At 42.1% G+C, this 117,347-nt stretch overlaps 2 protein-coding genes across 6 annotated transcripts; both read left to right on the top strand.

Moving 5' to 3' along the window:
• Nucleotides 1-1,096: 1,096 nt before the first annotated feature.
• Nucleotides 1,097-28,083, top strand: LOC137611236 (protein PALS1-like). The gene is made up of 17 exons (XM_068339324.1): nucleotides 1,097-1,289; nucleotides 12,782-13,081; nucleotides 14,428-14,605; nucleotides 15,099-15,199; nucleotides 17,251-17,358; nucleotides 18,432-18,509; nucleotides 18,591-18,731; nucleotides 19,349-19,510; nucleotides 19,782-19,859; nucleotides 19,951-20,134; nucleotides 20,295-20,366; nucleotides 20,636-20,707; nucleotides 21,267-21,431; nucleotides 21,606-21,695; nucleotides 24,645-24,757; nucleotides 24,849-24,959; nucleotides 25,088-28,083. The coding sequence occupies exons 2-17, from the start codon at nucleotides 12,908-12,910 to the stop codon at nucleotides 25,262-25,264; spliced, it is 2,004 nt and encodes a 667-aa protein (XP_068195425.1). The 5' UTR covers nucleotides 1,097-1,289; nucleotides 12,782-12,907; the 3' UTR covers nucleotides 25,265-28,083.
• Nucleotides 28,084-30,048: 1,965 nt separating this feature from the next.
• On the top strand, nucleotides 30,049-111,900 carry ccdc88c (coiled-coil domain containing 88C). Of its 5 annotated transcripts, XM_068338029.1 has the most exons (32): nucleotides 30,049-30,987; nucleotides 32,678-32,790; nucleotides 35,347-35,455; nucleotides 67,392-67,461; nucleotides 68,150-68,208; nucleotides 69,052-69,135; nucleotides 69,603-69,746; nucleotides 69,974-70,203; nucleotides 70,755-70,836; nucleotides 71,514-71,672; nucleotides 81,178-81,324; nucleotides 81,563-81,713; nucleotides 81,817-81,998; nucleotides 82,124-82,261; nucleotides 82,339-82,623; nucleotides 82,724-83,521; nucleotides 83,831-83,958; nucleotides 84,047-84,188; nucleotides 84,586-84,735; nucleotides 84,952-85,113; nucleotides 85,215-85,492; nucleotides 90,505-90,648; nucleotides 90,770-90,956; nucleotides 91,301-91,446; nucleotides 91,706-91,795; nucleotides 91,938-92,242; nucleotides 97,758-97,841; nucleotides 101,375-101,485; nucleotides 101,561-101,695; nucleotides 105,544-105,782; nucleotides 107,391-108,205; nucleotides 111,803-111,900. In XM_068338029.1, exons 1-31 carry the CDS (start codon nucleotides 30,928-30,930, stop codon nucleotides 108,156-108,158), a joined length of 5,880 nt encoding a protein of 1,959 aa, XP_068194130.1. In that variant the 5' UTR covers nucleotides 30,049-30,927; the 3' UTR covers nucleotides 108,159-108,205; nucleotides 111,803-111,900. The 5 variants fall into 5 exon arrangements, 3 of the variants coding, with proteins under 3 accessions (XP_068194130.1, XP_068194131.1, XP_068194129.1); XM_068338030.1 differs by having other exon boundaries at nucleotides 101,627-101,695; nucleotides 107,391-111,900; XM_068338028.1 differs by having other exon boundaries at nucleotides 107,391-111,900.
• Nucleotides 111,901-117,347: the final 5,447 nt, after the last annotated feature.

Genomic DNA, 117,347 nt, shown 5'->3' with positions numbered 1-117,347 from the left:
ACACAGCGTCAGACCCCATTTAGGCCCCTGCCCAAAGAGAACTAATCGAATCCAGATAGATTCATTTGAGTAAGAAGAAGCAGGTTATTGTTAAACTGCCTTTGTATTGAGTGATTCGTAACACTGGACTGAACTCAGTGTCACACTGCACACACTATAAACTATGACCAGCACTTGTAATGAAGCAATGACACAGCATTCTACTACTACTGTATAAATATAATGAAGAGGATGTTTCTTTTCTGTAATGATATTATTGAAACTCAAGATGAATTAATAAAAATAATCCTGACTATTCTGTACACGTGTTTGTCCAAGTTTCTTATGTTTTTTCATATTGTTCTGTGACAAAAAAAAGCTAAATCTATTTACAGTATTTTATCATACAAAGAATTATTTTCAAAATTTGTCATGTAGGCCATCGATCCTAGATACCCAGGTACAGTAGATATACAAATGTGTGCTGGAAAGGAACTACTTTGTTCCATATTTTTTTAGCATTCTTTTATTATATGTTATTCAAAAAAGTATGATGGAGAACTGGTTTGATTAATTATATAATTATGATGCCAAAACATTAATTTCCCAGTTTGGGATAATTAAAGAATATCAGTATGTCTGTATCAAACACCTTGCTGGTAACATGGAAGTGTTGGTGTATGACATACTTATAAGACAGTTAAAACAGTAAGGTAATGTGAAAAATTCTCATTCATCCCGCTCATGAGTCATTGATCCAGGACTTCTATTTAAGGTTTGAGAAGATTTGACCTTTAACCTGTTATTGAAGAGGCTTCCTGTAGACATTTAAACTATTCTGAAGATATTAATGCGTTGCTATTTTGACCTATTTCTTTTCAGAAATAGGTCAATTTAAATTTCCTTTGTGTCGGTTTAGGTATCTCAGTAGTTCATCCAGGGATCTTACTGATAATAATTTCGCTATAGTTATAGTATCACACACTACATTTATCAGATGTACCAACGTGTTTGACTGGTTTAGGCAGGATTCTTTTTATACCGCCAGCCAATCAGCGTTTTTGTTTCATCCGGCGCTGGTATGTTGGTTCCGCCCCTAGCCTGGAGATGGAAATGTCAGTTTGAGAAGAGGAAACGACGGGAGAGGAGTTTTGCTGTGTGTCGTCAAGCGAGCAGCCAGTCTGCTCAGTGAAACAGTGCATTACAGCCGTGTGGGCCGAACCCCGTCCGCTTAGATTAAAACTAACAAGTAACGACGGGTTTCACTTGGACGGAGCAGCTTCAGTAGGACGTGGACGGTTTCGAACAGAGTGAGTAGTCCTGTGCTGGTGTGGTATGAAGTGGCTTTGTTATCAACAGGTGCCGCAGGAAGGAGGGACGCTAGCTAGTTAGCTGCTAGCACTAGCTCGATGACATTATGTTAAATTAAACAAAATTAAGAAGATTCTGAAAGGGCTGGCTACACTAAACTGATACAAAAGTGGACACCAGCCGAAAACTTTTTAAGATAATAATGAAGCCAGGTAGTTTATATGTCAAATAGGTAAAGGTTACTTTGAAGGGGGAACTGGTTAACCAAAACCTTAATTCATTAATCTGTGCTTTCTAACAGGAGCACCTAACGCTGGCTATCAGGCAAGTCGTCCTGTGGTCTACAGAAAGAAAGCCAACTTTACATAGTTGGATGAAACAGCTTGCAAACCTTATGTGATTGTAATCGTTTCTTTGCGTGTCCACTTATTTTAGGTGTTTTTATCCAGAATCATAATAATATATTATTAACATGGTATCTTCGAGTTATACTACTATAACCTACTATAACAAATAGTGCTAGTTTGTAATGTAAATTAGGTCTCCCTGTTGTATGTAATCAAAAGCAACACGACCAAACACTGACCTCTGCTTAAGCTTTGGACTGTAGTCTATCAGTCGAAACTTTGAAGGGTCTGATATATTAATTATAAATCTCAGGAGTAACTAGGAAACTAGTTCCTCCTTGTGTTTAACACCTTGTTATTGAAAAACAAATCAAAAATCTTTCTCAACAAGAGAAACAGGATCTTGTCTTTTATGGGGATTCCCTGAGAGCTGTCCTAAAGTAAGCTGACACTAACATTTATACAAGTCAAAGCGGTACTGGTTCCATTAGTACGTGTGACTGATTCCTGTATGATTTCTTTATTGTCAGAGGAGCCTATGTTGTGTAGGTTTCCTCTGAGGCTATCAAGGTGGCGTCTGCCATAGTTGGAGCTGTGTAGCTACCAAGCTCCTATGGCTGGTAGATTGACACACTGTCATGGCTGAGCATCACATTCAACCAATTTGTGTCATGTGTGAGATGGCTTACTAATAATGTGCCTTTTTTTTTTTACTAAATAATCATATTGTTTGCTGGTACTCCATGCCTTAAATGAAGAGTGATTGTTGAAATAACATAATGTAAGCAGGTTTAAAAACACCCCTAGTGAGTGTGACATGATGTTATCCAACACAGCTTAATATGCCGTTTAGTGTCATGAATGAAGGAGGACATATAAAACTGTAATATAACAACAACTGAGAAGATTAATCTAGCACATAACCAGATGTATTCATATATGTTTTGTGTTTAATTACCCATAGACTAGTTATGTTAAGAAACAGTCAACACTGCATTCATTCCAGCATTGGCTGATTACTTTTTTTTTTTTTGAAAACATAGAATATGGATTTCCACATAGTAAAAATAAGAAAGTAACCATTTCTTCTTTATTTTTTTGTCTACTGTTAAAGACCTTTCTGTGAAGCCGGCATATATGAAAGACAGGCATTAATTTCTTCATAGCTTTCTTTGTTTGAAATTTTGGAGAAATTTTTTAATGAGAAAGAGAGAGAGCGCAATGCATTTTCAGACAGCACAACAAACGTTTGTTGTGTTGTATTTGATTATTTTCTCATTTTCATTTCCAAATGAAGCACTATTTGTGTGTCACATTTTCCAAGTTATCACAGATATTACAAAAAGAGTTTATTGTAGGGCAGACAAGTGCTTTCCACTTTGTGGGAGTATCCTTAAGCAGACAATGGACACAACCTTAAAAAACATTTTACAGTATACTGTATAGGGCAGAATATGACAGGACAGCTAAATTGATCTAAACTTTATCAGATTCATGCTCAAGCCTATTGTTGTTTTGTTTCACACAGCAAAAAAATGTCACATCATCATGACTTCAGTATTTACATAGTGAAAATTAAATGGAAGTGATTCAAATATAATCCCACTTTTGCATTACCTTTTAAAACGATATATACAACTTTCCACAATGTTGTCGAACCTTGATAGTGTATGTACACACCAGGCGCAGAAACTGACCTTTAGATCAGCTGTACTGTCAGGTAAAAACAAACTTTTATAGACACACCATCCAACATGTAGGGAGCAGGTGAAGCAGAGGTTAGCCAGGCACAGTAGGCCACAGGCTAGTGATATACACAAGCCCTCTGTTCTCTGGAATGCTCTCTAACCCACTCTCTTACTTTCATGCTGTGGTCCTGAGACTTGAGTGGGTCCCAACTTGAACTGCTGCCAACCAAATCAGGGTTAGATTTTCATGGCAGCTGGTACAATTACCTGGTCAGTGTTGTCTCCCTCAGATACCTGAATGCTTCCTCACTTGCAGTGGCTTGTCACTGGTGTGCGCCTTGAGAATTCACTACGGACTTTCAGGCTGGGAAAATTATGCCACTTAAAAATTGTTAAAAGAATTATTAGTAACCGTTAGTAGACAGCCATAATTTATCTGAAGAAGAAAAGCTAGGCACTGAGAATGATATTACCCTGAAGAGTTATTCTCCATGCAAAGCAGTTCTGGTTTTAGCATATGATCCAGCCAATAGCTGTACCAGAATGAGGCCTTCTGTTCAGCTTGTGCTCTGGAACAAAACTCTGTGTGCGTCATGAGGACTTTCTAGCCTGGCTGCATCACTCATTCTCTCTGACTGGATGCTCACCAGTGGTGTCCCTGAAGCTATAATTCTGTGGCTGTTTTGTTCTTCATTTACACAACAACAGTTTTGGGGCCTGAAAATATAAACCTTTGAAAACAAGTTCCAGAGTGTGATCTTTTCACACACCATGAGAACCGGTACTGTAAATTGTCAAAATACAACTCTGTTGAAAACAGTGACGCCATAGCTCTGTTTTGCAAATCTTGATTATGGGTCCAACTGTGTTCATGCTCAGAGTTATTTTATTAGTTGGATCTCTGTAGTAGTGACAGTATTTACCAAAAACGTACAAGTGCTACAATATTATTGTAGTCACTGATTGATAATCGATTAATCATTTTATCTATTTCACACATACAGTAGGTCGTGGTTAATTTTTTTCACCAAGGTGTTTTAGCACATACAGTGCATCTGGAGAGAATTCGTGCTTCACGTTTTTGGCATTTTATTCCAAATGGAAGAAATTATTTTTCTCAAAATTCCTCATGCAGCCTCCCATATTGATGTGAAAGCCCAAAGGTAGATGTGCCAAGTTTGTGGCATCACATTAAAAAAAACCTGAGGCTGTAATTGTGTTGAGTGTTGAGCAAAGGCTGCGAATACTGATGTACTGTAGGTGTGATGCCTTGGTTTTTATTTTTAGAAAATTTGTAGAAAATTTCCAAAAAACTTTTCCTCGTTGTCATTGTGGAGTATTGTGCATAGAATTTTGGGGAAAGAAATACATTTATTCCATTTTGGAATGAGGTTTTAATGTAAAATGTTAAAAAAGTGAATTGCTGTTCATGCCTTCTGGACTTCCTGCAAATAAAAAGCTGTTGAAATCTAGGATCTCCTTTGAATTTTATGAACGTGTCTTCTTGTGTCTGTTTTCCCCCTCTTCTGTCTTTGTCTGGTACAGGGTGGTACAACCCATTTAAGTGTGCGTGTGTGTGCGTGTGCGTGCACGCGCGCGTGTGTGTGTGTGTGTGTGTGTGTGTGTGTGTGTGAGAAGTGTACTGTTAAACACAAGATAAGAGGCAGCTCTGCTTCATGCACACAGACTGACTGGATGAGTCTGTGTCTCACACTGTGTGTTTGGTTTTCAGGAGTTGTGTGAACGCTGAGCTCCGGCTGTACTGGGTTATGTGTAAAGGTTAAAGTTGACGACTTCTGAAATCACTGGGAAGTTGTTACAGATGTCCTGAGAACCAGTGAATTTTGTATTACTGCTAGTTGCTGGTATTGTTTATTGTCTGGAAGTAACCCTGAAATTTAGTTAACATTAAATCACCAATCACTTTTCATCATTCTAAGTCTGTATTTTTTTTATTGAGTATGTATTGATAATCAGTATTGGTGTCTGTATAAATATGGATAAATCCTGATGATATCCATCCCTATTGGGAAGTTGTATTGGGATTTTATGTATGATATTGCCGATGTTTATATGCCCCTTTTAACCCCTGTTCACACTGCAAGAATACTCCAAAGAAAGAAGGCCCACCATAGGTCATTACACACATGAACAATAGCCTCAATGTTGGTATATGTTTTTCTTTTCTGTAATTGCTTGTTGGGCTGTTTTGGTTTAAAGAACCACAAGCATCAATAATATTTAGCCATTTATATTTTTCTGGAACATCAATAATGTGTGTGTCTGAACATCGTTGCGCTCAACACTTCCTTTAAAGATTGCATTCCTCACTGACTGACTTTACAGAGTCAGTTCTAATTAGTTCTGTTCCATTTAGCTTTATTTTATTTTGTTATTTTTAATGATGTGCACAAACTTTATTTTCATTTGTTCATTGTCATAAATGACTATAAAATCGTAATCCAATCTGAGTCTTTTTGGGGTCCTTTGCACCGCTAAAACCAATCCACCACACTTTCCCACAGCTTTCTTTCCCAGAGAATGTTTTCCGCTATGGCTCTTCCTTAGATTTTTGCCTCAGCAAGACACACAGACATACACACATTCATATACATACACCAAGGGGTAAACTATCCCCACATATCCCCACATACACATTTACATGCATCGCTGGTTATTCCTGCCGGTCATAGGGATCAAAAGTCTTAGACTACAAAAAAGTATTGATAATATCTTTCATTTACCTTCTGATCGGTCTGTCACCACTCCTACCCCCTCTCAGCATTCACCATTTGTTGTTCAATTAGAATTTTAACACACAATCTACTATAAAACACTATTCTCATTTTCTTTCGATCGATTGTCCTCGCCTTGTCGTACACCAATTTGCGGGTTTAGCTTGTAAAAAAAGAATCCTGTTTTGTTTAGTGCTGTCAAGCGATTAAAAAAAAATAATTACAGGATTTTTTATTAATCTAATTAATCGCATTTTAATCTTATACCTGCTAAAGGCCCCCAAAATAAAGAATTTGAAATCTAGGACATTACAAAATTGTAGTGCATGACTAATCAATAGAATGCACCAAGAAGAGAAGATTTGAAATCCACATTTTTATTGGTTAAGTGTGCTTTATAAATGAAATTGAAAGGAAAAAAGGCCAAGCACATCAGCAAACCAATTAGGCCAGGTGCATTTCCCTAAAATGCAATACGAATACAGTTAAATAAAATAAGTAAAATTCAGAAATATAATAAGGCTGAGTCTCAAAGAGGCACATAAGCACACTCTCAATCAAAATTTATACTAAAGCTGACTCAATACAGCAATTCAAAATGAATAGTATAACATGCCTCGAAATAAGGCAACTAAATAGCAAGATGCCAAGAGGCTTTTCCTTTAAAAGGGTAAGCTAACGTTCAACTCTGTCCTTGACATGTTTTGCATTTAAATGATACGTTAGGCTGGAGCTGCTTCGGTGATATGAAAATTCTCTTTTAGAAAAGGCACAAATAATAATAATAATAATGGATTACATTTATATAGTGCTTTTCTGGACACTCAAAGACGCTTTACATCGGATCCATTAGTCATTCACTCCTGTTATGACCCTACGGGTCATGTACTGTTATGTATGTGTTGTGCTGCAGTGTTCTCTCTCTCCTTGGTTTGTGTGTGTGTGTTCTTTATGTGAATGAGGGAATTAGGAGCAGGTTGTGTCCGCTCATTGGCTGGCTCGCCTGATTGCTGCCACGCGATTGGTCAGGGGGCGGGTCCCCTGACCTATTTGAACAGCCCGCCGACTGCACTCTGCCTCCTCTCCAGCCTTCCCACCGCCAGGAAACGCCAGCTTGCTGAAACGGTTGTATTAGTGTCGAAGTAGCGATCAGATAGTTTGTGCCCTGTGGCACCAGTCTTGTGAAGATAAAGCATATCCTTATTAAATACTTGTAAATAATTGGTAGACAATTTGAGCAGTTGGTATAATGGAGAAGCCCTTTAACCCTTTTTTCCTGTTTTAAGTTAGGGAGATAGGTTGTTAAATTGTTATTTATTTCCCTTTTCTTTTGTTAGGAAGGTAGGGTTGATTTAGAATATTTGTTTGTTATGTTGGCACCTGTTCTCCCTCTGAAGCAAATAAAAACTACTCCTTTTTGAACTTGACGTACTGATGTCGCTGGCCTTTCTTGTGGTGAGAAGACGGGGGGAGCACAAACGCATGTTATGTCAAAGGTTCCCCTAGACCGGAGTAACATTCCTCATTCATACTTTGTGATGGTAAGCTACGTGTGTAGCCACAGCTGCCCTGGGGCAGACTGAGGGAGGCGTCTACAGCGTAGATTGGCAGCGCAGAATCACTGCGTTTTTGTTGATAGTCCCGTCTTTGTTCTGTTAATAAATAAACTTGCCGCCCAAAGGTGGGCAGCCCTAGTTTTTTTTTTTTGGGCGAGAGGCGGTCATGACCCAAGTGCATATTTAATGATCGGGAGCGTTCGGGTCACTTTGGCTATTTCTGTTGGCATGCGGATATACAGTAGCAGCGTGCTATAATTTTTTTAATGTTATCGCTCGGGGATTTTTGTGAGTCCAAAAAAGTTGTAAGTTTTAGACTTCTTTTCCTAAAAATGAGAACGCCATTGTGGCTACACAAGCTAAAAACCTTGTAGTCATATGGAATTTACTTCGCCTATGGTGAAGTGGCGAATGGCTAGCGCAAGCCCAGGATCTGTCTGTTATTCCAGCTTATATAAAAACTTCATTCCTACAAGTTAACCTGAATTGCGTGCTAATTGGTCATAGTTCTACACATTTCCAATGGTTATCATCACAATTTTCAGTCAGGTTGTTGATTTTTTTTTCATTAATCCACCAGGACGATTTTGAGTCACTTGCATTTCATGCTGAGGCTCTGAATGAGTGCTTGTTTTTTACCCACATAGCTGAATCAGCAGGTTAATTTTGTCATTGGAGGAGCTTCTTAAATCCTCCTGCCCTCATCTCTGCTGGGTAATGAGGCCTTCGTCACTGTCTTCATCACTGTCTCTGCTGACTTGACGGAAAATAACACTCCTTCAGCTTTCATTCACCTGCTTTCTATTGAGAAGCCTTTTGGAGTGACATACTATATTATTTTAATAGAGTAACATAAAATAATATATTTCTGTATTTTTGATGTTTTTCTTAGTCACTGAAAATCTTTTTGGTTTTAAAACGGGAGTTTAAAACATGTTAATACACAAAGACTTTGTGGTTGTGTGGCAATGTTGGAAATATAGAAAGTCTTACATATTGGTTCCATTTCAAATAAAACACCAATGTTGTAACTTGTAATAGTAAATCATTCAACAAAGCTTGTTAATTACAAAATGCATATGAGTAGAATAAAAACACAAAATACTGGATTGCTTCCAGAGCATCAGGACCAGCCTTCCCCTGGGGCCGTCAAGAAAAAGCCTACATGCAGTGATACTCTGCACACTGGAGGCTCCTGTTCTGCAAGATGCTGATTACCCTTGATCAAATGTGACGCGACCACACTGCCAGCCTCAGAATACATGATATAAATCAGCAGGAGCAGTAAAAAATGAACATGACCTAAAATAATGACGGTGTTACTCTCCGTGAAATTATCTGTCCTCCTGCCAGCTAACATGAGGTGTGTTAAAAACTACATAGTTCAAAGTGCTGCTTGTTGTTGTGTTGTGTACATAATGCTGCACTGTTGTTTCCAAATCTTAATATTAGAGCAAATACACCATCATGCCTGCACCATGTAGGCATGATGGTGGAGTGTGTTTTGATCGCTGACACACACTCCCTTCCCCCATTTGTGGAATTTTGTTCCCAGGACTGCCTGGCATTCCTCACTGCTGCGTGTGTGTGTGTGTGTGTGTGTGTGTGTGTGTGTGTGTGTGTGTGTGTGTGTGTGTGTGTGTGTGTGTGTGTGTGTGTGTGTGTGTGTGTGTGTGTGTGTGTGTGTGTGTGTGTGTGTGTGTGTGTGTGTGTGTGTGTGTGTGTGTGGGTTCCTTTCTGCTGCTAAGAGATAGCATATCGAACAAGCTGTTGTGGCAGTGAAAGGCATCCATCGATCAGCCACTGCTGTGTTACTATGTGTATTTTTGTATGAGTGTGACACTGTGTGTGTGTGTGTGTGTGTGTGTGTGTGTGTGTGTGTGTGTGTGTGTGTGTGTGTGTGTGTGTGTGTGTGTGTGTATGTAACATACAGTACATTATAGCGACACCAGACTTAACCATTATATGTAGTTGTGACCGTTATTTTTTGTGTTCCGCTGTAAATCGTAGAGCAGCCAACCAGAGCGACCAGTGAAAGATAAGGAGGTAAATACAAGCAAGGAACCACAACAACAACAGGAAATATGGGCATCTTACTTTGAAGAGCTGCTAAACCGACCTACAGCACCAAACCCACCAGAGATAGAAGCAGCAGAGACAAACCTTCCCATCAACTGTGGAATCCCATCTAAGATGGAAATCAAGAAGGCCATTGTTCAACTAAAAAATGGAAAGGCGACAGGACCGGACAACATCCCAGCAGAGGCACTGAGGGCAGACATACAGTAGATGCTTCTGTAGAGATATTACACCCACTGTTCAGGGAGATCTGGGAGAATGGGGAAATTCCAAAAGACTGGAAAGAAGGGTACCTGGTCAAGCTCCCCAAAAAAGGAGACCTCAGTCAGTGCCATAACTACAGGGGAATCATGCTGCTATCAGCGCCGGGGAAGATCTTCAACAGGATTCTCCTGGAGCGAATAAAGAGTGCTGTTGACCCACTGCTAAGAGACCATCAAGCAACTTCCGGCAGAATAGATCCTGTGTGGATCAAATTACAACTCTCCTTATTATAGTTGAGCAAGCAGTTGAATGGAACTCTCCAATCTACATAAACTTCATAGATTACGAGAAGGCGTTTGATAGTGTTGATAGAAACACTGGAGTCAGACAGGGCTGCCTACTGTCTCCTTTCCTCTTCCTCTTATCGATTGATTGGATAATGAAGGTCACAACAACACATAAGAGAAACGGGATCCAGTGGAAAATTAAATCATAGCTCGATGACCTAGACTTTGCAGATGACATTGCTCTGCTCTCACATACCCAAAAGCAGATGCAAGAGAAGACAAGAGTGTTGGCAGACACCTCATCAAAAATTGGCCTCACCATCCATAAAGGAAAAACAAAAATCCTGAAGGTTAACACAACACACGGAGACCCAGTGACACTGGAGGGAACAGCACTTGAGGAAGTGAAAGCTTTTACATACCTAGGCAGTGTTATCGGTAGTCAGGGAGGCACAGAGGCAGATGTCAAGGCAAGAATAGGTAAGGCAAGAGCCGCTTTCACCCAACTGAAGACTTTATGGAGTTCGAAACAAATCAGCCAACGGACAAAGCTCAGACTATTCAACTCAAACGTCAAGTCAGTACTATTGTACGGATCAGAGTCATGGAGGACAACACAGGCAACAACAATGAAGGTGCAAACATTCATCAACAGCTGCTTGAGGAGGATCCAGGGGATCCGTTGGCCAGATACCATCAGCAACAAGGACCTTTGGGAGAGAGCCAGCCTACCGCCAGTGGAAGAGGAAATCAAGAGGAGAAGGTGGGGATGGATTGGACACTCAATCCGGAAGCCCAATACCAGCATCACACAACAAGCCCTTAGATGGAACCCACAAGGCACGAGAAAGAGAGGGAGGTCAAAGAACACCTGGCGTGGGGACCTTGAGACTGACATCAAGCAGCGTGGACTGACGTGGAAGCAGCTAGAACGGAAGGCCCAGGATAGAGGACTCTGGCAGACTGTGGTCAACGGCCATAAAGGAGCGATAGGCATAATGCATAATGCATGTAAATCGTAATTATTTGGGTTTGACCCCTACAATTCTAAACTTTTTTTGTAACTGCGTGATTAAACAGCCTTTTTTTGGAAAGTAATAGTAAAATTAAAACTGTAATTATTCAGCTTGAGAACAAATGAGGAGGAGAAAAGAACAAGATTATTAATAACATATCGAATGCAGGATTTATCATCACACATTTAACAGAGAGGAAACTCAGATGTCACTGCAGGGATAAGGACCATTATTTTGACTGCATGTTTTATGATTAATAGGTTTAAATTCTGGGAACATCAAAAGAATTCTGTGCTGAGATAATGCACATAATCCATTTTTTTTCCACCACTCAGAGGTTCACAGTGGTATCTTGCGTCTGACATGGAAACAATCCAAAGGAGAAATGGTAACTGTGACTTTGAGTTTGACTAGAAAACTAACCTATGTTAATCGTGTTAGTGTTAAACAAAATAACCAGCAGTCGAAGATAAGCAGGGAATGATTCTCCATTGATATGTTTTTTAATTAAAACAGTAAGAAGCAGATATTCATGAAGCATTACCAGTCAGGATTTATACTGTAAGGGTGATAAAGATGCAACCCAATTCAGCACAATCTTTACTACTACTCACCAAAGGAATGGAGGACACATCGTTTACCGATGTGTTTAACGGTTTTCCTGTGGTGGTCCGGGACGATTTTTCATCTTCCAATGACTGTTGTTGTAAGTTAGCCAGCAGATAAAGGCCTGGTTGTTAAAGGATAATGATTTATCATGACTTTAAAATGTTTAGCTTTTGTCAGATGAAAGTCCAATCTGTGTGTTCATCCTAGTTTCTGTAAATTAACAATTGAAATAAGAAGTGTTGTGCTGATGTTGAGTACAGTATTTGTGTTACTCACTGAGCTCTTATCACTGGTTTGAAATGGGACGTCCTAACCTTGAGAAGGTGACTGTTGAGTTTTGCAGCAAAGAAAAATGTGATGACTGCTGTGTGATTTTCAGGACTTTGTCAAATAAACCGCACCAGCAAGAAAGATAGCACGAAAGATAGCAAGAAGAAGAAGAAGAAGCAAGAAAGATAGCACACCATTTCTCTAAACTCAAGATAAATTATGTATTGAATAGGTGATAATAAACAGAACTTTAGATGGAGGACAGGCTGCTGAGTTGTCTTTCTGGGTCACTTGAGTCATCACATTAGTCATGTTTCAATTGTTGTTTTCAGTTGTTCTTTTTAATAATTTCTTTTGGTGACTAAACAAACTGTTGTAACATTACAAGTGTTTTCCCTTCAGTAAAGTAACTAGTGACTTGATACAGTACTTAACCAGTGAAGTGTTAACCAGCTCATAGAGCAGTGAGCTGTATAACTAAGTGTGATGTGTTGAAGCTTTTTTTAGGTTGTGTTGTGGTTCACTGACCCCTCAATGTTGGACCGATCTCACCTCACTGCTGGTCACAGATGACTAACTGAAGCCCCCACCCAGCAGACCTGCTGCTGCTATTTGACGTAACGCTGCTGAAAGCATTCGGGTTAGGGACGTGCTGTTTCGTGTTTCTACACTAGACCTCATTTTCCTGCTCTTCTCACAGGTGACGGTATCATGGCTGCCGCTTTACTGAACTGCCCTCACCGACTCACCTGATACACCGAAACACAACTAAACATCCCTAGAACTTACTCGAGCGCACCCACGTTTGATTTGGTGTGTGTGAGGGATGACAACCTCCCACCTGAACGGCCATGTTGCTGGTGAGGGAGGAGGAGGAGATGAAGAGCTGAGGGGAGGACAGCAGCACCGGGAAATGGCTGTCGACTGTCCGGGAGATCTTGGGAGTCGGACGCTCCCGATCCGACGTTCCACACAGCTGGAGAGGATACGACAGCATCAGGTGTGTACAGACACATATTTCTCATTGAAGCTGCATTTATATCGGACTTGAACTTTTTTCTGTTTGTTTGTAAAAAACATCTATGAAGATCTACAGAAATATATGAGCACAGTGAAGGAAGTAATATTCAATGTTTGCAAAGTCGTATAGGTTGAGATCATCTTCTCTGTACAACAGTGTTTTTCCTTCTCAACGTCAGGCTGTCGTCTGAGCACAGGGAGGAATTCTGTTTTTTCCAGAGCCCGAATCCATTTTCTTGTTGAGAACAAGCAGCATTTATGAACTGACGCACCGCAGCCAACGCTGCACATCTGCTGCTAGCCTTTTCCTCTGCATCACGTTCACCATTAGGTTTCTGATGCTAAAACATGCTCAGTCACACACCCACATGTTTCAATCCCACTCACCTGTCTTTCCTTTGTTTTTTGCAGCCACTCTGTCATTTGAAAGAAAATTCTCTGTGGAATAGATTCAAAGTGGTTATCAGAGACTAGTTGTAGCTTGAAGGTATGCATTTGAAATACTTACATACTTCAGTGCTGCTGTGGGTGATAAAATATGTCCCACTTTCACCATCATTGTTTGTCGTTGAGCAATAGGGGCTCAGAAGCCATTGTTCCTTGCATAACTTGAGAATGTGGCTGAGAGAGAATTTATGTTTCCATCGAAGGGGTGTGGATTTATCACTGCACTCCCATGGTTTGGTGACTCATATCTGTAAGAACCAGATTAAAGAAGGGATCTTCTGTCCTTTGCATTGTTCAAGCTCCAGAAGCACTGCATGCAACATTTCACATGAGGCTGTATAACAGTAAAGTCTTTGTTAGACATCGTATCTGCCTTCTAAAAGCCCATTTGAACTTGCTAAATGAAATCTTACCTGTAAGTGGATATCACCTTCTGTAAACAAGTTAAAAAAAATGGAGCCCCACCTCCACAGATTACCGACAAAGAATGGTTCTAACTATAAATTTTTGGTGTTCTCAAATGGAGCAATCACAAATCTTGGAAGTTGACCATCTAATGTTGCTCAGGGTGAAGGGCATCAGCTAGTAAGAGCCCTAATGCCCCAGCCGGCCTCAGGCATGACAGTATACAAGAATTATCAAGTCAAGCTGAATCAGACGTTGCCCTGGAAAACAGGGTCAGCATCAGTTGCCAGGGAACTGGGGAAGTCTGAGGAGAGATGGCTACGGGAAGATGACCTAGTTAGAAAATAAGGATCTGTTGGAATACTACTGTAGGAGAGGATGTATGGCCTCACCCTGAAACACCTTTAAATCCTTCACATCACGTGATTCACGACATCCACGATGCATCCGATTGTCTGTGTGTTTGTGTGTTAGGAGGATCTGCGTCGTCGTCGAGAGGAGGAGGGTCGGCAGCTAGACCTGAACGCCTCACTCAGGCTGAGGAAGCTCTCCCAGCACCCCCACATCGGCATCGACAACCCCACCTTCCTTCAAGACTCAAACACACCGCTGCAGCCAGTATTCGGCAGCCAGCACGCACACACTCTGCTGGGTAAAACACACACACACACACACACACACACACACACACACACACACACACACACACACACACACACACACACACACACACACACACACACACACACACACACACACACACACACACACTCACTCAGATGAGAGTAGAACCGCACATCATATTAAAACTTTAAAAATCTAACAAATGGATGAAAGAATATCAAGTGAGATGGAGAGAGCGCTGAGAATGAAAGGAATGTGAGGAAGACTTGAGCGCCATCAGGGAGGTAATTCCTCAGGGAGGGAGGGGACACGAGAGGCTCTTGAGAGTGACTTAATTAAAATGTGGTTGGGTGGTTGTGTTGACACACACTCACTATCACACAAATATGAACACACACTGACAGACTGATGAGAAATGAGATGCAGTTGTTCACACATTATTTTGATGCCTGTTGTGTTCTTCCCCCACTATGAGCCACTTTATCCTTCTTCTCTTGTGTGTTGGTTCATGTTTATCGTAGAGCTGGAGGAGTTGCTGCTGTCACTGAAGCAAGTCCGGGGCTGTCTGCCTGACCAGCAGAGTCAGAGCGACATCGAACTGGTTCTTGCACTTTTAAACAAGGTAATATAAATAGAATTTAATAACAAAAGCGCAGAGTTAATATGTGAGTCTGGTATTTTTCGAAATATTCTGCCCTTGTAAATCCCTTTTGAGGTAAAAGGGATTTACCAAGATGTAGTGGTACAGTCAGCGCTGTCTGAGCTGGAGTTTCTATGACAAAGAGGCTTCTCAAAGATTTGGAGTAAACTCTCCAGAATGAGGAAGGACGTCTGGAGAGTCTTCAGACAGGATTCAAATATTGAAGCAACTGACGAAGACTCTTTTGTGAAGGCATTAAACATTCTTAAAGACATTTTTATGCCCAAAAGCCAGTAAGTAAGTTATTGTTTGTACCAGAACATATTGTTTGTCTTTCTCAGAAAGTATCCAACATCCCATATCCAGATGAACAGAAACACAATTCGAGGTTTATTTTCACTTTTATTTCCTGCCTCCAGAGCACATCTGATAAATGTTGAGGTTGCAGGTTGAAAAATTATATTCAAACTCAATGTGTCAAGAGTCAAGACTATTTCCTCAGGTGTCAGATTTTGTACAGAAATGCTTCTATAGTATATACTACTATCTATATGTAAGACAAGTAAGGTAAACCTAGTCAAATATGTTCAGCTGCAGTTTTGTGTATCTCATGATATTACTTTTTACCCAATGACTTCTGAGTGAACTATTTTCTTTCTTAATTTATCAGACTGAATTCCAACTGCTGTCTCTTCATTTAAAAGTATTAAACATCCATCCATCCATTTTCTGCCACTGCATCCGCCGTAGCGGGTCACGGGGAGCTGGAGCCTATCCCAGCTGGCATAGGGCGTGAGGCGGGGGACACTCCAGGCACTACGCCAGTGCACCACGGAGCCACACACACATACACACACACACACACACACACACACACACACACACACACACACACACACACACACTCTCCTAGGGGCAAGGTGGGAACGGCCAATCAACACACACACACACACACACACACACACACACACACACACACACACACACACTAACACACACACTACCCACTGCGCCACCGTGCAGTGGGTAGCGCACAGTATTAAGCATATTTTAGAAATGTTTGAGAGCTATGAGTCGCCTGATGAATTATTTTTTTGTATATCAATATAGCAAGTAAATACTCGGTCTCCCCAAATTACAATCACGATAAGTTCTGAGACTTTATGAATTAGTTTATTACATTTTCGTCTCTAATTGCAAGAAAGAACTCTCTGAGATGAGACAGATGAGTGATGAAGATGCGTTTATGGAGCGATGTGACTGTTGAGATATTGGTCAATAGACAGTTGTGTGTCTTACAGCAAAATCAAATCTGTAGCAATACGACTGTGTTATTTACATTAAGCTGCTGTCATAGTTAGACTATGATTCAAACTCAGTTATTTCTGAATGTTGGCTTTATTCAGTAGCAAGTCATTATTTTGTGTTGTTTTTTTCCCCACAAAGCTATGAATTGTTAAAAAATGTTTTCTCAGAAAAACTGAATGGACACTGGTGATTTAAACAAAAAGCAAACAAATGCTTGATTAAGGCCCCGTCCACACAATGGAAGGATTTTTTTGAAAACGCAACATTTTTAAAAACGCATCGAAAATGATTCGCGTCCACACGAGAACGGTTTCAAAAAAATCTCCGTCCACACATAAACGTAGCAGTGTGTTTCGAAGACGGCTATAAGCATGCCTAACCATGTGGTGGCAGTATTGAGTCAAATTTTATCCAATAGGAATCCTCCGTGTTTTATTGTCACAACACACATAAATATGACATCACAGAGGTTTTCATCGCAGGCAAGACGTCAGCATTTTTAAAAAGTTGCGGATACCCCGTCCACACGACATCGCAGACCCAGCGTTTTTTTAAAAATCCACCTAGGCCAGCGTTTTTAAAAAGTTGCGTTTTCGTTCTTGATATCTGCGTTGTTGTGTGGACGGAAGGCGTAAACACAACAAAAAAGTTGCGTTTTCAAAAAGTTCCGGCATCGTGTGGACGGGGCCTAAGATGTTTTAGCTGGTGTCTCTTTCCCCTTTCAGTCTGACTTCCAGTCAGCGCTGAAGATCCATAATGCCGTGGCCACCACCATGCACCGCCCCTCCCCTCCATACCCACACACACAGCAAGCCCAGCAGCTCTCCATGGAGGTAATGCCTGATGCTATATGTGTGTCTCATGTCAGCTGAGTGGTCATCGTGTTCATATGCGTATGAACACACACACACACACACACACACACACACATATATACACGCATACACACACACACACACACACACACACACACACACACACACACACACACACACACACACACACACACACACACACACACACACACACACACACACTGTGACAGCCCAGGTCATCCAGTATCTACTAATGAGGTTGAAGACAGAGCAGCTCTGTTCTGTATCAGTTAAAGCTGGTTTCAGTTTTAATTGATACAGATTATACAGCATTAACACACACAGACACCCCCACACACACACACACACACACACGCACGCGCATTCATGTTAGCCAAACAACAAGTTGTTTAATGCTTAGCACCAATGCTTTTAACTCAGGCATTAATTCATCAATTCTTTTGGCAGAAAATGTCTTAAAGCAAACTGGAGAATATTATTCACTAAACTTTGGTGATTTCTTTGGGGACTACTGGGTTTAACTTCAGGAAGCCTGCACTACCATTGCGGCAATTATATTCCTGCCACAGTGTTGAGTTGGCTAGCTCTGAGTTATTCATGGCTCAATTCAGTGGAATGTCATTAAAGAGCAACAAATTATTTGTTCTGTGTCAGCATCCCTGCCCCTGCCCTGCATTCTGCTTTAAACAAGACTCATGTGGCTCATACTGTTCTCTGAGAAAGAAATGATGAAAGTAAAAAGAGCAACTCTGTACAGGGTAACTGTAGTTCAAGCCGAGCTTCCTCAGAGAAGCTGAAGGTGAAGCTTTGTTAAGCCCGGGACAGATTGAGACACTTCAGTTACTCTCACCTTTTTTAAAATTGATTACTTCCCTGCCTTTCTTGGTGATATAAAGGGGGAAAGTCTTTTCTCCCTCGTAGCAAAACAAACATTATTACTCCAATGTAACATCTCATAGTTTTTGACATTTCAAAACTCTGAAAGTGAAACATCAGATGAAATCTTTACAGTATCTTTACAGTATCTGTATTTATATTGTTGATGATTTATAATGTTGCCATGGTTTCAGGTCAGGCATCTCATCCAACAAAGTCAGAACAAAGAGGGACTGGAACTCCACAGCCTGCTGTCAGACACACACATTCAGGTAGAGCAAACGACACATGCAAATACAAAGCAAACAAACAGTCTCCCATAATGACTGTTGCTGCATGTGTTTGTTTCGCAGTCTTTGCTTCTGGCTCATGACAGCATAGCAGAGAGGGAAATGGAGCTCGAACCGCTGCCCAGCGAAGGAGAAATATTGACCCAGTGGGGAGGGGAGACTGTCAAAATAGTTCGCATAGAAAAGGCCCAAGACATACCACTGGTAAGACCCACACTCCTCACTCCTCCTTTCAAAGATGGCCATTGACAGTCACTACCTTCCTGCAGCGGAAGTGATCAGTGAGATATGATCAGGAACCTTCTGTATTGCATCGAGTTTCCTCCACAGGTATTAACCTGTAGGCTATTGAGAGTGAGCGGTGAAGGCGTGGTCTGTTCTGGAATCGGCTCCAGGCCCCTGTGACCCTGCACTCAGGAAGTGGTTGTGGATAAGAGTCCGATGCATAAACAATCCCTCCATGTGTCCATTCATATTCCAACCTCATACTGTCAATGTACCACTCATAAGAGCATTATGTGCACTGCGCAATATAGCAAAAGATAACACTAATTTTGTTATCAGTTATACAGACACACTCTTCAAACTTACCTCACTAGTGAGAGGGTAAAATATTTAATGGAATTAAATGACAGAAGACATAAATTTGTGATGTGAAACAGTCTTTTACTAATATATTGTATTGTGACTTTAATTACTACTGAATATGTTCAAAAAATAAATCCCAGTCCCAGTTAATCTATAATTTAGGATGAGTGCTGTTAATGAGTCTCTGTTTACTTCAGCACGCTTTACGTGTCCTGTGGTTTCCTTCTGTGTAGGGAGCGACAGTCCGCAATGAAATGGACAGCGTTGTGATCAGCCGTATTGTTCGAGGTGGAGCAGCTGAACGGAGTGGACTCTTATCTGAGGGAGATGAAATACTGGAAATAAATGGCATAGAGATCAGAGGGAAAGATGTCAATCAAGTCTTTGACATTCTTGTAAGTATGTTCATGTCTTTGATTAACATAGAAATACAGTATAAAGATGGCATCCCCATCAGTAACACTGTACCACTATGTCATTGAGTTAAAGTTTTCTAGAATATATTTATTTTATTATTTGCAGTGTTTACTGATGCTGTCATTACTATGAGTGCAAAGATGGAACTAAATGATTCTTGGCATTCTACTAATCACATTCAGTCAATATGATGGAAGCAATTAGAAGAATAAGAAGCATCTTTCTCTATGTTTTCTGAATGTGTGTCAGGCGGACATGCACGGCCTCCTGAACTTTGTGCTTATTCCCAGCACTCAGAATAAACCCCCTCCAATCAAAGAGAATGTGGTGAGTTAAAACCACACATTGATGATGTCTTGATTTACAAGTTTTTGTAATTGTAGAGTCAATCACATGACTCCGTCCATCTGTCCTCCAGATTCATGTGAAGGCTCATTTCGACTACGACCCATCAGATGACCCGTACGTGCCGTGCAGAGAGTTGGGCTTGTCTTTCCAGAAAGGAGACATTCTCCACATTATTAGCCAGTCAGACCCCAACTGGTGGCAGGCCTACAGAGACGGAGACGAGGATAATCAGCCGCTAGCTGGACTCGTACCGGGTACCACTCTTTGTCTGACACTTCTTTTCTGGAGTATTTTCTGTTCACTCTATAGGAAAATACACCAGATGTTTGGCTGTGACACGCCATAGTATAAACTCCCACTCTGTTTTGCGAGTTGCGACTATGTGTTCTCTGATTTTGTGTATTTTATCCACAGGAAAGAGTTTCCAGCAGCAGAGAGAAGCCATGAAACAGACCGTAGAAGAAGACAAGGAGCCTGAGAAGTCTGGTCAGTTCTTCTGTAGCACTACACCTCAATGTGAATTAGTAATTTGGGGATATATTTGAAGTAACACTGTATATTTGTATTTTGATTTACTTCATGGTGTTAAATGTGTAGGTGGACTACAGGACACGTTTATCAAAAAGAGGGACTTTTCTGATGTCCTGTTTTCCAGTTGGCTGACTTACCCTCCGGTCTCTACTGCACACACCTACAAAGACAAGATCAGAGTTGTGATTGTCTAACAGTATTTGATGTTATCTGCTTGTTGACAGGAAAGCTGTGGTGCGCAAAGAAGAACAAGAGGAAGAGGAAGAAGCTGCTGTACAATGGTCACAGGAATGATGGTACCACCTGTCCTTTATGCTTTGAGCTCTACAAAGAGATTAATCTTGAACTATCAACTCCAAAGAAAGGCAGATATCTGTACAGTCAGCAGCTCACAGCCAAGCAATCTATGTAGATTTATAGATATCTATTTATCAATAGCCTTATACAGTAGTTGTTTATCAGGTGAATTGTCTGGAATTAGTATGAAGGACATGAGAGATAGACGATGATCAGGAGACATTTGGTCTGCTTCAAATAAAGAAAGATGAAAGTCGTACATTTGATGAAAGCTTGATTAGAATAAAACCACCGATTGAATATGATATATCTACTAATGTACCAACCATAATGTAGCTCATTCAAGAACCTGATTGCTGGAAAATATTGCTGTTCCTCCAAACAGATGACATAAGCTATTTATGATATCTTCCGTTTGTCACATTTATCAGTATCTCCTCTAATCATATCGCTAATAGTTCTGTTTCCAAACCTGCTGCTTTGCTTTTGTCATTTTTACTCGTCTTACTGCTTTTCCTTTGAAATTTCTAGATTTTCTCTTTGGTTCCTTCTTTCCAGATGTTGATGAGGAGATCCTCACATATGAGGAAATGGCTCTTTACCACCAGCCGGCAAATCGAAAGAGACCAATAGCTCTAATCGGACCAACCAACTGTGGGCAGCCAGAGCTCAGACAGAGACTACTCAACAACCAACCAGAGCGGTTTGGTGGACCTGTACCTCGTAAGACAGACAAACAGACAGACAGACAGACAGACAGACAGACAGACAGACACAGACAGACACACACACACAGACACACACACACACAGACAGAGACACACACACACACACACACACACACACACACCGAGACTATGATGTAGCACATTTATCTCTGTGTGTGTTCTGGTGTAGACACCACAAGGAGTCGTCGGGATGGTGAGCTTGGCGGTCGGGATTACCACTTTGTGTCTCGTCAGACCTTTGAAGCAGAACTGGCAGCAGGTAGGATTTAATCTTACTTAGTATGTAAGTAGATACATTGTTAGGTCAGTTGGTTGGTCGCCTTCTGATGCTAATCTTCCTATTAGCATCTACCGTAGGAACAGTGACATTTGGGAAAAGAGTTGGGCAGAACTGTGTTCATGCTTGTGTGGAAGATCCAAGAAGCCCCATCATGCACCATAGTATCCGGCCAGCCTTCAACGTGGTTCTAGGTGTCTCCACTCTCACCTTTCATCCTCTGCAGATTTTCATTAAGACCTTATTTCATGTTTGTTGTATAGTTATACACATGTTCATCCCTCATTGTTGGGCCGAGTTACTCGTATTTCAACTGATGTGGAGGAATGCAGGTATGCAGGGTGAGATTAACCGCCATCCTGTGGTTGTCAGTGACTCTAAACAAAACAGTCTATGCCTCCACCCTGTTGTACAACGGTCAGAATGTTTCATCAGTATGAACTATATACAAACAGGATTCTTAACTATCCATATAAATTGAAGAGCCCAGCTGTATTTCACATTGTGTTTTGGTGTTAAAGCCCGATGATCACTCCGGCGTGATCAGAGCGCATGGTGTTTTTAAACCATTCTTAACTAATGCAGTCTGTCATGTGGATTGCTGTGGTCATGTTTCCGTGACAGAATAGATGTTTTTATTTGGAGCCGATTGACCCCGCAAAACCGGAGATATGATCGTTTACATTTGATCAAAGAAAAGCGCTTCAAACGGCTGTAGTCGCCATCGTACTATGGTGATGCATGTATTCACGTGATGTAAACATGTTTCGCGATTCGTACATGCTTGTCACGTGATGCAAACACGTACCGTGATTGGTGCATCTTGTCATGTGACGCAAAAGTCTGAATGACACAAACAATTATGTGCACGATTTACGCATGTTTCGTGTGCATAGTCTTACTTTGAAAAACTCCTTAGAAGAGTGGCACAAGTGACACAAACTACATATAGTTATGTTAGAAGCCTATGGCAACATTTTTTGAGTTCAAAATCAATTTCAATGAGCATTTTTTGGGTTTTTATGTAAAATAAAATACAATTTGTTCCATTTTCGAATTTGACTATTGTCTATTTGTCTATGTCTATTTGGGCCCAAAAAACCCCTTTGAAGAGTAGCGCAAATGACACAAACTATAAAATTATGTTAAAACCCTATGGCAACCTTTTTAGAGTTCAAAATAAATTCGATCAGCATGTTTGTGGTTTTTATGTGCAATAACATAACATTTTTCCATTTCCGAATTTAACTGTGTGTGTCTATTTTGCCCCAATATGTCAATATAGTAAGTTATAGGGAAATAAAAACTGTCTCTTCATATAGCTGAAGTTATGCTGAAGATGAACATACCAAGCATGGGTATGTTAAATCATTTTTAATGTGGTAATAGAGACAAATATCAAAAGTACCAAAAAACGGCCAAAATAGGTCAGGGGTCTAAGGGTTAAAACCAAAGCAACAAGAGCAAGGTGCCCTATGAACGTTTCTGCTGGCTCAATGAAACAAATTGGAACTTGCTTCTGTTGGAAGTGCTGGTCTGATCCAAAAACATGCTACTTTACGTCAGTCCGTTCAAACAAGATGGTGCAGTAGAACCTCAAGATACAAGTTTAATTTGTTCCGTAACTGAGCTTGTAAATCATCACAGCATTTCCCCATTTAAAATAACTAAAATCATTTTAATTCCTGCCTTGTAAAAAAGCCCCAAACCCCAAATTATGAAAAAAGGACAAAGCATATTTTGTCCAACCAATAGACATGCAAAATTATTTGCAAATTTGTAAATGACAAAGCAGTAACTTCTTGTACTGACAATTTTAGGCCTCTTGTATACAAAAATACTTTGTACCATCTTGAAATCTGAATGATCACAGTGATAGCAGAGCAAACGGTTATCAATGAAGTTGTCAATCCAGCATTAAATGAAAGTCTACAAACTCTGCTGTGATACTCTTTTTTTTTTTGCCTGAATGTGCAATGTTTTGAGTACGAATCACTGATTGGATGTTGAGAATGATGATGTGTCTGAAGTAGGGGTGGGCCATGTCATAAAAAAAAACAGCACAGCTAGCAGGAGCAGCGCATTTGGGTTAGCCAGGTTGAGCTGAGCAGAGATGATCCAGTTCACACTGCTGCTTCTGTTATTTCCTCATCACGGTTTTTAGTCTGAACGGGTCTGGAGATATATCGCAGCATCGTAAGCCTGAAACAAGTGTGTGGAAATGCAGTAAAAGTGGAAAATTCAAGTGTTGTTTTGTGTGACTGACTGGAGCGAGCCAAAAACGTTCCAACACTTGTCATGATTTTTACCCTTGTAACGTGTAGTAGAGGTAAGATCGGGCTTAAAAAAATCCAGCCCGATCCGAACTGAGCCCGCGGTATTAAAGCCAATCCCAGCTGGAGTCCGAGGGTATTAAAATCCGACCTGACCCGAACGTAATTATTGACATTTTGAGCCCGACCCGGCCCGAATTTCAGGCTTGGATTCAGGTTTAAGATCTTACCTCTACTTTCAGTGCGTTTATGATCGGAAAGGTAAAGTGACAGGAGAAAATACAGCTGATGCACGGAGGGAACGGAGCAGGTATTGTAGATGGATGTTTCTCATACAGCGCCTTCAATGTTTTACCTAAATTATTTATTTTATAAGGGGATTCCTTAGTTTAATACCCATAGATCGTTTGAGGTACATAATATATAAATATATATTTAAAAAGTTCGGGCCGGGTTGGGCTTGGATCTTAAGCCCGAGCCCAAGTCCAAAAAAAATCCAATCTGACCCGAGCCCGAGGGTTTAAAGCCTGACCCGACCCGAAAGTAATTGTTGACTTTTTGAGCTTGACCCGACCCGAATTTTCGGTTCAGGTCGGCCTCGAACTCGGGCTTGGGCGTAAGATCTCACCTCTAACGTGTAGGCATCTTGTCTCACCAGGAAAGCTAATTGAGTCTGGTGAGTTTGAGAAGAACCTGTACGGGACGAGCACAGACTCTGTGAGACAAGTCATCAACACTGGAAAAATCTGTGTGCTGTGTCTGCACACACAGGTCAGCACACACACCAGCAGCAGGTCAGCATATCCCATAGACTGCAGGTTCACAGCTGAGTCCATCCCTGTGTACTTGTGTGTGTTTACAGGCTCTGAAGGTGCTAAGAAGTTCCGACTTGAAGCCTTACATCATTTTTATAGCTCCGCCCTCTCAGGAAAGACTCCGAGCTCTGTTGGCAAAAGACAACAAGAGCCCCAAGGTTCCTGTTAAACTGTCTGCTGTCTGTTTCCACTTGGTGCACAATAAATGTCACCGCTGTTCATTTCCCCAGTACGTCTTTGTATTTACAACAGTGATTTATTTATGCGTGTGTGTGTGCTGTTTCAGCCTGAGGAACTGCGTGACATCATCGAGAAGGCCAGGGAGATGGAGCAGAGCTGCGGTCACCTGTTTGATGGGGTCATTGTGAACACAGACCAGGACAAAGCCTACAACGAGCTGCTGCGACTCATCAACAAACTGGACACGGAGCCCCAGTGGGTGCCCTGCTCGTGGCTGCGCTGAAGACACACACACACACACACACACAAGTCAGCACACACACACACACACACAAGTCAGCACACACACACACACACACACACACACACACATACACACACACACACACACACACCAGTCACAGAGCAGAACATAGGACACATTTGTGCACAAGTAACATAGCAGCAGACCAGGGCTAAAACCAAGCTGGGATTTTAAGAGGCACAATATTGTGAGATGGAAACATCGTAATATTTCAATTAAGTCGTAAGTTTATATAAAATTTTTATGAAGTTAAAACAGATGTGAGAAGTCATGATATGAGAAATTTTTCAATTACTATTACTGGAATACAGTGTAATTTTACAAAGACTTGTCAAGTCGTAAGTAAATGAAGTTGTGATTTTACTTGAAAAATTCTAATCGATTTGGTATGAAGTTGTGATTTCACTTAAATATATCATTATATTACAGGACAAAGATGAGAGCAGCGTTGTATTTAATAATAGACATTCATTAATGAAGTGAAGTGCTCAGTCCATGTCCCCAGTTAAGACCATTGGATGTGACTGACTGTGTGAACTCAGCTACACAACACTGTTATGAAATGTGAATTCATTTTACTGCTGAGGTTACCCCTCTCCTATAAGATGTTTTATGATAAAACTCTGATTTTTTAAATAATCTCATAACATTATCGTACCTCATTTATGCATCTGTTGTCACAATATATAAAGGCTAATATCTTCAAAATATTATCTCACAACATGACTTCAACATCAAAAATGTACATTTACAACCTTATTAGGAAGTGCTTCACTCTTTTTTTTCATGAACTTACAACTCTTTTATTGAAATATTTGGATCTTTCCTGTCATTCAAACTTTATTCATTTAGTGGTGTGTCCACACAGGACGCACAGTGAATGTTCACATTGTGTTATTTGCCTGTGTGTGATCACAGCATCATATTTTTACTTGTACTGTTCACCATCGGATTTCTTTGGCCCATGCATTTAGAAAACTTGGCTGTGTGTTATCTATTAGCCAGCATGCAGCGACCGGGGCAGGCGGTGCAAGCGGGCAAGGATAAAACTAGTTCATCCTGTGACTGTACTCGATGTTCACCAGAGATTCTGGTGTCATCTGAAAGGTATTATTGCAAAGTTTACTCCCCCTGTAGTGGGCATGAACACCCACCATCAGCCGCTGTAGCAGACAGGCTCATGCGTGGAAGTGAGGACATGAAGTGTATCCTCCGATCTGTCGTCATGAGGTTCAGTATCTCCAGGTAAGGGTGGCATCAGACGGGAGTGGATTCCCCAAACTTCCTCCATTGGAGCTGGCTGAATTTTATCAGCTGAATACTTCGAACGAGAGCAAGGTCGCATTAATTTTCTTAATTTACTTAGTTGTCTGTTTCAAATCATAATATTGTGTTGTTGAAGTCTTCAGCTGTTTCTCTCATCCTCTGTTAAATAGGATGTAGATACTCAGCACGCCAGCAGCGTCTCTTAGAAGTGTCGACCCGGTGGCACTGGTAATGGTAAATACTAACAGCACAGATTTTATCCCTCGGCTGTCTTGAAAGTGAGGGAATCCTCAAACCAACCTTGATCTCTTTGTTACCTCTGATCCGATCTATCTCTGATCACCACAATTCTTAGTGAGACCAAATTATGATCCTTTAATTTTAGTTAGTTTTACTTTAGGAGTCATTCTGTCTCAGATGGGGGCCCCGCATTCTTGATGCGGCCTTAGAATTTATCCTGTGATCATTTCAACCACTGTGATTAAAAACATTTGAATTACTGCAGTAAATTATTTGACTACTAGTCGAATTTTCGCAGTGCCAAGAATCAATGTTCTCATTTAGTTTTGTATTAAAAGCTTCTCGATTTTTGGCTCTAGCTTGGGGCACTGAACCTGTTGCGGAGTGAAAACAGACAACTGCAAACTGCAAACTTCTCTTAATGCTATGAAGAACCCTCACTGTCAAATTTTGTACCTTGTATCTTCACCATAACTGTGCATTAGATGCTGACTTCCCTCGCTATGGGCAGTCTAGTGATTGCTGCCTTCTGAACACTGACTAGCTGTAGAATGAAATATACTGCAATAAACACTAAAGTTAAGGACACAGCACTTGATATTTCCTGGCTGACATACGACAGACTTCCTCATCAGTTGATTCTTTCTGTCCCTGTCTGATCATATGTGAGTAGAAGTAAACCTCTAAGCCAGAAGGTTATGAAGACCTTAAAATTGTAGTTTTGAGCATATTTCTTGATCAGCACTCTGCTGGATTTATTATATATTTTGTGCGAATGGTTGTGTGTGTGTGTGTGTGTGCGTACCCATCTTTGAGGACAACAAAGTATTATGGCTCGAAGTAGATCTGAAACCATATCACTGTTACCACTGGCTAGAGCATTTATATATTTCTAATATTAAATATAGATTTATTAAGTCCAGAAGGCACCAACAGGATTGCAGGTTTTGCCTCCTCCCATTGATCCAGGAGGATGGGGGCGTGAGGGGGTGGGGCAAAGTGAAATGAACTGTATTGAATGTAAAGCTTGTTGATACCACTTCTTGTTTATCAGACTCACTTGTTCCTGAGAAAATCTGGATTTTGTATGAATATTCACGATGAATAGATGATTGAGAGAAGGTGATGGTTCAGAGATACTTTTTTTTATCTGAACTGATTTGAAAGCAGACAAGATCCTTAAAGAATAAAGATCTTGTCTGTAGATCTTGTCTGTAGATGCAAACACCTAATGTGTGGGAAAGATTTTTGTCCAAACTTTTCGGTGATTATATTAAAATGATGATACAGAATTGACCCTGATTTTTCTTTATACATCCTATTGGTTTAATTTAAGTATTCATGACCAAATATACAAGTCAGTACCTCCATGTCTAACCCATTGGCCAAGATCTCCAACACAATTTCAAAAACCTGTGTACTAAAAACTGGAGGTGTTTGTCCAAATAAGAGTATATCTGTATTGCCCCAAAGTCTTTTGTGTCCGGTCTGGTTCAAGAAGGTCTCGCAACATTTTCTGCAATGAGGTTGAATTTATTTGGTAGTTTTACTTTAATCAGAGTTTGAATCTTGTGAATTATTTTAAACTGCAACTCCTTAACTATGTTGACTGAGAGCTAAATGATCTTAATCACTCTTCATCTGAGAATGTTTACCCAATATCAAACTCAAACAATATCAGGGCTTTATTAGATATGTTTTAGTATCAGCACAATATTTGTTTTGAGAATGGTTTATTTCCAGCATCAAATAACTAATAGTTTAGACATAAGAAGTGCTCACACATACATGAATCAAAGCCCAGTGAGCAGTCAGGAAGTAGACTGTAGACCAAGACACAACAAATGTAAATATATAAATACAATTCACAAACTAGAACCATGGCAGTCAGAGACTGCAACATCCCGCGACTTACCCTGACCTACTTTCAGAGTTGGTCAAAGAGTATTCTCAAAGTAGTACTGTACCTGACTAGTGCATAGACTAGTGCATATGGAGAAGGCCAGTTGAGTAAGACCCTATATCAAAGCACTAACTTTGATCTAGGGTCTTCTCCATTGTCTTTCTATCTTTAACTTGTTCCATAGTGTACAAAAGTTGAAATTTGACCTTGACCTAGTTTTCTCAAGGTCAAGGTCATCATCTCACTTTCATCCCCTTTGCCGCCCGAGTAATGTGATTTTTGTTTTATCTTTCGATCTGCAATGGTTGTGAAGATATTTGATGGACAAACGGACGAACACTTACAATACACCAGCGCTTTTAAGCGGGATGTAATAAATGAAGTATTTCTTCATATACATAGTAATAGCATAATTTGAAAGAATAAAAAAAATGTAAAACATACAGTACATTAAAATAATTTTACATTAAATATAAACAAAATAGTAACATAGGTCGAATATATTCAAAATTTTGCGTATGTAATGATTCAAATAAATAGAGTAACCCGACATTAAAGTCAGACCACAGTACAGTATACTGTAATATGGGGGTGTGTCACTTGGAAGTGTAGTAACCTGTAGTGGCCACAGGAGGCTCTGTTTATTGAGTTATTGATGTTTGCTAGTTGGATGAAAAGGGAGACGACCACTATGTTTGGTTCTGCATATGCGGCTGGAAAACCTGCTGCTTCCTGTCCGATAAGAGAACATCTAAAACACGCTGTAGATCTCAGAAGATAATTTTTTAGATGTGATCCAAGCTGCTGCATGTGCAACACCCTCACTTCAGTTTCCCATTGCATTCCTCGGACTGGGCCACAGAAACACGTTCACAAGATGTTTCTCTTCATTACTTCATTAAGATACGTCTTAAACGTAGATATTACTAAGAAAAATACAACATACTGTAATTTACACGTTCGCGCGCTTGTCGTGTCACACCGCCACCTTCTGATCTGGGCTGATCTTCGGTTCCTTTTCAACCTGTATGAACAGTAGCCAAAGATACTCAGGCAGCAAGAGGAATACCACCATCTATGTGTCCTGGTTTATAGAGGTAGATGAGCTTGACTTCAAGACGTCACACAAGTCCGTTCAGTAGTTCAGAGCAATCCTGTTGAAAGCGACCAATCAACAGACTCATAGGAAAATGTCCCCTCTTAGAGGATATTAATTTACAAAATAAGTTTTCATAATAAATAAGGCTGTATTATTGGTTAATCATATGGTATTAATATAGCAAAAATTAATTCTTAATAATTATCAACTGGACGCCATGGTGACGAAGTGGGAAGCGCTGTTGCCATACAGAAAGGCGGTTCTTAAATTATTAACAGTGAATTAAGACTATAGAATTAAGGACAAGGCAATAAAATAATATGGTAACATTTGAAAATAATGGTCCAAGGTAAGTGGTTAACTCGCTAAATTCAGTTTGTAGTCTAAAAGTCTGCTCTGGTGGTGTAACTATCTTGTTCCATCTAAAACTTCGGCTGGTGTAGTTAGTTTGACGCTGACGTCATAGTATGTGAGCCGGACCAAAACACTGCACTACAATTGGCTGATTTATCCCAAAGGGCGTAAGTGTGTTAGCTGATTGGCCAGAACTCCCGTCAGTCTGTCGATCCGTGCCCCGTCTCCCGGTCAGGTTGATGGAGAGAACAGCGGAGTAATAGATTTAGTGGGGATGGAGTAGCGAACAATCTACACATCTATTTAATTTTTATTTCAATTACCGCCCAGATGACGGTTTTCCACGTTGTCTGATTTTTTTCTTATTTTACGGCGGTCCTACCGATTTACGGTTCGAGTTGTGTATCCTTGGCAACGCGAACAACTGTCCTGCGAAGTTTGGATCAAGCGTTTTACCTTCAGCCTGAAAATACGGTTATTATTCACGCTGTTAACTCAGCGAACTGACGCTGTGCATCACTGACCGTTAGTGGGGTGTTTATTTTATTTGTTCGTCACCTTTAAACAGCTTTTGAGTTTTGGAGTGTTGGTGGAGACGGGACAGCGCGAGACAATAGTGGTGAGAGAGGGAGCTCGTGCGGGGAGATCGATGCCTCGCGGGGGCTTTGTTCTGCCCCGCGAGGACAGCCAGCGCGAGGCTGCTCTGGATATCGATTGCCTGAACGGCTGTTTGATGATTGATTGGTGATTGATAAGCGGTCCCGGAAGCCACGGAGCAACATGGACGTGACTCTGTCCGAGTTACTGGCCACTTTCATGGAGTCCCCGCTGGTGCTGTGGGTGAGTGACCCGAAGCCACACGCACCCCCGGGGCGTGAGGATTAGCCCCTCTGGACTCCGGTGTGTTTTATTTGGTTTATTAGGGTAAAAACGAGCGTCACAGTTCCTCTGTTTGCCTCTCATTCTAACAGAGGCCCGGTGTCACCGAGACTTTCCACATTTAGAGCTCAAAGTCAACACGAAACAGAAAAAGTTCAGTGGATCTTCTTCTCCGTGGGTTCCAGATGTCTTCTGATCAGACACTCAGTGAATGTGTCCTGTTGTAGGCAGAGCAGATGTATAAATACATACATACATACATACATACATACATACATACATACATACATACATACATACATAATCAATCACCATCTTTATCCAGGAAAACAGCATGAGGTGGATTTCACCGATCTGGAAAAGCTTTTAGTAATACGCCGAGAAAACTATTAGTTCTACAGTATTTCAAACCAAGTTCTTTGACAGCTATTCATCCACTGCTTGTTTTCATTTCATACGTGTTTCATGCCCTTCCAATTTTAACTATGGCAACAGAAGAAGTAGTACTACTACTACTACTACTACTACTACTACTACTACTACTACTACTACTACTACTACTACTAATAATAATAATAATAATAATAATAATAAAGTAATAATGAGTACTACTAATAATAATCCTGATGATAATGAAATAACAATTACAATACTACATTTACGTTATGCTGGTTTTCTTTGAAGTCATTTTACTATATAAAAATAATACATGTGAAAACCGTCCAGGATAAAAATATTTTTTTGTGACTTTGATAGAGAATCCTGAGTTCCTTGTGTAACCCACTCCATTTTGCTGCAGCCCAGTGTCAACCGCCAGCCCTGACATGACAGCAAATGTCTTTATAATCCTGCAGCACTTCCAGTTTCCCTGTGACTTCACTTCCTGACCACTACCACTCACCTTATACCATCACACACTCACTTCCTGTTTCCCACTTTTTGTCCACGATTGACCAATGGGCCTTTATGACCAGAAACTTGGTGGTCTAAATGAGCTGAACGGTGATGAGCCGAATTCAGGACTGGATTTGGGAATATGAAAGAGTGATGGTTTGCTTTAGCCGGGCCTCGGCTGCTCCATTAACTCCAAACAACTCCGTTTGGTGTCCAGCATATCAGACTGGCTGTGCTGGGCAGCTTCCAGCAGTAAATGATGTTCCTCGAGAAGAGAGATTTCCTGTCAGAAAAAACCCTCTGGATAATTGAAGGTTACACTTGTCTGTATTTGTGCTGTGTATGGCTTTCTAATGCGTAGCTCTTAAAGAAAAGTTCACATATAACATCTATGGACACAGTGTATCTGTGTCCATACATACAAATACACTGACCACATCAAGATCCCACATCAAGGACAACATCCACTGTCTTTGTCTTGTACAAAAACACAGTACTATGCTTCAAGTCTGTTTTTATCAAACAAGTAGCTCTCTGAAAGGATTATTGTAAGTTTCAACTTTCCTGTGAGTTACTGTCCCTCAGCTTGAGCAGGAAATGCTGTTCAAGGAAGGTCTAGCAGGGTTTTTGTCATACCTTTTGGAAGAAACCAAATTGTTTTAACCTGATGAAGAAACTGTGATTGCAGTTTTAGGAAGATCTGAAGGAAAGATTGTATTCCAGGTGTGATGTGGCTGAGCTCTCTCTCTCTTTCTAGGTGCGCATGTTGGGTCCTTTGGGTTCAACTGACAACATCGGCTCAGAGGAGCGGGTCAGCATGTTCATGGAGCTGGTGGATGGAGTCTTCCTGCACAAAGTTATGACACACATGTGAGTAACAGAAAGCAAAGAGAGAGTGACTTATTTTATGTGTGTGAGTCAGTAACATCAGTTTGTGTCTTGTGTGTTTGGCTTGGGTCTTTGAGCGGCAAGTGAGTAAATCCTGTGTTTCCGTTGTGTGTCTGTCAAGTGTGTTAGTGAGACCACATCCTGATTCTAGTTTCAGGTTGTAAACGTCACATCCAGATGTACCGGTTAAGTCTTGACCAAGAAATACAGTTCAGCGACTTAGTACTATCTGCTGTCAAATTCTGCTCTGAATATTCACAGGAGCCTTCAACAGCTTAACTTTATACAGATTTATACAGATTTTACTCATTTCATTTGATTCTATAATTGAATTTAGCTGTTAGCTGAATCTGGTGCAAAGTGTCCTATCTCCTCCTGCAGTCTAATATAAATGTATGTAAGACCTCACATAAATAAACTTAATAAAGTAAAACCAATAAAGAAGTGCTCAATGCACTTTTATAAAATTAATTATAAATGTGTTTTTATTGAGGACTACTTTCAGTGGTAAAGTTAGCTGTTTGCTGCTCCAGCAGCATTTTAAATAGCCTGGTTATGGATCAGCTCTGCAATGAGCTGGCGTTTTGTCTGGGGTGCACCCTGCCTCTCGCCTTTTCCAAGCTGTAATAAGCGCCAGCAGACCCCCGATAAGCTGCTGCAGATGAGACAACCGCAGTCGGCACATAAACTGTGTTTGTCAGCATCATGAAGTCATTGTTGTTTTGTTCTGTTCATGGAAATAATTGATTTAAAATGCTTAATTCTGCCCAGAGACATCAGACAACCATTCTAGTCTGAGCCATGAGAATGAGCCACAGCTGCTAATGTGGGATCTGAACCGTCTATCACCCAGAAGGGCCGCTGTCGCCCGTCAGACCACATGTCCCTATGTGGCTTTTGTGTTCAGAGACAATAGTAATCAGTCTGTGTAGATTGTCAGTTGCCCAGGTCATGGTTGTCCAAAACTGTTTAAATCAATCCACTGGACTTTAAGAAAGTTCTTGAAGATTTTCTTGAAGACGTCCTTGAAGACGTTTCAGAACTGAAGAAGTCTCTTGGATGAGAGACGAAACATTTTCAAGAACTTTCAAGTCCAGTGCATTGATTTAAATAGCTTTGGATAATCAGTCTGTTGTTTTCCAAACATTGAATGTAGGCTGGGGTAAGTGGGGGGGGGGTGATTAAGAGTGGGCAGGGGTTGTAGGAAAGTGGGTTAGAAGAAGGAGGTCAGGATGAGGGGATATCAGAGGAAACCCCTCTGAGGCAGTTGGTGCATCAGTCGGTCAAGAGAAGCAGTCAGCTTTTCAAACACAATACAGATTCTGATAATACACTCATTCTAAGAAATAAACTTTGATATGCAATTTCCTCCGGGATTAATAAAGTATCTATCTATCTATCTATCTATCTATCTATCTATCTATCTATCTATCTATCTATCTATCTATCTATCTATCTATCTATCTATCTATCTATCTATCTATCTATCTATCTATCTATCTATCTATCTATCTATCTATCTATCTATCTATCTATTAACTATGAATAGGAAAGGATAAACATCTTCAAGGATGCCTGCTACTGATAATTAGAGTTAAGGCGAGTTAAAAGTTGAAAGTGTTTAAAGCAGAGCAATTACTGAGAGCTGACAGGAGGCTCTAGAAGCCATCAGCTGGAATCAGCTGTGATAGAGGCTGATGACAGCAGAACGGTTCACAAATAACAACAAGGTAGTCACAGACTGCAACATCCTGCGACACCCCTGAATTAAAAATTTTACTCTGACCAACTTGCATTGGTCAAAGATCAAAGCTTGTGCTTTGACCTACTTACTCACACTGGCATTCTCCCTTGTTTTTCTATCTTATCCAGTTCCTGAATGTTCAAAAGTTGAAATTTGACCTTGACGTAGTTTTCTCAAGGTCAAGGTCATCATGTCATTTTCATCCCCTTTGCTGCCCGAGTAATGTGCTTTTTGTTTCATCTTTCTATCTGCAACAGTTGTGAAGATATTTAGTGGACAAATGAATGAACGGACGAAAACACAAACATTGACAATTACAATACATCACTGCTTTGATTCAGGATGTAAGAACACATATAGGTGTTCCTTTAAACAGGCACCCGCTCTGCAGCAAAGTCATCAATGGTTTCTTTCTAACTTCGTTCTTGTTTTTCTTATTACATCTTGCTTCTAAGCAGTGATTACATCCCATTTCAAAGCGGTGATGTATTGTAATTCTTGTGTTCTGATTGGATTTCAGCAAACAGGTCATGCATCAAATTTAAGGTCTTTACATTTAGAATTGTTTCCATTTGAGATGAACACACGTGAATATCACAGTGAAATCATGATATTGCAGTAGGTCAGCCAGACAACCCCCCCCAACCCCTCGTTCACATGCAAGTCAGTCTGAACATGTGAACACAAATCAATAAACAATAGTTATCTTATACTGTGTGTGTGTGTGTGTGTGTGTGTAATGATCTTTGTTTTAAACGGTCCCAAAAAAAGGCTATGTGTGTTTGTCTCCATAGTGACCCCAGCCCAACCAATCAGAGGTTGAACAAGAATGTGAGCAATGATGTCGCACTTCGCCTTCACAACCTCACCGTTCTCACCAGGCACATCAGAACGTACTACCAGGTACACACACACACACACACACACACACACACACACACACACACACACACACACACACACACACACACACACACACACACACACACACACACACACACACACACACCAGTCACAGTATTTTAGCAGCCTATCATTGGGGATGAACAAACTTTCCCATCTCTGCACTGTACTTTCTCATAAAAAATCTTATAAAAGTAGCAGCTTAATAATGTAAAATTGTGCAAATGAGGAAAATGAAAAACATACCAAATAGAACAGAATGAAATACAATAAATCAAAGAAAATATAAATACATAAACTGAATTCCCATTAACAATACAGGCATACTGATCACTGAGGTCAAGGAGGCAGTACAACAAATTAACAAAAAATCTGCCTCTCATTCCAAACTTCGAAAAAGCCCACATTTTGTATGTGTGCAGTATATCAGGCATACAGTATATAGATATGTCTATATATGTCTGATATAGACATTTCAGACAGAACAACATGTTCTGAACAACATGGCTGTAATAATTTTTTTTTTTTTAAATTTATATACTGGTTTGATCCCCGGAGGGAAATTAAGAATGCACACTCTAGCTAATGATTCAAACGCATGCATACATATATGTTTGTGAGTACAGGCCCCTGTATCACACACACACACACACACACACACAAGGGGGCCTGTAGGCATGCAGGGGAGGTAGAGTGGCAGGCAGCTCCTTCTTGGTGCGCCTCAAATGAGCAATTTGTAAAGGGGACAGCACCTTGCTCAAGGGTGCCTCGACAGTGCTCCAGAGGTGAGGTACTTTTTTGGGGCGGGAGCGGAAATCGAACAGCTGATCTTAAATCATAGGACGACCCGCTCTACCGCCCACTTTACCGCTGAGCCACTGTTGCCCCAATGTTGTTGACAAGAATGACATTTATGCAAGCCTCCATTCAGCAGCTATGCATTTCTCAGTTAGTTTATTCCTTTAACAAATAATTTTCCAGAGAGAGTAGGCATGGTTTCAGTGGCTTGTTATCGTCCAGACACATGAACACTTTCTGGATAAATGTAAATGTGTGAGTGAAGAAGCACCACAAATGCATCAGCCAACCTGGGAAGCTCCCTCACAACAACGTCATCTTCTATCACAATGGATATACTCTCAGGGCTGAAGCCGATGGAATCAGTGGAGTCAGGAACCACCAAGAGGAGCGCTATTGGTGTGTCGGTGGTATCCATCTCATCCTCACCCTGCAACACACAAAAAAAATTCCAGAGGGATGTGACACAATCTTTGTTTGTAGAAAAATGTTATTCCTTATTATAATAATATATTAAAACCCCAGAAAAAAAACAAACAAAGAAGGCAATGTAAAAATGAAATATCAAATTTGAGGACTGCATTTAGATGCAGTGAACAAAAAAACCCAGACAATGGCAGGGTTTTCTGTTCATTTTTACAAATATATTCAGCTGAGTGGCACCATTGCACATAATATTCATACTTACATTACAGGTTTTGTAGAATTCAGTGTCATCCTGTCTGAGATACACCGTAAGTACACGAAGAGCCAGAGTGTGTCACATGTTGATGTCATGGTCTTCCTAGATTGAGAGGGACGAAAAATATTACAGAAATATTTTGTCAGCATACCCAGTCCATGTCAGTGGTATAACAATGTAATGCTTCAGTAATGTTAAAAATAGTAAATTATCTATGATTCAGCAGGATGATTGACTACAATCAAAGTATCACAAAACAATCACAAATTTAGTCAATGTTTGTAATCTGTAATGACAACACATTATGATCACAATTTCCCCATGGGAACAAATCAAACAAACTTACCTCCAAGTCATAAAATTCTCAGCATCTCTTGCAGTGCCTCTGCTCCCTTTCCAGTCCTTGAAGACTTCTGTCGATACAGTGCAGCTAGTTTTGGTGTGTATCGTTCAAGCTCACAGTAAAACTGGTTGCGTAGATTCACGTTTGTAATGCGGTGGAACTGCAAAAACCTGTACACATACACTGTATATTTAGGTGTAAAAACAATGTGGAGCTCTCAAACATTTTCAACTTGAAACGTATAATATTAATTACTTTTATTAATCACTAGTAATGAAAACAAACTATACAGTATTTACCTGTGACTGCATTCGCAATGCCAGCCAGTTCTCCAGGAATTCCCTCACCTGTGGACTTCTTTGAACGATGTGTTGCCGGGAAGGGCTAAGGTTGTGTGCATGAGCTTTTCTATCAGTATCTGATCTCTCTCAGTCTTTTCAGTCTTTTGTACTCTCATTTCCTCCAAAGTTTCCTCATTCTCTCCCATGGGAAAGTTGGGCAGGTAATTCACCTCAGCTCTTCTGGCTTTTTTGATGTTGGAATGGGGATGATCATTTTCAGGGTTGGTACGGCTCCTCTTGCCTGCATTGACAGTGACCTCCACGCAACCAGATCTGGACATTTTAGTCCGATAATTCCCCATCTTAAATTTCAAGGCCACCTTCCATCCATACCATCCATTTTTACTTCCTGGTTCTCTGACGCATAGATGAGCAGCTATTAGAGCTTTAATAGCCATACCCAGTTCCTTGTCGTGTGGATATAGCTTGAAGTTGTACATTGTTTCAGCCATGTTTTCCAGGATATTGTGTTTTTGGGCTCTGGTTAATTTCAGTGTCTTCCCAGAACTTTCAAAGGCAACATTTCCTTGAGCACATACATGCTCAACTTCATAAGAAAAAGTTGGCACAGGGAAACAATCTGGCCAATTCTTCTGACGCTGTCTTAAAGGCACATGTGGCAGTATGTCTGTATCAGAGCTACCAGTGGAGGATACATCGCTTTCAGATCTCACCACTTTCAGTGCACCTTTTTCAGGGAGCTCCTGAATGTCCATGAGAACACTGAGCTGTCCATTGAAGTCAGGATTCTCGTATTGAAGGGTAAAGTCACAGTCCAGCCTTGGCTTAAACCTGTCTTGCATTATATTCTTGAGCTCATCAACTGATTGTGGTTGCTCGGTTAGAATGAGCTTCATAGCAACATCTGTTGCAACACTTACACGGAGCACGAATTTCTGCGGAGCAGCCATATCTTGACATGTATTAATGTACTGTAACAAAAACAAAAACAGTAAATGAAGTTAGTTCGACTGTGATTAAGAATCATCTTTGAACAAAGTTATTAGCCATTTATCCTAAATGAACTGAAATTTCAGTGTAATAATATGAACCGTTTTAGTGTTAAGAGCAGTCTTCCATCTGTTCTGTATGCAGAGAGAGACAATGTGTCATTGAGCTCTTTTAAAAGGTGGACAGTCAAGTTCCCTGGTAAAAGTTCATATGATCTCAAATGCTCAATGTAATATGATGTGTGTCTCTTGCAAAGAAAGACAATTTGGTTATCAACAAGGAGAATCTGTTCAATTTTAGAAAACTGAGGCAATCCTCCCTCCTGTCCACGCCATAATCAGTTCCATCAACATTGACAACTGATGTGCTGTAAATCATGCTACTGTCTGTCATATGCTCAACAAATGCCTTTGCAACGTCAGGAAGCCCTGACACCATCACAGACGAGACGCTTGATGTCTGCTGGTGAGGTTTGAAGAAGAATGGGGCACTGAGAGAGTATGCCATCATGTGTTGGTGTGTGTTTGCTAATGTTTTAAAAACATTCTTGAAGTTTTGTGTCTCATGTAATCTCATTGTCCACAAGTGGACAAGAGTACGTATGAGGTCAGGGTAGTGTTCAGTGTAGTGATGCTTTGGTCTGAGTGTGAAATCAGGAAAAACCTCCTGCAGCATCTGTCTATGATCCTGTATCTTCATTTGCAGATACTGGATGGATTCATCAGTAAACACTGGGCAAATCATCAGCTCTGCTATGTCTTTCAAATCCATGAGTACACTCCATGCTCCATCGTCCTCAGGAACTTTACTACCAATGATCAATGGGAGTAGTCTGAGCAAAGTAGCACTTTCATGGCCATTGCCACCAACCGTGTTCTTGACCGTGAAGGTCTTTAGGATAGGCTTAAGGTCTGTCAACCTTGTCTGTGTGCTTGTAGTGGGAATGAGACAATTTTTCAGTTTAAATACTCCAGAGTGAAGTATTTATGATGGATCATTTTTGCAATACACAGCGCAAGCTCTACAGGCACAATGCCCTCAAGAAGATCGTGCAGGACATCTGGTGGGAAACCTGTGACTGTATGAAAATAGTGGGGACCTTGTCTCAGAACAGTCTCCCTGAACACCACTCTGACCCTGAGTAACCCCATTCAATGCAGGATCAACATCGACATCATGACTGGCTTTTGTTCGCACACTGAATTCTCCACTCCCAACATCATGAGCCTGAATTTGGTCTTTGATAGCTGTGCAGAATCTGCAGATATACCAAGCTCTGAAACACTTTGTAAATCCTGCTAATGCATGAGCTGCAAGATTATCAGCCACAACATACAAGACTGCTCCCTCTACCGCTTTACCAATAGACTCAATAAAAACACTGTCTTGCTCAAGAGTTTGGATGTCTCGTAACAGAGGACCAAACAATCTTTCATATCCAAACCACTGGACATCAGATGCCTTACATAATGCAGCTAACTGAAGCACATGCAATGATGATCAATATTTACTCAGCAGATCAGCAAATACCCAGTAGACTGAACATGGTTTATGGATCTTCCGTGATGTTAGATAGATAGATAGATAGATAGATAGATAGATACTTTATTAATCCCGGAGGAAATTGCATATATCCACTGCTCAGGCATTACTTAACAAATAATACTGGATAAACACCAGGAGAAAAGGAAACACTGACATCACAGGACATACCACAAGACATACATTACACTAACAGACAGGCACATGCAGCACTAACAGGACTTATATACTAAACTATAACTAAAAATATAAACAGTATAAAATTTAAAATATTACAGTATTAAAATATAAACAGTATAAAATAAAATCTAAACAGTATAAAATTGAATTAAAATATAAAAACAGTATAAAAAATAAATAAATAAATTATATATATATATATATATATATACAACAGTATAAAATTAAATTTAAATTAAATTAAATCCATTTTCAACCCCGTGCTGACCTCGCCACCTCCCCCCCGCTCCTCCTGAGAGAGTCATTGTACCCTCTGATGGCACGGGGCACGAAGGAGGACCTCAGCCTCTCTGTGGAGGCGCTGTGTGACAGCAGTCTGCCGCTGAAGGTGCTTCTCTGCTGGGAGAAGGTGGTGTGTAGGGGGTGGCTGGTGTTGTTCATGATGGCCTTAATTTTAGACATGGTCCTGCTCTCCAGAAGCATATCCACAGAGTCCAGGCTCAGCCCGACCACTGAGCCCGCTCTGCGGATGAGTCTGTTCAGACGGTCCATATCTCTTTTCCTGGCCCCCCCACCCCAACACACAATGGCGTATGACAGCACACTGGAGACTACGGACTGATAGAACATGAAAAGGAGCTTAGGACAGATGTTGAAGGAGGCCAGCCTCCTTAGGAAGTACATCCTGCTCTGCCCCTTCTTGTACACACAGTTGGAGTTTAGTGACCAGTCCAGTCTGCTGTCTAGCTGCAGTCCCAGGTACTTATAGTTTTCTACCACCTCCACCTCACTGCCATTGATGATCACCGGCTGTGGAGAGGGAGGTGCCCGCCGGAAATCCAGAACCATCTCCTTTGTCTTGGAGACGTTGAGCTGGAGCTGGTTCTGTTGGCACCACTCCACGAAGTCAGCCACCAATGCCCTGTACCCCCCCTCATCACCCTCCCGGATACATGCCACTATCGCGGTGTCATCGGAGTACTTCTGTATGTGGCATGTATCCGAGTTGTGCTTGAAGTCTGATGTGTAGAGGGTGAAGAGAATGGGGGATAGAACGGTCCCCTGTGGCGCCCCCGTGCTGCTGGTCACCATAGAAGACAAGCAGTCCCCCATACGGACGTACTGGGGTCTATCCGTTAGGTAGTCCGTAATCCAGCTCACGAGGTAGGGGTCCACAGCCATGGAGGTCAGTTTATCCTGCAGGAGCTGGGGCTGGATGGTGTTGAAGGCACTCGAAAAGTCGAAGAAGAGCACTCTGACGGCACAGCCCCGGCGTCCAGGTAGGAGAGTGTGCGGTGGAGGAGGTACATGACAGCATCGTCAACCCCAACCTTGGCCTGATAGGCAAACTGGAGAGGGTCCATAGCACCCTGCACCTGTGGACGCATGAGCTCCAGGACCAGTCGCTCTAGGGTCTTCATTACGTGGGAGGTAAGAGCGACCGGTCGGTGGTCGTTGAGCTCAGTAGGGCGTCCTTTCTTGGGTACAGGGACAATGCAGGAGGTCTTCCACAGTGACGGGACCCTCCCCAGCCGCAGACTGAGGTTGAACAATTGTTGCAGGGGGTCCCCTAGTTCCGAAGCACAGGCTCGGAGGAGTCTTGGGGAGACCTTATCTGGTCCAGCCGCCTTGTAGGGACGGAGCCTCCTCAGCGTTGTCGTCACCAGGTCTGCAGTGATGATGGTCTCGGTCGTGGTGGGAGCAGGAGGTTGTGGCGAGGTTGGAAGTCCAGTGGTTGAGGTGGGGCCGTTGAGCTTCGCAGTTCTTGGAGTGGGCTCGGGAGAAGTGGCAGGGGTGGAAGGAGAGGAAGCACAGGAGGAGGGAGCATCAGTGGAGCGGTCTGTAGGGCCAGGAGAGGCCTGTAGGCCAGGAGAGGTCTGTAGGCCAGGAGAGGCCTGGGACGAGGAGCCGGGAGTGGTGGGGGAGCTGAACCGATTGAAAAAGCTGTTAAGTTCATTCGCTCGTTCAATATTCCCCTCCACAGTGCTGCGCCCTTTCCCGTGTCCGGTGATGGTTCTCATCCCATTCCAGACCTCCCGCACTTGGTTGCGCCCCAGCTGCTTCTCCAGCTTCCTCCTGTACGCCTCCTTGGCCTCCCTCAGGCAGAGTCTCACTTCCTTCTGGGCCTTCCTCATCTCCTCCTCGTTCTTGCTCCTGAACGCCCGCTTCTTCCTGTTCAGGACAGCCTTGACTTCCTTTGTTACCCATGGTTTGTTGTTGGGGTAACACCTGATTGTCCTGACAGGGGCCACGGTGTCCACACAGAAGTTTATGTAGTCTGTAAAACACTGAGCTGCCCCCTCAATGTCCTCCCCATGTGAGCCCACAATAACATCCCAGTCGGTGATCTGGAAGCAGTTCCTCAGCATCTCCTCTGCTTCCGGGGACCACCTCCTGACCTGTCGTGTTGTTGCTGGCAGCCGTTTCACCAGCGGGATGTAGGTGGGCTGTAGGTACACTAGGTTATGGTCTGATTTACCTAGTGGGGGGAGGGGGGTGGCGGTGTATGCCTCCTTAGCATTAGCGTAGAACAGATCGATGGTTCTGTTCTTCCGTGTGGGACAGTCTACACACTGGACCATTGTGGGGAGAGATGAGTCCAAGGTGACGTGGTTAAAGTCACCGGTGATGATGACGAGCGCCTCCGGGTGCCGGGACCGAAGAGCAGAGGTGGTCCCACAGATGGTCTCTCGTGCAGTCTCAGGGTCCGCCCGTGGAGGGATGTAGACGGCGAGGACGATGACGTGTGAGAATTCACGCGCCAGGTAGTAGGGTCTGATGCTAACAGCTGTTAGCTCCAGGTCGCGGTTACACAGTGTTGATTTCACCGTCACATGTCCCGGATGGCACCATCTATCGTTGGTGTAGATGATTAATCCACCTCCTTTCTTCTTACCGGCGGTGTTCGTGTCCCGGTCCGCTCGGACGGAGGAGAAGCCGGTTAGTCGGACGTTAGCGTCCGGCACGTCGCCAGTTAGCCACGTCTCAGAGAACACCAACAAGCTGGTCTCCCGGTAGCGATGATCAGTCCTGCACAGCGCCGTCAGTTCGTCCACCTTGTTGGGTAGAGAGTTCACGTTCCCCATGATGACGGAGGGGACGGAGGGCTTGACTCTCCTCCGGTTAGCGGCTCTAGCTGTTCGTCTAGTCCTTTCAACTCGACCCGCTCGGCATCCGCGATATCTCCGTCGGAGCTCAGCGGGGATGAGATCGCGTGTTGCTGGGTCTCCTTTGACCCTCATGGACATCAACTCCTCCCTGGAGTACACTAGCATATTACTATACATTATATAATTTTACGTTAGAAAAATACACGCAGAAACATAGAAAAAAAACGCAAAATTATGCAAACAAACTCGCTCTGAGCAGAGGAAACTGCAGCCTGCTCGCGCATGCGCAGAAGAGTGATTTTGTGTTCCAAGTGGGTTTGCGATTTCAAGATCATCAATGTACAACAGGAGTGGTAGCTTCAGATCATCTAAGGAAGAGAATAACTCATTCTCCTTATAGTATGAGCCATCTTGGTGGCTCACGAAATAACCTTCTTGTGAGATCTTTGTTTCTTGAATTTTGTCCAGAATGTGTGTATGTTTAAACATTTTCTGAATCATGTCAAGAAGAGGAACATGGATTGTTGTGTTTCCTGGCTCCAGCACATACACCGGGTAGTTTTGCTCAACAAAATTTTCCTTCTTTTAGTTCAAGATAACTCTTTACCTTTAGCTGTGGCATTTACAAGAATGTTGCTTTCCAGAACAGCAGTAACTACATCATCTAGAGTATTTTCACTGGCAGTGATGTCATGATGTTCTAAGACTTCTCCAATTGATTGTTTGACTAGAGGCTGGGACAGGGAAAATATTTGTGCCAGATGTTCGACTATTTCCTGAGTCACCAGGTCAGACACATGAAGAATTGTTCTCATCTTTAAGAACAGCAATGCTAAACTTTGATGCAGCTGTGCTCTTAAATTGTCTGTGTCACATTGATTCTCTACCTCAACAGGGTCAAAGGTGTCAATGCTCTCACACTGAGCAGGTCCCTCCTCAACATTTTCACCAGCAGGTGTGCCTGGCGTACCATTATTTTGGCCACATAAAATGTCCATATCAAAATCTAAACTGCCTGCATGGTATCGGCTTTTGTGTGCATTGAAAGACGAGTACGCATTTGTGCTGTAACTGCAATTACTGTATGGGCATACTACCACCTCATGATTTCTTAAATGACTCCTTAAATGAGAAAATAGTAATGCCGCAGAAAATGTCTGTTTAACACCACACAAGGGACATGTAAAAAATGCACTTCTCCACTGTGATCCAGTCACATTTATTCTGCCTGTATCACTATGAAACCGTGGCAAATGTGTTTTAACCGCAGTAAATGATTGGAAAGTACAGATGCAGTCATTTTACAGGCATGGTAGAGTACCGACTCTTGAGAAGTGGTTATGGTGCAATTGATAATGCCTAAATAAGTTTGTACGTGTGTCCAAAGATACAGAGCACAGCTTGCACTTCCAATCTATTTACTCCTGCTACCTATAATTCAGACAAACATCAAAGTAGGTAACCAAAAAAAAAAGAAATAGAAAAAAGGTAACTACAAAGTTGGGAATTGGTGCAAATGGGTTTGCATACCTTGAACTGGTGCAGAAGCGGTCACACAAATCCTGCAGGGAGAGATTAAACAAACATAATTTAATTCCAAATCATGATGAATAACAATCAACTGGTGTTTTTAAATAAACAAATGCTTTACTCACCAACACTTGCTCACCATGGCAATCTGGTCATATCCAACCACACTATGGTACTATAACATAAGAGAAAGTACAAACTAATTATTGTTGCTTTAAGATGTAAGTGATTATGCCTAGTATGTTGACAATAAAGTTGACTATGACTACTATTTTTTAAATTCTTTATTGCCAAGACCAATTTTGTTAGATAGCTCTTCTCAACATATTAATCTATGCAATGTCTAATAAAAAACAAACTTTCTCATACTACTTTCATTAAAACATTTCACCGATATCTGAAACAAGTTGTCCTCTGCACATGTAACGGATGTGGATGGGCAGGCCAAGAAGAAAAATCACAAATTAGTTTTTATCTTATATTTTGATGTCCTGTTGGAGACAAGTTATTTAGTCTCCCCACGTCTTCTTTCTGCGCCTCTGCTTCTGGACATGCAAAAAACACATTTTACTCTCCAACATCTCCACATCGCGTTCAGTCACATGACCCGAAACTGTCTCAGTGCCAAAATCCTAGCTCGGGACAATTAACGGAATAAACTCAAAAAGAAACAAACGAAACCGCTAGTAACAGAGCAGCATTTTAACTTGTTGCTATTTTCCAGAGGTTACAGCGTGGACAGTTCAAATTTGAAGTTTAAATAGGAAAATAGCGGAGCAGAGCTCCCACACACAACCTACCCCCGGCAATGCAGCGCATCAGTGGGGGGGGGGGGGGGCTACAGAGACACGGGAGGTACAGGAGCTGCAAAGTGCGTTCAAGACAATGTCCGCGATTAACACAAAACCAAATAAGAAAAATACAGTGTTAATATAAAATTCACACAATCAATATAAATGAAAAATAAAATACTCAAAAATAAATGACGTTTTTAACGCCGTTACACTGCTGACAGTAACTTCATGGAGGGTAATTACTAAGTAAACTTTAGTATAAACTAGTTGGAAATGTGTAATATCGGAACACGTAAATTCCATGCATATATTCACAGCATCTAACAAAAGTATGTATTGAACTTTTGCCGAACTTTTGTATTCACCAGTTTTCTTTCAAATCCTGAAGTCGGGTCACAAAACACTGATAATTTTGCAACAGCACAGCAAAAAATGTCCGTTGTTGTACAGGTTTTTCGATGAATAAGAAAGTTTTTCCTCTTTTGTTCGCTCCATCGTATCCCATGCTCAGGTGCAGCCATCTTGAATTTTCCTGATACGTGCTCTGAACGGTTGGGTTTGGTGAAGTCAGACGTCACGTCCCCGGATGTAACGCTTGTTAATTTATACATTTTACTTAAAGTGACAGTGTTCACGTAGCATACTGAGTCCTGTGACATCAAAACTAGATCATTCGTTACGAAAACTTAATGTTTCAGTGTCGGGTGAACTAATGGACACACTTTTGATTTAGTTACCTGCAATAGTTATGAGCTTTGTAGTACTGTTCGGGTTTACAGTGTGGACATGTCCAAACCATCTCAGTCTGGCCTCTCTGACTTTATCTCCAAAACCTCGAAAATGTGCTTTCCCTCTGATATACTCATTCCTGATCCTATCCATCCTGGTCACTCCCAAAGAGAACCTCAGCATCTTCATATCTGCTACCTCCAGCTCTGTCTCCTGTCTTTTCCTCAGTGACACTGTCTCTAGACCAAACAACATCGCTGGTCTCAACACAGTTTTGTACAGAGTTCCTTTCATTTTAGCTGAAACTCCTCCATCACATATCACACCTGACACGTTTCTCCACCCGTTCCATCCTGCCTGTACACGCTTCTTCACCTCTTTTCCACACTCTCTATTGCTCTGGATTGCTGACCCTAAGTACTTACAATCCTCCACCTTCTTGATCTCTTTTTCCTGTAACCTCACCCTTCCACTTGGGTCCCTCTCATTCACTCACATGTACTCTGTCTTACTGCGGCTAACTTTAATTCCTCTCCTTTCCAGGACAAACCTCCACCTCTCTAGCTTCTCCTCCACTTGTTCCCTGCTCTCACTACAGATCACAATGTCATCTGCAAACATCATAGTCCATGGAGATTCCTGTCTAACCTTGTCTGTCAGCCTGTCCATCACCAAAATGAACAAGAAGGGGGTTGGAAATGATCCCTGATGCAGTCCCACCTCCACCTTGAACTCTTCTGTCACACCTACAGCACACCTCACCACTGTCTTAGTCTTCATACATGTCCTGCACTGCTCTAACATACTCCTCTGCCACTCCAGAATTCCTCATACAATACCACAGTTCCTCTCTGGGCACCCTGTCATAAGCTTTCTCCAGATCTACAAAAACACAATGCAGCTCCCTCTGGCCTTCTCTGTACTTCTCTATCAACATCCTCAAAGCAAATACTGCATCTGTGGTACTCTTTTTTAGCATTAAACCATACTGCTGCTCACAAATTCTCACTTCTGCCCTTAGTCTAGCTTCAACTACACTTTCCCACAACTTCATTGTATGGCTCATCAGCTTTATTCTTCTGTAGTTGCCACAACTGGGCACATCTCTCTTGTTCTTAAAAATGGTTACCAGCACACTTCTCCTCCATTCCGTAGGCACCTTTTCACAATCTAAGATCCTGTTGAACAAGCCAGTCAGAAACTCCACTGCCACCTCTCCTAGACACTTCCATACACCCAACGGTATATCATCAGGACCGAGTGCCTTTCAGAATCAGAATCAGAAAAAAGTTTATTGCCAGGTACACTTAAGTTTACCACACGAGGAACTTGATGTGGTGTCGGTACATTCAAAGGTGGAAGAGAAGCAATAAGGAATAATAAGGAATAATGAATGAACAAAAACAACAACTATTTATAATTTACATTACAGTGAGATATATATGATTGGTGTTTACAGGCGAGGAAAAGAAGTCCAAAGAGTAAACTGTCTTTGCAGAGTGGTGAGGGGTGAATGGTTACCTGGGGGGGGGCATTATTCATGAGTCTGACTGCAGTGGGGAAGAAGCTATTTTTGTGGCGTGAGGTCTTTGTCCGGATGCACCATAGGCTCTTGCCAGAGGGGAGGGTCTGGAACAGGTTGTGGCCGGGAAGAGAGGGGTCAGCAGCAATCCTGGCTGCAGGTCTGCGGGTCCGTGTATCGAACAGTTCCTGGAGGTGTGGAAGGCTGCAGCCGATCACCTTCTCCGCAGAGCGGATGACACGCTGCAGCTTGGCCTTGTCCCTGGCTGTGGCTGCAGCAAACCACACTGACATGGAGGATATGAGGATTGATTGAATGGTGGCAGTGTAGAAGTTCACCAGCATCTTCACAGGGAGGTGAAACATCTTCAGCTGCCGCAAGAAATACATCCTCTGCTGAGCCTTCTTGGTGAGGGAGCTGATGTTCTGCTCCCATTTGAGCTCCTGGGAGATGGTGGTGCCTAGGAAGCGGAAGGACTCTACAGGGGTCACTGGAGTGTCACAGATGATGACGGGAGGAAGGGCAGGAGGGTCTTTCCTGAAATCCACTATCATCTCCACTGTTTTAAGAGCGTTGAGCTCCAGGTTGTTCCTGCTGCACTATGATACCAGCCGGTCCAACTCAATTCTGTAGGCCGACTCATCCCCATCAGAGATGAGGCTGGTGAGGGTGGTGTCGTCAGCAAACTTCAGGAGTTTGACAGACGGTGACCAGATGTGCAGGAGTTGGTGTACAGGGAGAAGAGCAGTGGGGAAAGAACGCAGTCTTGAAGGGATCCAGTGCTGATAGTCCGGGTGTCGGAGACATGCTTCCCCAGCCTCACAAACTGCTGTCTGTCAGGAAGTCTGTAATCCACCTGCACATAGAGTCGGGCACGTTCACCTGGGAGAGCTTGTCATAGAGCAGAGCTGGGATGATTGTATTGAAAGCAGAGCTGAAGTCCACAAACAGAATCCTGGCGTAGGATCCTGGGGAGTCCAGGTGCTGGAGAACAAAGTGTAGCGCCATGTTTACAGCATCGTCTACGGATCTGTTGGCTCTGTAGGCGAACTGTAGAGGGGGTCCAGGAGGTTGCCAGTAATGTCCTTGAGATGGGTCAAGACAAGGCGCTCAAAGGACTTCATGACCACAGATGTCAGGGTCTGTAGTCGTTAAGTCCAGTGATCCTTGTCTTCTTGGGGACTTGGACAATGGCTGAAGTCTTGAAGCATGCTGGTACGTGGCAGGTCTCCAGTGAGGTGTTTAAGATGTGAGTGAACACTGGAGGCAATCTTCAAGGTGGAGGGAGAGACGGAGTCTGGGTCTGCAGCCTTGCGGTGGTTAAGTTGTTGGAAGAGACTCTTCACCTCTCTTTGATAAGGAAAGGTGTGGGAAGGGCGGGTGGCGCTGAGGTGTGGGGCTGTGAAGGACCAGATGAGACAGTGGGGGAGGGGATGGGGCTGCTGGCCAGTGGCTGGTTGTTGATAGAGTGGGGGGCTCTAGGCTTGTAATTGGTGATAGCCTTGAGCCCTCTCTAGACAGAGGCAGAGTCATTGGCTGAAAATTGTTCTTCCATTCTCTTACCATATGCAGATTTGGCTCTTCTCACCTCCTTACCAAATCTGTATTTGGCCTCCTTGTATCTGTCTCTGGCCCCACTTCTGAATTCAGCCTCCTTCTCTCACCTGAGCCTTCTGAGTGAACCAGGGTTTGTCATTGTTGTAGCTAATCCTGGTGTGTGTTGAGATGAGGCTGTCCTCACAGAAGGTGATGTAGGACGTCTCAGTGTCCGTGTACTCATCTAGGCTGTTGGTGGCAGACTCTTCATCCTCAAGGTGGCACGGTGTCGTAGTGGTTAGCACTGCTGCCTTACAGTAAAAAGGTCAGGGGTTCAAACCCCATCATTTCCAACATGGCCTTTCTGTGAAGAGTTTGCATGTTCTCTCCGTGTCTGAATGGATTTTCTCTGGGTTCTCCGGTTTCCCCCCATTATCAGGAAAAACCACGCGTCTAGGGAATATTAGGTCATGTTGGACCATAGTGGCTGCGCGCCCGGGGTGCAGCGGCTCTGGACCGTCGACCCATCTGGCCTTGAAATTTTGTTGTACCATCCCTGTGTGTATAATGACAAATAAAGAAAATTTGACTTTTTGACTTTTTCAATGCCCTCCTCACTTCGTCCTGACTAATCTTTGCTACTTCCTGATCCACAATAGCCACCTCTTCCAGTTTTTGTTCTCTGTCATTTTCTTCGTTCATCAACTCTTCGATGTATTCTTTCCATCTACCCATCGTACTACTGGCACCTGTCGGTACACTTCCATCCCTGTCCTTAATCACCATAACCTGCTGCATGTCCTTCCCATCTCTATCTCTGTCTTGCCAACCAGTACAGATCAGTCTCTCCATCCTTACTGTCCAACCTAGCATACAAGTCATCATAAGCCCCTTGTTTGGCATTTGCTACTTCTACTTTCACCTTACGCTGCATTTCTCTGTACTCCTGTCTACTCTCCTCAGTCCTCTCAGTGTCCAACTTCTTCTTAGCTAACCTCTTTCTCTGTATATACCCCTGTACCTCCTCATTCCACCAAGTCTCCTTATCTTCTTTCCTTCCAGATGATACACCAAGTACTGTCCTACCTGTCTCCCTGATCACATTAGCTGTAGTTGTCCAGTCATCTGGAAGCACCTCCTGACCCCCCAGAGCCTGTCTTAACTCCTTCCTAAAAGTCATCCAACACTCTTCCTTTTTCAGCTTCCACCGTTTTGTCCTCTGCTCTGCCTTTGCCCTGCCTTTGCTCTCTTCATCTTCTTCACCACCAGAGTCATCCAACATGCCTCCATCCTATGCTGTTTGGCTACACTCTCACTTACTACTACATTGCAGTCACTGATCTCCTTTAGATTACACTGTTGTAGTATTGAATTAGTAGTCGTTAAGACTATAAATACTAAATTCAGTCTACCCACTGAATACACAGGTCAGGGCCCAGAACAAACTGGACAAGAGGCTCGCATTTAAAACAGGAATTTACAATTTATTAAAACAGGTTACTGAGTTAAAACCTAATTTGAAAACGATTAAAAGTCCGACACCTAAAATTACAGGGCAGGCCAATGAGACAAGCATAAAGCCACACAGTATAAAAACACCTGATAGGTACTGGCACCACAAAACAGCCTGTAATCAGTGGTAGGTCGCACGAAAGTACCCAAAGGCTTCACAATCTAGAGCCCAAAACACACAATAAAATACTGAGAGTCACTGCAGACACAACACAATGCACACGTTACGATGCCAATTAAAAGGCAAGGCACTCCAAAGAATAAAATATAGAATAAATAAGGCAATGACTCAAAACGATAAAAAGGGAGGGTTACTAGATAAATGGAGCCTTGCGCCTCCCCTTGATTCTACCACTCTCAAATAATTATACCTGTTGGTACAGGTGATGATACCTATGCCCTCGTAATGTGTCAGATAAAATAAAAATAAAATTATAAAAAGGGAAATAAAACAAAGGCCCGTAACTAAAATACTAGGGAAAGAACAGTGACAGTCATTATACAATTTCCTCCGGGATTAATAAAGTATCTATCTATCTATCTATCTATCCATCCATCCATCCATCCATCCATCCATCCATCCATCCATCCATCCATCCATCCATCCATCCATCCATCCATCCATCCATCCATCCATCCATCCATCCATCCATCCATCCATCCATCCATCACACTTGTGGATAATTCTATAAAAATGAACAGGAAATTAGAATACATTAATTCATACATTTTCTAAAAACCATATTCATTCATAAAACAGTCCAACAAATGAGCGTTACTTGGCTTCATCCGGCAACTTGATCACACTAAGGTGTGGCTGAGGTGTGTGTCTGCCGCCGCACTAACCAATACTAAAAAAGAATGGCATTTATTAAAATAAACACAGGTGGCTGGAAGCATGGTGAACAATAACTCCTTAAAAACCCCAGTTCTTAGCTGTCCCATAGTCAGTGCATTTATATCAGGGCATGTTATGAGCTGTCATCATTTGCAAAGCTAGGACTACTCTTTAAAACACTAAAGTCACATATATCGCTAAGCAATATTTGGCGTGATTTCCTACACCACTGCTGCACTTACACATGTGACGTCTGCTGCCGTTATTAGAGAGAGAGCGAGATCGTTGTTACCAGTGTGCTTAAATAGCTTCCCCTGGGTCCTAAAGGTATCCCTGCTACACTGTCTACACAAGATGTAGTTTACCTGTGTGCTCCTACCTCCACTCCTATAGGTTACCCTATGTTCCTGCCTTTTCTGGAAGGAAGTAGTCACTATAGCCGTTTCCATCCTTTTTGCAAAGTCAAATACCATCTGCACGGATCTCTATCAATCTGCCAGAGATAAATGTTTCCACTATCGAGAAAGGGATTTCATGTTGCATCACTTTAAGGCAGCACCAAATCAGAATCTGTACCTGAGCAACAATAAACAATGTCTGAGTCAGCGTCTTTCTGTTAGAAGAGATGAAGAGCTGAGATGAAGTTGATTTGAGATGCAATCAAGTCCTTCTCATATACAGAGAGACACACTCACACTCACGAGCACACATGCATACATACACTAACGGTGTGTGAGTAAACGTGAACAGACTGCTGTTGGTTGATTGACATCCACCTGACTGTTTTGGTGCACCTACCAGGTGAGACATCTTGTAGAGCCCCACCCATATTCTCCTGAGCAGAATCTCTTTATTTAGTTAATGTTTAACTGTTTGACAGTAAACTGAGACTCAGGTAGCCTTTTGTTTTATTAGTCTGTCTGCTGGTCAGTGTGTGCTCTGATTGGCTAGCATGCGACAAGTATGGTTTTGGTGGATCAATGGTTAACAGTGAACAGACAATCTCACCCATCCAGTCTCTGAACTAAAGCTGCAGTGAACAGCCGTTAATAGAAGAATGCCCTGAACTGGTCAGTTAGATACCAGTGACCTCATTACACATTGTCCTGCGTCATGTGACCTGCTATTTAGGATAGTCTGGTGTTTCACATTTAAACTAACAAGTTAAATACAATAATAATAATAATAATAATAATAATAATAATACAGTATCACTTTAGATAGAACCCTTCATCCGTAAGTGTCAAATTAATCGTGTGTCATGCATGTCTGTCTGTGTGGGTGTGTGTGTGTGAGTAAGACTATAGATCAGAGCGAGTGCATAGGTAGATCAAAGCTAGTGCTTAGATCTACCTATGCACTAGCTCTGATCTAGGGTCTTACTCACACTGGCCTTCTCTCTCTCTCTCTCTCTCTCTCTCTCTCTCTCTCTCTCTCTCTCTCTCTCTCTCTCTCTCTGTGTATGTGTGTGTGTGTGTGTGTGTGTGTGTGTGTGTGTAAACGCTATGAAGTGGGTCAATCTGGGCAGTAGGGGGTTAATCTGTCTATGATTGTTAATCTCTAACCACAGTCAACGCTGCAGCCTTCACACCCTGACATGAACACACCTCATAGTTTACTGGTGAACCAATCAGCTGTTAGCGTGGAGTGGCTCTTGTGTCCTGTGGGGCAGGGTGTTGGTTCTGTGCTCATTATGTGGTGTCTCAGCAGACATGAAGGTAGATCCCATGAAGTCTGCCCATCTCCCTAGTGTGTTTGTGTGTGTGTGTGTTTCTTCTATATTAAGGTACAGCAGTAACCTAAATCAGAAGCTTTTAGCTATTTACTGTACTCTGTGAAACTCTTAATTTTCACTCAGACTGGTACTCTGTTGGTGATGATCAATTTTAATTAAAATTGACAAACGTTGATAGTGATTACTTACTGGTAATCCTTTTTTAAAACCTAACAGCTGTTAAAGCAACAATTTAAAATAAAAACTTTTGAACAGTGTTTCCTGAAAGAGGAAATACGTAGTATTACAGATGAAGGTAAAACTCTAACATAGTGCTTTACTCTGTGGTGAGAATATCAACACAACTCTATGATGGGTTATCTGGATGTACTGGATTACACGTTGAGACCAGATGGTGCATCGCTACCCCATATTTCTGGGGTTGTCATGTCAGCATTTTCGGCATGAATGAATTCATTAATTAAGTTCTAAAACCTGTTTGACCAGCAGTTCAGAACCCACACAGTAAATCTATTATGGTTAAAAACAGATAAAACACAGAAACTACACCTGTTTGCTCACTGGAGAGGCTGGAATTGGAATTCTAGAATTTGGATTTCATCCGGCCCAACGAATGCAGCTTTCTACAATGAATGACTTGTTAGCTTAGTAGCATAACATTGGAGCAACAGGACCAGTCCAGCCCACTGGATTCTGTTCCACACCCACCAGCTGTTGAGACAAATGTTGTCCATCACGTCATAAATCCACCCACAAGACAAGTTGTCAAATTGTCTATCTTTGTTTACTACACCATTAACCTTCTATATAAATGAGCTTTTCCACTTTGATAATATTGTAATAAAGACAGACCGTCTACCTAACTTACTTTACATAAAATGATGAATTGCTCGTATCTGCAGGAATATACCAATATTATATGTCATCCTCATAAAATGTAAATCCATTTCCCCAGTAGGTTTAGAAATCTGCATGGTGTTTTAAATTTGCATTCCAGAGAGGAAAGCAAAAACACAGTATATACAGTATATTTATGGATTATCTTCAAGAGATTGATGAATAGAACACATTTTTATTTATCTGTTCATTCAATGTATTTGTTTTCACATGTTTAAATGTCTTTGCCTCGTAACTCACTAAAATGATATTTTTGAACACCTTCTTTGTATATAATAGATTAATAACAAGGCAGTCAGTGACTGCAACATTCCACAACTTACCCTGACCTACTTTCAAGGTAGGTCAGGGTACCCTGATAGTAGTACCTGACAAGTGCATAGAGTAGTGCATATGGAAAAGGCCAGTGTAAGACTATAGATCAAAACTAGTGCATAGGTAGATCAAAGCACTAGCTTTGATCTAGGGTCTTACTCACACTGGCCTTCTCCCTCGTTTTTCTATCCTATCCGGTTCCTGAGTGTACAAAGTTGAAATTTGACTGTGACCTACTTTCCTCAAGATCAAGGTCATCATCTCACTTTCATCCCCTTTGCTGCCCGAGTAATTTTCTATTTGCAACGGTTGCGAAGATATTTATTGGACAAACGAACAAACGGATGGACGAAAACACAAACACTGAGAATCACAATACATCACTGCTTTGAAGCGGGATGTAATTATATTGTTTTTCTATGATGCAAATTCATGTCCATGAACAAGACAGATGTCAGGGAGTGAATCTGAAAGCTGAAACCTGCATCGCAGTTATATTCACTTAGTGAGGTTACTGTATTAGATCTACCATACTGAAGAACAATGTATTCTCCATTATTATTATTACATCCTGCTTCAAAGCGGTGATGTATTGTAATTGTCAGTGTTCGCGTGTTTGTCCGTTCGTTTGTTCGTCCGTCTGTTTGTTCGTATGTACACCAAATATCTTTGCAACCGTTGCAGATAGAAAAATTAAACAAAAAGAGGAGGTTTATGGATGTAGTGAAAGAAGATATGAAAGGTAGTTGTGTGGGAAAAAGAGGATGCAAAAGACATGGTTAGATGGAGGCAACTGATTCACTGTGGCGACCCCTGAAGGGAAAAGCCAAAAGGCGAATAAGATCAGTTTGAAGCGGGATGTAATAATATAGAATGAGATGGTCTTTCCTCAGCAACATAAACAAATTCTGAAGAAATCAGTTTTTGGAAAGTGCAAATGATTCAGCTATTGGTCAGGCAGATTATTATTTAGTTCATAGTATTTAGTTCAGTTTCCATCATGGGTAGTCTAAAAATTAAACGTGCACGAAGGCAAGAGATTTGGAGTGCATATTCCAGCTGTGGTGCCAGTAACTCTAAAGGTGGTATAGAATAATAAAAATAAAAACAGTGGTTCTGTGTAGGCATTGGGTTGCTGATAAAAATACCAGTCTCTTGCCATGTCTTTGAGGCAGGTCATATTTGCTACTGCATTTATTATCGTGTTTTGCACCTTGTTTTTGTCACAGTGGACAGGGACACCTCTTGGACAAGAAGTTCACCAGTGTGAAAGGCATTCTATTGTTGTGCTGTAACTTTAGCAGAACTCTTGTTCTCTTTCTCTCACCGCCTTCACCTCTCACTTTACCTCTCCTTGGTTACCGTGGGAACTGCAAAACAAAGCCTGAGGCTTCACGGGATGTTTTGAACTCTATATCCTCTGGCTTACCATCTATACCCATGCACACCCTCGCTGAATGGCTTGTAATACTCAGTGTAGGCATTAGTGTAGGTGGAAATGTGTGTGTTATAGGAGGTTACAGGAGGAGTGTTACCGGCTGACTTCAGGTTCTTTCTGCTTTGTGTCTGTGGTGGTAGAGGCCAACAACTGAGTCTACACAAAGACTTCTAATGTTCCCATGTGTCAAAAAGAAAAGAGAAAGAAGTTATTATGGAGGAAGGAACGGGCTTCCATGTTTCTCTCCTGCTTTGAAAACCTTAGCTCTTTGCCAAGAACAATATGTTTGTTCTTTTTTGCTAGTAGGAGAATCATCAGATCCACACATCTCACATCAATTGAATTACACGGCCCACTAGTGAATAGGCAAATGAGCTGTTTGTAGATCAGTCATTTATAAAATCAGCTTACGTTTTCCTCACGACTCAGGCGCTGTGAGCCTCAAACATTCCTTCAGCTTTCATTCAGACCTGAGCCGATGCTTATTTAACCATCAACATGTTTGTTGTTGGTCGAGGTGAAAACTGATATGTTTTTTAATATTTCATGAATTTCCTTGTTGTAACATTAAGACCAGGTTAACTCTAGTTCATGAACACGTGAACCAAAGCCCCTCAATGTTACGGTAGATCTTAACACCCAGTGGCTCAGCTTAACTCTCGATTCCTGTTAGCTGTTAGCTACTAGCTGTTAGCTGTCAGCCATTAGCCGCTAGCTATTGTGTTGATCTCAGATTAGTGGGCCATTGATATAGGCCTCACTCACTTTTGCTGTGTGTGTGCGCGCGTGCATGTGTGTGTCTGTGTGTAAATGGGTCATGTAGCAGGGCCAATTGATTCCTTGTCAGTTTTAGGTTTTCGATCCTGCTGGTGATTATGCTGCAGGAGAATGTCTATAGATCTGATCACAAACACAAACACACACACACACACACACACACACACACACACACACACACACACACACACACACACACACACACACACTCAGACTCAGACAAAGTGTATTTAGGATAGACCTTGTCCTTCACCTTCCTCTGTCTCAGTAATAAAAGTGTGTGAAGGGACACGCTGCTTCTGAACACAATACTGTCTACATCCCAGCTCTACAGGAAGCAGGATGCAGGTGTTGGGAACCACAAGTCTAATCTGTAACAATCCTCAGGCTCCTTAGACCTGAGCCACTGCATGAGGTCCTTCCACAGTTCTGTCTGAAAAATAATCCATTTGCATGTTTTGCATGCTGGGTGTTAATTATGTTGGCTCAGAGAGTTCAAATGAACTGTACTATTAAATCACACACACACCAATAGACTAAATATATGCAGATTAAAGAACGAAAGCTTCTCTCCTCAGTGCTGCACGTGTGCAGCACCGAGGAGGAACTTGTACAGGACGGAGTGTGAGGATGCTGTTGGGGAAACACTACTTGTTGCCATGGTGAAGCCACTAAATGCAGCTGGTGCCTGCAGGACTCGGTTTCATCCCACACCCAAACCACATCAATACCTCCCTGACTTATGAACCCACTTTAACTATTGTAATCAGTTAATGGTTATGTCAGCAGGTTCAAACATAAACTCTACCACACAACGTGCTTCTGAATAAAGGCACAGCAGTCAGTTTGACATTAGATGAATGAAAGAAGAAGAAGATGTTTTTGATTTTTGCAAAAACACTTTAATCTCATTCACACATTTTGCAGTTTTACATTAGACGAAAGCATTTAAGTGCCTCAGAAGATCTTTTGCAAAAAAAACAAACTCCAATCACATTTAACATTTACAACATTTAGAACATTTAGAACATTTTACAATTTTTCATTAGATGAAATTTCAAAAACACTTAACACTCAAAAACATTAAACACCAAGAAACAAAGGGAATTACAATATAAAAATTAGTGCATTATAACAGGAAGTTTGCAAAAGTGAGGTGGTCATCAACTAAAGTGCATAGGACATTTTTGTAACACCAGATGTTCCTAAAGTTATTCAGGTCTTTTGTCAATTTATAGAAACCAAATTCTAGTTTTAAGCGACATCTGATGTTACAGCAAAAAACAGTAGCTGCTTCTTGAACGGTATTGTTTTCAATTTTCCTTTTCCTGGTCACATAAATTGCAAGTTTTGCCTCCCCAGAAATAAAATTTAAAAGCTGACACTTTCTCTGATTCGATCTATTGTACCCAGCACCGTAGATGCATTTCCTGATACTAAAGTTTTCATTGAACAAGTTAAAAACATTCGTTAGAAGAGTGAAGAGCACTGCAAGTCTCCCACACTCACTGAAAGCATGAAAGACTGTTTCACGAAGGGGACAGAAGGGACACTGGCTGGACACCGCAGGGGCGAAAACAGAAACAAAAGCATTGGAACCGACGGCACCATGCAAAATCCTCCACTGGAGGTCGGCTGTTTTTTTCTTGAGGGGAGGTTTGTACACAAGTCTCCACTGAGGGTCAGGTCCACTTCCCGTCATCCTGTTGGCCCAGGTAGTGGGTGCTCTGTTACACAGGTTTTTCTTGTTGATTACTTTTACACATTGTTTGTACAGTATTTTTTTGTTGGCCGTGTGCAAACTGATCTGTCGTTCATCTCCGAGGAGAGGACCCTCCAGTTCTCCAAACAGGGGACTGATGTGCACCTCTGGGAAAGGATCTTTGCTGTCTGGCACAGTCCCTGTACTATAGTCCAGGAGGAGGCCTCTCTCCTTCCCGGAAAGTCTTTGCCTCCACAGTTGTAGCACCCTCTGAGCCACAAGAAGAAGAAGAAGATTTTTTTTTTTTTTTTGCAAAAACACTTTAATCTCATTCAAACATTTTGCAGTTTTACATTAGATGAAATCATTTAAGTGTCTCAGAAGATCTTTTGCAAAAAAAAGCTTCAATCACATTTAACATTTAGAACATTTAGAACATTTAAAACATTTTACAATTTTTCATTGGATGAAATTTCAAAAACACTAAACACTCAAAAACATTAAACACCAAGAAACAAAGGGAAATACAATATAAAAATTAGTGCATTATAACAGGAAGTTTGCAAAAGTGAGGTGGTCATCAACTAAAGTGCATAGGACATTTTTGTAACACCAGATGTTCCTAAAGTTATTCACGTCTTTTCTCAATTTATAGAAACCAAATTCTAGTTTTAAGCGACATCTGATGTTACAGCAAAAAACAGTAGCTGCTTCTTGAACGGTATTGTTTTCAATTTTCCTTTTCCTGGTCACATAAATTGCAAGTTTTGCCTCCCCAGAAATAAAATTTAAAAGCTGCTACTTTCTCTGATTCGATCCATTGTACCCAGCACCGTAGATGAATTTCCTGATACTAGTTTTCATTGAACAAGTTAAAAACATTCGTTAGAAGAGTGAAGAGCACTGCAAGTCTCCCACACTCACTGAAAGCATGAAAGACTGTTTCACGAAGGGGACAGAAGGGACATTGGCTGGACACCGCAGGGGCGAAAACAGAAACAAAAGCATTGGAACCGACGGCACCATGCAAAATCCTCCACTGGAGGTCGGCTGTTTTTTTCTTGAGGGGAGGTTTGTACAGAAGTCTCCACTGAGGGTCAGGTCCACTTCCCGTCATCCTGTTGGCCCAGGTAGTGGGTGCTCTGTTACACCCACTACCGAGGAGAGGACCCTCCAGTTCTCCAAACAGGGGACTGATGTCGAGCTCTGGGAAAGGACCTTTGCTGTCTGGCACAGTCCCTGTACTATAGTTCAGGAGAAGGCCTCTCTCCTTCCCGGAAAGTCTTTGCCTCCACAGTTGTAGCACCCTCCGAGCCACCCTGGTGGACTGGATGTTCAACAGGGAGCTCACAGCCTGGCATCCACCAGCGCAGGCCCAGCGTTGTCCACCAGTTGCTGGAGGGTCATGGTCCTGGTTCTGCAAAGCGCTGCAGACAGACCAGGTGTGGCTCCACTGCAGACGTCCAGCCTGGCCCCATGCACTAGTGGTTCCCTCAGTAACCAGAACAGAGAGTCAGAGCTTTTTCCTGGGCTGCTTTTAAAAAGGGCCCATGACTTAAAAACACCATGATAAAACGGAGGCAAACCATTTACCTTTAGAAACTTAGAGTCCATTAAAAACAGTGCAGCATCCAGGTCCAAGTGGCTCACTCGTCTGAATATGCAGCTGGCCACCTCTCTCCACGTCAGATCCGCTGGTCCGGTCAGAAACCGCTGGATGAACTGTAATCTGAACGTGGCTGTTCTGCTAGCCAGGTGGATGAGGCCCTGTCCCCCCTCCTCTCTTGATAAAAACAACACTCCTTGAGGCATCCAATGCAGCCCATCCCAGAAAAAGTTAACAAGTTTGGTCTGGATTTGGGCTACAAATCCTGATGGGGGTTCCATACAGGCCAAGCGGTGCCACAGCTGCGAGGCTACCAGGTTGTTTATCACTAAAACTCGACCTCTGTACGACATTCTGGGGAGCAACCATTTCCATTTTTTAAGTTTCCCTTCTATTTTGTCAATGACGCCCTCCCAGTTCTTCCTGGTTGTTGTCTCATTTCCCAGGTACACACCGAGATATTTGAGACCATCAGTCTTCCAACACAAGTTTTGAGGAAGAACCGGGAGGTTGCCATGCCACTCGCCAACAGCAAGGGCTTCACTTTTGTTCCAGTTTACTTTTGCAGCAGTTAAAACATTGAATGAGTTTGTCAAACCCACCAGAACATTAACATCCCTTTTGTTTTTGATAAGAACAACAACATCATCAGCATAGGCAGATAAAAGAATGTTCTCTCCAACACCAGGTAAAATCAAACGATCGATGCTTTTGCGGATTTTACAGAGGAGGGGCTCCAGAGAGAGTGCATAGAGCATCCCAGACAGGGCACAACCCTGCCGGATGCCCCGATGCACCTCCTAAGGGGGCACACAAACTGCCGTTAAACTTCAGAATACTCTCAACGTCACTGTACAACACCTTGATCTTGGCAATGAACTCGGTGCTGAACCCAAACCTCTCCATAGTTGTCCAGAGGAAGCTGTGCTCAACACGGTCAAATGCCTTTTCCTGATCTAACGAAATGAGACCAGCGTTTATACCCAATGATCTGGACACCTCCAAAACATCACGAATTAGGTAGACATTGTCTACCATGGACCTGCCGGGCACACAGTAGGTTTGATCCCGGTGGATGACCTGCTCCATAGCTTCCCTCAGCCTGGTAGCCAAAGCTTTGGACAAAATCTTGTAATCGGTGCAGAGCAGTGACACAGGGCGCCAGTTCTTGATGTCCTGCAGATTGCCTTTTTTAGGCAGGAGGGCAACGACCGCCCTCCGGCAGGACAGTGGCAAAGAGCCTGAGGACAGACTTTCGGTGAACACTTCCAGCATATTACATGCTAGAATGTCCCAGAAGGCTGTACAGAAATCAACCGTCAGACCATCGATGCCCGGAGAACGTCGTCCCTGCATGTTCTGCAGGGCAGTGTGGAGTTCCTCTAACTCCAGCGGCCGGTCAAGTTGTGAATTTGTCTCCGTGGAGACCTGAGGTAGCTCTGCACAGAACTCCTCTAACAGTGGCTGGTTTTCCCGGTATTCACTGTCATACAAAGATGAATAAAAACTCGCAGCTCGCCTTCTGATCTGTCCAGGCTCTGTCAGCTCCTGTCCTGTGTCAGACAGCAGGGAGTGGATCACGTTGGTCTGTCCATGCTTTTTTTCCAGGCCGAAGAAGAAGCTAGAGGGAGCATCCATCTCTGTGATGTTTTGTACCCTGGATCGGACTAGGGCACCCTGTACTTTAGTATCCAACAGGTCGGCTAAAGCCATTCTTTCGGACTTGAGGATTTCAGTACACCTCTGATTTCCTGTGGAAGCGCATGTCTCCAACTCCACAATCTCAGCCTCTAGGTGTTTCATAGACCGGCAGGTGTCACGTGTGACGTTCAGAGTATACTGTTGGCACAGGACTTTTATCTCTGTTTTGCCATAGTCCCACCACTGGCTAAGAGAGGTAAAATCAGCTTATCTAAGTCTAAAAGTGCTCCAAAAATAACTGAAGATCTCTCTAAAGCCTCTGTCCAAAGCTAAAGTTGAATTAAAATGCCAGTATGCACTCCTAGGTAAAATATTTCCCATCACAACGCGACATAAAACCAGAGAATGATCAGTATAAGCAGCTGGCATTATATTACAGTCTTTGAAAGCATTGAAATGGTGTTTAAAACAGTAAAAGCGATCCAGCCTGGCTAAAGACACCCTACCTTCTGTCAGGTGGGACCAAGTGTACTGTCGGCAGTCTGGATGCATCCTCCTCCACACATCCACTAGGCCATGAGAAGAGACCAGCCGTTTTAGAGTGTGTTGGGATGCTGGGTAAGGATCTGCGTGGTTACGGTCTAACATCCCATCCTCAGTACAGTTAAAATCCCCAACCAAAATTAAAAAGTCTTCCGAACCACAGCTATCTAGCTTAGCTTGTATTATTTCTAGAAAGCCCTTCCTCTCTGCACCGTTTGTTGGAGCATAAATATTTACAAAAACCAGGGTGCGGTGTTCAAAATGTGCCTTCACTAAAAGACACCTCCCCTTCACGACATGCTCGATTTCTAGAGATGTTGGGTTAAAAGTTCTAGAGAACAGGAAGCCCACTCCACCACTCAGCGTGGTGTTGTGGTCCAGGATCACCTGTCCTTCCCACTCCTTCATCCAGTCCACCGCATTGCTCTCATCACTGTGTGTTTCTTGTAAAAACAGAACATCAATAGTTTTCCACCACGGGTAGTCATAGCCGTCCACTCTAACAACATAACGGTGGTCAAATTCTTCCGTCCTGTTGTTCAGGATTATGGATACCTGTCGGCGGTAACAAATGAGATGCCCCAGATGCGGGGACTTACACCCCATCGTGATTCTGGTAATTGGCGACACAACTTTTCCGTGTCGAGAGAGTTTTCTAACCAGGAAGTTATCACTGATGAAACAGGGGACGTTCGACAGTGTGATCGTAGTCGCTGGTTGCGACAACGGAAAAACGGGTACAAACAGTCCGCCAACGTTTATCCCCCATTCCACCAGTAGCTTTGCCTGTGCTACCTTCGCCACGAACATGACGATTGCCTTGTTCATCCGGCCGGCAGACTTCAGGTTTTATACCCGATAACTTCACCCACCGCTAGTGCTACCTCCTCCACGCCTAAATGGTACACCACTCTAATCTCGTGGTCCCTTGTCAGCGTAGTGAAATCAAACCCTACACCCGCCATGACGGCGTCCGAGTGGCCGCCAACCGGCACACACCTGGTCGGCTAAAAAGATATAAAACCTGAAAATGAACGACGTTAAACACGCAATACAAACACAATTAACAATACACAAAGAGTACAAACTCAAAAACAGAATGTGACGATATAAAAGAAACTGAAAATTACTCAGCAATGTCTCTACTCACCTCACGCACTCCTCACAGGAGAAGATGAAAGAAAGAAGAAGAAGAAGAAGATTTTTTTTGATTTTTGCAAAAACACTTTAATCTCATTCAAACATTTTGCAGTTTTAAATTAGATGAAAGCATTTAAGTGCCTCAGAAGATCTTTTGCAAAAAAAACCTCCAATCACATTTAACATTAAGAACATTTAGAAGAAGAGGAAGAAGAAGTATACTTTATTTATCTGAGAGAGATTTTTTTTTTTTTTGCAAAAACACTTTAATTTCATTCACACATTTTGCAGTTTTACATTAGATGAAAGCATTTAAGTGCCTCAGAAGATCTTTTGCAAAAAAAACTCCAATCACATTTAACATTCAGAACATTTAGAAAGAACATTTAAAACATTTTACAATTTTTCATTAGATGAAATTTCAAAAACACTAAACACTCAAAAACATTAAATACCAAGAAACAAAGGGAAATACAATATAAAAATTAGTGCATTATAACAGGAAGTTTGCAAAAGTGAGGTGGTCATCAACTAAAGTGCATAGGACATTTTTGTAACACCAGATGTTCCTAAAGTTATTCAGGTCTTTTGTCAATTTATAGAAACCAAATTCTAGTTTTAAGCGACATCTGATGTTACAGCAAAAAACAGTAGCTACTTCTTGAACGGTATTATTTTCAATTTTCCTTTTCCTGGTCACATAAATTGCAAGTTTTGCCTCCCCAGAAATAAAATAGAGAGGGAGGACAGGAAATACAGATGAGAACTGACATACTTGAGACAGGGGTAACTGAATTAATGGTGTGCTGCGACAGCAGGGGTGTCATTACGTTCAACACACACACAGAGCTACAGGAAAACACGACAAGAGGAAACTTACATGAACTTATGCAGTTGTTGTAAGAGTAATGAAACAACTCCACTAAATGATTCACTGGTGATTCATTTTAATGACATATATTAAACGTCTACTGATAACTCAACCATGAAAAGTCAAAGCTGTGCGCAAAGAACGTTTGTTGTTTTCTCAGAATTGAACCATTACATAAATTGTCAACGTATATACAGGTATAGATGGCTAGTTTTACAACATACAACCTGCTCACAGCTAAGGCTAGTCTTTATAGTGAGATTTATCACCAGTATAGTAGCAACAGTCTGAGATGGTTCTGTTGGGCTTTGAATGACTGCCATTGAAGCACTGTAATGGATAAAGGTGTTTTCTCTGAGGTAATAACACGCTGTGGATGTCTTGTTCGGCCACACAGGAAGTGTTTATCTCTATGGTTGTTTGATTAAGTACAGTTTTTAGTGTTCAGCTGCTTGTCGTTGACCTCGTCTTCATCGTGTCCTGATGAGACTGTTTAAAAAGGTCTCAGCTTTCAGACTGATGGCTTGTTAATGCAGCATTCCTGCTGCGCCTTAAAGACATCTGGTAGCTATCACATGTTTTATTCACACTGTAGTGTGTGTGTGTGTGTGTGTGTGTGTGTGTGTGTGTGTGTGTGTGTGTGTGTGTGTGTGTGTGTGTGTGTGTGTGTGTGAGAGAGAGAGAGAGAAAGAGAGTGTGCTTGTGTTTGTGTGTTAGAGAGAGAAAATAGAGAGACTGGGAGTCATTACAAGCAACTGTAATAGTATCTGCAGGTATTACACTACCAACTTCAAAAGCAACTCTTCCTCTCCCTCTCTCTCTCTCTCTCTCTCTCTGTGTGTGTGTGTGTGTGTGTGTGTGTGTGTGTGTGTGTGTGTGTGTGTGTGTGTGTGTGTGTGTGTGTGTGTGTGTGTGTGTGTGTGTGTGTGTGTGTGTGTTATACTGTTTTTTTCACCAGGTATTTTCCTCTAGAGTAGATGACACTGAAGACTAGCGCCTCATATCTATTTCGTTTGTAATGGTAACCAAATGTGTGACACACAGGGTGTGTGTTTTCATCCCTGTTTACCATAGAAATTGCAGCTCATCTCAAATTTTATCCCTCCTTATTAAGAAGAGCTTTAGGTTTGATTGTATTATTCCATCCAGCTCCTGTCTGATGTCGCTTCCTTCACCCAGAACACCCCCCCACACACGCACGCACACACTCACACACACACACACACACACACACACACACACACACACACACACACACACACACACACACACACACACACACACACACACACACACACACACACACACACACAAACACATGAACACATTTCCCTTCTTAGCCAGGGGTCATCAGGATGTCTCCTCCCATGTATCCTTGCTCTCCTGTCATGTGTCCTAGCTTTGATAAATTGAGTGTTATGATGAAGTCGCTGCTCCTCTGCCTCTCCTGATGTGTTTGTCCCTGATTGAATCTGAGTTATTACAGTTAAAAGAACTTTGTCAGACTTTTGTTCGTAAACTAGAACCAGACAAACAGTTGGCAAGCAGCAGAGAGAGAGAGAAACCAACAACATACACACAGTTTTTGTCAGTCAAGTCTCATATTTCACTCGTGTGTGTGTGTGTGTGTGTGTGTGTGTGTGTGTGTGTGTGTGTGTGTGTGTTCGTGTGTGTGTGTGTGTGTCTGTGTGTGTCTGTGTCTGTGTCTGTGTGTGTCTATGTGTGTGATTGTGTTTGTGTTTAATGAGACTGCAAACAGACTTAACAATTTATTCCTTTTTTATTTTGCAAGAACAGACATGCATCTTTCCTGACGTGAGTGAATTTCTATCTAAAAGAGGGATTGTTTACTGTCTAAAGATGGAATTATTCAGAAGTGATTATTAATAATTTTCCAACTGAAAATATGCCCAAGTAAGCAGGGTATAATGTGTGTGGGTAATGAAATATTTGTTCATAAACCCTGCCTTACTTCAACATTCCCGCCTGTCCTCCTGTCTTTTAATGTAATAACTCATATAGGCTTTGGAGAATCTGGTCATTTGAAAATACTTATTTTTGTATTTTTCTAATCATATTTTCTGGGCTTGTCGGGACGTTCAGGTGTGTTTTGGGAGACAGAGGATGTTCTAAAATGGAAAGAATTTGCCCCTAGTGGGCTGTTTCTTTCCTGATTCGACACACTGACATGAACACACGGTCTTTGTAGGCAGCAACGTGTTTCCTGTTGGATGTTGGCCCGCGCACACAAGTAAACACATCGGCACGAGTTGGGGTCAGCAGACGTTGGACTTTCTACAGCGTATTGCACAGTGAACACACCGCTGGTTTTATTCTTGAATTAATAGTATGACCTAAAATCAGCTGTGAGAGCAATCAATACTTACCAGGGTTCTGGTTCATGGGCAGATCCAGGATCAGCTTCAGGACATTTTCTGCAGTGTTTATCTTGGTATGGGCAATCCTACTGTTCTTCTAGTTCACATGTAGCTTCAGGGCTTGGTTAACAAACTGTAAGAGAATAGTGAAACAGACACACTGACTACATGTCAAATGTCCGACTCAGAGCAGAACGTGATCAGAACTGATGGTGAAGATCTAGATGGACATTGAGGGAAGTGAGAGAGGTGATCAGAAGTGTTTCATGTACGTGACACATCATTTAACCTACTAGGCACTTGAAGTTTAATGCACCTTTTAATTGTTAAAATTAAACCTAGCTTCTGAAGGACTGTTTGTTGCATCCTGCTACGTTCTTCACCAACTGGCCTTGTGCACAGCAACCATGATTCACTGCAGCTTATCTCCACCTGCTCTTCATCCGTCTGAGCCACTAACCTCCTTCTCCTCTTCCCCATGACAGGAGACCTTACAGCAGTTAATAGTCATGCCCCTTCCTAACATCCTCTGCATTGCCAAGGACCCCATATCAGGTAACACACACTCACACTCATGGATATAGAAACTAAACAGTTATATCACTTCTGTATTTAACCTTTGTTAAAAACTCACACAATACATGAATTGTTGTGACTTTATTTGAAGGATGTGATTTGCTACATAGATATTCATAAGTTAATAATTCATGTCAGACAGTTCATATCATATATGTTAAATATCTAGTTAAAAGAATATTTATGTATTTTATTTCATAGTATTTTTATTAGGAAAAGGGGAATAAGTTAGGAGCTAAAAATTTAAATTGATTACTTGTTTATGGCGGTTTGATTTCAGTGATGCACAAGGTGCAGAGAAAAAAAACAGTAGAAGAAGAATCGTTGTTGTTAGCAGGCAAGCTAAGAAGACTCAGTTGTTTTGGGAGATGTACAACCCTTTTTTTTGATTCAGTAAAGAAAGCCGCCTCAGTACAAGGACAGAGTCTGGTCTCGTCATTTGGAGGAATTTAATTCATTACATGAGTCCCTTGTCTTGGTGGCCCCATTTTTATAAGTAGTTATCCTTATCATAATGACTTCACTGTGCAACACATTATATTGTTATGCTGCCTGAAGTGTGGACATGACTTACTCACCATCGTACGTGAGATCACCACTTCAAGTGTCATGTTAAAAAAACGCTCGTCTCTAATATCAAGGACGTCTCTGATTATGCTTTTTGCAGCGAAGAGCATGGAGAATATTAAAAGACTTTTGTTGCTGATACTTGGCTGTGCTGTCCAGGTAACACACGCACGCACGCACGCACTCACACACACACACACACACACACAAACACACAGTGTATTGCGTTTCACTCAGAAAACCTTTTTCTTTTTAGACTTGCATGTCTGAGCACAGTTGTGCCTGCTGGTAAAGCACAAGGCGGGACCTCAGGGTCAAAATGCACACATACGAACATTTAGTGTTTATATACAGTCGTAACCATTAGAATTATGGTGTAATAAAAGTCGTGGGTAGTGGTTTACACTGATATTTAATAGTTTAACAAGTCTAAATCGGACAGTTTTGAAATCCACGCTTATGATGATTTGAGATTATCCAAAGATGGAGCGTTAAGAGTTAATTGGGTTACCTGTAATCAAAGAGGAGGGGCAAGTCGAGTGGGAGGTAGGTCCACAGGTGCTTTCTTTGTCTGTGTGTTTTGTTCATTCAGCGCTTTCATTTCCAACCCTCCTATGGCTCTGAATCCACCTGGTAGATGTTTTTTTTCTCGCCTCCTTCTTATGGTTCTTTTGCCCACAGCTGCTCTGTCTCACCGCCTCACTCTTTCATTTTACTTTCGCTCCCTTTCCTTCTGTCGTCGCCTTACCTGTACTGGTTCTACTTGTTCCACTAAAGAGGAAGGTTATGTGGGACCCATGAATGGAAAGACATAGAAAGAGAGGGGTGGAGTACAATATGAAAATACTGTTGACACACTAAAAACTAAATGACAAACACTGGGTTCTTCATCAAACTACATGTCTTTCTATGTAATGTCTTGCTATGTAATGAAACATAGAGATGCACTAACAACCACTATTTAATCAACCAACCTTTTTGCTGTGTTGATTGCCTCCCCAGTGTGAGCGTAAGGAGGAGATGATAGAGAAGATCAAGCTGCTTGACATTGAGACCCAAGCTGCCATTGTCTCTCACATCCAAGAGGTCAGACCATGGTCTGAGTCTGAGTATTCATTCAGCGATGACATGACCCCAGTGACATAACACCACCGGCTCTTCACTGATAGTAGTAAAACATTTGACATTTAAAGGCGTCATAGGGGCTTTATTTATCTCATAATTACATCGTAGATTTTTCTTTCTGTCCACTTGATCAATATATTGATTTGTTGCAATTTGATATGTGCTGTTTGGTAAAGCAGCATTTGATACATCAGACATCCATCAGTCTGTTGGTCATGATTGGGTTCTGGAGTATAACTCCAAAATATTTTTGATTTTGATTTTTTTCAAAACAGGAAACGTGCTTGTTTTATATTTACATCTACAGAAGTAATACAATCTAGAAAGAAAAACAGGAAAAATAGTTACTAGGTAATAATGGTGAAACGTTCCATCTACATTTAATACTACCTAAAATAAATATGTTAGTATGTGTGTGTCTATTTCAGGTGACTCATAACCAGCTAAATGTTCTTGACCTGTCCTGGCTGGAGGAAGGATCCGAGCTCACGCATGATGAACTAGAACCACTGTCCCGCAGCATGGCTGTGTCGCTACGGCAGCTGATTGACCAGAGGGACAAAGCCAGTGAGGTACAAAGACGTACTGCATAATAACCGCTGCAGGGTTAATACTACTATTTGATTAATAATAGAACAACATTTCATATACTTAACATATGTTTTACATTTTTTCTTCTTGAACACTGTATTTCTATTGGAGCGACAGTCAGAGTTTAAGGTAGTAAAAGTGTACGCACGTGTGTCTGTATCTCTGTTCAGTAGCAAACTGCCATCAAATGAAGAACTTCTGCTTCTAGGTCATCATGGATCTGACCCAGGAGAGAGACTACCTGTCCAGTCAGCAAACACAAGAAGTGTGTCGGAACCTGGGCATGAGTCCAGAGTGTGGGCCGAGGTCTAGAGGCGTCAGAGTGAACAATGGCGGGTGTGATCTGATTGTGTCTGGGCTGACCAAAGAGGACAGGCAGCATCTGTCTGTGGAACTCGCTGATACGAAGGCCAAGCTCCGCAGATACAGACAAGAGCTGTGAGTCTTTGATTGGATGATGCTTCAGAAACTATGATGGTTCAGATCCTTTTTTGTCCTGTTTTTGCTGGAGTTTGTTTCTCAGTCTGTCTGTTAGCCAAGAGACAAACATCTTTCGTATTGCAGTGATAAAATTAGGAAACTTAGCTGCTTTGGTAAAGGGTCATGCTCTCGTAGTGTTGTCCAGAGTAAATATTGTATCCTCTGAAATGTGAGATGTGAAAGTAATTGGAATACCAACAGGATAAAGTGTCCCCATGTGGTCCAGAAGTTTTCTGCGTGTGTCAAGTTTAAGGCTCAGCTGTGGTGAACCGAGCCGCAGCTGGAAGCCATTAAACAGCCGACACTGCTCATTAGAATGTCATATTCTGATATTCTGTTATTACACAGGGATACTTCTATTTCCAAATAAACTACCACCCCGCTTTACTTACAGTAACTGGGAGTCACCTTGTAGAGTTACTGTTCAGATTATTGTACCTGTATATAATGAAGTCAATCAGTAAGACGGAGCTGCTGTGTGATTTCACTAAATGTAGGTTTGTTTGCAGAGAGGAAAAAACAGAGCAGCTGATGGACTCGAAGCACGAAGCAGAGCGTCTGGATCAGGAGTTACAAAGACTCAAACAAGAGGTGAGGACCCACTAATAGGCCGTCCAGACAGGCCTGTTCTCTAATCAGTGGACAAATGTCCGGAGACACACCACACAAGATTCTGCACTGGTCATGTTTCCCTGCTTTGATTGTTTTTGTGATGGGCCAGTTAAGTCGAGCTCATTTCTGATGGCAAAGACAGGGAAACAGAAGCTCTGCAAAGAGCTGCTCTCTTTTAGCCTCTCTCCATGTTCTGTTAATACAATTTTAGAAATCTTTGATCAAAACACCTGACTCTGATGATGACATATGCATCCCATGTTGGCCAAGTCTCTTGAAATTTCTATTCAGTTACCCTGATTCAGATTTTTTTTGTCTGTAACATCAAAGTATTGGAGATAATCACAATTTTACTGGATTCAAGATAAAACCAAACCAAATGCTCACTGCAAATCTTTACTTTACATTTGTTTTTTAAATTAAAAAGCTGACATAGCTTTTCGCATATTCAGTTGGATTGTTTTGTTATATGCTTTCTTTTGGAAACGTAACTTCTAATCCATGACATTTTTCCTTTTGTGTCAGTTACTGCTGTGACATGTCTACCATCGTCATCCTTACATCTGTGTGTGTGCGTGTGTGCGTGTGTGTGTGTGTGTGTGTGTGTGTGTGTGTGTGTGTGTGTGTGTGTGTGTGTGTGTGTGTGTGTGATGCAGAACCAGTCGCTGTCATGTGAGGCTCGTTCGGTCAGAGCGTACCGGGATGAGGTTGACTCTCTGAGGGAACGGGCGGCTCGGGTGGAGCGGCTAGAGACGGAGCTGATCAGGTGTAAAGAGAAACTCAACGATGTTCACTTCTATAAGACCAGAATGGAGGTACACACACACCCTAACCCTAACCCTAACCCTAAACCTAACTGCAGCGTCATACCACAATGGATACAAACGTCTCATAATGACTGCTACAACTCATAGACCAAAACTGTTGTGTGACAGATTCATTATTTAGAAATATGAAGTATGTGAAGGATGTGAATGAGTTTAGTTCCAGTCTTCTTAAGAAAGTGAAGTAAAGTTTCAATTTTCAAGTTTATTTATTCTTATATAGCCCAGATTCACAAACAATGAATCTGTGCTATATAAGTTGAATCTAACTCAAAGGGCTTTACAATCTGCACATGGACGATATCCCTCTGACGTTTGTGCACTGCGAGCAGTACGACCCTCACGTCGGACCCTTTTAACAGGGGAAAAAATGGATGGGAGAAACCTCAGGAAGACTGCAGAGGAAGGACCCCTCTTCCAGGAGTGGACAGACGAAGCAATAGATATGGCATGTACAGATTAACAACTCGATAATAATAACAATGACAATAACAATAACAAATATATGACAAAGGCACGCTGATCCATCCAGTGGAGCGAGTCACCACCAGCCAATGAAGCACACAGAGGTCACCAATTGCTGAGGATCCACTACTCTGAGGACAGACCAAACAGTGCCTAAGTCATTGTTCTCAAAAAAGTTACAGCGTAAGATTACCCTGCCAAAACCCCCAAACCACAGCAGAACCAAATGAGACGAAACCAGACTCCCCTAGTGGATGGTGAAACAGGACCATTGTGCAGCTTTTGATATCGCCAGCCACGGAAGTGGAGAGAGGTAGCCGATTGCCGATGATCCACCACACAAAGGCCTGAGAGAGAGAACAGGAGAAGGAGGGAGAGAGAGAGAGAGAGAACAGGGGCGAGAGTGGTGCTAGAGGGACCAGAATGGCAGAGGATTAATGGGAGGCATGGGCCTTACTAAGAAATCCTACAGGACTTGGCTAAACCTAAACATTGAAACTCTTCTTTACCTTTCGGCTTTTCCCTTCAGGGGTCGCCACAGCGAATCAATTTCCTCCATCTAGCCCTGTCCTTTGAATCCTCTTCTCTCACACCAACTACCTTCATGTCTTCCCTCATTACATCCATAAACCTCCTCTTTGGTCTTCCTCTAGGCCTACTGCCTGGCAGTTCAAAACTCAGCATCCTTCTACCAATATATTCACTATCTCTCCTCTGGACATGTCCAAACCATCCCAGTCTGGCCTCTCTGACTTTATCTCCAAAACCTCTAACATGTGCTGTCCCTCTGATGTACTCATTCCTGATCCTATCCTTCCTGGTCACTCCCAGAGAGAACCTCAGCATCTTCATCTCTGCTACCTCCAGCTCTGTCTCCTGTCTTTTCTTCAGTGACACTGTCTCTAGACCAAACAACATTGCTGGTCTCACCAGTTTTGTACACCTTTCCTTTCATTTTAGCTGAAACTCTTCTATCACACATCACACCTGACACTTTCCTCCACCCGTTCCATCCTGCCTGTACACGCTTCTTCACCTCTTTTCCACACTCTCCATTGCTCTGGACTGTTGAGCCTAAGTAATTAAAATCCTCCACCTTATTGATCTCTTCTCCCTGTAACCTCACTCTTCCGCTTGGGTCCCTCTCATTCACACACATGTACTCTGTCTTACTGCGGCTAACCTTCATTCCTCTCCTTTCCAGGACAAACCTCCACCTCTCTAGCTTCTCCTCCACCTGTTCCCTGCTCTCACTACAGATCACAATGTCATCTGCCTGTCTAACCTCGTCTGTCAGCCTGTCCATCACCATAGCGAACAAGAAGGGGCTCAGAGCTGATCCCACCTCCACCTTGAACTCCTCTGTCACACCTACAGCACACCTCACCACTGTCTTACAGTCCTCATACATGTCCTGCACTGCTCTAACATACTTCTCTGCCACTCCAGACTTCCTCATACAATACCACAGTTCCTCTCTGGGCACCCTGTCATAAGCTTTCTCCATATCTACAAAAACACAATGCAGCTCCCTCTGGCCTTCTCTGTACTTCTCTATCAACATCCTCAAAGCAAATACTGCATCTGTAGTACTCTTTTTTGGCATGAAACCATACTGCTGCTCACAAATGTTCACTTCTGCCCTTAGTCTAGCTTCCACTACTCTCTCCCATAACTTCATTGTATGGCTCATCAGCTTTATGTAGTTGCCACAACTCTGCACATCTCCCTTGTTCTTAAAAATGGGCACCAGCACAGTTCTCCTCCATTACTCAGGCATCTTCTCACTATCTAAGATCCTGTTGAACAACCCAGTCAGAAACTCTACTGCCACCTCTCGTAGACACTTCCATACCTCTACAGGTATATCATCAGGGCGGACTGCCTTTCCACTCTTCATCCTCTTCAATGCCCTCCTCACTTCATCCTGACTCATCTTTGCTACATCCTGGTCCACAACAGTCACCTCTTCTAGTCTTTGTTCTCTCTCATTTTCCACGTTCATCAACTCTTCAAAGTACTCTTTCCATCTTCCCATCACACTACTGGCACCTGTCAATAGACTTCCATCCCTATCCTTAATCACCATAACCTGCAGCACGTCCTTCCCATCTCTATCTCTCTGTCTTGCCAACCGGTTATGATCAGTCTCTCCCTCCTTACTGTCCAACCTAGCATACAAGTTATCATAAGCTTCTTGTTTGGCCTTTGCTACCTCTACCTTCACCTTACGCTGCATCTCCCTGTACTCCTGTCTACTCTCCTCAGTCCTCTCAGTGTCCCACTTCTTCTTAGCTAACCTCTTTCTCTGTATACACTCCTGTACCTCCTCATTCCACCACCAAGTCTCCTTATCTACTTTCCTTCCAGATGACACACCAAATACTCTCTTACCTGTCTCCCTGATCACATTAGCTGTAGTTGTCCAGTCATCTGGAAGCACCTCCTGACCACCCAGAGCCTGTCTTAACTCCTTCCTAAAAGTCATGCAACACTCTTCCTTTTTCAGCTTCCACCATTTCGTCTTCTGCTCTGCCTTTGCCCTCTTGATCTTCCTCACCACCAGAGTCATCCTACACACCACCATCCTATGCTGTTTGGCTACACTCTCACCTACCACTACTTTGCAGTCACTGATCTCTTTCAGGTTACACCGTCTACACAAGATGTAGTCTACCTGTGTGCTCCTACCGCCACTCTTATAGGTCACTTTATGTTCCTGCCTCTTCTGGAAGAAAGTATTCACTACAGCCATTTCCATCCTTTTTGCAAAGTCAACTACCATCTGTCCTTCTGTGTTCCTCTCCTGGATACCAAACCTGCCCATCACCTCCTCATCACCTCTGTTTCCTAAACCAACATGTCCATTGAAGTCTGCTCCAATGACAACTCTCTCACTTCTAGGCATGCTCTGCATCACTTCATCAAAGTCCGACCAGAATTTCTCCTTCTCCTCCAGCTCACATCCTACCTGTGGAGCATACCCGCTAACAACATTGAACATCACACCTTCTATTTCTAGCTTCAGACTCATCACTCTATCCGACACTCTTTTTACCTCCAGGACATTCCTAACAAACTCCTCCTTCAAGATAACTCCTACTCCATTTCTCTTCCCATCTATACCATGATAGAACAATTTGAACCCTGCTCCTAAACTTCTAGCCTTGCTACCTTTCCACCTGGTCTCCTGTACACACAGTATGTCTACCTTCCTTCTCTGCATCATGTCAACCAACTCTCTACCTTTTCCTGTCATAGTTCCAACATTCAATGTCCCTACTCTTAGTCCTATACTCTTGGTGTTCCTCTTCTCTTTCTTCGAGCGAACACACTTTCCTCCTCTCCTTCTTCGACCAACAGTAATCCAATTTCCACCGGCGCCCTGTAGGTCAACAGCGCCGATGGCGGTCGTTGTTAACCCGGGCCTCGACCGATCCGGTATGGAAGTCATAGGTTTGATTCGCATCTTTGATTTGGCAAAAGTTTTACGCTGGATGCCCTTCCTGACGCAACCCTCTGTATTTATCCGGGCTTGGGACCGGCACAATAAGACACTGGCTTGTGTCCTCTTGCGGCTACATTTAAACATTGAAACTGCCACCCCCGATATTACTTATATGTTAGGTAGAACAGATACGTTTTGAGTCTAGATTTAAAGGTATCTTCGGATTCAAGATGGTCTAATACCTATAGGGGGATTGTTCCACAGGAAAGGGGCACGATAGGAGAAGGTCTTCTGGCTAGTTGACTTCTTTATAAGTCTAGGAACACACAAGAGACCTGTATTATGAGAGAGTAAAAGTACCTTAAAATCGGATCTAACATGAATCGGGAGCCAGTGTAATGCAGCTAATACTGGGGTGATATGATCAAATTTCCTAGTTTTAGTTAATATTCTTGCTTCTGTGTTCTGAACCATCTGAATGCCCCTAGTACTAGACTGAGGCAACCCCGAGAAAAAGAACATTACAATAGTCAAGTCTAGAGGACACAAAGGGATGAATTAAAATTTCTGCATCAGCCATAGCTAGAGAGGACCTAATTTTGGAGATATTCCGTAGATGAAAGAAGGTGATCTTTGTCACCTCTTTAATATGGTGGTCAAAGGAGAGATTTAAATCTAACGTTACTCCAAGATTCTTGACTGTTGAACTTTTGGTTATTAAACAGCTATCTACAGATATTGTTAGTTGTTAAAATTGGTTTCTATGTCGGGTAGGGCCAAAGATTAACATCTCTGTTTTGTCTGGGTTTAGTAGCAAGAAATTACTGGACATCCAACTATTCACGGCAGAAAGACAGGCCTCTAGTTTAATTAATTCAGATAAATCATCTGCTTTTATGGGCATGTAGAGTTGTGTGTCATCAGCATAACAATGGAAACTTATACCAAAGCTGCGTTTAATTTGACCAAGAGGTGCAACATACAGGGAGAATAACAGAGGACCAAGTACAGACCCCTGAGGTACGCCATATTTGACTTCGAAGAAGGCAGAAGTTTTATTATTGTAGGAGACATATTGTGTCCTATCAGATAGATAAGATTTTAACCAAGCAAGAGCTAACTTACAGACACAAACCTGTCTCTCCAGTCGGTCAAGGAGTATACAGTGATCTATAGTGTTAAACGCTGCACTAAGATCCAAAAGTAAGAGAACAGAAGCGGCATCAGATTACATATTTAATAGGAGATCATTTGCATTTTTGGTAAGTGCTGTTTCAGTGGAATGGCAGGCCCGAAAAGCTGATAGGAATGGTTCGAAAAGACCTCTTAATGATAATTAATCTATAAGAGCTGTTGAGATACTACCCTTTAGGTTAGGAACTGGTCTATAATTATTTAGACTCTTGGTCAAGATGTGCCTTTTAAAGCAGAGGTTTAACTACGGCCAACTTAAAGCTAATGGGAACAACACCAGTTGCAAGAGAAGGATTAACTAAATTTTACATAGTAGGGCCCAGCAATGGCCGTATTTCTTTAACAAGTTTAGCTGGGAGAGTGTCTAAGAGGCTTGTAGTAGGTTTAGAGGTTGAGACCAACTTCGATAATCCTTCCAGAGAGATGGTCTCAAAGTGTATTAAAGAGACTAATTGGGTTTTAACACCCAGAGAAGGAACCACATCAAATTTTGATCCAGGTGAAGCTGAAGAAGTAATCTTATGTCTAATGTTATCGATTTTACAGCAGAAGAAATCTTGAAAATTATTAACTGTAAATAACAAGCTGCTTGCTGTTGGCTGTTTCTGGGTCAATCTGGCTACGGTATTAAACAAAAAATCGAGGATTGTGGTTTTTTTTGCTTATTAATCTGGAGAAATGGGCAGCTTTAGCGGTCGACAGAGCACGCTTGTAGTTTAAGACACACTCATGCCAAGAGATATAGCTTAATTTAGATTTTGATTTACGCCATCTGCGCTCTAAACTCCTACAGGCCCGTCTGAGAGCGCGTGTCTCCTCATTAAACCATGGTGTAGACCTGCGCACCCCTATGGTTTTAGTTTTTGGACGTGCAACTGAGTCCAACAGACTAGAAAGAGCTGAGTTTAGGTCACTAATGTAGTTTTTGATTGATCCTGTTGCTACAGTAAAAGGAGTCAATACCTCAGGTAGAAGCTCACTAAGTTTAGATAACGTTGACAAGCCGATATGGCAAGTAGTGACTACATCAGGAGTAGTGCTATCTTGACAAATAAAGCCTGCTTTAGAAGTAATAAGAAAATGGTCAGATATCACTGACGTAAGAGGAGAGACAGTCACAGCAGTAACATTTATATCACGCGATAGAATCAGATATAGGGTATTACCACTGGAATGAGTTGCTTCATGTACCCATTGAGTGAAACCTAACATGTCAAAGAGGGTTAAGAAAGCTTTACACAAAGGATCACTAGCCTTATTTAAATGAATGTTAAAATCACCAGTCATTATAACCTCATCAGATTGAGTCATTAGATCTGAAATGAATTCACCAAATTCTTCTAAGAATAAAGAATAGGGACCAGGCGATCTATATATTACTACAAGATAAAGCCTGCTGTTTACAGCTGTAGGCGATGGTTTTAGAACAAGAGCCTCAAAAGAGGTAAAATGAATATCTAAATTAGAAGTCAGGTTCAGAATAGATTTGTAAACTAAAGCAATACCTCCACCCTGTTTATCAGCCCTTGTGGCATGAGCATATGTAAAATCACGTGGTGAAGCTTCATTTAATGGTAAGAGGACATTTGGTTTTAGCCATGTTTCGCATAAAGCAATCATATCCAAGCCATACTGAAGAATTAAATCGTTCACAAGCAAGGCCTTAGATGACAATGATCTAATATTTAAAAGGCCAAATTGAAATGTGGTAGTATCACTGACATTATTGTTAAACGGTTTAACAGCTGAGGATGTATTAATCTTAATCAAATGCCACGTCTCAATGAATCTGGAAGGTACTGACCTATAAACACGATGTGATAAAATAACTGGGATACTTTCAGGTATTGAGTCTTGTATAAGGTGTTTCACTGAAAAGTACCTTGTCACTGGTGATAGGAGCAGAAGTAAGATTCTCGTCCTTAATGTACATTTTTATATTAAAAATCTGAGGGAAGGAGACAGTCTCAATGTTACTAACTATTCCATCAGTCTGATGGTTTACTAGTCTAGACTCCACAACCACATCAACAACTACCCTAGCAGGTTTTCTAATCACCTGCAGCCCGAGCGCTGTATGGCTAGTGTTAAACATGCTGTAAGACCATGTCTATATTCCTTGACAAAAGAGCTGCGCCTGCCACAGTAGGCTGCAGGTCGTCAGCTCTCAGCAGCTTGGGGCGGCCCCAGAAGGAAGGCCAGTTATCTCAGAGGCCTAAACCTTGTTCCCTACAGTAGCGCGCAAGCCAGCGGTTCATAGCTGTTAATCTACTATAAGTCTCATCATTCCCCCGTACAGGCAAGAGGCCAGAGACTCTGCTGTGATAACGTGTTCTTTTTGTTACTCTGGTGATCTGTGTTTATTTCATATAATTAGGTCTGATTTATCAGTATTTATGTCTCAAATTCTCAGTTCAACAATTCAAAACTCATTTCAAAATTCAAAAATCATTTCTTTATATGTTATATGTGTGGTGATTGGCCAATGAATCCGCTCATTACCAAGTTATTATTATGAATGTTGCACTCCTATGACAACATGTTCCCTAAATCCTACATGCAACTCACCTTTCACCTTGAAGAGAATTTAAGCAGGTGAGGTGTGCTGTAGGTGTGGCAGAGGAGTTCAAGGTGGAGGTGGGACTGCATCAGGGATCAGCTCTGAGCCCCTTCTTGTTCGCTATGGTGATGGACAGGCTGACAGACGAGGTTAGACAGGAATCTCCATGGACTATGATGTTTGCAGATGACATTGTGATCTGTAGTGAGAGCAGGGAACAGGTGGAGGAGAAGCTAGAGAGGTGGAGGTTTGTCCTGGAAAGGAGAGGAATGAAGGTTAGCCGCAGTAAGATAGAATACATGTGTGTGAATTAGAGGGACCCAAGTGGAAGAGTGAGGTTACAGGGAGAAGAGATCAAGAAGGTGGAGGATTTTAATTACTTAGGTTCAACAGTCCAGAGCAATGGAGAGTGTGGAAAAGAGGTGAAGAAGCGTGTATAGGCAGGATGGAACGGGTTGAAGAAAGTGTCAGGTGTGATGTGTGATGTATGATAGAAGAGTTTCAGCAAAAATGAAAGGAAAGGTGTACAAAATTGTGGTGAGACCAGCAATGTTGTTTGGTCTAGAGACAGTGTCACTGAAGAAAAGACAGGAGACAGAGCTGGAGGTAGCAGAGATGAAGATGCTGAGGTTCTCTCTGGGACATGTTAGAGGTTTTGGAGATAAAGTCAGAGAGGCCAGACTGAGATGGTTTGGACATGTCCAGAGGAGAGATAGTGAATATATTGGTAGAAGGATGCTGAGTTTTGAACTGCCAGGCAGGAGGCCTAGAGGAAGACCAAAGAGGAGGTTTGTGGATGTAATGAGAGAATACATGAAGGTAGTTGGTGCGAGAGAAGAGGATTCAAAGGACAGGGCTAGATGGAGGAAATTGATTCGCTGTGGCGACCCCTGAAGGGAAAAGCCAAAAGGAAAAGAAGAAGTATTATAGCTTTTCCATTCTCATAAAGAACACTCTTTTTTATTTAATGGTTTACTTTCATTTTATGTCTGTAGCACATTGTAGAGTCTGATGTAGTAATTATTATAACTTGGTATAAATTCATTCATTATGAAGTTATTATTATTATTATTATTATTATTATTATTATTATTATTATTATTATTATGCAATTAAACTATTAAATAAAAATGAGTATGTTATTTATGAGAATGTAAAAGTTAAAATACTTCTATCTTGAACTTTCTTTCTCCTCGAAGTTCTCTTTAAGGTAAAAGGTGAGTTGCATGTAGGGTTTAGGGAACATGTTGTCCAAGGAGTATAACATTCAGAATATTGTTTTCATTTCTGTATAATCACTTTAAATTATAACCGCCCTGCTTACCTTAGAATGAGCCTTTTAAATGTACAAAGGAAGGAAGGAGGCTCCAGTCGTGTCATGATGTTTCAAAAACATGATTGTATGATAGCCCAGAATGGACAAACTGAACACTGGTTCAGAAATGGTCTCCCACATTTTTACACCTTTAGATGCCATGAAATTCAAACACATCCACTGCTGGTTTGGTTTGGAATGGTCTTACACACACATGGACCCACTGGACTTACTATACCAGCACCTGTGCTGGCAGTTTACTTAGCCTGTGTGTGTGTGTGTGTGTGTGTGTGTGTGTGTGTGTGTGTGTGTGTGTGTGTGTGTGTGTGTGTGTGTGTGTGTGTGTGTGTGTGTGTGTGTGTGTGTTTGTGTCTGTCTGTCTGTCTGTCTGTCTGTCTGTCTGTCTGTCTGTCTGTCTGTCTGTCTGTCTGTCTGTGTGTGTGTGTGTGTGTGTGTGTGTGTGTGTGTGTGTGTGTGTGTGTGTGTGTGTGTGTGTGTGTGTGTGTTCCTTCAGGAGCTTCGTGAGGACAACTTAACTCTGGTGGAAACAAAGGTGCTGCTTGAGGAGCAGCTGTCGGCTTCCAGGGGCCGCTGTGATAAACTGCACACGCTGGAGAAAGACAACCTGCTGCTACGAGCCAAAATACACGACTTGGAAATGGTATCACTCTATGAATAATCAATAACATTAGAAATGAAAGTGTATGTGCTATGTTAAACACCTTCCGACAGGAAAATCCAAATCTGTCTGTTATGCATTTTTGCTCACTACTGCCCTCTAATGTATGAATGACTCCTGATTAGTGACTTACTTCATTAAAGGTTTGGTCATGTGTATTTTGTGAACATACATCCACATCACTACACAAAACTCACTACACAAACTGTGTTTTGTGCAGGAGAGGGACACTGAACGTCGCCGGTTGGAGGAGTTGGTGGAGGAGAACATGCTGCTGGAGATAGGACAGAAGCAGAGCATGAACGAGTCAGCTCATCTCGGCTGGGAGCTGGAACAGCTGACCAAAAACCACGACAACACTAACACCGAGAGTGAGCCACACACATTCTTCATGTGATGCTCTCCACAAACGTGTTCATTGTTCATGAGTATTTTTCGTCCGTGCTGAAGTACTTTGTTTTATCTTTGCTGCAGGTCGTAAGTCACTAGTCCATGAGCTGAATGAGTGTGTTTCCAGCCGTGTGCTGAAGCTGGAGAAGGAGAATCAGGAGCTTCAGTCCTCTATAGAAAGACTTAAAGAGGCGAACCACTTCCTGGAGAAGCAGCAGCTTCACACCCAAGAGCTGGACAGGGAGAATCAAAGTCTAAGCAAAAAGGTAGAAGACCTGAATTTCCTTAACTCTGGTGTTTAAGAATCACTTTTTTCAGAAATTCTCCAGCAGTATTGAATTAAGAAGTGTGTATTGCTTGCAAATTTATTGTGTACATGTGTGTTTGTTAGTTGGAGCGTCTTCAGGGTTTACTGGATCAGGAGAAAATGACCAATCAGGATATGGAGGCTCTGGGAGAGGAGATATTGAAGGAAAAACAGAGTCTGGAGAGAGAAATGCACACTCTGAATGCAGAGAAAGACAGACAGGTAGCTAACATGACATGAGGTAAAACACTTAAAAGTGTTACTCTTGTTAATGCAGTGTGTTTCTTCTGTCCCATCAGATCTCAGAGTTGAAGAGTGAGAAGCAGCATCTCTCTGATGCAGTGGCATCCCTTCAGGAGCGAGCGCAGTCTCACAACGAGGCGAGGGTCCGAGAAGTGGAATCTGAAAACCGTCTGCTGCACCAGAATATCACTGACAGCAGTTCTCGATTGGCCAGCTTAGAAACCCAACTCAAACTGGCCAATGAGGAGGCGAAGAGGCTGAGGGAGAGGGCAGGGAGGTGTGAAGAGGCGGAGAGAGAGTCTGCAAGGCTGGAGAGGAGCCGGGATGCCCTGAACAGAGAGGTCATAAATATAATTACGATTGCATGTGAAGTTTGGGCATGATGTTTTATTAAGTTAAGAGAAGAAAAATTAATGAAAAGTCACCTCCTTTATGTTCCAGGTGGCCTCCTTTCGTGCATGCAGTGACCAATCAGAGGCTCTAGAAAAGCAGGTGTCCTCCTTGGAGCAGGAGATCCATAGGCTGAAGCGGGAGGCCGAGGAGGCCGAGCGGGAGCTGAAGCGACTGGGAAAGCATGAGCTGGAGTGTAGCCTGCTGTCAAAGGAGAACTTGGACCTGCGCTGCTCTTTGGAAAGCTTGCGCTCCTCATCCAGTCGCCTGGCCACACTACAGGAGGAACATAAAGAGACACAAAGAAAGACACAAGTTCTGAGGATGAAACTGGAGGAGGCTAGAGAAGAAGCACAAGAAGAGAGGAAGAAGGTGGAGAGGATTGAGCTGAACACAGCAGCTCTGAACCAGGAGAAAAATTGCCTAGAGGAAGAAGTAAAGAGGAGCAAAGGGGAAAGGGAAGAGGCAGAGAGAGAGAGAAAGGAGATGCTGGCAAGAGAAGAAGAACTAAGGAGGAAAGTGGAAAAACTGAAGGAGGAGCAAAGAAGGTGGGAAGAAACAGACAAGGAGAGGAAGAAGCTCCAACTGGATCTGGAGCAGTTAGAGAAGGGCAGAAAGCACTTGGAGAAGGAGGGCTGGAGGATCAGAACTCTGCTGGAGAGTAAAGAGATGGAGCTAGAGGAGAAGGTCAAGCAACTTTCAGCAGTCGAGAAAGAGAGTACGACTCTGTGTAAGGAAGTGGATAGGTTGAAGGAGGTCACAGTGAAAGCAAAGGAACTGGAAAAGGAGAACAAGGAGTTGCAAAAACAGGCAACTATTGATAAGAGGACTCTTGCTACTCTGAGAGAGGTGAGAGTTTAAAAATAATGTCATACTAGGAAGTAACAAACCAATAAGTACGAACTGTACTTCTGTTAAGAGTTTCTGTCAAAGTTGATAAAAAATGTGAAATGAACCTAAAAGTAATAAAACAGGACCTGACCTGGACTTGGTGATCACAAATAATGTTCTTTCAAACCAGTCCAGGTTCTGGGTTGGGTTGTCAGGTCATAAGGGTCAGATGGGCCTCTGGGAGACGCCTAATATCCAAGAAGCTGTGTGGAAAGCTGCATGTATGTTTGGAGTTTCATAATTTGTTACGTATCCTTGTGACTGTAGAATCTGGTGTTGGAGAAGTTGAGCGTTCAGCAGCAAAGCGTCGAGTTAGAGAAGCTGAATGAAGAACTTGAGAAGATTGGACTGAACAGGGAGAAACTTCTACAGCAAGAGCACACGCTGGAGGGCAGGTAGATCTCCAACGTCATACTTTGCTGGTTTGAACCCAGTCTAGGATTTGTTGGGTGTGTGATTGTGTTTGTGTCATGTGTTCTTCAGCCGGTACAGCCTGCTTGAGTCTCGGCTGGAAGAAACCGTTCAGCAGACAATGAAGATTAGAGAGGAGAAAATCTCCTGCCTGGAAAAGAAGGTGGAGGAAAGCAATGCCCTCAACGCTACACTCCGAGGGGAACTAGCTACGGTTAGGAAATAAAAAAGATCCACAACAGTATTGTTTTAGGGTTCTGTTTGACCAACTGTCTGATGTGGGCATTGAAATGTATTAGTCGTGAATGGAATGTGGAAAATTACATCAGCAGGACATTAAACATAGACTTTCCAAATATACATTTATTACATGTAGTCAATAAATATATTTTTAGTATTGACAAGTAATTCTTTAAAGGTCTGCAAAGTCAGTGAAGGGCTCCAAACTAATTTAAACATGATTGGAAGTCTAAAAGATATTAAAGTCCAACAGGATGAATGTCTTGAGTGGGTGTGGACCCAGAAAGATGGTGTTCTAGTACCTCTGTGTTATAAGAGGTGTGATTTTAGAGAGAGTGGTAATATCATCGAGGTGTGTGTTTCTTCTCTAGGCTCGTCAGACGTTGTCTGCATTATGTCATCAGAAGCAGGAAGAAGCAAACCTCAACCACCATCAGTGCTCCGGGTGTGACTTGAGTCAAGGATCAGCCACTGCTGAACTGCTGCGGCTCAAAGATCACCTTATTGATGTGGAAAAGAATGTAAGAGGCTTCTGTTTTAAAGCTTGATCAAGCATCTGACAGTTTAAGAGCATCGTATCTTATAATTTGTGTCTGATTGATAAATAGTTCATGTATTTATAATTTTTTGCTTTTTGTTAGCTGTATTTGGCAGATTTAATATTCCTTTGGGATTATTTTTCTTTCCTCCCATAATTCACCTCATGTTGAGAATTTTGTTGTCATTGCATTCCCCAGAATGCCTCTTTGCAGACAGAGAGCAGTTTATTGAAGGAGCAGCTCAAACAGCTGGAGAACCAGAACAAATCTCTTCACAACCAGATGGGGGCTGTGCAACGACACACCACCACCCTCCAGGAGCAGAACTCAGCCTTACACACGCAAACGGCAAAACTACAGGTAAACAGAAAGAGGCCTGGACTCACACTGGACAGTAATATCTTTTCTTCTCAAATTCCTTTCTTGACCACTAAGATGTAATACCTGTCTCTGTGTCTTAGGTCGAGAACTCCACACTCTCTTCCCAGACTGCATCACTCATGGCCCAGAATGCTGTGCTGCAAGGCCAAGTCACCGCCTTGGAGACGGAAGTCGAGTCATGGCAGAGGCAGCGTGACGAGGCTTGGCAGGGCAGAGAAAGTGTGCTCAGTGACCACGAGCGACTGCTGAGCGTCCACGAGAGGCAAGCGCAAGAATACGAACAACTGATCAGTCAGCACACTGCCCTGAAGGGCAAGCAGAGGGCACTGGAGAGTGACCACAGGATGCTGCAGAGCAAGTAAGAGAATAATGTGTGAAGCCCACTAACAGTTAAAAGATACATGTTTTATACTCCATAGTGTGACTCCAACACAATAAACAACTAAATAATTATCAATGTGGAAAATTAGTAGATAAGCTCGATAAGGTGTTTAATGGACAGGGTCACAGTGCAGACCTTTGGTGAGACTGTTTACAACAGGGGTGTCAAACTCATTTTCACTGAGGGCCACATCAGCAAAACAGTTGTTCTCAAAGGGCCAGATGTAACTAATAAATGTAACTAAATGTAACTCAATGTAATTTAAATTAAATGGAACTACAGTATTTTCCACACTATAACGCACACCTAAAAGCCTAAAATTTTCTCATAAACCTGTAGTGTGCCTTATAATCTAGTGCGTCTTATATATGGATAAATATTCATATTAATATTGGTTAAAACCATGATCGCTGAAAAAAAGCTGGTAGTCTGGCCAGCAGTCATGCCGCACTCCGCCTCCAGAGTAGCACCCTCACAAGGCCCTCGGGCCTACGCCCCCTAACAACGGTAGTCAAGGGGCATCACCGAAATCCCAGCTCTAACTGAGCTGCTCTCAGACGGTAGAGCAGAATGTAGGAGCACTGGTGATTACGTAGCAAAACATAAGGAACTTTCAACAATTCTATTAATAAAGTTTGACTGACTGACTGATCTCAGTATTTCCTAACTATTTGGCATCGGAAATAACCCACTTCAAACTTAATTGGTCTTAAAAATGCCATTGTGCTGTCATCTAGTGATGAATCTAGTGACGGTCCATTCTATTAGTCTGTGGAAACACACGGAGAAACTGGCATAAAGGTGAATGAAAGACCCTCAAAGCTGAACTTCCAGCCTTTTCTGAAATTTCAAGAGCAGTCACTGCTAGACAAAGGTGCCAACGGGTGTGCTGCAATTGATTTACAAATGTAGTTGATAACTCTGGGCGGGCGGCGGAGGGGCGCATTCAGGCTTGTGTATTCTGTCTGCAGCGACATGCGGTGAGATTCACGGCGGTGAGACACCGACGTTAAAGTCAGTTCTAGGAGTAAAACAGCGTCATATTTGCCAGTAAATTAGCAGCCTGACATTAAAAACTAGTTAAAAAATTGGTTAGGACACACAGCAGCAAATAGCTGCACCTCACCTCCGACAGGACTACCATTCGATTGAAACAATATTTAATCAATAAACGAAGACGAACGTCGGAGCTCAAATATCTGCTTCGAATCTCAGATCAGGAAATAATCCGCTCTGTTCGCACTGACTGCACTCGTAATGAATTTAACCAGTTTTTAATGTCAGGTTTTTTAATATGCGTGTTGACTTCTTTCTTGGCAAAGTGATTAAGTGATCAGGTTTCCTTGATGAGGCTCAGAATGGCTTATTGACATAACAATAGGGGCCATTCAAAGGTAGTCAGGAAGTCATGAATGCAATCATGACTGCCTGAGCAGCGCGGCTCTATCTAGTGGACGGATTACACAACTACAGCCGCTGCAGTTTATCGATCAAATAAATTTTATTTATTTTTACTGTGTGCGCCTTATAATCCGGTGCGCCTTATATATGAAATAAATTATAACACAAACAAATTATCGAGGGTGCGCCTTATAGTCCAGTGCGCCTTATAGTAAAATATAATAAAATTCTGTACTCCTTTATGTTAAGTAACTCTCAAGTTATTCAAGTTTCAAACATTTGTCTGTTTCTCTGTTATAACATAAATCCTTTTAATTTGTCAGGTTATGAAACCCACATAACTCTACCAATCAAGGACAAAACTATCCAAGAAAAGAAAAATAACATCAGACACATGTTAGGATATTAACTTTGTTCAAAACGAGTTAAAATAGGTTTTATTACTGCATTGTGGGAAATATAGTTTTTAGTCAAAAGCACACTTTTGACCTACTTATTTTTAGACACTCTGACAGTTGATGTTCTTCCAGGCCACATAAAATGATGTGGTGGGTCACATTTGGCCCAGAGGCCTTGAGTTTGACACATGTGGTTTATACAAACATTCCTGTTGCCACGGTTAACTATCTCAGCTAGTTCATACTTAAATTCTATTTTACAGTTTTTTCCAGTCACTAGCAAGCGCTTACCCATACTTAAAATACTTTTTCTATACTTTTACCACAGACTCGCACCTAAAAAGCACAATTGACCAAATGGATAATATTCTTGTCAAAAACACATTTTGTTAAATAACTTACTAACTCTTCATGTCAAAATAGAACACATCTTTCTCTGCACACACACTTTACCAAAACACTGGAAATTCGACTCAAAATGAAATTATTATGTCAAAGAGTAATGCTGGTTTTCACTTCATAAGGTACATGCAGTCAGTCAGAGTGCACCATGTTTCAAAATACTGGGTATTGTTGACATTATAAACTTGCATAGACTTTTATGTTTCAGTTTTACTGGTATTTGCATGCAAAATGTACACAAAATGTCTTTGTCGGGAACTGTATGTCCACATTCAAATGTTCACATTCAAAAGCATTCCAGTAAAGAGCAAATCAGTTTTTTTCCTTTACAGTTTATTACAGAAGGTACAGTAAAAATACTGTTTACAATATGGTAGAACAGAAAAAGCTTACGATGAACAAAATATCCATGAAACACACAGGAGCATTCTGAGCAAAAAAAACCCCAACAACACCAAAACGACCAGAGAAAGAAAAAAAAAGGGGGGGTTACGTAAAAAACCACAAAATTACTGTCTCTAATCTCTACAATCTCTGATATCATCCAAGGTGATGCACCTGGAATAGAACTGCTTGGTATGCCGGATCCACCCTTGGCAATGATCAGCTGTGTGTCAATGGGGCGGCAGTGACTCAGATCAGCGGTTCGATTCCCGCTTCCGCCAAAAAATACCCTGAGTGTGAGCTGACAGTGGGAGGTGTCAGCTCACCTCCGGAGGACTGCCGAGGCGCCCTTGAGCAAGGCGCCGTCACCCTTACAAGTTGCTCGTTTGGACGCATCATAAAGGAGTTGCCCCCTACTCTACCTCCCCCTGCATGCCTACAGGCCCCATGTGTGCTTGTGTGTTCAGGGCCTGTGCACGCTAATATATGCAAGTGTGAATTACTAACACTAGACTGTGACACTAATTTCCCTTTGGGGATTAATAATAATTAAAATCAATCAATCAATTATTTGTTTATCAGCTGCTATATATTTAAGACTAAAAAAAAAATTAAGATTTAATATACTTTAGTAATCCCCGAAGGGAAATTAAGAGCACACTCTAGTCAGTCAAATCCAATCCAATCCCATGCATATGTTAGTGTGTACAGGCCCTGAACAAACAAACACTCACATGGGGCCTGTACGCATGCAGAGGGAGGTAGAGTGGCGGGCAGTTCCTTCCTGGTACGCCCCAAATGAGCAACCTGTAAGGGGGACGGCGCCTTGCTCAAAGGTGCCTCGGCAGTGCTCCTGATATGAGCTGACACTTCCCACTGTCAGCTCACCTCCGGGTGTTTTTAGGGCGGATCATTGGACGACACGCTGTACTGTGCGCTCTTGAACTGTGCCACCACCACCCTGCTTCTGCAATGAACTGATATCATTGCAGAAGCAGAGGTTTTTGTACTGTATTTAAGGTTCGGAATATTGTTGTTGCTATTGTGCGATGTTGTGTGTTAACATTCGTAAATTATAAAACAATCCATAATTTTGTTGGGAGGTATAGCTTGTCTGTTAATAAAATGAAAGCATTGTGGTAATATGTTCACTGACTGCATACTGTGTGAACATGAAGTGTGTGAATGGTATGGCCACAAAAGACCAATGCTGTGCTAATGGTGTTTCGAGTTTTGAAAATGTGACTACTGTTTGGACAAACGCTTGGAAGAGACTGAAAAAAACTGTAATATCATCTTTGACTGTCTATGACCATATTATTGATCATACATCCATCCATTTTCTTGAAGATGAGACGACTGTAATCGTTTCGTCTTCAGCTGGTTTTTGTGGGTCACAGGTGTTTCTGGAGCCTATCACAGCTGGATACGGTCAACAGAAGGGGTACACTCCGGATCCGTTGCCAGCACATCACGGGTATTGATCAGTGACATTAACCAATGCGATGCACTGTCTTCCCTTTTTCATTCTTTCATTCATTTTCTATACCACTCCTTCCGCTGTCACGGGGTTGATGGAGCCTATCCCTGCTGAGTGGGGGCGTGAGACAGGGTACACTCTGTGTGCTACACCAGTGCACAGCGGAGCCACATATAGATAGGCAAACACACACACACACACACTCACACCTACAGACAATTTGAGACACGCCAATTCACCTGAAGCACAGTTTGTAGAGGTGGGAGGAAGCCGGAGAACCCAGAGAGAACCCATGCAGATACGGGGAGAACATGTTAACTCGAATCTGGAACTGCCTTGCTTTGACATCATCTGTACTGAACCACCGTGCAGTGGGCAACGCTGACTTGTCCAAAGCAGAGGAGTCAGTGTTTTTTTAATTCTTTTTAAGTGACCCAAGGCTTGACCTGAGTCATTTCAGATAAATAATAATTAGATAATTCTAAGGTCATATTTGCACCATTTGGTTTGTTTGTTTGCTTGCCAGCAGGAGTAAATAACAGCTACTGCAGAGATTCCAATGCAATTTTTGAATTTGATTGCAGGATTCGTCATGAAACAGGAAATACACTGTAATCAGTTCAGTTGTGAGTGGGTCTGGAGTATGCAGCAGATACCAGATTTATTTTTCTTTTATTACCATTACAAGGACATTAGACATTTCAACATTTGTACACAAAATCTGCTCAACTAACTTCTACAAAACTTTGAACGGATATGGGGATGGGTTTGTCAGGCTGAACAGAACGTGTCTGTTTGATCACTGTGGAGGTTTGTTCTCTACAGAGGGCCAGTCAGCTGGGCCCCGTGGTGACAAGACTACCAGTGCTTAACTGGCCAATGGATGGAATCTGTTTTTAACATTTTCTTCTGTATGTCTGCAGGTATTTTGTTTTGGTGCAAGAGAAGGAGAAATGGGAGGAGCGGGCGGGGCGGGGCCAGGTTGAGAAGGAAGAGCTAAACCAGCAGGTGAAGAAGAATCGGCTTCTACAGCAGGAAAATCTGCAGCTAAAATCAGAAGTGGACAGGTAATGTTTTTTATCCCGTCTGTTACTGAAAACAGAAAGATTCTTGAATACAGTTGTAAAATAAAACTAGTTGGTGAGGCTTTTTCTCTTATTTCTCACTTTTTCTTTTTTCCACTTTTAGGTTGACTGAGAGCCAATCACAGCAGTCAGAGCACAGTGAGGGGCTCCAGCAGCGAATGACCGAACTCAAGAGCTCATTGAGCTCCACCCAGCTGGAGGTCAACCGATGGATGTCTCGATACGATACGCTAATGGAGCAGCACCAGGGCCTGGATCTGAGCATGACTAAACTAAGCAACCACTCTGAGGTACACACTGCCTGTTGGTCTAGTATCACTGTAGCCTCTGTTGTTATGCTGGTTTACAGTTCAAACCATCAGCGAGGTGGCTGCCACATTTCTTATCAGTGTCGATATTTACTTAAGAGTGTGCTACTGGTGACAAGTTATTACATGAATGAATATTACATTGCTTTGTGTTTGACATAAAAGTATTTTACCTTTGGAGAACAATCTGTTGCATCAGATACCTCCTGACTTCACTCCTGTGAATGTTTATGTGTGTGTGTGTGTGTGTGTGTGTGTGTGTGTGTGTGTGTGTGTGTGTGTGTGTGTGTGTGTGTGTGTGTGTGTGTGTGTTTGTGTGTGTTTAGCTGTTGAGTCGGTTGAAGGGGAACCTGGAGGAGGAGAACCACCACCTCCTGAGTCAGATCAACCTGCTTAGTCAGCAGAACCACACGCTGTTGGAGAGGAGCATGGAGAGCAAAGAGCTTTATCACCAGGAGCAGAAACTCTACATGTAACCAAACCAACACTGCACAGCATTTTACTGGGCTTGAGATCAAGTTTTCAAAAATGGAAATAATAATTTTCTTTTACTTCATAATTAATGTTAAATAATATGAATAGGATTTTTTTTAAATTAATGTAATCAAAATGAATTTACATTTTAAATCAGCTCCATAGAAGCTGTGCTTCAACCACTAATTTATAAACTACTGATGCAAAGAAGAAAGAAATAGAACAATTACTTACAATAATGTCTGTCTTTGTTTCAGTGATAAGCTGAATGCTCTTCGCCGTCAAAAAGAAAAACTAGAGGAGAAGATTATGGATCAGTACAAGTTCTACGACCCCACACCTAAAAAGTAATGTTTTTGTCAGCCCGTTTCTTTTTTTTTACACTGGAAATATGTGTCAGCAGTGTTTAACGTCATACTGCTGCAGTAACTGCTTAAAACACTTTAGTTGCTTTAAGCTGATGATATCAGTTTTGTTTTGCGCTGTCAGGAGGAGTCAGTGGTCTGGAGCCAAAGCTTTAGCCAAATTGATCAAACCCCGAAAGGAGAGCAGCAGGGAGCGAGGGAGCGACCGAGACAAGGAAGGAGCCAAAGAGAAAGAACGAGTCAAGAGCGTCCCAGACATCCCACTGCCTGCCCCACCTCCCCTCCTCCCCCCTGAAACCCCACCTCCACTCCCCCAGCGGACAGCAAGCGACACCCTGGACAACTGTCATGCCCGCAGTAACCATAACAACCACATCGCCAGGCCAAGCTTGGGGCCTCAGAGTCCAACACTTCCACCCATCAGCAGAGGTAACGCACACACACACACACACACACACACACACACACACATGCACACACACACACACACACACACACGCACTTTCATCCAGTCAAAGGTTCACTAGTTCATCAGATGTATGTGTGACAGTCATCTCCACAGCTCAGAGGGTAAATCTTAGGTTTGTGCTTGTGGGCGACCTGAGAGTGTTTTTATGAAGAGCTGAATATTCATCGAATATCAAACACAAATCAAGAACCATAACACTGAGGCACACCGTGCCGGATGTATTTGAAAATGCAACTTTTTTCACTCCGCATATTTGCGTCCACACGACAGCGTTTTCAAAAAAATTTCCATCCACACATTTCCACATAAATAGGTAACAACATAAATGCGTTGATCAACACCTTTACAAGCAGAACAACTCAAAGAAAGACAGGAGAGGACCGGGACGTGTGGAAATTCACGTCCTCCCGGAGGACGACCTCCATCACAGTTTTCCCACCAGCAGGCAGAGCGTCCTGGTCTGACCCAGAACTGGCGTCGGCGTCTTAGGCGAGGAAAGTGAATAAAAGAATGAATAAATAAATATATACTTATATAACTATATAACTATATGACTATATAACTTTATCACTCATAAAGAAAAATAGACTAACAAATATTCAACTGTCAGCATGTTTAACAAGGCGTCATACGTCAGAAAATAGCCGGTTTTAGCTCCGTCCACTCTGTGTGTACATGTAGAAATGGGTCACATGCATAACGTCACAGCGGTTTTCGTTGCAGGGACACGCCCCCTGGATAGAAAAAGTTGTGGATACAGCATCCACGCGGCAACACACGCCAAACGCTGGCCCTGGGCCAGCATTTTCTAAAAGTTGCGTTTTTGTCGCGGATATCTGTGTTGTCGTGTGAATGGAAGGCGTAAGCGCAACAAAAAAGTTGCGTTATCAAAAAGACCCAGCACCATGTGGACGGGGCCTAAAAGAATGATGTGGATCATTTGCACCACCTTGCATACTCTTCTGGAGGGGGCTGTGATCACCACTAAAACAACTGACTGTCGGGCTCCGCAGGTCCTATTCCTCTTTTTCTGCAGCCACCATTCAACACTTACCAGCCTCTGCTGCTGTAGCTGAATTACCAACATCACATAATGTATTTTTGTGCTTCCTTGTCAGACTTCACTAGTCACTGTACTATTCTATGTATGTATACATTTATCCAGCTATGGAAACCTCACACAAAAGAATGCCTGAAACAGACCATACAAATTACTTTACGGTTGCAATGCTATTGTTGTTGTGAAACAAGATGTGCAGATCATGAATAGTTTAGTCTTACACAAGGTACTGTATTTACTACTCACGAAGGTTTAGTCTTGTGACTATAGAGTCAAGTGATATCTAAAGTAACGGCTGGTTTTACTACAGACACTATAAGGCTCACAGCTAATGAGAAAGTTTCTATTATCACCAGAATTCCTGTTTTTATACAGACTGAAATATGACAAAAATGCATCACTTTTTATGGTTTCTAGAGCTCCTCTAAAAAAAGCTGGTCATGATGTCTGGGACCAGACATCATGACTGTGTAGTAAGACAACTTATGAGTTTGTAATGTCAATTCTCATGGTCGAATTTACAGATTTACAAAAATACAATCAGTCACTTAGGGCAGCTGGAGAGCTGAATGGAATGCTAGCAGGCTTGTAGAATAAGTGAGCAATAAGAGTGTATTCCCAGATTGCTGCCATCGGTTTGCAGCAACAGACAAATATTTCTGTGCCAAAGCAACAGGGCAATGTACTGAAAAGCAATTCCACTGACTACTTGAATAATTTCTATTATTTAACTCTGGAGGACGAGAAGGGCTTACGACACCTCCCTGTGTTTAACAGGCCTGATAATCACCATGATTCAGAGGGGATGGAATCCACAAGTATTACAGTAGGTAGTTGGGAAAGGCTCTAGGATAACCTGTGAGCTAGATTCTAACGTATGGTAGAACACGAGATCATCATGGTCATTTTGTCTTCAAGAAGATGAATGAATGAATGACGTCACCTGCAGTGATCCCCCAGCATTAGGGGCTAAAGCAGCCATCCTGCTGATGAATCTGGAGACACCACTAGAGTTGATGTCAAATGTTCACCAGGGTGTGAGTCTTTAAATTGGAGATTATTATTATTAGATTAGATTATTGTTGTTAGATTATCCTAGAGAAATTAATTTATTCTATCAGATGGACACATGAATGGACACATGAATTTAGATTCAGGATCCAGGTGATTGTTACCATGAGAAATAATATTTTGCAGGAGGAAAATCACAAACATTTGACCAAGTTTATGTGATTCAATAGTCACTTTTGCTTCCTCAGAGTGAGATTAAGTTTATCTGATTTTACTTCTCGTTCCTCAGAAAACAAACATGCTTCATTAATGTTGTTCATTATTCTCTGACTGCTTCATACAGCAGGTCAGTGGCCACATATTTTCTGCCAGTGAAGATGGGTTTGAAACCTATATGGACCCGTATGTTGTCTGGATTTAAGACCGGGCACAGGCATTACCAACAGGTCAGGACTGTGTTATCTGCTGTCTCAGGATCACATCAGCTGGTCAACACTGTAAGCAGAATACACTCCACACAATCATATTTCACCCTTCTCTGTGCTTCATAGTGGTGGAGAGGCATTCTGTTTAGAATTTATCACCTGACTTGTACATTGTGGAGTATGAGTTCAAAGGTTAAAACGTGACTCATCTCAGACATTTTTATGACCCTGAGACAAGATGACTCCTCTGTTCAGACATCGTGTGGCTGCACCCAGAGACCCCAGAGATGAGCATCCTGTCGTGATACTGCAGTTCACCGTTCTGTTATAGCGATACCACTGGGTTCCAATGCTTGGCTCCAACTGTGTTTATGCTTTTATTACTCTGGTTCATCTTTTTTTACTGGTTGTCTCTCTGCTTTTAAAATCAATCCCACAGATGCGGGTGACGTTGTGTCCTCTTAGGAGATAAGTTGAAAGAAGAATAGAAATCAGTTACTGGGGGAGGAACATGTCTTCTCTGCAAAAACACGTCTGAGTTGTCTCCACTGTTCTCACTTCCTCTGCAGTGAACTTTAATCGTTATCATTTGAGTCTAATGCATGAGTGTTACCTGTTAATAAAATTTGGTTTTCTTGGTTTATTGAAAGATTTTTTTTCTGCATGGTATTTGTCATTTTACAATCCTGTCAGTCACATACTGAATGACTTCTTCACCTTAATGGTTCTTGATAGGTTCTTTATTTAACTCATCGTCATTGTTTCATAATTTTCTTGATATTTCTCCATCTCTCCCTCCTGTGTTTCTCCATTCTTTCCATCTCAGCTCCTCCCATCCCAAAACGCTTCTATTTCCGTCGCAGTAAAAGTCAGGACAAGCCCCCCCCCAGCTCTCCCTCTGCCTCTCGTCCCTCCCTCTCTCTCACCAGACGACTGCGATTCTGGTCTTCCACTGACATCACAGCTGAAGCCGACGCTGGCCAACCAATGTCAGCCAATGGAGTGTTCTAAAAGCTGCCCTTCATCATTTGTTTCTCCCAAACATCATCATCCTTATTAAGATGTCTACATTCTCCATCAACACTAATCATCAGATCTCAGTACTGACACAAAATCGCACAGGCACAAAATGCACAGATCTCCTAAAGACATAAAGACACAGTAACAGGTGTGCATTGCTGTTGAGAGCCAGCCAGTATCACTAGTAAGTAGTGTGTGCAGAGGTTCATGTGTGTGTGAGTGTGACTTCATGTTTCGTAGCATGCCAGGCTTGTCTGCTACATGTGCCAGCCCTTGAAGAGTTTTTGATTAGTACCTTGGTAACACATACTGTATGTGTGTGTGTGAGCTGCCTCCTCCCTTGAAGTCTGCCTGATGTCTGTAATCTGGTGCGTTTGTGTCTGTGAGCCCTGCTTCCTGTACGAGAAGCAGATCTCTTCAGTCTCTGAGCTGTGAGGTGGTAGATCTGTTGTTTCACAGCCAGCGTTCTACTGCTAACATGGCACAGAGCAACTTTGCTTTAACCCGGAGGTTATCCATCCTCTGCCTGAAGGGTTTTTCAGCCAGACGCTGCTTTAAACGCCAATGTTTTATGCTAATGTCAGCAATTTTTAAGCTGCACTGAAAGATTGTAATAAAGATGCAACATCAGGAAAACAGTCTGTTTTAAAAGAAACTTTGCTATATCATGATAGAGAGAGAGAGAGAGAGAGAGAAAGAGAGAGAGAGAGAAAGAGAGAGAGAGAGAGAGAGAGATCTTTTAAAAGCAGTCACCTATACTGTACATGCTAATGTAATTGAGTGTTAGCGTAGTTGTAACTGATGTTTTGTGTATCAAATCACTCTTGCTACTGATACACTCCATTATAGTTGTTACATCCAGATAAACGTTTCAGTGACTTAATCACACCCTTCTAAACTAAGAAATATTTTAATTCAGGTCAGATCTGATGATGGAAGAGGAAAATCCCACTGTGTCACGCTGTGCTATAGCATCCTCCTCTCATGTGGTTATTATTAGGTTTCACTTTAAACCAGAGAAAGAACACGTCACTGAGGAACATCGTCCTTCTCCACCTGAATCATCATTTTATTGCTGATGTTTGACTTTGAGAAAGGAAACCTTTTCCTCTCTGTGTTTTCTCAGGTTGAATGTGGTTTTAAAAACTAACTTTGTTGACATCTGCTATGGTGTACGCTCTCTGAATGTACAGTCCAGAAACATTTTGTGACACTTATGCTGTATATTGTTGGTTGAACACGAGTCAGTAGAGCATTTTCAGTTAGATTTCTGCAACTCTAGTCATGTTAATAATAACCTGTTGTTGCTGCGTGTCAGACAGGCATCTCTGCACCGACCACTGGCTACCCACGGTCTCCTCAGCATGTCTTTTGTCTGTGTAAAGGAAACTGTAAAAGTTTTTGTTTTGGAGGACGTCTGCAGTGGACCATCCTCTAGAAGTCTCTGGAACTATTTATTCCAAATGTTCTTTTTGTTAGCATAAGAAACTGACAAGTAGAAGATTTATCACTGTCATCACTGTCCTGGTTTAAAGAGATGACTACTAGATTATGTGTTTCACATGTGCTTTTTTTTTCTAGTTTTCTACCACCAACATTTAAAAACGTAGAGTGCTTTAATGCTGAAACAGAGTCTCAGGGTTTTAGTGTTTGATGCAGATGTTTAGATGAGTAATTGTGATGTGTTATGAGACCTACAGAGGTAGCTGCATCCTTTTGAAATGTCTGTGACCCCTGGTGTCTGAACCCGATGACACGTGTCTGATCAGACTGTTCGAATAGAATTAGATGCAGTTACTGATATCACAATGATTTGCAAGCTTCCAGCATGCCTGAACCAATGACCTCATGTTTTGCTTTGCTTTCTGGTCATTCTGTTTTTCACCACTTAAGTCTCTATGTCATGCTGTGACACACAACTCCAGAATGGTACTTTACAGCATTCTGATTGGTCTGCAGGGTTGACCGACAGGAGTTGGGGTATTAATCGCAGCAGCACCCCCGGAGGAAGCAATGAGAGCATCAGTGGAGAAGACGGACAAGGTAATATACCCGACTGACAGTGATGAAGCTGTTCAATACAAATGTTACAGCATTGATTAAGACTGAAGGCAAAGTGGATTTAAAGTGTGGTTTTCACAGACAACTTCCGTATAGGTAATTTGTTTCACAGCCTGCAGAAAACGCAAAAACAAGATTTTTCCGCATATTGTAACGTTGCTGTTTAGAAGGCGCTTATTTTTAAAGTGAGAGACTAAAACTTCAGATAAAGCAGAAGTTAAAGCAGACTCCATAAAGCATGAATCAAATTTTCATTATTTCAAAATGACCGGTAATCACACATATATACAATTAATTAAAAACAGAACTGCTGGTGAAATTGGATCTGTGTTGGCTTCAAAGGTAAATTTGTTGTCTGTAATTTCACTCAGATATTGAATTTGCTGTACATTTTCAACAGCCATTTTACATTTCAGTGGATAAAAAAAGGATTGGTTTTTGGAGGCGTCTGCCAGAAAATCCCTTATAGGTTCTTTGGTTTTCCATGCCTTCATAGTCAAGGATGAGCTCTCACACCAGTCAATGAAATCATGAACCAAAGAGCTGTGGTCAGTGTCCTGGTCACAGGAAGAAACAGAAGCACTCCTGTGAGTTCATTGTTTAAAAACACGGTTCAGGTTTCATGAATCTCAGAGTCAGACCAGCCAGTAGTGGACTTTTGGGACTACAGACCCATAATAGATTTGAATTATCTTAGCAAGTTTAAGTCCCAGCTTAACATGCCTTGCAGCTCCCTACTAGGAGAGATTTCCCTTTACTAGAGTTAACATGTCTTGATTATTAGTGTTTTAACAGTTTGCTACCCACAGCCTGATATATGCAACCATATAAATTGTTTTCCTTGAGATTTCCTATTTCTGTCTAACTCATACTCAGACTGACTCTCACTGATTACCTGCAAAATGATGAGAGGAGAAGGGAAATCGGAGGAGTACGACAATAAAAATTAGGGCTGTCACTTTTAACGCGTTAATTAAATTAATTAAGTACACTGCAAATTAACACGCTATAGAAATTAACGCAATTAATCGTGAGTGGCAAGTCAATGCGCAAGCATTTTAATTTTGGCCCATTGAGGGACCTTTAGGCTGCAGTGACATCACTTTGTACCTGCGCCACTAGTCAAAAGCAGGGTGACTGACAACAGAGATGGACGCGACACAGGAGAGCGAGGCAAGCACACTCGGACCTTTGGGCGGAAAGTTCATTTATAAAAAAAACAAAGACGGGACTATCAACAAAAACGCAGTGATTCTGCGCTGCCAATCTGCGTTGTAGATGCCTCCCTCAGTCTGCCCCAGGGCAGCTGTGGCCACACACGTAGCTTAACATCACCAAGTATGAATGAGGAGTGAATGAATAATGGATCTATGTAAAGCGTCTTTGAGTGTCCAGAAAAGCGCTATATAAATCCATCCATATTTGTACCTTTTGTAAAAGAATTTTCATATCACCGAAGTAGCTCCAGGCTAACCTATCATTTAAATGCATCTTGGCATTTTGCTATTTAGTTGCCTTATTTAGAGTCATGTTACTCTATTCATTTTGAATTGCTCTATTGATTCAATATAATAGTATAGTTATATATATAGTTATAGTATTCATTTTGATTGACAGTCTGCTTATGTGCCTATTTGAGACTCAGCCTTATTTCATTTCTGAATTTTATTTACTTTATTTAACTGTATTTGAATTGCATTTTTGACAAATGCACCTGGCCTAATTGGTTTGCTGATGTGCTTGGCCTTTTTTTTTTTGAATTTCATTCATAAAGCACACTTAACCAATAAAATGTAGATTTCAAATCTTCTCTTCTTGGTGCATTCTATTGATTAGTCATGCATTACAATTTTGTAATGTCTTAGAATTCAAATTCTTTATTTGGGGGCCTTTAGCAGGTATGGGATTAAAAATGCGATTAATTAGATTAATTAATTACAAATCCTGTAATTAATTAGATTAATTTTTTAATCGCCTGACAGCACTAATAAAAATATGACAGAAGCTCTAGACCGGATAGTCTCTTCTATGGATGAGTTTAAGAGCGACTTTAATAAGTTCAGGAGTGACTGACAAATAGCTGGAAGAAAAGCTGAAACCGAATGGAAAAAATGAAGGATGAGATGAAGAGAATCCAGAAAGACACTGATGAAAAAGAACGAAAAATGTTTGTCCTAGAACAAGGACAACAAAGAATTGATGAATTGGAACAAAACATTTGTATAAATGATGTGATCATCACCGACATCAAAATTAAGCCGAGGAATTACACACATGCTGTGGCCAGAGGAAAGGCAACTGATACAGCACTGACTATGGAGCAACAAGTGATTTCTCAACTGAGGGATCTAGATCCAGACCAGACTGAGACATGTTATCCACTACCATCTGGAGGTAAGAGACCACCTGCAGTGCTGATAAAATTCCAGAATTGTAAACACAAAATAGGTCTTCTGAAATAAGGCTTCAAACTGAAAGGAAAAAATGTCTACATTTATGAGAATCTCACTAAGAAGAATGCTGATATCACTAAAAAAGCTCGACAGCTAAAGAAGACTGGACTGATTGACAACGCCTGAACGAACAACTGCAGTATCTTCAAAACAAAGGGGCTTTCTCTCGAGCAGATGAAAACAATGATGATCAGGAGTGCAGTGGAGTTGGTGAGATAAGAGCAATTAAGATGGATAATAGTTGTTATTATACCAAAGATCAGTACAACAGAATCACTTTAATAGTGGGAGATCTACACCAATTTTTGGGACACATCAAGAATTCCAAAGAACAGTTGAAAAACCATTCAACATCATCAATGTCAGAAACATGGATTAATGAACAAAAAAGCATGGATTTCTGTTTGGAGGGTTAGTTTGAGACTTTAAAGAGCATGTTGATATCTGTTGACAATATAATAGGATGCAAAACTGTTAAAGTGTCTGTAACAAGCTGGTTAATTCTTGGATGAACACTGTCTGTCCGCTGAAAGAGCTTAGTATGATCTTTATATTCTTGTGGAGAACACTGGCAAGGTCAACTTCTTGTTTTGAATATCCATGATGTTAACAAACCTTGCTGTTCCTAGGAAGAATGTAAACATGTTTATGCTGTAGGTTACATCTGGGACAAAGGCTAACATCTTGAAGTGAATAAGGGTATGAATGTCTGTCAAAATTCGATATATGAACTAGTTGAAAACATTTAATGTCTGATTTGGCTGACAACATGTTGTAATGAGAGAGATATTTGTTGATTCTGGTGGATGGGAATTTCACAAGCCTATTGGCTTCCACCCATCAGCCCTTTATTTTTCAGATGTTGTTGTTGTAAATGTGATGAAGGTGTGAAGTCTGCTAAATTAACATATCCGAAAAAATAAATAAATACATCAGATTGTCCCCATCGTTTAATGAACACTGTACGTTTTGAGTGTGTAGGACATCTTGTGTGATCTGGGTTGCTTGTGTTTATGTTGTTTTGACTTTGGCAAAGTAACCCCTCTTCATTTCCACTTCCAGGTCTGAGTCCTAAAGCCCTGAGTTCCACTCTGAGCCACCTTTCCTCCCCGCTAGTCCAGATGAACAACTCCAGCTCCAAACTGGGTCAAGGCCTGGGCCGCAGGACCAGAGGTAAGACCAGTTGCCGTCTCACCGGATTGTGTTCACAAAGAGAGTGTGTTTATGATGCTGCATTAAAAATCTCAGGTGTGATTGATGAAGACTCTCGACACAACGCCTCTGACTCTGTGTTTGGTCACCATGGCAACATAGGATGTCGCCCAGGGTCGGCAGATTTCAGTCACAACACCTCCAGCTCCAACTCACCTGTCAACTGCAGAGGTAAATATACAGTGTTTTCTGCACTATAAGGCACACCTAAAAGCCTATAATTTTCTCATAAACCCGTAGTGTGCCTTATAATGATAATAATAATAATAATTATAATAAACCTTTATTGTCCCACAGTGGGGAAATTTGTGCGATCGTGGCGGCAGGGGGGGGGGTCAAACATAAATACTTAAATAATATACATACATATTAACATTTGCAACATATGAAATTTACATATTCACATATTGTAAACATACTAACATATTTCATATTATCAGAAAGTACAGTTATATTTACACACATCAAAAATATACACTACAGACTGAAGATTACATTGTTCAGCCAGAGTTACAGAGTTTTGTTCTTTGAGTTCTGTGAGTTCTTTGAGTTCTGTGAGTTCTTTGAGTTCTCTGAGTGGTCCGCTGGGAGGACTGCTGGTTATACAGTCTGACAGTCGTGGGCAGGAAGGACTTGCGATAGCGTTCCTTCACGCATCTTGGGTGAAGGAACCTATCGCTGAAGGTGCTCTCCAGTGATCTCTGTGCCCTGTAGAGGGAGTGGTTCTTCATCATCGATGACAGCTTGGCTGTCATCCTCCTCTCCACCACCACCTCCACTGAGTCCAGGGAGCATCCTAGGACAGAACCTGCCCTCCTAATCAGCCTGTCCAGTCTCTTCCTGTCGGCCGCAGTGATGCTGCTGCCCCAGCAGACCACCCCATGAAAAATAGCTGAGGCTACAACTGTGTCATAAAAAGTCTTGCGGAGTGGCCCCCGCACTCCAGAAGACCTCAGCCTCCTGAGCAGATAGAGTCTGCTCTGACCCTTGTTGTAGAGGGAGTGTTTCCGATGCACCTTATATATGGATTAGTATTAATATTAACATATTGGATATTGGATCGCTGAAAAAAAGCGGGCAGTCTGGCCAGCAGTCACGCTGCACTACGCCACCAGGGGCACCCTCACAACAGTAGTCAAGGGGTGTTGCCGAAGTCCCCGCTCTCACTGACCTGCTGTCTGACGGCAGAGCAGCCTGCAGAGAGCACCGGTGTCTGGCTACAATAACGTAGCAAAACAGGGAATTTTCAACAATTCTATTAATAAAGTTTGACTGACTGACTTATCTCAGTATTTCCCAACCACTGTGGCACGGGAAATAACCCACTTAAACTTAATTGGTCTAAAAAATGCAGTGGCGGGCTGTGCATTTCACACCTAGGCCTTCCTTAGTGCTCCCTCTTAATCAATCCAACCCTCAATAACTATTTTTTGGCCACAAAACCTTTACTGCAGCTACAGCTGCGACACACATAAAAAGAATCAATAATAACCTCATAAAATTTCTATATAATTTAGGAATATAACCACAATTTACTCACCAAAATTTCTATTTATTTGTGCACCAAATCCATCCTCCTTTCTTTCTTCATGATTTCAATTACTCTGTCGTACAGATTATCCGTGCGTTTCAGTTCCATCAAGGAGTCCTTTTCTATCATCATTAAACCTGATGCTGAGTCAAGCCTGCCCTGTCGTATGGCATAAGTTTTGTTAGATTTAGGGCTGAAAATGTTCGTTCGACAGAAGCAGTGGACATGGGGATGGTCCCCGCCAAACACACAAACGTGTGCAGCTGCCCCACGCTCTCACTTTTTCTGCTGATGGAGTCGAGATCAGTGGGAGATTTTCCTGCAAAGTCATCCATTGCATACATTGCAGTCAGTTCTGTTCTTAGCCGAGGCAGATCGAAAAGTGTTCCGTGCTTCTGCATTAAGCTGGAGAAGGCTGAATGTGGGAAAGTTTTCTGGTATTCCCGAAACTTCTGCTTGTCAAGGAGGGAGCCAAACGTCAGTTTTTTCGTGGTCGTGAAATCTGTTCTGTGTCTGGCAAATACGTCCAGAACCCTGCCGTGGAGTTGGTGGTGGTGCACGCGGATCTTGCGCTTGAACCTCTCCGTGCACTCGCAACGGCCTCGCTGCGTTCAGTGGCCACCTAGATTTCCTCGTATTGGCTCCTCTCTCGTTCAACTGTGTCACAAAACTCCTTTACCCTTACCAGACAAAACTGTACATCCAGTTTTTTGTCCTGTGGTATTGAAAAGAGTATGTCTGAATGCTCAAAAAATGCCATTAAATGTGTGAAGCAAAAAAACAAAACTCATAATCATTCAGACGGGCTTTAAATCCATCAGCACTGCGCACAGACTCGTCTTCTTAGTCGTCATGATGCTCTAGGATGTGATGAAATAGTTCCTTTAGACTCTAAAGTTTAGAGCATCTCTCTTCTCAAATATTGTATTGACCACTCTGGATGTGTACTGCCACTAAAAGTGGCGGACAAATCCTTTTCCCGGTTGTGACAGGCTTGCTAGCTTCGGAGTTGCAAGACCTTTCTTACGGATGTCCAGCTTTTCTTGAAAAGTCCATCTTAAAAATGGCTTTGAAAGTAAATCTGCAACCAAATCCATTTCATGGACAAAATATAATAAACATCAGTCTGTGATTCAGATATTTTTTGGCCAGCAGAGAAGGCCTTGCAGGCCCTGACGGCCCACCATTGAGAAAATGCCATTGTCAAGTGTCAGTGCTGTAATCTGGAATCTAGTCACGGTCCATTCTATTAGTCTGCGGAAACTCACGGAGAAACTGGCATGAAGGTGAATGAAAGACCCTCAAAGCTGAACTTCCAACCTTTTCAGAAAGTTCAAGAGCAGAGTCACTGCTAGACAAAGGTGCCTGGTGTGCTGCGATTGATTTGCAAATGTAGTTGATACCTGAAGCAACACTTTACGGGTGTGTGTGTGTGGGGGGGGGGGGCATTTAGGCTTGTGTATTCTGTCTGGCAGTGACGTGCTGTGAGATTCACCGACGTTAAAGTCAGTTCTATGAGTAAAACAGAGCGTCGCATTTGCCAGTAAATTAGCAGCCTGACATTAAAAACTGGCTAAGAAATTGTTTAGGACACACAGCAGCAAATAGCTGCACCTCACCTCTGACTGGACTACCGATCGATTGAAACAATATTTAATTACTGAACGAAGACGAACGTCGGAGCTTAAATATCTGCTTCGAACTTCAGATCAGGAAATAATCCGCCCTGTTCAAACTGAGTGGTCCACTCGTAATGAATTTAACCAGTTTTTAATGTCAGGTTTTTAATATGGCATATTTTGCCAGACAGAGTGGCAAATACGCCACTTTGTCTGGCTCATAGAACTGACTTTTATGTCAGTGCCTCACCTCCATGAACTATGAACTATAGAAATAAAATCTAATTTGACTATGTTTTTAGATAATTTTGAACTACAGTATTTTGTAGTACTTTTGTCAGTAAATCTCAGCAGCTAAGGAAAAAACCCATGTGTGTTGACTTCTTTCTAAGATGGCAAAGTGATCAAGTGATCAGGTTTCCTCGATGAGGCTCAGAATGGCCATCTACAGCCACTGTTTTTTTAAATCTATTTTAATTTCTTTATTATATGCACCTTATAATCCGGTGTGCCTTATATATGAAATATATCATTAAATAAACAATCCATTAAAGGTGCACCTTAAAATCCAGTGCGCCTTATAGTGCAGAAAATACTGTACATTTTAACAGCAAGCTCTGCTTAAAGTGATATTTAGCATGATGTTTGTGTAACTATATATATATAATATATATATATAATATATATATATTATGTATATATATTATATATATTATATATATATTATATATATATATAACTAAATAATGTTATTCTTATCAGAGGATAAACTACAGTCATCTGTCCTGAAACAACAGACACAAAGCAGCAGTGAACACAGGCAGGACTTCGCTGTAGTCATTGCTGAAAAATATCTCGATCCTTTTCAGACACGCCTGATCATCAGGGTCGGTCAACCAGCCTGTCCAGTGATGATGTCATGGGTCTCAGCCAATCACAGCCCGCGCTGTCACGTAGTTCTACTCTTCCATACGACCACATGTCACAGAGGGTCCAGCCACAGCGCGGAGCTGGTGTTCGGAGCAAAACCCGTCCATCTTCTCCTGGAAGTGAAATGGTGACGCTGGAAGAATTTCTTCATGAGAGTAACATGCAGTCACCTCCCATGGTAATGATTCCATACATGCATGACGTTCTGTTTGAAGCTATAGAGGAGTTAATATGGTCAGTTTAACCCGTCCCTGAGTAGGAAGTGAGAGAGGACACATCATTACTGGAGGGGTCCTATGAGTATCTATAAATGTGGAATTTGGTAACAATCCGACTAAGTTGGTAAGAAGTGAGCCACAGTATGAGTCACCTTCATGGAACACATTCTAATATACTTAAGTCCACTTGGAGGTGATTTTGAATCAGTCACCCACCAAGAAATTTGTTAAAAACCAGATTAAATGTTTTTTATGGGATTCAGAATCAATCTCTAGAAATGTGAGTTAAATCCCCTTCATGCAGCACCGACCAAGCACAACGGCTTTCTGGATTCAAGGCTCAGATTTGTCTTCAGCTACTTTATCTTGACTCTGGTCTCCGAACCAAAACTCTTCCCCTGGGACAGACTTTTTTGCGTCGTAAATTGAATGGTAGATTAAAAGCACAACTTCATGAATACTATAATGGGTGCCAGCTTTTGATTTCAGCTTCTTGAAAACTATAAACCATAAGTTAATGTTAAGGCAGATAGAGACAGACTGCCTGTTCTAAACATGAATGCAGTTTAATGTACTGATGTCCTCACAGCTCGATCATGTCTGATAGTTCCCAGCTGAGGAACAAACACTTCAGTACTAAACATTGTCCAAATTTATTAAAGTTTGTCTTCTAACCTCAGAATCCTGCTTACATATCAATGTTTCATTCCATTCTGTCAAACTCCATGTCCAGACTGAACCTCTGATCACTGTGAGGATATTAGTCAACCTTGTTGAGCATCAGTCTGTGGTCCAGAACAGACATCTTGTTGTAGCAGAGAGCGTCACCACCCGCAGTAACTCATGATGCTGGGAGGGAGAAGCTTCATCGACACATTCCTATTACAAAAAAATAGAGCAAGGTTAATTTGATGGCCCTGATAATAACATTAAGTGTAGTTCCTGTAATAAATGAATGAACCGTGAGTCCCACACTAACATCAAAGAGTGACCTGTCACATTAACTGACCAACATCAGACTTTTCAGCATAAAACCGAACATCTGCAAGAGCATCAGAAATAACAAAAGCTGTATTATTTATCTTTATAGCAGACAGGATTAGTAATGGTAAGGAAGAACGCAGCAGCTTCAGCAATTGTTGCATTTATCAAAAATAGATGAAGTTGAATTAGATAAACACGAGACAAGTCTACTTCCTGCAGCCTTGACTAATCAGTTACCACATCCCATTCTGGTTTCATGTTTTATTTCAATGCTGAGTGGTTTTACACTGTTTGCTACCAGAAGGCTGCTAATGCTGAAATGACATGGAACACATCACACTAGCATACTGTGCCTCTTATTGCTTAGGTAGCATTATGCTATTATCTTTGCTATTACATTAACACACATCACATCTCCATACGAAGTATGAGACAGTTTAACATGCAGTGCTGTGTGGCCTCAGAACTTATTTTAACATCAAAGTTCTGAGCAGTTCCTATTTGATTGCAAAAAAATTAATTTCCCACCAAGGAGCTCTTTTCACCCACAATATTAATTCCGTTTTCTTTGCTTCACTGTTTAGGTGTCTACAGGAAGCAGGGAGGACTTAATGACCGACTATTTCACCAGAAGTCCTGCCTCGTCTGCGCCATCCAGCAAAGACCAGGTGACACCCACCAGCTACGTCACACCTACTGTAGCCAACCAGAGGCCAGGTCAGAGCGTCAAGCCCTCTCCCCGCCAGCCTGTAGGCCAATCCTCGGCCTCAAGCCAGTCCAGTACCCAGAGGAGCGGCCAATCACTGAGCAGGGCTTTCAGCTTGGCCTCAGCTGATTTGCTGCGCTCCAATGGACCACACAGTTTCCGTGGAAATGAGGGTCAGTTTGATGTGGTTGTTCGTCGACCAGGTGGAGGCAATAATGGGAAAGAACGGCCCTTCTCTGCTCACCTGAGTGGTTCGACCAATCAGCACGCAGATGGCGGCTTCGTTAACCTGCCGCTTCACCATTCGTCGTCTCTCAACCTGCAAACGGAGCGATTCACAGAGAGGGAGAAAGACAATCGGAGGACGGCTGATGCCCAAAACAGTCCCTCCTCGTCCTTCCCCTACCACCACAGAGGCGAGATCGCCATGGTAACCCCTGTAAGGGCAGTGCCTGCTATACAGCAGGATGAACCCTCTGATTATGCGGAAGTGTTGAGGGAGGGGCAGCTAGATGACTCCCCCCATTTGAAGAAGGACAGCGAGCAATCGAGGTGTGGCTCTGTGGAACGGCCGAAGAGCACGCCGGCTTCCCCTGACCCCAGCAACGACCCCCAGACTGTGTGGTATGAATACGGCTGTGTCTAAACGCTGCAATGGACAGCACTGTGTGTGGCTGTGTCTAAAGACTGAAAGTATGTAAGCTACAGCTGATTCCAAACCCACAGACAAACTCTGGGAACTGAATTGTTGAACAAATGCAGCCTTGATAACAAAAAAAACTAGAAACAAGGTAGTCGACTGCGACATCCCACAACACCCCTGAATTCATAATTTTGCCCTGACCTACTTGCATAGGTCAAAGCAGTAGCTTTGATTTACGTTTTTACTCACACTGGCCTTCTCCCTCGTCTTCCTATCTTATCCGGTTCTTGAGTGTACAAAAGTTTAAATTTGACCTTGACCTAATTTTCTCAATGTCAAGGTCATCATGTCATTTTCATCCCCTTTGCCACCCGAGTAATGTGCTTTTTGCTTCATCTGCAACGGTTGTGAATATATTTGGTGGACAAACAAACGGACAAACAAACACACGAGGACTGACAATTACAGTACATCACCGTTTTGAAGCGGGATGTAAAAACCATTAAATCTGTATTTGGTGAATGAACCAGGAAATTTAAGCTGCACACAAATAATTTCAAGGATTTAACACCACAACACTACAAGGTCTCTGAGTTTGGTAAAATGCTGGAATTATTTGGAATTATTATCTGCTGTTTTATTAACAACATGTTTAAAGTGATTCAGTAAACAGTGATTCCACAGGAGGGCTGTGGCAGAAGACACAATCTAGGTGGTTTTTTTTCACGGTTTCATTCAGCATCACTGCAAACAAAGCAGTTGAATGGAGGACAGGCTGTATATGTGTGGTCGTGGCACACAGTACTGAGGATGGGCTCAGTCTACGAGCTGGAACTCTGACTGCTGTCAATCTACAGTACCTGTTACTCTGTTAACCTGTCAGCCACCAATTCTACAAAACTTTACACTAAGAAGTAGCCATCACCGAGTGGGCGGCTGAACTTAAGAGCAGGCGACCAGCAGCACTAGAGCCACTGAATGTATCACTGCTTACCTCCTTATTGTTTCTGGTCCTCCTCAATCAGTTTTAATAAACACTGGAGAAGAAGTAAGAGGGGAAAATCAAGCAAGTTGAAAGAGACAGTATATGATAGGAGTTGAAGATAGAGTACATGATAGAGAGAGACGATAATGGGAAGACGGATAAACAGCGCAAAGATGGAGGCAAGTCCTGCCTTTTTTCGCTGTCTTTAGATCTCCCACCATGCAACACTCTGACACTTTACTGTAAATCTTCATGATGTGAGCCAACGCTGATTTCAAGCACACACACAGACACACACACACACACACACACACACACACACACACACACACACACACACACACACACACACACACACACACACACACTTCGTTGTGGCTTTGCTAACATGGAGCTGGATTTGGACACACTGTGTGTATGTGTGTGGTCATCTAGCTCCACACTGAGGCTGAATACAGATCTGGATTCTGTTTGTGTGTTTTTATTTACGTCCACATTAAGTGTATCTGTGGTTCTGTTGGTGAGCGCACACACCCTGGTGAATCTCACTAGTGTATCATGGTGGGTAACAAGGACACCTAAAGCTCCTTCAGATGTCTGTCTGTGGATGTGATGACATTTTAGTGTGAGCCACAACTAATTACACTATTTTGACATTTAGTAAAATTATTCAAATTGTTCACATAATTATTGTCATAGGTTGTGTTCAGTGGAGTTTACGTTAAACCTCTACCACGGCTAACTGATGAGGGAACTTCAATGCGTTCCTCCACCAGCGCTCCTGGTTACCATTCAACAGTTGTTACCACTGTACCCAGGACACTATATGGTGATGTCACCGTGATGTGTCACAGCACCCAGGACACTATATGGTGATGTCACTGTGAAGTTGTCACTGCACCCGGGACACAATATGGTGATGTCACTGTGATGGTGTCACTGCACCCAGGACACAGTATGGTGATTCACCATTATGATGTCACTCCACTCAGTTGTGCCTGATTCAAGTGAACCAATAACGTCTGTGTTCTTGAAACTGGAAACCTTCTCACAGGATTCTGGGGGAGGTGTCGCCTCCACCTTTTACATTTACAAGCAAACCTTGGTTTTCGAACGCTTTAGACATCGAACAAATCGGAATTCGACAAAAAATTCTGAATTTTTTTGTCTTGAAAGTCGAACACGAAACAAACGCAAGAACATCCATCCTCCTCTCCCTCTCCAACGTTCACGTTTGCTCACCTGAACACTCAGTTGAACACAGGCACATTACGCATGTCGCACTCAATAAAAAAAGCGTGTTATATTTACATGTAACCACTTCCGGGTACAACAGGAAGTCCCAAAGTAAGAGCGTCACAGGATCGTACCTAACACAAGTGCTCACCACTACATAGGTAAAAATTCTCATCTTTATTGTTCTTATGCTTTAACTGCAATGTGCTTTTTATTTTGGTTTACTGTATTCAAGCATGTTTCACTTAATTTGCGTTCCATTGATTGAACAATGTTTTTTTTTTCTTTTTTTGTCGTGTTTGCTTCTTTCGTTTACATTTCTTTGATATGTTTCATTATTATACAATTTGATATATAAATGACATTATGAAATAAAATATAGTATGCAGATACAGCGGCCCAAAATGGATGGATATTATGTTGAAAAAAGGTAGTTTTCTAGCGTCTTGGAACGGAATAAGACCATTTACATTATTTGTAATGGGAAAAATATATTTGGATTTCGGTATACGAACAGCCTTCAAGAACGAATTGTGGTCGGAAACCGAGGTTTGCCTGTACATGTTAACTGAATTCACCTTTCACTTTTTCCTTTCTTCCTGCCTGAAATTCAAGCTGACGTGATTTAAATACGAGGAGCCCACATTCTGACAGAAACAAAAACCTGTTTGGTATGTTGAACACGCTCGACTGAAAATGAATATGAGGAAGTTTTGACACTCCAGTTGTGACATTAACCCGTCCATTTATTACTCCACCTGTAGCCTCCATACAGATTCTACTTTTTTAACTGGAAAATATTTGTTGATGAGAAACACGATTCAAGTGACTTTCAGTGAACTGGGCAACAAACAGGTTTAAACTGTAAAACTAGTTCCCTAGGTTTTCAGTGGGAGCTATTAGGTCACAGGTTGATGTTTGGCTTTTGTTGGTGTGTGTTGCCTTAAATTCATCTCTGTTATGAGATCCTAAAGACCCTCAGGGTGTGTGTGTGTGTGTGGGGAGGAGGTGTCAATTTCACTTTGCTGATGTCAGAAAAGAAATATATTGTCCTTCCAGAAAAAATGTTGGTCTTATTGGAGTGACACTCTTGTGTGTGTCATTACTATGCTGTCACCTTTCTGAGGAGTGTGTTCACAGTCAGATCTGTGAAGCTGAACTGTGTGTGCGTGCGTGCGTGTGTGTGTCATCCTACAGTCACACCTTTCTCATCTTCATTCACCACCAAACCCATCAGCATGACTCATGCTCCGTGGACCGACATGCTTCCTTCATCTGTGGGCTATGGTCACCAGTGTTCAGCCCACAGAAAGTTTTCAGACATGAGTGTAAAGCAGACCAGACAACTGAAGGCAAAAGATGACAGAATTAACGTCAATGACACTTCCTGCTGTAACTGGAATAACTTAACTCTTATTCACTTTAGGTCTCTCTGGCTGCTGTGCTGTGCTGTGAGTACTGTAGGAAGTAGGGCTGATGTTACTGGACCCACAAGATGTTTGCTAATAAAGATTTATAAACTGATGCTCTCACTCCTGTGTCCAATTTACTACGTATTTGACTTCTTCATTAACAGATCATTTTCAGCTTTCTTCTCAGTTTTCTTCTCCCTGAAGACAGTGTTGCTATGGTGATGCTGACCCCAGTCTACTGGTGCATCCTGATAACCCTGATAGTGGGAGAAAAGCTAAAAAGATTCTTTAGATATTTGATGCGTAAAAACATTAGAATATTGTAGCTCCAGTTTGATGTAAATATTTTGATTATCAAAGGAAATAAATGTTTCATCACTGTTAGCTTCTAGGTTAATTAACTTTATATTATGGTTGGATTTCAATCTCTAATAATTCAAACTACTTACATGTTTTATAAAAGGAGAAATGTTTCAGTAGCAATTGACTAAATGGACAGTAAATATATCTGCGTTTTGTTTTTTTTACAATTAAGAGTAATAAGTAAGAATTGAAAGGGGGTTCACACAGAGGGTTCTTGTTCTCTAGGAGGACCCTTTAGAACAGTGGTCCATAAACTAAAGCCCGCCTTCCACATTTTGTACGGTCCCTTCATCCATCTCCCTGCTACCTCTCTGCAGAGAACCCAACGGTCCCGTTCCCAGCTGAAAGGTGTGTTTAGTACATGCTAATGCAAAAAAAAATCCATCTTTTCCAGAACCCTTTTGTTGCCGACATCAATGAAGCCCAGACTTATCAGTTTGAGTCGGCCGAGTTACAGAACTGTCATGTTCTGAAAGACTCATTCAAACTGGACAGTCTCACTAACTTCTATGCCGCCCTCCCAAATGACACAATAACCGGAAAGGGTTATAAACATTTGGTTCTGGAAGACAAAAATGTCTACATCTAGGCCCCCCTGCGATAGTCACAGTTCTTCTGTTACAAACTGCCCCCCATCAGAGAATGGAAAAATTATGAGGCCCTTACAGGAAAAAGTTTTGAGACCCCTGCTTTAGAGAGTTTCTTTAAACTTCTTTTGAGAATCAAAAAAACTCCTAAAAGGTGCAGTGGCCCCTTTTCAGTCCGACTAGTGGGTCTCAGGAGTCCACACAGACTCTGGGCTTCCTCCCGTGGGTCCTGATGACTTCATATTAAAAAACACCCCAAACTGAAATACCACGACAATATATGCTGGGTGCGATTTGTTGGGGGAATTTTATTCTGGGGGGTGTCGAGGCTAAACCAAGCTTCAATCCACTTATTCCACCACACTGACACTGACGCGCTTCCTGGTCAAAAGTCTGACAAGCCCCTTTATGTTTGATTACTGTTAGGGCCCCAGCTCGTGTCTATTATATTTTGTATCCCTCTGTGACCCTACCTGTGAGCTGCTTGCACTGCACTGCTCCCAGATGCTCTGCCCTCCCTTGTCAGTACCTGGTGCTGTGTCTCTGGGACTCCTATCCACGCCGCCTCCGCTATCCCCATCTCCCCATTGGTGTGCCATCTTCCCGACAGGCCCAAGCCCCGCCTCTTCACCTGGATTGGACGATTCAAAAACTCTGCAAGCCATTCAGTCAGGGCGGCTGTCTGACTGTGGCAGCACGACTTTGAGCCCTTTCAAACTGTGATTTTGTGTCTTGAATTGGTGTCTGCCATTTGTATATTTTAGTTAACGAGGTTTTAGGTAATTTTTTATCTTGTAGATAGATAGATAGATAGATAGATAGATACTTTATTAATCCCGGAGGAAATTGCATATATCCACTGCTCAGGCATTACTTAACAAATAATACTGGATAAACACCAGGAGAAAAAGAAACACTGACATCACAGGACATACCACAAGACATACATTTCACTAACAGACAGGCACATGCAGCACTAACAGGACTTATATACTAAACTATAACTAAAAATATAAACAGTATAAAATTTAAAATATTACAGTATTAAAATATAAACAGTATAAAATAAAATCTAAACAGTATAAAATTGAATTAAAATATAAAAACAGTATAAAAAATAAATAAATAAATTATATATATATATATATATATATATATATATATATATATATATATATATATATATACGACAGTATAAAATTAAATTTAAATTAAATTAAATCCATTTTCAACCCCGTGCTGACCTCGCCACCTCCCCCCCGCTCCTCCTGAGAGAGTCATTGTACCCCCTGATGGCACGGGGCACGAAGGAGGACCTCAGCCTCTCTGTGGAGGCGCTGTGTGACAGCAGTCTGCCGCTGAAGGTGCTTCTCTGCTGGGAGAAGGTGGTGTGTAGGGGGTGCCTGGTGTTGTTCATGATGGCCTTAATTTTAGACATGGTCCTGCTCTCCAGAAGCATATCCACAGAGTCCAGGCTCAGCCCGACCACTGAGCCCGCTCTGCGGATGAGTCTGTTCAGACGGTCCATATCTCTTTTCCTGGCCCCCCCACCCCAACACACAATGGCGTATGACAGCACACTGGAGACTACGGACTGATAGAACATGAAAAGGAGCTTAGCACCCTGCACCTGTGGACGCATGAGCTCCAGGACCAGTCGCTCTAGGGTCTTCATTACGTGGGAGGTAAGAGCGACCGGTCGGTGGTCGTTGAGCTCAGTAGGGCGTCCTTTCTTGGGTACAGGGACAATGCAGGAGGTCTTCCACAGTGACGGGACCCTCCCCAGCCGCAGACTGAGGTTGAACAATTGTTGCAGGGGGTCCCCTAGTTCCGAAGCACAGGCTCGGAGGAGTCTTGGGGAGACCTTATCTGGTCCAGCCGCCTTGTAGGGACGGAGCCTCCTCAGCGTTGTTGTCACCAGGTCTGCAGTGATGATGGTCTCGGTCGTGGTGGGAGCAGGAGGTTGTGGCGAGGTTGGAAGTCCAGTGGTTGAGGTGGGGCCGTTGAGCTTCGCAGTTCTTGGAGTGGGCTCGGGAGAAGTGGCAGGGGTGGAAGGAGAGGAAGCACAGGAGGAGGGAGCATCAGTGGAGCGGTCTGTAGGGCCAGGAGAGGCCTGTAGGCCAGGAGAGGTCTGTAGGCCAGGAGAGGCCTGGGACGAGGAGCCGGGAGTGGTGGGGGAGCTGAACCGATTGAAAAAGCTGTTAAGTTCATTCGCTCGTTCAATATTCCCCTTGTAGTGAGTTCTCTGTTAGTTGCGTTTTTGTTTTGTCTTTGAACAGTGCCCATTAGCCCTCTTTCTTAGTTTGTTAAAGAAAATATCTTTGTTAACCATTTTTCCTTAAGCCGAGATTCTAAATGAATGTTTTATTTTCACTCTTTTAACATCATTTTAAAAAAATGTTATTTCCCATTCCTCTAGCTGGGTTGTACATAAGTGGGAGCTAGTCTGGGAATCTGTTTCATTTCCATAAGTTTCTGTTAACTCGACCAATAGTTACCATCAACTAGAAAAACATTCAGAGTTCAGTGTCAAAACACTGTTAATGTTGCAGTCAGAAACCTAACCCTGCCAACATTGGTTCCTACTTATACCTGAGCGACAATTACGTATCCCCAAGAGACCCAACACATTGTTTGGCTCCTACAGGGTAAGGTGAGTAGGGGTTAGGGTCGGGATTTAGGGTTGGGGTGTGTTATGCCCAGTCTAGGAGTGCCTGAGCCATAGCACGAACAGGCCGCATCATCCCCAAGTCCAAAGGAGCCACCAGACGAATGGTTGAAGTATGTAAGGAAAATCAGAGTTTTTATTTACAAGAGCAACATATCAAATAATATGTTGAGCTCAATTCAGGTTGGACTAATGCCAAAATAACACAACGATCCTGCAAAAGGATATTGATTAACCTAACGGAAAAGCAAAATAACAGATTTAACCTTCCTAACTAAATAACAGGAGAAAAGAGCCATTAAACAAATCAGCAGTCCCACCCTGCTTCTCAACCTAAGACTAAGCAGTTCATACAAAACAGTATGTGGCTGGTTGGAAGATGGAGAGGATGAGGATCCGCTGCCTGCTGCCCCCGAATGACTGCCATTTTGGTTAGTTATGTATCCAGTGAGGCCATGACATAGCCAGTCGGGAGAGGAATAGGTGCGCTCCCCGAATCACCCTCGATGGCACAGGCTAATCTGTATCCATAAAGAGCAGACACAAAAACGGAGCAGAAGAACAATCCCAACCCACACACGACACATGTCGTCACAGGTGTTAGGGGTTAAATGTTTCAATGTTTTCCTTTTACGATTCTATTAAAGGGACAGTAAACTTATTTTCAATTGACATACTGTATATGTTGTTCATCACGATGAAAAATAGAAGAAGAAATTTTTTTTAGATGTCGAGCATCATCCCTTTGGTCAGAAAACCTTAAAATCTGCGCTGCAGCAGCTTCCTCATCCAGCAGTCACGTGGGGTCATACATCATTGGTGACATACTTCGTTCATTTGTCAGGGCACCCATTATAACACAGTGCGATCACCAAAACCATAAACCCAGTAAAGAACATGGTTGTCTGTGAGGTGAACCGTTGTGCCAAGACAACAGGATATAAACACAAAGACAAGGACCTATCCTTCTTCAGAATACCTTCTGGGAAAATCGGAAGGAAATGAAAAGCAAGGATAAACAGGGTCAAAATGACCAAAGATCCGAGAATCTCATGAGAACCCAGATGATTTCCAAAGAGATTTGAAGGTAAGATCATTTTTGGACAACCCATATTATTTATTCTGAATTCTGAAGGTTTAGTGGATAATTAATTTGTGTCTGGAACTATTCGACGTATTGTATAAATGTTTTTTTGACCAGATTATGATGAGATTCTGGCACTCGTGAAAAGTAAACAATATCAAAAGTGACAGACAGGTCATTTTACTAAGAAGAGCTGTGAAACTGAAATAAAACATACAAAAACATCCTGTCAGGCCCTGATCCTTATACATTCATAAATACAAATGGTATTAATCTAAACTAGAGTTGTTATTAACTTCACACAGTCCAACAGTAACAAATGGCGGTTAGCTCAATGCTGACACAGGCCTTGAAATTAACTTTTTTTCTTGGTCGCACTGGTGCTTCCAAATTTAGAAGTTAGTAGCACCAGCAAGGACTTTAGGAGCACCTACCCAAAAGCAAGGCGTACAGACAATATATGTGACATGGCGTGTATTTTATTCACAGAACCGTCAACAATTTTGTAAACATGTTTGTAACCTTTGTTGGGTCTCCTGGCTCTCATTCCCTCTTTCATGCACCTTTTCACTGAAGGCCGAGCAACAAAGTTCTCCTCAGGAGGACCCTCTACACCAGAGGCCTGTACCATAAAGCTTGATGAACCTATCCAGGCTTCCTCCTACTTATCTAGCTTCACTGACCGAGACATCCACCCTCCGGATTTTCGGTACCATAAAGCCGGCTATCAACTCACAAATAACAATAATAATTAATAAATAGGAGCGATACAAATCAATAATCCAGGCAAAAAGCAACACAGTTGCAGCTGCAAGGATCGCTGGCAAAAAATCGGCGACTGTGTCAATGTGGAAGTT

Source organism: Antennarius striatus, chromosome 17 (genome assembly GCF_040054535.1).
Source record: "Antennarius striatus isolate MH-2024 chromosome 17, ASM4005453v1, whole genome shotgun sequence".
Classification (NCBI taxonomy): domain Eukaryota; kingdom Metazoa; phylum Chordata; class Actinopteri; order Lophiiformes; family Antennariidae; genus Antennarius; species Antennarius striatus.
This window is presented reverse-complemented; position numbering and strand designations above follow the sequence as displayed.

Bases quoted from the DNA above. Each gene is read 5' to 3' on its own strand.
- ccdc88c (XM_068338029.1), top strand. From the start codon at position 30,928: ATGGACGTGACTCTGTCCGAGTTACTGGCCACTTTCATGGAGTCCCCG. The intron at 69,747-69,973 runs GTACAAAGACGT...TTCTGCTTCTAG, and splicing joins AGAGGGACAAAGCCAGTGAG to GTCATCATGGATCTGACCCA. The intron at 83,959-84,046 runs GTAGATCTCCAA...TGTGTTCTTCAG, and splicing joins GAGCACACGCTGGAGGGCAG to CCGGTACAGCCTGCTTGAGT.
- LOC137611236 (XM_068339324.1), top strand. From the start codon at position 12,908: ATGACAACCTCCCACCTGAACGGCCATGTTGCTGGTGAGGGAGGAGGA. The intron at 14,606-15,098 runs GTAAAACACACA...TGTTTATCGTAG, and splicing joins GCACGCACACACTCTGCTGG to AGCTGGAGGAGTTGCTGCTG. The intron at 17,359-18,431 runs GTAATGCCTGAT...CCATGGTTTCAG, and splicing joins CCCAGCAGCTCTCCATGGAG to GTCAGGCATCTCATCCAACA.